The sequence below is a fragment of the Chiloscyllium plagiosum genome, unplaced genomic scaffold (assembly GCF_037043375.1).
Source record: "Chiloscyllium plagiosum isolate Xiang-an unplaced genomic scaffold, Cpla_swu_hap1 HiC_scaffold_28, whole genome shotgun sequence".
Lineage (NCBI taxonomy): Eukaryota > Metazoa > Chordata > Chondrichthyes > Orectolobiformes > Hemiscylliidae > Chiloscyllium > Chiloscyllium plagiosum.
The window spans coordinates 32,429,704-32,573,882 of NW_028270166.1; the positions used below are offsets into that span (position 1 = coordinate 32,429,704).

Sequence of the window (144,179 nt, forward strand, 5' to 3'; positions counted from 1 at the left end):
TCAACTGCAAGTCACCGAAATTAAACAAATCAACTCACCTAAGTTTTATTTAAGTCCCGGATTGGCCACCAAACTGTCACGACATGGGTAAACTCTCCTGCTTAATTTAAAACCAGCAACATAGAAAAGATTTATCCTGTGCAGTGATCTGTGAAAATTCCATAGACCAAGTAAAAACTAAGAACTTTTAGAAATAAAGTATAACCGGGAATAATTAACTAACAACTATTTACAATTCCTTACTCTAACCTATCTGTTACCTTCCCTTCTATAATATTAGTCTGATAAAACTCCCGATTATGATTTACAAAATCAAAATTTATCTCAAAACCAGGCAGCTTTTGTTTTCTCTGAATTCTGGTCTTTCTTTTCTTCTTAGGGGTTTCTGCTTCACAGGTTACTGATCGATAAAGGTACCTTTTAAGAGCGCTATTTTTCAGGCAGTCTTTTTACATATTGGGGCTTGGCAGTTCTCCTCTCGACTGTTCAATTTCCCCTGGTCTTATACCCCCAAAGCATCGGACAGTGTCATTGGCTTTTAAGAATGTCAATATACTAAATTCAAACTGGATTGGAATTGGTATGTTCCGGATATAGTTTAAACTGATTGGCCTAATTCAAATCTGTTTTGTCATTTCCAGGCAACCAGCTAATCGAGTTGTTCAACCAAATGTTACATTATATTTCTTTCAGAACACTTGGTTCTGTCAGTAGTTCTGTTGCTTTTAACTCTCTTAAAAAGGGTAGAGTATACCCACATCTTCATAACAAAATAAATAATCAGCAACAAAATAAATAATAAAGCCATATCAGTACGAAGACAAAGGACAAATACTTGCCCCAAAGTAGCTGAAAAATTAAGTATCAAGTACAAGAAAGGCCTATTTAAAGCTGGCTCAGTTACTGTTGTTTTGCTTAACTAATAAATTAGTGACAGTATAAGTCACTATTGTGAATTTCAGTTTAATATAGATGTGCCAAATGGCCTTCCTGCTCTTAAAACCTTTCACTCATGTTTACACACTTACATCCAGTTCCCCAGATCTTTCTCTAATTCCTGCCATCAGTCTTCTTTCATCACATTTTCAACCATAATTTTTCCAGCTCCTATTCCCACCCTCTGCCTTACCTTTAAAATCTCTAGTGTCCACTTTATTCTGGTTGTTCAGAACCTATACAGGTGCTCTGGGCTACACCAGTGTTAGAGGTTGATCAATATAATTCTGCTAACATTGACCAACTTCTTCTGCCACTAGATGAAACCTGGTCAATTAAAACTTCATCCGGAGAGTTTAATTTTAATATTTAGTTATTATTAATTGTTATGATGGCCCTCTTATGGTGCATTGGCCATGTCCCTACCCTGGACCAAGAGGCCCAGGTTCAAGTCCCACTTGCTCCAGAAGTTTGTTATAACATCTCTGAGTAGGTTGATTAGAAGAATAAGAAATCTATTATTCTAAGTCATTGAGATCACAGGTTTGGAAGGCAAGGTCTAAGCAGCCTTGCTGAGTTGTTGCAGTGAATCTTGTAGATGGTACACACTGCTACCACAATTGACAGGGATTGTATAATTTCTTGAGATGCTGAAGCAATGTTCAAAACTCATAACATCAGCAAACATCCCCACTTCTGACCTTATGATAAAGAGAAATTAATTGTTGAATTAACTAGCTAAAGATGGTTTGGCTTAGGATACTACCTTCTGGAACTTCTGCAATGCTGTCCTGGAGTTGAGATGAGTGATATCCAACCACCACAACCATCTTCCTTTACTTCAAGTAAGACTCCAACCAGTGGAGAGGTTTGCCCAAGGCAGTAACCCTCATTTCCTTCTGGAGGTCAGCTCATTTGTTTATATTTGGACTAATGAAATAAAAATCAGAAAAATAGCCAAGAAAACTAAGCGTTCTATGAAACAAGTTCATTTATTATAATAAAAATTCTATCAAAACTCAGTTTTTTGGTGAGAATTAGAGGCAATATATACTTTCCAACTGATATCTTCGAATGCATATTTTGTCTTATCCTTATAACAAAGATTATTCAGGACAGACTAATGGACACTTTGCGCCATAGCCCTCCGCACAAACAGTTCTTAATCCACCGTTGCTCCCATTGTTTAACTGCAGTCGACTTGTTTGGTGATTTCAACATGGTGTTACACCCACATCTGTTTGAAAGAAAAAAAAAGAATTCAGTCATTCCAATCTAACCCTTAGACATCAAACTCCAGGTTAAACATATATTTCATACAAATGGCAGTACTTTTGCTGAATAGGCATTACCTCCAGAGGTTATACCTGAATAGGTATAACCTCGCTCCCCAACCCCATCCCCTCACTGGAGCAGTCAGACTGGACACCAACAACAAGACTGCTGCTGCTGCTGCCTTTTGGAGGGTGAGTCTCCAAATAGCATAAACACACAAGTTCTTTGACAGGTTCCACCTTTGCCCTGTACAGGACAATGTTGGAGAGATTATCTAGGGAAGCGGGGTTTAGGGTACAAGAGAGAGAGAGACAGACAGTCATTTATAGACGGTGCCTGTGCTCCCATCAGTCCAGGACTGTTCTTGGCAGCACTTTTAATCACTGTAAACAAAAAACACGATCAGTGTTGGACACATGTCTTTGATGTTACATTTCTGTCGGGACCTCGACATCTCCTTTGGATAATCCGATTTTTGGATAATTGGTATTCGGATAATCGAGGTTTCTCTGTAGACAGATTCACAGTTAGAGCAATGTGGGGAGATTTTGTGGTCAACTTAATACTTATACTTATCATCACAAAAAAAGAATTCTGACAAATGAAGCAGCTGGATCTATGAAAACCCATCACTGGTGTTCAGCTGTACAGGTAAACTCTTACATAAATTGCCTTTTCATTTTTTTGCTGCTTACCTAGTACAGGATTTGGTTTCTTCAGTTGGACAGACTCCTAAACTAAGTCTCCTTAAGTTGTCCATTTTCTGATACCCTGGTGATCTGCATGTAACATGAATTTGAAAGCATATCAGGTATAATGACAAGGAATTATTATGACAGAGTAATACAGTGGGGTTTATTTACATGCATTCCAATTAGTGGGAAAACAAAGTTTAAATCTGTTATGGTGCTTCAGCTTTTTGCTTGGGCTGACAGCAGAAATTATTCAGTATTTATTCTGAACAGGATTGTATTTATTCATATGGAGCTTACTGGAGCTGGCTGCCCAACATCCTGGACACAGGTCTATGACTGCAGCAAAGAATTGTTCAGTTATTAAGCTCATTTAGTACTCTCCATCCTCCTCGCCATGCTGAGAATTTGGACTGAGCACATGTAAGGAATACAAGATTTCATTCTGGAATCTCAACCAAGCATCCTAGAGGATGTTCATTTCCAAACTTCAATAACAATATTAAATCAAGGAAAATGTTTACAATACTAAGGCTTGTTGACTATCAGTGCTATTTCGGAGTCTTTCCTGAAGGCAGCCCAATATTTAGCTATGGCAGCTCTTAAATTGACATGCAGTACAACAGACAAATAAGAAAACATTTTTCAACAGAAAGTCAGAAGTTCATTCTCAAATAAATGTCATCAGTGTTAGTGCATTTATACACATTAATACAGGAGCTTGTAAAACTATTCATAATGGCATTAAAGCAAACTCAGCATGGTAAGAACAACTAGGTGAGCATTAAAAAGCAAAATAGGAAAATTACCTTGCAAAAATATCTAGCTGAGAGGTTGCAAAGTGACTGGGTACACTGATCGGCTTTCCAAACTGCAGTTTTAACAGCTGTTTACTCTGTAATTTGCCAATAATTCCATCATTCACTGGCAACCAGTCCATGCTGGGAACAAGCAGTTGGCTGGGAAGCAGACAACATTCATCAATCAGATTGTCATCAGGTTCAGTTATATGATTTTCATCTCTACCTGAAAAAAGCATTGCGAGAAGCATTAGACTTTACAAAAAGCAACTTTATATTATTTATTAAGCTGCAAGTTTGGTTTCTTGGGCATTCAACATTTACAATATTAAATAATATTGAATGCTAAGTACAGAAAAAAAAGAAAAAAACTTTATAAACAGCAAATGAAGGAAATATTATTTTTTCCTTCTGAGTAGCTATACACCCTCCATCAGGTGGCAGACTTTAATCTTAGCTACTGCAGTCCCAATAATGTTTCAACTTAATCATATTCTGTCCTTTGTAAAAGACTGGACATTAACTAATGCACCCATTGAAAAGCATCCCTCAGATCCAAAGTAATAGCCAACTAGCAAGACAACGAAAGCTCGTAGATATGAGAATCTTCCTTTTTGAATATTAAAATTACAAAGCTCAGTAATAAACAAAGTTAGCAAGAATTTATATTATTGATCACCATTTCTAATCCTTCATGTGTTAGGTCAGCGATCGTATGTGCCCCCTGCACATATCTATTTCAGACTTTTGTTTCCTTTAGTAGGGGAAATCTTAGACTAGGGGACATAGTTTAAACAAATGACCCTTTATTTTGTAGCTGAGATGCAGAAGAATTTATTTGCTCAGAGGATACTGAATGTCTGGAATTCTCTAACCCAGAGTTGTAGATGCTCAATCACAAAGTATTGAAATAGAGGAGTTGAGACCTAGGGTAACATCAGCTGTTATAGAATAGTAGGATAGGGTTTAAGAGATTAATGTTCTCCTTCTGCTTCTATTTCTTATGTTCAATTTACACTTACTGAGTTCTAGTCTTAAAATTTTAAAATGTGGTGAAGCAAATTAATTGTGTTTTTAAAAAGTTTCAGACTTAGATTTATGGCTAGATGCTCTAACTATATCCCAATAATGTGACTTCAGTTCAACTTCAGAAGACCACTTTCCATATAACAATTTTTCTTTGACTCATATCAAATTTCCTGTGTGCTGTCTCTTGTGCTGGGAGCCATTTTTAGGAGGTACACGGATCCAGCTCACATAGTAGCACCCTTACAAACCTATTATATTAGTCTGAGTGGGAATCAAGCTAAGGACATGCAATGCTAAAGTATCATGTTAAATCACTATCACTCAAACTTCAGAACTTTTGTTTTAAGTAAACGGCAAGGAATATTTCACAAATTAATCAATAGAGATAAAGCTAACCTAAGACCTAATCCCGACATAATGCTTTATTCCTGAATGCTAGAATTTATTTCAGTATTGTGTTACAGACTCAGTTATTTCTACAGTCAGGACTGCAAATTAATATTCTCTTGGGGGAAACAATATGCCACAATTAGTTTGCCATTTTCTAACACATAAGGAGATGTGAGCATCCATAAGTTTAACAAAAAGGTTCCAGTTTACTTATTTAAAAAAATACACCGAAAGGGAGTAATTTTTAATAGTAAAACTTGAAATAAATCCAGCAAAACACATTCTGAAACTGTAGTACTACAGGACATAACACAACTGAATACACTGAGGCAGTCCGTTACTTAAGTAGCTGATCAAAATTATTCAACAGCTTTCTGGATTAAAATGGCAGGGAGAAATTTTCTGAATTGGATTGTCTTACTTTACGGACTAATGTATGAACTGAACAGAAGATTACCACTCAACCCTTCAAGGCCCCTCCATCATGCAATAAGGTCATGGCTGATCAGTTTGTTTCTGAAATCCAGATTCCCATCCATGCCTGATAACATTAGATTCTTTTTAGACAAGGGAATCAACCTACTTCCATTTTAAAAATAATCACTAATCGTGACCTCAACTCAGAAGGTGGAGGAGATAGGGTCATTGAATTTTTAAAGAGAGAGGTGGGTAGATCCTTGTTAGGAAAACAAATCTAGGGTTACTGGGATTTAAGGGAAAGTGGAATCCTGATCAGTCAGGATCTTATCAATCCTGTTCTGCAAGAATAAACAGCCTTTCCCCATGCATCTTGTCAAGATAGTTTAGGATGTTATAAACCTAAATCAAATAATCCTCCTTCTTTTAAATTCAAAGAAATCAAACTCAGGCAGTTCAATATTGCCTCATAAGACAACCTATCTATTCCAGGTATCAAACTAATAAAACTTCTCTAAACCACCACCTACAACGTATTTACGTCTTTTCTAAATAAGGAGATGGAAACTACACATAGCATTTGATATGTGGTCTCATCAATACCCTGTATAACTGAAGCTTAACACCCCTAATTTTAAGTTCAATTCATCTTTTGATAAAGTATAACATCCTATTATGTTTCTTAATCATTTACTGTACCTCTATACTAACTTAGTGATGTGAATTAGATCTACTAGCTCCTGCAACTTGGAATGCTGCTGTCATTCTCCAATTAAATAATATTGCTTTTTTATTCTTCTTGTCAAAGCGAGCAACTTCACATTATACCACACTATATTCCATATGCCAGATCTTTGCCCACTCACTTTAATCTGGTTGTAATGGTTTGCATCATTTTTTTCACAACTTCACAAGATGCTTTTCTATGTACCTTCTGTCATCAGCAAATTTAGCTACCATGTCATTAATGTGTTCATCTAAATCATTGATATATATTGTGAAAAACCAGAGGGCAGCACAGATACCTGCAGGAATCTGTCACACCCTGCTAAACTGATAAAGAACAGTTTATACATACTCTGTTTTCCACCAGCTAGTCAATCTTCTATTCATGCTACTATGTAATCCCCTACATCATGAGATCCTGATTTGCATAATAATCTCATGTGGAACTTTGTCAAATGCCTTCTGGACATCAAAGTATAGTACATCAATGTCTCTCCTTTATCCACAACTACACTATGCTATGCCTTGAAAAATTCCAATAAATCGGTTAAACACCATTTCATTTTCACAAATCCATCCTGACTTTTCTTTGTTACCTTCAGTTTCCCCAAGTGCCCAAACCTCCTTAATGATCAATTCAAACATCACCCACATAACACGTCCAGCAAATTGCTTCATGTTTTCTGCCTCCTTTACTTTCAAATATTAATTTGATTGGAACATAAAGGATTACTTTGATCTAATATTTACAGATGATCACCAACTTCAACACAATCTTATCTAAATAATATATGCAATTTGCCTCTACCCCCTTTAGAAACAAACTGACTAAACCTGGATGAAAATGCCAGCTGGAAGAAAACGAGGACTGCAGAAGGTGGAGATCAGAGTCGAAACATGCGGTGCTGGAAAAGCACAGCCAGTGAGGCAGCATCTGAGGAGCAGGAGAATTGATGTTTCGAGCATGAGCTCTTCATCAGGAATGGCAGGGTGGCCCAAGGGGGCTGAGAGATAAATGGGAGTGGAGGGAGAGAGGGGGGGGGGGGGGGGGGGGGAGATGGTGGTGGTGGCTGGGGTTGCAAAAGGTAGATAAAAGTGGCAGGTGATGGCAATAGGTTGGGAGGGTGGGTGGAGCGGATAGATAGGAAGGAAGATGAACAGGTAGAACAGTTCAAGAGGTCAGTGTCAAGTTAGAAGATTGGATCTGGGATAAGGTGGGGGTGGGAGGGGGAGAGAAATGAAGACACTGGTGAACTCCACATTGATCCTGTGCGGTTGGAGGGTCCAAAGGCTAAAGATGATGCGTTGGGTGGCTACAGTTTGGTGGAGTGGGAGGAGGAGTTAGTGTTCGGCCACAGGAGTTGTTTAGTCAGTGTGTTCCAGAGATGTTCTGTGAAATGTTCTGCAAGTTGGCATCCTGTTCCCCCAATGTGGAGGAGACCACATTGAGAACAATGCACGCAGTAGATGATGGTGTGTGGAAGTACAGGTAAATCTTTGTTGGATGTGGAAGGATCCTTTATGGCCTTGGATGGAGGTGAGGGGGGAGGTGTGGGTGCACGTTTTGCATTTCTTGCAGTGGCAGGGGAGGGTGGGTTGGTGGGGGGGGCATGGACCTAACAAGAGAGTCACAGAGGGAATGGTCACTGCAGAATGCAGATAGGGGTGGGAAGGGAAACACATCCCTGGTGGTGGGTTCTGTTTGTAGATGGCGGAAATGGTGTAGGATGATGCTTTGTATCCAGAGGTTGGTGGGATGGAAAGTGAGGACTAGAGGTGTTCTGTCCTTGGTATGATCAGAGGAGTGGGGTTCAAGGACGGAGGTGTGGGAAGTGGAGGAGATGTACTGGCGGGCATCACTGACCACGTGGGAGAGGAAATTGCGGTCATGAAGGAAGGAAGTCATCTGGGATGTTGTATGTTCTATGGTGGAATTGGTCTTCCTGGGAGCAGATGCGGTGGAGGCGGAGGAATTGGGAGTAGGGGATTGCATTTTTACAGGAGACATGTTGGGAGGTGGTGTAGTCCAGGTAGCTGTGGGTGTCAGTGGGTTGAAGTAGATGTCAATGTTGAGCCGGTCACCGGAAATGGAGCTGAAGAGGTCCAGGAAGGGGAGGAAGGTGTCAGAGATGGTCCAGGTGAACTTTAGGTCTGGGTGGAAGGTGTTAGTGAAGTTGATGAACCGTTCAACCTCCTCGTGGGAGCATGAGGTGGCACTGATACAGTCATCGATGTAACAGAGGAAAAGGTGGGGAATGGTGCTGGGTTAGATGCAAAAGATGGACTGTTCCACGTACCCAATGAACAGGCAGGTATTGCTGGGTCCCATGGGGGTGCCCATGGCTACCCCTTTTCTTTGGAGGAAATGGGAGGATTTGAAGGAGAAAATGTTGAGGGTGAGGAGCAGTTCAGTCAATTGAATGAGTGTGCCAGTGGAAGGGCCGGCAGGAGAGGACGGTTTGGAGGCCTTCGTCATGGCGGATGGATCTGTACAAGGACTGGATGTCCAAAGTGAAGATGAGGCATTGGGGGCCAGGGAAATGAAAGTCACGGAGCAGGTGAAGGGCGTGAGTGGTGTCCCAAACATACGTGGGGAGATCCTGGACCAAGGGGAACAGGATGGTGTCAAGGTATGCAGAGATACGTTTGGTGGGGTAGAAGCAAGCTGAGATGATAGGTCGATCAGTGCAATCAGGTTTGTAAATTTTGAGTAGGAGGTAAAACCAGGCGCTGTGGGGTTCCCAGACCATGAGGTTGGAGGTTGTTGGCGGGAGATCCCCTGAGATGAGGAGGTTGTGGATAGTCGGGAAGATGATGGTTTGGTGGTGGGAGGTGAGGTCGTGGTTGAGGGGGCAGTAGGAGGAGGTGTCTGTGAGTTGGCACCTGGCTTCAGTAGTGTAGAGGTCGGTGTGCCAAACTGCCACTGCTCCCCTCTCGTCTGCTGGCTTGATAGTGAGGTTGGGGAGGGAGTGGAGGGCTGTGCATTGCAAAGGTGAGAGGTCAGAGTGGGTGAGGGGTGTGGACAGGTTGAGGCAGACAATGTGATGGTGGCAGTTGGAGATGAAGAGATCGAGGGCGGGTAACAGACCAGTACAGGGTGTCCAGATGGATGGGGGTGAGAGTCCTAATGGAAAAAGGTAAGCATTGATAAAGGAGGCAGCGGCAGCGGACAAAAAGTTTGATGTTGCAATTCCAGAAGGACTAATTCCACCATAGAAAATCCCAAATAGCCTCCTGCTTCAAGGATTGCAATTTCCACTCCCACATGGTTAACGATGCTCTCCAGTGCATCTCATTCACTTCCCACATTTCCGACCTTGACCCCCACCCCTCCAATCGCAAAAAGCACAGAACACTCCTGGTCCTCACCTTCCACCCCCTCAACCTCCGCCATTTCCACCACCTACAAACAGAACCCACCACCAGGAATATATTTCCCTCCCCACCCCTCTGCATTCTGCAGAGACCACTCCCTCTGCAACTCCCTTGTTAGGTCCACGCCCCCCAACAACCCACCCTCCACTCCCAGCACCTTCCCATGCCACAGCAAGAAGTGCAAAACCTGCACCCACACCACTCTCCTCACCTCCATCCAAGGCCGCAAGGGATCCTTTCACATTCAACAGAGATTTACCTGTATTTCCACAAACGTCATCTACTGTGTCCATTGTTCTTGATGTGGTCTCCCCTACATTGGGGAAACAGGATGCCAACTTGCAGAATGTTTCAGAGAACATCTCTGGGACACAAGCACTAAACAACCCCAACACACTTCGACCGAACACTTCAACTCCACCCCCATCCCCCCCACTTCGCCAAGGACATGTGAATCCTGGGCCTCCTACACCTCAAAACTCCAGCCACCCAATGCCTGGAGGAAGAACGCCTCATCTCCCACCTTTGGACCCTCCAATCGCAAGGAATCAATGTCGATTTCACCAGTTTCCTCATCTCCACACCTTCCACCTCACCCCCCCCCCCCCCAAAATCCCAGATCCAACTTTCCAACTCAGCACCGCCCTCTTGAACTGTCTTACCTGTCCATCTTCCTTCCTACCTATCCGCTCCACCCTCCTCTCCGACCTATCGCCATCACCTCGTATCTTCATCTACCTATTGCATTCCCAGTTACCTTCCCCCAGCCCCACGCCTACTTATATCTCAGCCTTGGGCCACCCCCTCATTCCTGATGAAGAGTTCATACTCAAAACGTCGACTCTCCTGCTCCTCAGGTGCAGCCTGACTGACTGTGCTTTTCCAGCACCATGGTTTTGAAAATGCCAGGTGTACAATTTGAACTTACAGCAGAGCCAGAGTTTGGTGAGCAGTCGGAAGAGCAGTGACATGCTATCTTGGGTGTCGGATGTCGCGGTGTATATTGGCAGACAACCAGGCTTAAGGAGACCCCATATTCGGATCACCACCATTAGCTCTCTGAGCATTCCAAGCGAGGTGCCATCTCTGAGGAAACTAAATCCTGGCCGAACTGGAGAACCCTGAAAATACAGATTGTAACACCAGTACGACACTAACCCACACTCTGAAGAAGCAAAGTACGGAAGAAGGACTGTTTGATCAAAATATATTCTTGCCAATTATTTTGTTATTATTTTTGTGGTGTAGAGTTAATTCTGCCTTAGTAATCTTTGTGTATCATTCCCTTCCCTGCTGTGCTGTGCAAACATCGCTGTATGGGAAATAACTACCTCCATTTCAGATTCAATCCTATTCTATCACAGTGAACTATGATTTCAGACAAGCTCAGCAACAGCTGCAGAACCTCCTAACCCTCAGGATGCTACCATCTGGGAAATTTTCATTCACAATTAGCAGCAGGGTTTCTGAAAGATTGCATTTGTCCTTCATTGTTTTGAAGTCACTGGAATAGCTCAAAAAGAGAGATCTGATTAAATAGCAATAACAGAAGTTGCTGGAAAAACTCAGCAGGTCTGACAGCATCTGTGGAGAGAAATCAGAGTCAATGTTTTGAGTTCAGTGAGCCTTCTTTGGAACGGTTCTGAAGAAGTGTCACTGACCCAAAACATTAACTCTGGTTTCTCTCCACAGATGCTGCCAGACCTGCTGAGTTTTCCAGCAAAATTGTTTTTGTTTCTGACTTGCAGCATCTGCAGTTCTTTTGGCTTTTTTAATCTGATAACTGATTAACCAAAAAGCAGCTAATATGACATGAATGTATATTGTTCTTGTAGATCAAGTGGTCTGAATAAAGATATACATACATTTGAAAAGAAGAACAGGAATATACTAATTGGTGCATCAAATCCATCACATTCAGGCATGATCAGCCTCATTTACATTTACAAATGTAGTTGAGACAAATGTCATAGATGTAGTTACAAATCAGAAGGGTACACAGATAATGTTAGGAAGACAATCACGTTTAGTATAATTACTAGCAAGGTTAGATTAGATTAGATTAGATTAGATTAGATTCGGCCCAACAAGTCCACACCGACCCGCCGAAGCGTAACCCACCCATTCCCCTACATTTACCCCTTTTCCTAACACTACGGGCAATTTAGCATGGCCAATTCACTTGACGTGCACATCTTTAATTGTGCTGAATATATGTATGTGATGTATGTTCTATGCAAACTCACTCTCCTTCGTCATATAATTGCTGGAATAAAGGTGTGGGGGGAAAATGAGGAAAAACTGACATTTCTTTCTGACTAAGTAAATATAGTCAAGCTGCAGCAGGTCAACGTAACTGTTCAATTTAACTACCACAAATATCTTACTACTTGCTTTCCATTCTCTTGCCTTTTCCATGAATATTATTGTACGTTATGCCATAATAATGGAACTAAAATCTCACATTTCTAAATGCTCAAGAAATATTCGTACACTGATCAGCATTCCTCAAGTTTCATGCCTCGGACATAATGGTTAGAGGTAGCCTGATTGTAAACATTTTGTGCAAACCCCAGATGTTATTTGTGGGCATATTTTGTATTCTGTTTAGGCACTCAAAATATTGAATTCTTATCCAAAACACCATTAAATAATCATAGGAACCAAAAAGGAAGTGCAAAAGGTAAGCAACAGAAGCTGCCTAATTTAACAGGACATAAGTGCTCCTCAATCACGTTCATGTGACCTTGATCCAATATTCATCTAATGGATGGATCAAACCAAATTTAAAAAAAGGCAATTGATATCTTCTTCAATGGACTTGCTATAGCAAAGAATAGAATATTTTTAAAAACAAAATGGGGACAAAATTTGGAATTAGTTGGCATTAAATGAGTAAAACAATGCAGTACCCATTACAGAGTAACTTTTACTGTAAGTAGCAAAATAACACATTATCGGTTAGCCTCTGTCACATTTCCTAATCGGAGGAACAGTTTCACTTTTGGACTAAGGCACACTTGTTCATTGTTGCCTGTACTCTGAGATTGTTTAGGACAGAAATTTCTCAAACACTTAGAAAGAGAATCAAATTGATACTGCGAACATCCTGTTCAAAGAACTGAAATACTTATGCAAAATTGTTGGTGATGGACTGAACAATGCAGCCTTTAATCTTTGGGAAAGATTCTGAAAAGTTTTGATCTCTTTCTTGGCATAAATTCTATTTTGATAAAAAATATTTAAGTATGCCACTCTATATTAGGACTATACTCACTTGATTTGGCAAACTAGCCAGAAGGTATAGCACAAAGTCTCCAACCCACTGTATGAGCTGCTGAAGTGACTGTAACACCCATGCATCCAGGACAAACTCTTCAGTTTTCAGATTTATCATAACTTTATCGATATCTGAAACAAACATGTCAGTTAGACCCTGTAAACAACTGGTCACTTAAAGAATAGAAACATCAAACATACTTTTTGTTTCTTTAAACATTCATACAACATGGATGTTGCTGGCAAGGTCAGCACTGACTTCTCATTCCCGACTTCTCATTCCCAATTGCTGTTGAAGAGGATGGATAGGCTGCTTTCTTAAACCACTACAGTTCATTGCTATGTAGATACAAACAAGTTAGGTGGGGTCTTCCAGAATTTTGACTTGCAGGTGGTGCTGGTCCTATATGGCTGCTGCAGTTGTTTCCAGGCTTAGGGCTGGAAGGTGCTGAAGAAACCTCATTAATCTGCTGAATAAATCCATTTGCAGCAGTTACAGTACAGAGGGAGTGAATGCTTGAGGTGGTAAATGAGCAGTTAATCAAGTTGTTTTGTTTCTTAACCATTGAAATTCCAAGGAATAGAATCCTTATTTATGTAATCACTCCTTGTAAATTAACTCTTCAATTCCAGATGCCATTTGAAAAAGCTAATTGGAATTACATCCACTGCCTATGGATACTTCCTAAGATGTGACGCCCAGACTATATGTATTATTGAAGGTGTGACATAACCTGCGCTTTGTATAGCAGATTATGTCACACCTTCAATAATACATAGAGTAAGCACTAGTACTCCATCCTCAAACATAAAAGCAAGTATTCCACTTGCATTTTTAATTATTTTCTGTAGTTCTTAATATTTTAATGATCTTTGGACTGTCCCACCCAACTACTTCCATCATGTCTCTTTGGACTCCATGGCTTCTGGCTATTCTCTATTTAGAAACCGTTCTGCTCTAACCTTTTTAGGTCCAAAATGGGTGACATCACATTTGCCTACATCAAAGTTCATTTCCCACAACTTCGTCTACCTAATCAGCAATACACTTCTGTTTATAATACTGTCTCTAGCAAATTAGGATATACGACTTTCTACAGAAATCATTTGATGTGGGGGCTCTGTCACTGTCATTTTTCTCTTCATTTTTGTGGTTTTCCTTAAGCAAATTTAGAAAGTTCCTGACCCTGAATCAATATTGGTTCTTTTGCAATGTCTGGCATGTTGACCTCTTCTTCCAATGTAAAGGATAACATTAAGTAATTAGAAACATGTCCATCCGTTTCTCCTTTAAGAGGATTGTTTGACTCCAGTTAGACATAGCGCTTCAAACAGTATGTGCCCTCCTCATTCTTCCCACCAAAGTGTATTACCTTGCATCAGGTTTGTCACAGTTTTCCTGTACATTTACTAAAACCAACAATTTTGCGTCATCTATGTTGAACTTGTACTTCAATTCAAGTCCAAACATAATTGCAAAAAGCCAATAATCCTTGATCACTAATACCCACCATCTGACAAATTGATTAATTCTTACTCTGCTTTTCTTTTGTAAAAAGTTTTCTATCCAGATTGCTACTCGTCATGTGACTCTACATCTCCTAAAGCTCTGCCATATATATCTATAGTCTACAAACAAAAGAAACCTGAAAGCAGCTTTGTAAACACAGGGTTTTGTAGTTGACCAAAGGAGTCTTGAGAAAGAGTCGTAAAACTCCATTAGAAAAATGAGTTCTTCATATGTTACAGAACAGCAGCATTAAACATAAGGTAATTCAGTCATACTTTTGTTTGAGAAAATCTGAAAGCACGCCATACCATTATACATATGGGTTGTCGTAGCTAAATTTGGGAACAAACAGAGGCAGTCATTGCTTTGTTTTTTTAGGTAGACTGCTTCACACAGTGTTGTTGCCAGTTGGGCAAACTAGCTCCTAGAAGGATAGGAACTACAGTTTTCATGAGGAAGGCAGAGTTTCAAAAGAGGAGCAAATTACTGCAGATGCTGGAATCTGTGTTAAAACTAACAAATGCTGGAGATCACAGCAGGTCAGGCAGCATCCATGGAGGGAGGGAGGGAGGGAGGGAGGGAGGGAGGGAGAGAGGGAGAAATCTCGTGTTTCTAGATGACTCTGATGAGAAGTCATTTAGATTCAAAACGTTGGATTACTCTCTCTCTCTCTATATATGGATACTGCCCGACCCACTGTGATCTCCAGAGTTTTGAAAAGACTTTGGTAATTGAGATTGATGATTTGTATGCTGAATGGACTACTAGGTCAACTAATGATATTGCTATTCGTTATATCTGCCAGTTAATGCAAAATTTATCTTTTCAATTTGTCTGTGAATACAGATTTAATTTACATTGATTCTGGATTTAAAAGTATGGGTGGTTAGCTAAGTATATTTATTCTGTTTTGCTCAACTATTTTATAATGAAAATTCTTTGGTTTTAAACTGTGGAATTTTGTGCCTTCATGGGTTTTTGTAAATAACTGGGATTTCAGGTATCTTTTTGTTTTAAAAAGTTACTGGTCTCTACTGAGATTGTTACAATTTCATTTTGGAAAAGTAGTTAGAAGATTTACTCTAGCTTGCAGCTCATGGAAAAAAATCTACAGTGGTCCTCCAAAAGCCTTGTAACAGAATACAGTCAGAGTTAACTTGAAAAACTGTGGAAAAATAATGGATATCTGAGCAGGGAGCTGAAGCATCCAGCGTTGACAGATCCAGGTAGCCAAAAAATAAACAAATGGAAGGATTACAACAGAATCCTACTCTGGAGAACGTTTGGAACATTGAGGAGAATTAAAGTGAATTCCAGAGTGGTGTGGTATACTTTTGGATTGATTTATTCCAAAGTCAATACACCCTCAAGATTATTGTAATGTATAAGAAAATCCCTGGGAGAGAGGGGTTAGAGAAATAAAAAAGTGAAACGGAGCTCATAATAGTGTAGGAGAAAGTGAGGACTGCAGATGCTGGAGATCAGAGCTGAAAATGTGTTGCTGGAAAAGCAATACATTTTCAGCTCATAATAGTGTAGTTTGAAGCTATGTAAATTAAGTTTAGATTAGATTAGATTAGATTAGATTACTTACAGTGTGGAAACAGGCCCTTCGGCCCAACAAGTCCACACCGACCCGCCGAAATGCAACCCACCCATACCCCTACATTTACCCCTTTAACCTAACACTACGGGCAATTTAGCATGGCCAATTCACCTGACCCGCACATCTTTGTGACTGTGGGAGGAAACCGGAGCACCCGGAGGAAACCCACGCAGACACGGGGAGAATGTGCAAACTCCACACAGTCAGTCGCCTGAGTCGGGAATTGAACCCGGGTCTCAGGCGCTGTGAGGCAGCAGTGCTAACCACTGTGCCACCGTGCCGCCCACGGTGCTTATTTTGTTTAATTATTTTTGATAAGCAGTAAACTTCACCTTAGCTTAAAAACATAAAATCTTGTTGCAAAAGGTAAAGTCGCCACAGTCCCACAGGACAATAGAAACATGAAGACTCAGGTAAGAGGAGAAGTTGAGAAAATGATTCCTTCACAGTAACCTCAGCCAGTATGGGAACTGAACCCAGGAGCAGGCAATAAACTGCTGGCCTAGCCAGTGATGCACAAGTTGCATGAGTAAATAAAAAAGAAAGAAGTTTAGTACTACTTAAAATTTTCTGTGGATATTGCAGTCACTACGAAGGAAAGCATTTGTTGCCCATCCTAATTCTAGAGTCACAGAGTCATACAGATCAGGAGGATCCCTTTGGCCCATCAAGTCTGCAATGACAAAAAATACCCATCACCAATCCCACTTTCCAGCACTTGGCCCATAGCCTTATCACATATCAAATGAATATCCATACATTTTTTTTTAAAAAGTGGTGAGGTTTCCTGCTACTCACTAGCCTCTGAGCCAGTACATTCCACATTCACACTGCACTCCAAGTGAAAACATTCTTCCTTAAATACTCTCTAAACTTCCTGCCCTTCACCTTATCCATTATGTTCCTCGCATTGACCCTTCAACTAAGGAAAGCAGCTGCCTCCTAACCACCTTATCTGTGCTCCTCATAATCTTATACACTTCAATCAGGAACCCCTTATATCGGCCTTCCCTGTTCTAAAGGAAACAACCTGGGCCTATCCAGTGCCATTGAAAAAGGTGATTTCTAGCCTCTTTCACGAGCTCCTGCAGTCCACATGTTGTGGCTACACCACCAGCAATATCAGGAAACCCAGGATTTCAATCTAGTGACAGAGAATGAACAGTTAGGATAATGTGGCTTGGGAGGGAACTTGCTAGTGATGGTATTCCCCTATGTACAATTCTGGTTGCCCTGCTATAGGAAGGAGACTATTAAAATGGAGAGGGTTCAGATAAAATTTACTAGTCTGTCACCAGTACTGGAGGGTCTGAGTTAAAGGGAGAGGCTGGATAGTCTGGGACATTTTTCACTTGAGTGTAGGAGTTTGAGCGGGGGGGACCTTATTGAGGTTTATAAAATCATGAAGGGAATACATAAGGTGAACAGCAAAACATCTTTTCCCTATGGTGGGGGAGTTCAAAGTAGGAGGCATATTTTTAAGGTGAGTTGGGAAAAATTTAAAAGGAACCTGAAGGCCAAGTTTTTCCACACAAAAAATTGTTTGATATGAACTGCCAGAGGAAGTGGTACATGCAAGTAAAATTACAACACTTAAAAGGCATTGACAGATACACGAATAGGAAAGTTTGAGGGGGATATGAGCCAAATGCAGACAAGTGGGATTAGTTTAGTTTGGGAAACTTGGTCTGCACTGATGAGTTGGACTAAAGGGACTGCTTCTGTGCTGTATGACTCTGAGTTCGCTGCCCTTGTCCTTCTAAGTAGGAGGGCTTCATGAGTTTGGAAGATGTTAAACAGGCTTGGTGAGCTGTTGCAGTGTATCTTGTCTCTAGTACACAATGCAATCCTTTGTACCAGTGGTGCAGGAAATATTTATCTGCTTTATCCATGATGGTGTCAAGCTTCTTGAGTGTTGTTGAGCCAATGTGACAAGTGAAGAATATTCCATCAGACTCACAAATTGTGCCTTTTAGTGGGGAGACAGGAGGCAAGTTACTCTTTACAGAATTCCTTAGGTCTGACCTGCTTTGTAAGTGCAGCATTTATAAAACTGCTCCAGTTCAATTTCTGGTCAATGGTAAACCACAAAATTCAACAGTGATAATGCCAGAATGTCAATGGGAAGCAGTTAGGTTCTCTTTTGGTGAATATGATAATTGGCCACATTAGTATCACTTACTAATTTTCAGCCCAAGCCTGAATGTTGTCCAGGCTTTACTGTATATGGACATGGACTATTTCAGCATGAAGAATTATGAATGGTTTTGAATATCATGCAATCATCATCAAACATTCATACTTATGACCTTTTGATGGCAGAAAGGTAATTACTGAAGTATTGTTGAACATTGTTGGACCTACAACATTACCCTGATGATCAGCAGCAGTGATGTCCTGGGGCTGTGACAATGTTGCTCTACTTTGCCTAAAAACTGTCCAGTTTTATCTTAAAATGTAGAAATCAGTTAACTTATTCAATGACTTAAAGAAAGAACAGAATTTAAACCAATGATCCCAGCTCTATGCTTATTTGCCTCGGGTTTGGCAAAAAAAAAGGCAGTTGTATTTAAAAATAAATAACTTGCATAATGAAAGTCAGGATATGACTCCAACTTTTCTTGCATTTAAAAGCACCTGTAATTTGTAAGTTCAATCTGAAAACACTAGTAGCAGTATCTAAGCTGAAGAAATCAGAAAGCTTGCATTTCCATCACTTGGCACATACCAGTGTCAGTATTTTTACAGCAGATTTCAGTCAGGCGCTCTCCAGGGCTCTTGTCTGGCGTGTTAAGCAGATGTGGTCGAAGGAGTGATTTAAGTGTGGAACCAATCGCAATCAACAACAGCTTTGCATGGAAGTCACAGGCTCTTGCCAATGTGTTCGTTGACAACTTACACAAAGATGCTTTCATGGCAACAATTCGAGTAGACAGAACCTTAATAAAGCAAATAAAGCAACATTAAATACGTGCACAGAAAGAGAGCTCCCAAGTTTCCAAGGAAGCAATATTTTAACAAACTGAGCAAAGATCACTGCTATCCCAAGATATTACTCAAGGAAGGCTGGACAACACTAGTCTATAAATGGGATGTTACAGGTGGTTTTCCAATGTGGAAACAATGATTTACCTCTACATTCGTTTTAATATATTGTATTCATTGAAAACAATGCAGTCTCCACTACCTTGGGGTCACCAAAATACAAGAGTGATTGCTTTGTCCAACGTCTCTGTTCCACCTGGAGTTGTTCTCAGTTTCTGAGCTCCCGCAATTTAGTTCTCCACCTTGCTCCCCTTCTGACTTTGTTGTCCTAAGCGTTCTGCAATGTTCCAGGGAAGTTCAATGCAAGCTCAAGGAACAATACTTCAACTGTGTCTGCCACTGGCATTTGAAAGTCTGCCAAACTCAATATCACGTGTAGCAGGTTTAGAGCATAACCTCTGCCTGATTTTGTTTCCTTTTGTTTTGTTAAACTGTGATTTTTTTCAAGAAAGAATGTTTCTTTATTATTTCATTGCCACTATCTTTCTTAGACCATGATCCTTTTGTCATTTAAGCTCTTCTACCATCCTATCTTTTCCTACGTCCCGACATTTTACTTATTTTTTAAAAATCCCATTCTGAAGAAAATCATTGACTTGAAATACTCTTTCCCTCCCTGCAGATATTGCTAGGTCTGAGTATTTCTAGACTTTCCTGGTCATATTTCAGAGTTTGCATCTTGTTTTTGAAATCTTTTTTAGATGCAAGTTGTGAAACATATGTCAACCTGGATATCAGAAGTACTCCCCTACTCCTTACTGAATATAGTGTTAATTAAACTTGTATATGTGTTTACGTTTGTTCATTTAAGAAAGCAGGTGATGACATTTGTTTTTCCTGGTGGTGGTGGTGGTGGTGGTGATGACCAGTTTCACTCATTAATTCCAAGGCATAACTTCAACAAAGTAGCATACCCTTAGCACGGAACAGAAGTGCCCAGCTTAGACTCTGTAGAATCATAGAATCCCAACAGTGTGGAAAGAGGCCATTTGTCCCATCGAGTCTGCAATGTCCCCATCACACTAATGAGAGTAGTCCTTTTTAAAAGGGAAGTGGATAAATTTTTTTTTTCCTTTTTCAATGTGAATTCAAGTAGATAAGTTTCAGTAATCTGCTACGTCAGGGCATATGATCTCTTTTGTCTGTTGTAAAATGCTGTGATTACATAATTAAGGATTAGGTTAAGTACTCAGCTGTGAAAATATAACAAATACCAACTGTACAAGCACAGTTTCACATATCTGAAGCCTTAAATAGTATTTTCATAACAGTCTCTTATCTATAGTCTTCTGATTTAGGAATTGCACTGTTAACCAACACCATTTAGAAGATACCAAACTGACGAAATAAACTGATTCATCACTGCTACAGAAAGTTGCAGAACTGTCAGACTCAATCTCAATTCCATGCCTTCACCACTCTCCAAGTTGAGGGCTGTATTCCCTGAGCTCACATTTCATTAGTAAGATAAGAGTTTAGCTCGGCTTTTGTTTGTACATGCAGGTTTAATAATCAGCAAAAGTGGTTAATCTAAAAACAAGTGAGTATTATAGACAGACACATTATGTAACCGGCACAATGTGACATTCTATTAATCCCTCACCTGTTGCAAAGCCTGATTCTGGCGTGTATATTCCTCATGTAATTTCTCCACTAGGTTTTGCACCATGTTAGGCTGCACATGCAAAAGAATGTCCCACCAATCGTAACCAGTCACCATGCAGTACTCCAGTAGGAAAAGCAGGTGACGTAGCGATGTGTTCATATCTAAAGTGTGACCCATCGAAGGTGAGATCCTCAGCATACTTAACTGTTTGAGAACAAGATAGAAAGCCAGACTTCAAAATTTCAAGATAAAAGGACAATGCAAATTTTCATCATGAACACCGTACTAATTCCTTGAAAAATTCAGACAAGAGCAGAACTGACTCTTTTATAGTTTATTTCTATATTTTTTCAAAAATAAATCTACTTTCAAACCATGAAGAACCTTCTAAAAGCTGGTTAAGTAGTTTTTTTTCTTATAATATACTTATAGTTTTCTTCAACTACTGCCACTAAAAGAGAGTTGAGGGAGCTGGGGCACATATTGACACTGAGTACCACTGATTCAAGATTAAGGATTAGATTAGATTCCCTACAGTATGGAAACAACCCTTCAGACCAACAAGTCCACACCGACCCTTCGAAGAGTAACACACTCAGACCTACCCCCTATATTTACCCTGACTAATGCACCTAACACTACGGGCAATTTAGCATGGCCAATTCACCTGACCTGCACACCTTTGGATTGTGGGAGGAAACCGGAGCACCCAGAGGAAACACACGCAGATACGTGGAGAATGTGCAAACTCCACACAGACAGTCACCCGAGGTGGGAAACGAACCCGGGTCCCTGGCATTGCGAGGCAGCAGTGCTAACCAATAAGCCACAGTGCCGCCCCAGACTGCAGATGTTGAAGAGTCAGAGTCGTTAAGGTGAGGCACAACAGGTCAGGCAGCATCCGAGGAGGCGAGTTGACACTTTGGGCATAACCCTTCATCAGGACAAAAATGTTGACTCTCTTGCTCCTCAGACACTGCCTGACTTGCTCTGATTCAAGATTAATCAAATCAGTCCAGCTCCAGATCACAAGTCATTCGAGAATAAAACGTAAACTCACTTGAGTAGCCCACAAATAGAAAAGATGTGGTGAGCGGGAAAATATTTCTGCAGTGTATAGCATTTTTCTGTTGGGATGCATTTTTTAAAATTTGAAATGACTACTTTATTTTTAAATTAACAAAAATGAAGCAGTCATTTCAAATTTTGAAAATGCATCCCAGCAGAAAAATGCTATAATGTTTTCTAAATGTTGCATGACTTTCTAATTAACTCAAATTTTGTTCTCACCTTTCCATGGTTGTCTATTCCTACCAATGCCAACGAAGTCCAGGACAACTGTAATGCTTTGAAGTGTACAGAAGATGCAGTTGTACGTTGTCGTTTAATAGTTTGGTCATCTGTTGGTCGCTGAGAAGGAGTGCTGTAGAAAACTCCCATTGTTTGTAGTGAAAGTCTGTGAACAATGTGAATAGTTCCATCATGGAATGCTAATGCAAGTCCTGAACAGAATGAAAAATAAAATCTTTAGAATTTAGTACAAGAATGTTGTCCACATCAGACGCAATACACTCCTGCAGCCCAGGGATTATCATTGCTGTAGGATAATTAAGTCAGTGCATGGAACAAAAGCCACCATGTACTTCTTCAACCAACAATATTTGTTTGAAAATAGCACAGCTTTAAAAAATACAGATAATAATACATAAACCCATTTCTGGAAAGTCATTCATAATTTCTGTTAAGTTTAGATAGCTTATTAAATAGGGGCATAGCAGGGTGACCACAGTGCCATGGAGCACACATCCCCCAGTTCAATATGGCAATTCCAGGAAACTTTCACGTTTTTAACAACTATAAGTGCAAGCAGTGTGATCACCTGCAAGCAGTTGCGAAGAGAAAATAAGGTGGTTATAAAGGGATGCAAATAGATTAAGTTAGTGGGTAAAGATCCAGGACATAGGGTTTGGAAAAATTGTCCACTTTGGCAGGAATAATTAAAGAAAGTATATTATCTAAATGGTGACAGTTTATAGAGCTTTGAGCTACAGAGGGATCTGGAAGTTCTAGTGTATGAATCACCAAAAGCTAGCATGCAAATATAACAAGTAATTAGGAAAGTATTTATTGAGAGGTGAATTGAAGGGAGGTTATATTTCAATTATACAGGTGCAACTACATGTAGAGTATGGTGTACAGCATTGTCACAGTTTAGGGGTTCACTCAACTAATCCATACCATGGGTGACTTGTCCCATGAATAAGTACTGGACAAGGTAAACTTGCATCTGCTGGAGCTTCGAACAGTAAGAGACAACCTAATTGAAACGTGCAAGGTCCTGAGGGGTCTTGATAGGGTGCATTTGCAAAGGATAGCTCCTCTTGTGATCACTGCTTAAAACTCAGGGGTTGTCTATTTAAAACACAGATAAGCATAATTATTTTCTGACAGAGGGTTGTGAATGTGTAGAACTCTCTCAAGAGGCAGTGGAAGCAGAGATTTTTTGATGGAGTTAGATACATTCTTAACAAGCAAAGGGTGAAAGGTTATTAGGGATAGACAGATCAGTCATGATCTTTTGAAGTGGCCTATTCCTGCTCCTAATTCAGATATCTGCACGTATGTTCACAAGAAAATAAAATCATGCAACCAATGATTAGAATCTAGAATGCATTAAGTTTGGTAGAGACTTTCAAAAGGAATTGTATAAGCACCTATGGAGTAATGATTTGCATGACTTTCATCATTTATATAAATGATTTGGATGTGAACATAGGAGGTACAGTTAGTAAGTTTGCAGATGACACCTAAATTGGAGGTATAGTGGACAGCAAAGAAAGTTACCTCAGTTTACAATGAGATCTTGATCAGATGGGCCAATGGGCTGAGAAGTGGCAGATGGAGTTTAATTTAGACAAATGCAAGGTGCTGCATTTTGGAAAAGCAAATCAGAGCAGGACTTATACACTTAATGGAAAGGGAGTGTTGCTAAACAAAGAGACCTTGAAGTGCAGGTTCATAGTTCCTTCAAAATAGAGTCACAGGTAGAAAGGATAGTGAAGGTGGTATCCCGTATGCTTTCCTTTATTGGTCAGAGCATTGAATATAGAAGTCAAGATTAGAGTGGTGCTGGAAAAGCACAGCAGGTCAGGCAACATCCAAGGAGCAGGAAAATCTACGTTTCGGGCAGGAGCCCTTCATCAGGAAATAGGAATTGGGAGATCATGTTGAGGTTGTATAGACATTGGTTAGGCCAATTTTGGAATATTGCGTGCACTCTTGTCTTCTTCTTATTGGAAGGATGCTGTGAAACTTGAGAGTTCAAAAAAGATTTACAAGGATGTTTCCAGGGTTGGAGGATTTGAGCTATAGGGAGATGTGAATAGGCTGGGGCTGTTTTCCCTGGAGTGTCAGAAGCTGAGGGGTGACTTCATAGAGGTTTATAAAATCAGGAGGGGCATGAATAGGATAAATAGAAGGTCGTTTCCCTAGGGTCGTGGGGGGGGGGGGGGGGGGGGGAGTTGAGAACTAGAGGGCATAGATTTAGGGTGAGAGGGGAAGATATAAAAGGAACCTAAGGGGCAACCTTTTCACACAGAGGATGGAACGTGTATGGAATGAGCTGCCACACGAAATGGTGGAAGCTGTACAATTACAGTATTTAAATGGCATCTGGATGGGTATATGAATAGGAAGGGTTTAGAGGGATATCGACCAAGTGCTGACAAATGGGACTAGATTAGGTTACGATATCTGGTCAGCATGGACAAGTTGAACCAAAGGATCCGTTTCCATGCTGTACATCAGTATGATTTTATGACTTTGTGAAAAAAGCAGCTGAATGGAGCAAAGGGAGTTGCTGTTGTAGACAGCTAATACAAACAAAACAGACAGAATCGCCTCCTTCAGTGCTGTAACCATTCGATGAGTACATTTAGAAAATAAATTTCAAAAATGGCATACTCTCATTACAGAAAAGCATCTAACTTTTTTCAATTAGCTGTTCTTCATCAGCAAATCGCTCCCTAAGGATAGGAGTGTCAAACTGCCCTGAAAACAATACAAATACGACTTTAGCAAACAGAAGAGAAACAGCCATAGATTCCAGCTATTTCCAGTGCTAATGCATGCCAACAAATAAGGTAACTCAAACACCATACTCTCTTGAGCTACCAGACAGGGATTTGATGATCTGAAAGCCATTCTGTTCAGTTACCATCACAGCTGGTCTTCAGCAATTTCTAAATCTCACCATAACATGATCAAACATTATTAAACAGAAAATGAAGACTTTGAGAAGTTCAAGCTCAGGGATTCATAAAGCCACATTTTATTGGACAAGTGGAAAAATATTAACAAAATTTTTACTTTGATTTTAGTGTGAGGGATAGTACTAACCAAGTCCTGGGAAGAATTTGGTGTCTGTCGCCACCTTTAGGTCAGTGCTGGTCAGTGAAATTGGAAGTTTGGGTAAACCCACAGCTGTTACTCTATCCAGGTCATTGGTTGCAGATAGAATTCTCCACTTCAAAATGCTTGGCTGTTTATCACCTAAACAAAGCAAATCAAGAATTACAACACGAAATAAAAGAAAAATATAAAGGATACTAGAGATCACAAATGAAAACAAAATGGAGAAACTAAACATAAAAATGTCTGAAGAGTCCTATTGGATTCAAAATATTTCAGTTTCTCTTTCCACAGATGCTATCAGACCTGACCAGTTCCTCTACCATTTTATTTTTATTGCAATGAACAAAAGGTGCATTTCAACAATGAAATAGGCAACATGATGCATCAGATACATTCAGTTTACAGACCAATTTACGTAGGAACTTGCACATCCAGAGAAAAACTCAAAGCTCAGTTAGTATGACCAAAATGGTACACAAAATTAATGACCTCTATCTTTTAATTGATTTTCACACCAAATTCCAGCCAAACTACCTACAGTTTCTGATAATATTAGAATTGACTCCTTGGGCAATAGTACAAAGAATATTAATCCAGCTACGTGAACAATATTCTGCTTCTTAGGTCAGTGTTAAAGAGAGATAGAAATTGGGAAAACTCTCAGTATTCTGTACAAAGTGAGATTGCCATCCCTACTATAATGCAATTAAAGGTTACCATTGTTTTTAATGAAGAATCATTAATCATTTACTACTAATGGCTTATGAAATTATCTTATCAATGCAACAAACCTGGTCATTTCCCTCATACACAGCTGAAGAAGCCCAACGATTTTTAATTATTCAGATCTTTTCAAAGAAACATCACAGATATGAGTCATAGAGATGCACAGCATGGAATCAGGCCCTTCGGTCCAACCCGACCATGTCGACCAGATATCCCAATCCAATCTAGTCCCATCTGCCAGCACCCGGCCCATATCCCTCCAAACGCTTCCTATTCATATACCCATCCAAATGCCTCTTAAATGTTACAATTGTTCCAGCCTCCCACTTTCTCTGGCAGCTCATTCCATCCACGTACCACCCTCTGTGTGAAAAAGTTGCCCCCATAGGTCTCTTTTATATTTTTCCCCTCTCACCCTAAACCTATGCCCTCTAGTTCTGGACTCCCCAACCCCAGGGAAAATATTTTGCCTATACACCCTATCCATGCCCCTCATAATTTCATAAACCTCTATAAGGTCACCTTTGCCTTTTTCCAGCATCATTAATATATTGAAACCCTTCTCCTTAGTCTAGTGTTTAACTTGTTTCTTAGATCAAGATTTGATTTGATTTTGATTAAACTATAAACAGCCATTTCCATGGGGTGAAGAATAAGGGGTCGGTCCAAAAGCAGTAGCACAAAACATTTAGCAAATGAGCAAATAACATTTAGCAAAAAATTTAGCATTTAGCAAATAAAACAGTAATATGCAGAAGAATACTACAGCTGCGGTGTGACTAGTTTTTCAGCAAAAGGTTTGATCTCAGCTTTGTACTCAGATTCCACCTCGGAAGAGTTCACAAAGTTCAATTTACTGGGGAGTCATCAGAACGGGGGAAAGCACACCCAACCTTAATCACTGATAACAACCAGGTTTCAGAAGAATGTACATTCTGTAATATACTACTTGCAGCCTCTTTGAAAGAGCAGGTTAAGTGTCAAGTACTATTACGTGCAATTTATACTTAATGAATCTTGTTTGGAGCAGTAACATCAATACTCACCCACAGGGGAAATTGGCTGAAAGATGTTATTCACTGGTAGCCCTTCCTTCCTTAATGACCAACATTCTACAATACTGCCAGTCAGACTGGAAGCACACAGTAATACCTGCAGGGGACATGAAATATCAATGACTTTGACACCCAAGCTTTTACATTAGTAATAGTGACAGATCTGAAACAAAAGATTAATTCTACTAATCTGAAATGGTTTGTTACCATCACAGTTACTCGCCCCCCAATTGCCAATTTCAGTTACCAGTAGAACAGAATGCTTATCATACCAAAGTACTATTAAGAGTGAAAACTTAGAAGTCAAACCATCATTTGCAGTGATCAAAATGTATCAGTGGGCTGATTTAACATACTCAAAACCCATGCACTTGTATAGTTAAAATCAGACACTGCAGAAACAGTTACAAAAATAAGAAAATAAATTATGGTCAGGCAGCACCAGTAGACTGATGCATGGTTCCCTGTTAATGGTGAATGCACCCCCCCATTCTAAAGGAATTTCTATTCCTTGCACTGTAGATCATTACCATAAACTTGTTCACCCTAAAAAGGAATACTACACCCGTTCTGAAGAACATGATGGCATGAGAGAGGGTACAGAAATACATTTGCTCGTGAATCTGACTATGTATGCCATTCAGCCCTCGAGTCTACTCAGTCATTCAATAAGATCATGGGTGATTGGATTGTAAACTCAAATCAACAAACCTGCCTACCCCTGAAAACTTTTTAAACTCCTTAACAAGAATCTACCTGCCATTGCTTCAAAAATATTCAAGGACTCTGATCCCACCATTTTTTCCAGGAAGAAAGCTCCAAACACACTCAATACTGAGAGGCATGGATAGGTTGAATACACTCAGTCTTTTTCCTAGGATTGGGGAATTGAGGACTGGAGGGCATCAGTTTAAGGTTAGGGGGAAAGAATAAAAGGAAACCTGAGGAACAACTTATTTTACAGAGGGTAGTACGCATATGGATTGAACTGCTGGCGGAAGTGGTTGAGGTGGGTACATTAACAACATTTAAAAGACATTTGGACAAATACATGGATAAGAAAGGATTAGAAGGATATAGGCCAATTGCAGGGAAATGGGGTTAGTGTGGACAGACATTTTGGTTGGCATGGATCAGTTTGGGCCAAAGGGTCTGTCTCCATGCTTATAGGACTGTATGACTCAGATACAGAATTTCACCTAATATCTGATTTTCAAACAGAGATCCCCTAGTTTAGATTCTTCTCGGAGGAAACATTCTCTCTACATCTATCCTATCAAGAACCTTTTGGATTTTGTATGTTTCAATCAATTCATCTTGTAGTCTTCTAAACTCCAAAAGGATACAAGCCTAGACTGTCTGACTGATAACTTGTGTAAGATAGCTTGCACATTCCAGGTATTAGTCTAGTAAACCTGCTCAGAACTACCTCCAAAGCACTTACACATTTCCTTAAATAAGGTACTGAGCAGTGTTCTGGATGTGGTCTCACCAGAGCCCTGTGTAACTGAAGCATAACCTCCCTATTCTTGTACTCAATTACACTCATGGTAACCAAAAGCTTTCTATTAACTTACTCAATTACTTACTGTAACTGCAGACTAACCTTTTGTAATTCACACACAAAGACACCCAGGACCCTATATATCTCAGAACGCTTCAATCTCACCATTTAAATAATATGTTTTTTTAATTTATTCTTCCTGCTAAAATGGAAAATTTCACATTTGCCCATATTATTCTCCATTTTCCACATTTTCCTTGCTTACTTAACCTTTTTGTAACCTCCTTACGTATTCTTTACAACTTCCCTTTCTTCCTATCTTTTTGTCACCAGCAAAATTGGCAACCATACCTTCCGTCCTTTCAACTAAATCATTATATAAATTGTGAACAGTTGAGGTCTCAGCTTGACCCATGGCACACCACTTGTCAAATCCGGCCAACCTGAAAAAGACCAATTTACACCTGCTTCCCATGAGCCAGCCAATTTCTACCCATGTCATATGCTATCTCCAAACCACAAGCTTTTAATTTCCACAACAATCTTTGAAGTCACATTTTATCAAATGCCAGTGGAAACGCAAGTACAGCACATCCACCAATTCCCTTTATCATCACGGCACGTTACCTCCTTAAAGAACTCTAACAGATTAACAAACATGATTTCCATTTCACAAAGCCATGCCAATTCTGCACGATTACCTTAAACCTATCCAAGTGTGTTTTTGTAATTTATTAAATAATTGCTTCTAACATTTGCTACAGATATTAAGGTGGGAGAAAGTGAGGACTGCAGATGCTGGAGATCAGAGCTTAAAGTGTGTTGCTGGAAAAGCACAGCAGGTCAGGCAGCATCCAAGGAGCAGGAGAATCAACATTTCAGGCATAAGCCCTTCTTCAGGAATGAGGAAGGTGTGCCAAGCAGGCTAAGATAAAGGGTAGGGAGGAGGGACTTGGGGGAGGGGCGTTGGGAATGCGATAGGTGGAAGGAGGTTAAGGTGCAGGTGATAGGCCAGAGTGGGGTGGGGGCGGAGAGATTGGAAAGAAGTTTGCAGGTCAAGAAGGCAGTGCTGAGTCCGGGGGTTGGGACTGAGCTAAGGTGGGGGGAGGGGAAATGAGGAAGCTGGAGAAATCTGCATTCATCCCTTGTGGTTGGAGGGTTCCTAGGCGGAAGATGAGGCCCTCCTTCCACCTATCGTATTACCAACGCCCCTCCCCCAAGTCCCTCCTCTCTACCTTTTATCTTAGCTTGCTTGGCACACCCTCCTCATTCCTGAAGAAGGGCTTATGCCCGAAACTTCGATTCTCTTGTTCCTTTGATGCTGCCTGACCTGCTACGCTTTTCCAGCAACACATTTTTAAGCTCTGATATAAAACCTGCTCAATTTGTCTGTTTCCTTATTTTCCAAGATGAATTCTCCAGTCTGACATACTATAGGGCCAGCATTCACTTTGTTGATACTGTTCTTCTTTAAATACTTACATAAATATTTAAGTATTTTATATTTTACATTTATGGGTAAATTTATGCTCTAATTTTTCTCCCCTTAATGAATATTTGTTTTTTTTTAATATTCTGACCTGTGACTTGTATTTCCATAATTGTATGCTTTTTCATTTAGTTTAACACAACCTTTAATATGTCTACTTAATCCTAAAGAGTGAATCGCCCATTGGAATGTTCCTTATTTGAGCATGGTTTCAGGAATGAGGGATTTCAGTTATGTGAATAAACTAGGGAAGCTGTGACTATTCTCTTTGAAGAATGGATGGTTGGAAAATTTGATAGAGGTATTTAAAATCTCGAAGAGTCAGAATAGAGTATATAGAGTCATAGAGCTGTACAGCAAGGCTTCGGTTCAACTTGTTCATGTCAACCAAACATCCTAAATTAATCTAGTCCCATTTGCCAGCATTCAGCCCTTATCACACTAAGCCCTTTTTATGCGTACACCCATCCGGATGCCAGAGGGATAGAGATCAGAGGGCACAGACTGAAGGTGCAATGACAATGAGGAATAACTTTCTATGTGGCAAATAGATAGGATCTGGACATCACTGCCTTCGAATATGCTGGAGACAAATTCAATCATCATATTTAAAAGGGAATTGGATTGTTACAGGAAAAGGAATTATGTGCAGGGCCCAGACTGAATTTTGCACAAGATAAATTGCTTTTGCAGCATGGTGGGTCAAATGGCATCTGATGGTACTGTAACCATTCAAAGGTGACACTATGAAAGACATTAAGAAACTAAAGGACTATATAGAATATGAAACAACACTAATACTTCTGATAGCCAGGAACTTTATAGTGGCACAAGAACAAAGTTTGGTGTAGCTAACATCTGAAATAAAAACATAAAATGCCAAGAATGCTCAGCAGACCTGAGATCATCTATGGATAAACACTTTAACTTCTGGTCAGTCCTGAAACATTAATGCTGTTTCTTTCTCGAAAGATTCTGTCAGACTTGTGAAGCATTTCAAACTTCTGAGATGTTAAAGGGTTAATTTGTTCTGCTGACCTGCAAGAAATTGGATGTCCCAGGGGTAGGTTGGCATGTTTCTCTATCTTGCAGGTAGAATGTAAAAAAAAATTATATTGCCATCTCCTGCTAGTCAGAATCAATAAAAACATTGCAGTTAAAAGTCTGCCCACACCCTGCAGTTAAAAAAAGATTTATACCAGATCTTGCCATTAAGGAATGATCTGAATTACATTATTTTCAGAAACAATCAAATCACTACTTTGTGTCTTGGTTGGCATGTGACTACAGGGGAGTGGCTGGGGGTTGTCTTGTGGGTATTACCAAATGTAATGTAAAATTTTGTATAAAAGGAAGAACTGGTCACTTTGTTCAGAGAGCTTTGCGTGACACGCTTTGCAAAGTGTTAAGTGATCCTCCAAAAACTTGTACTTGCTCAATAAATTTTGGCTGTTCACAGAAGTTGGCATATTGCAGTTGCATCAAATGTTTGAAAATCTCAAGAAAAAGAATCTAACACCTCCACTGATTTTCAGAATTAAATTGGTAACCATATGTACATGGTTACAGCACAGCTTCTCTTATTCAGGTCAGCTACAGAAAATGGCAGCCTACCAGAATTAAGAATAAATACACTATCATAAATGACGATTTAAATGATTATAGCTTTATTGAATGTTATTTTGATAAAGTTTAAATAGACTCTCATCCATCAACAATGGCAATACTTATGTTATGTGGATACTAATATCAATTCTCACACACTAACTGCATGGACAGTATGTTTTGAGAATTTTTTAATCTCTATAGGCATAACATAGTTTGGTTGCCTTAATACTATCAATTTCAAAATGAAACTAGTTGCATTTAGATATATTTACTTCAGAAGTGATTTTTTTGATAATACAAGGAACTATAACAAACACATTGACCAACAGATACCTGAATTCCAACAGAAAAATGCCTTTGTGTGAGACTGGCAGCAGAGGTATGCAGGGAGAGAAATAAGGAAAGAATCACATTACCTGCTCAGATGTCTCTCTTGTTAAAAATTTCAGGTGTGTGACAGCCGGATACTTCTCCTTTCGAGCAGTGTCTGTTGTACAGCGCATGAAGAGTGACGGAAGCAGTTCAGTGTCAATTTTGCATTTCTCATTTACAACACTCACACAGACTTTATAAAATTGAACAGGAGAAGAGCTGCTACCATCCGAAGTGGTCACTACGATGTTCCCACCACCAGTGAATGCTATGTCTGCCAGGGCAACTCTGCTTCTCAAGCGTGATAAACTCTCTGTAGCAGTGAGAACCTGTCCACTTGGTTTCAGTAACGACACAGTCACTAGACCACTGATGGTTACAGCAATCCAACCTTCCATTGGCTTCCCTCCAAAAAGTGTCAAGGAAGGGGAGAACTTCACTCGAGAAAACTTCTCACCAAAATTGGACGCTCCAGACTGATGGGGAATGAGGTAAAAAATAAAATAAAAGTAATCTTAAAGTTCCAGAATTTAAGAGTCACAAATTAATGAGAAAATGCAGTTCGGTGCTACACCTAGCCATGTGACAGACTGTATCGGGCAGTGAACTTTGTTTCAGACAAGATGTTGGATTTTGACAGGTCGTTAAAAAAAATTGCTTAAGACTTTGACTGCAGCACATACCTTTTCTACATGCAAGGCCAACTTGACACCATTGTGTAGCCATGACAAGGCCACTATAGGGTCCCCATCCACTGAACTCCCGACTATATTATCCCAGCTGTTCACCAGATGATCAGTCATACTCCAGCATTTCACCTGACCATCGGCATCAGCAGATAATAACCGAGAACCTTACAAGGAGGCAGAGTAGAGCAAAATGACATATTTTAGACAGATATTTCAATTCAAAAAGATACATTTTAGAAACAATTATGGTACCATTCAGTTCCTGAGCTAACTTTATTTTCCAACTATATTAAATTTGAAGTCAGAAGATAATTCAGTCAACAACATAGTAGCTATCCACAAAGGAAATGTGAATGTCATAGAGTCAGATGTACAGCATGGAAACAGACCCTTCGGTCTAACTCCATGCCAACCAGATAACCCAAATTAATCTAGATCCATTTGCCAGCACTTGGCTCAGATTCCTCTAAACCCTTCATATTCGTATACCCATCTAGATGCCATTTAAATGTTGTAACTGTACCAGCCTCCACCATTTCCTCTAGCAGCTCATTCCATACACGCACCATTACTGAAGTAGCAAGCATTGATCTGGAGGAGTGCTCTTCTGCAAACATTGAGAAAGAGTTCTTCTCTGCATTGTGTGGTAAAATCAAAAGCACACTTTGTAAAGTATTTTGTGGCTTTGCTACACGATAAAGCAGAAACATTATCTCAACTATACAACTTCTCAGATGATTAATAAGAAGTGTTCCTACCGAGCGCATCTTTAAATGAGGGTACAGACAATAGGGAAAAACATTGAACAGGTCAGATCTTAAGCCCGAAACCTTCAGTACCACCTAGCACCACTAACTAGTGAGGATAACTGATCTTCATCAGATTGTAATTTTTTTCATTTAAAGTATAATGCATATGGTAGTTATTTGTTTATCAAATCCATGATGGGCTTGCATAACTAGATTTGCCTTATTATTTTATGATTGAATCTGGTGGTCCTGGGTCAAAACAGTTATATTCTTACAGGTTAACCAAACAAAGCTTACCAGATTGATCCCACTCCAAAGAAGTAATCACTTCATGATGTCCTGAGTTGATGGAGTAAACATCCCAGGGATGCTCAGTGTCCAAAATGTGAATCATATAAGTAAGATCTGTAAGAAAGCGATGTACAGTTAGGAAACTATGTACAATCTCACTGCCCAAATTATTCTCAAATAAATCATGAATAATCTAATATCAAACAATTTTGGAAACACAGAGCCAGTTGATTAGGTCTAAATATTGAAAAATATACAGTACAAGGTTTAGGAACAAACGTAAAGACAAAGAAAGGAAACATTCTCGTCAGCACTCAGTAAGAATGCAAACGTTGGTACTTCTCATGAAAGAGTAAGGTTTGGGGCCTGAGCTCATCACTGCAAAGTCGTAGTGGTTTAGCAAGACCCCAACATGTTGGAAATTCCTTTCCTTTTAACAAATACACTGCACTGACCTGGTTCAAGTTGGCAACACACCTAGAGTTCAAAGTTTTGGTTGTCAGCTTTCACAAAAGTTTAAGTCCAGCCAGAAGCAGAACGTAGGAAAAATGTTTTACAAAGCAATTGGATCAATTATTTTGTGGCCTCAACATTCAATTGATACTGCAAATGTTTTATACTTGTTCCAGCCCTGTCCTGTTTTGACTTCTATTTAGAAGTTAAAGGTTTCCCAACAGTATTTTGAATATTTATCTTATTTAGTACTACTCCAATATATCTGAGAGCATTTCTTTTATTTCTAGTTACAATATAAAAAATTGGGTTGGAGTTTAGATCAGCAAATTTTATTTTGGAAAATAATCTAGAGCCAATGTCTTCTCCACTTTCTGCTGACAACAAACTTCTCAGGGCCTGCTGCTTTTGAAGCCACAGGAATTCTTTGAACCTATCCAATTTGATATTTATTGTATGTCCAACAAACAAAACAAAATATCTTAATCCCCAGGGATACAGACATTGTATTAAAAACAAATTGTTCAATATTGTAGTCAGAAGCATACAATAAATGCAAAAAAAATCTTATATTTTTATTGCAGTTCTCACAATATCAGGATATCTTAAATCACTTCCTTTTTGAAATAAAGTCATTATTGTAATGTAGGAAATGCAGAGAGCTAAATTATGCAGAGCAAAATCTAACCAACAATAATGCAAATAAAAACACGATAATCTGCTTTCAGGTGTTGGTTGATTATTACACTGGAAAGAAGTTCCATGCCCTGCTCTAAATAGTGCACGGCCATCTTTAACATACATTTTAGAAGACCCCAACAACTCAAAGATGGTACCTTCTCGCATGGTACATTCCCTCTTAAATTCACTGATGTGTCAGCCTAGATTTGTGCTCAAGTCTTTGAGGGCAAGTACCTGACTAAACGGCAAAAACTGATAGCTGCAGTATGATAGACTCAGGCTAGGTGACATCTACTTCTTTCCTTGGTTGACACAGTCAACCAAAACATAAGTTTATCGTTTTGAATTATTGCTGAGATCTTGTTCTCTGCAAATGGGTTGATATTTCTGTCACGTAACAACTGTCACACTCTGTTTATCAAGCTCTTCAAGGTGTTTCCAAAAGCCAGGTCAGCGTTAGAGAAATTCATACCGCTGGAGATAGTATTTAAGAATTTTAAATCACCGTAACTTTATTATGTCCGAAAAGAAAGATCAGGCAGAAAGACCAGACCCAAAACCTTACCTTGTTCTTCCTCGTTCTTCAAATCCGTTGTGAAGGCAACCAGGTTTCTGCAGGACCAAGCACATACCAGCAACACAGACGGACAATAATTGCTCTTCGGCCGCTTCTCCCACTCACAGACATAGGCTATATCCATATTTACTTTGTCAGAGCCTGTCCACTTGGTTTCCCAACGCCTAGAGCGCAAGCGCGGCCCGACTAGCCATCCCCAGAGCGCAGGCGTGCTTCGACCCGCTACACCCAGAGCGCAGGCGCGGTCCGTCTAGCGATATCCAGAGCGCAGGCGTGCTACGACCCGCTACACCCAGAGCGCAAGCGCGGCTCGGCTAGCCATACCCAGAGCGCAAGCGCGGCTTGGCTAGCCATACCCAGAGCGCAAGCGCGGCCCGTCTATCCGTACTCAGCGCAAGCGCTGCCCGACCTGCCGTACTTACAGCGTAGATATGCTCATTGACACGGCGCATGCGTCACTTGATGTGATGTGTTTTGTGAGATTTCAGTTTGATCAATTTATCAATTAACGCGGTTTCTAAATTATTGATAAATGATACAACGTACAGACAGGTTTTTATATGTTCTTTTCCACAGGAGGTAAGTTTAAGAAACAAAAACAGAAGTTGCTGGAAAAGCTCAGCGGGTCTGGCAGCATCTGTGCAGAGAAATCAGAGTTAACCTTCACATCCAGTGACCCTTCTTTAGAACCGAAGTTTAAGGACCTCTGTTTGTGCAAGGACTCAGATTTTGTTCTTTGAATTGACGTATTAAAGGGATGTTAAAATGCAATTCCTCACTGACCCATTCCAAATATTGAAATGTTTGTACGTTTATTGGTACCCTACTTAAGTTACTGGGAGTACACAACAAATCACTAAGTATCTGAAAAAGAGATTTTCAAGAGTAGATCTTTCAGTTTCTATTTTACCATGAGTTTTTTTTTGTAGTTGCCGCAATTTTTCCGGATTTTGTTTTGCATTTTCGGCATTTCCACCCCTTTTCCAGATGCATTTCCCCTATTTTTACAACTGCTGGTTTATCGGTGAGCTAACCAACTACCTCATCCGCAAACCGAGCTACAGATTTTCGTGAACCATTCAAAAATATTTTCACAACTGTCTCTGTTGGGGTATCTGTGTAGCACTTTTTATACGCAGGACTCTGTATGTTGAAATGACTTTGTAATCTGGAGATCATTCTTGGTGTGCATGAATGTCACCTAAATAGTTTCTAAATAACAATTGCTATAATGCAGAAGCAGGCCATTCAGTCCATTGTGTCTGCAACAACTGTCTGAGCATTTCAACTTAGTGCTAGACTCCAGCCTGTTCTCTGTAACCCTGCTGCACATTATTTCTCTTTAAATATACCATGATGCTCCCCATCAAATGTTTCATTTCAGCCTACCTCCACCAGGCATTTTTAGGCATGACATTATAAATCTGGATTATTCTTTGGTTAAAAAAAATTCTTGTCCATCTGAGCTTCTTTTACAAAACTCTTTACAATTGTGTCTGAATCTTGATCCTCTTACAAAGGAGACCAGTTTCTCCATATCTGTAGTGTTATGATTTTGAGGACTTCAGTCAAGTTTCTGTTCCAACTTCTGCAATCTGTCCTCATAACTGAAGTTTCTCATTCCTGGAACCTTTCTCATAAACCTTGTTTGCCCTCTATCCAATACATTCACATCTTTCCTATAAAATCTGGTGTCCAGACTGTATATAGTACCTAGCTGAGGTCTAACTAGTGTCTTATATATGTTATTCACAGCCTCCTTTCTCTTGTACAATATGACTCAATTAAGCCAAGAATACAGTGTGCTTTATCATAAGGCTACTTTAACTATCTTGTCACCTTTAACACCCAATGTATATTTGCACTGAGTTCTCTGTTCCTGCATACCCTTTAAAATATAGCCTTTATTTTATTTTGTCCCTCCTTTGTACCAAAGTTCTCACCTCGCACTGCTCCACACTGAACCTCATTTGCAATCTATTCACTCAATCCATCAACTTGTCACTGTCCTTTTGAGATTCTATATAATCATCTAGGCTTTGTTCAGATGCAACCCACCCGTCTTGTAAAGGTACCATCGCTCCCAGAGCCAGTCCCAGAAATCTAAAACCTTCCCTCCTGCATCACCTTTTCAGCCATATGTATTCACTTTTACATCATGTCATTTGGAAATTGTAACTTTAGAGGTGCTGCTTGCTAATTTTATGCATAGCAACCCTAATTTACGATTGCAGTCCACATCCCCTTTCCTATCTATATCAGTAGTGCCAATGTGGTCCACAACCTCTAGCCATTCAACCTCCCCCAGCAGAATGTACTGCAGCCATTCTGTGACAATCTTGACACTAGCATCAGGGAGACAATGCACCATCCTGGAATCCCATTGATTGCTACAAGAAAGCTTGATTAATCCCCAAAGTAAAGAATCCCCCATTAATAGTTTATTCTGCTCTTCCTCATTCCCTCCTGTACATCTGGGTCACCTGTGGTGCTGGGTGTGGCTCTTGCACTCCTCCAAGGATTTATCCCCTCATCAATATCTGAGTGGAAAACTGGTTAGTGAATAGGACCTCTGATGACTCCTACATTACCTGCCTGTTTCTGTTATATGGTCTGAAGTTAGCTATTCCATGTCAAGATTAGAGTGGTGCTGGAAAAGGCACAGCAGGTCAGGCAGCATCCGAAGAGCAGAAAAAAATCAACGTTTTGGGCAGGAGCCCTCCATCAACGAAATGTTGATTTTCCTGCTCCTCGGATGCTGCCTGACCTGCTGTACTTTTCCAGCACCACTCTAATTTTGACTCTGATCTCCAGCATCTGCAGTCCTCACTTTCGCCTGGTCACCTATTCCATATCTGACAACTTGCAGTTGGCCACTTTTCTGAACATGCTGTCCATATAGTTCTCTGCCTCACAGAGGCACATCAGTGACTGGAGCTGCTGTTCAAGCTCTGAAACCTAGAGCTTGAGATTGTGCAGCTGTTGACACTTTATGCACATGGGCTTGTGTGGATTACAAGAAATATCCACCACTCCCCACATGCCACACGATATGCATCGTGCTTAGCCAAGCTGCTATTCAATATCTTATTGAATAATTTTAAGTTGCTTTATGTTACTTTAGCATTATTTGTGTGCTATTAACTAAAAACTGGGATTAATAGAAAGTAGAAATTCCTCATCGCTCAAACTTCACTCCCTCTCCTGTGCCTATAATTTATTACTTTCTCTGGGCTAGTTTAGAAATATATATAATTCAAAATGACTAGAATTAAAACACAGTGCCCAACAGCCACTGCTCAACAATCAATCAACCGTGGATCTTATACATTTTTCTTTCCTCCCTGTTTTATTTGATGTTAACTCTTCTTTAATATGGCGTTTAACAGACAAAATTTACAGATTGTTACTGATTTAAACATAATTAGTATATGAAATGATGCAGACTGTGTGGATGTTTTTTTTCTCTTCAAATCAAAATAATGGATTAAAAACCATTAAGAACTGCAGATGCTGGAAATCAGAAACAAAGGCAGAAATTGCTGGAAAGGCTCAGCAGGTTTGGCAGTTGAAGAGAAATCAGAGTTAACGTTTTGGATCCTGTGACCCATCCTCAAATCAGATGGTAGCTAGGAAAATGTTTTTTTTGTGCAGATGTTAGGGTAGGGGAGGGGTTACAGAGTAAACAATCAGTGGAGATAGAGCATAAAGAGAGAGAACAGCTGGACAGACAAAGGGGTGGAGTTGTAAGTAGATAGGATAGTGAAGAAGGTGTTTGGTATGCTTGCCTTTATTGGTCAGTGCATTGAGTATAGGAGTTGGGAGGTCATCTTGCAGTTGTTCAAGACATTGGTTAGGCCACTTTTGGAATACTGCATACAGTTCTGGTCTCCCTGCTATAGGAAGGATGTTGTGAAACTTGAAAGAGTTCAGAAAAGACTTACAAGGATGCTGCCAGGGTTGGAGGGTTTGAATTATGGAATGAGCTGCCAGAGGAAGTGGTGGAGGCTCGTAAAATTGCAACATTTAAAAGACATCTGGATAGGTAAATGAATAAGAAGGGTTTGGAGGGATAGGGTCCAGGTGCTGGCAGGTGGGACTAGATTGGGTTGGGATATCTGATCAGCATGGACAAGTTGGACCAAAGGGTCTGTTTCTGAGCTGTACTTTGACACTTTGAATGGATAGTGATCAACCTGGGAGAATGAATAGCTACTAGTGGACAGTTAATAGCTAATGATGAGTTGTGTATAATAGTAGATGATGTGATAGCCTAGTGTGTGGGGGTTGGGGTGAAGACAAGGGATTGTTTTATGCAGTTATTCACGTTTGTGAATCTGATGTTTATTTTTAATCCTTTGTAACTGCTGATAAGATTTGTCCTATAACTAGTGAAATGTAACTCATTTTGCCTTTAAAAGTGAGTGTTTATTCCTGCTGGGACCTCTGAGATATAGGATAAGGGGCATGATTTTTGTTTTGGGTGAGAAATTGACAGGTGGTAAACGGTGTGACCATATTGCCCACCCTACATCCTTTTGATACTTTGACCACATGTACATTTCATAGCAAGCGGCAAATGCTGAACAATCATTAACAGACAGTATACTGACTGCAGGAGGGGATTCCAGGAACAAACATTGTTTGTTAAGGGGGGGGGAAGTGTGGAGAGTTTGGAGCAGTTCAGTGTAGTGCAAAGGGAAAGCAGATGGAAGTATTTGTTTGTTAGATATATACCTGGCTTCTCAAAAATCAATTTAAGGAAGACATTTTGGATTAATCAATCCCATTAAGAGCTGCTATCAAGACCACTTTGTCACTAATATCAATGGACCAGAGCATGCATTGTTCATCTTTTTTTTTCTTTATTCTTTCATTGGATATGGGGATTGCTGGCAAAGCCAGAATTTGTGGTCCATCTCTAATTGGCTTTGAACCGAGCAGCTTGCTGGGTGATTCGGAATGTACTTAAAAGTCAACCACATTGTTGTGGATCTGGAGTCACTTGTAAGCAGGTTTGGGTAAGAAAAATAGACACCTTTCCTAAGGAACCAGATGGGTTTTTACAACAATTGGTAATAATTATCATGGTCACCATTACTGAGACTTGATATTCTTCATTTTCTAATTGAATTTAAGTTCCACCAGTTGTCGTGGTGAGAATCAAGCCCATATTATCAAAGCACTAATCCAGGCCTCTGGATTAACCCCAGTCCAGCGATATTACCAATTCACATTGGTGCTCAAAATACAAAATAAATCCTGACTGGTAGATCACAATCTGATATCTGCCTAAAATATGCAGGTATTTCGGCTGGTCACAAAGAACCCAGTAAGTATTTCTGCAAGAATTGACCAACATCTGGAAGGTAGTGGTATTTTCACCTATCAATTTGTGAATACTGTCACCTGTTCTTCTGGGAAAGACAATGAAAATCAGTCATCGTCGGCTCAAAGCTTACTTCCAGACTGAAATGTTAGGTTGTTCCTTCAGTGTTTTAGTAAGTGAATGTACTACCATCCAGCTCATTTTAAACACCTTCTTATTTTCTTTCTTCTTTATACTGGTGCCTATTCCTCTGCCAGTGTAGTTTAAACATACCCAATTACATGAGCAGCCTGTTCTCAAAGATATTGGTTTCTATTCTGTTAAGGTGGAACTTTTTTTTAGAATAGGTACCTTCTGACTGGAACTGGTCACCATGCCCCAAGAAACTGAAGCCTTCCCTCTTGTACCATGTCTGATGTCACAGATTGTAATTGCAAGATACTATTCACAGATGAGTTCAAATACCATAATTTCTTAAATAAGCAGGTGCTCCAGTGTCCAAGAACTGTAATTTCCTCAAAAAATACCAGGAAAAAACTAATTGATTATTTATTTCATTGAAGTACAACATAGATATCCTATTCATCTATATTGCAAAAACGATTCAAGGTAATACAGCAGATCAGAGGATTTTGAATATTTCTGTTAATGTTTTATGTAAATTGAAGTTCTTTCTATAGTGCCTAGCTAATTATTTTGGTTTTCATTTATTATTCTGTGTTCCATTTTGTTTTTGTATTTTGTTCTCAAATTCATTATTTTTACCATCCTTGTCACGCTTTCTTTTTGCAGTAAAAAAATTGGCAGCTATTCCCTTTAGAGAAATATACAAGACTATACTGTGAGTTAGTTAGAGTTTCTATGGCAACAATATCAGAGCTCATGGTGCAGATAGATGACAAAGAAGTACTGAAGAAAAAAAAGTGTGATGCAGGATTCATTCTCTCTCTATCTGTGGTCAAGGACCTCCATTATTCAGAAATAATTACAGAAGAATATAAATATCTGAAGATATCATTTGGTGGAAAATAGAAGTTGAAATTTGCAGACCAGCAAGAGAGAGAGTCTAACTGTATTTGTAATTTTATACCGGTCTTGTCAATTTTTATGTTCAGGAGAGACACAGTACAAATGCAAATGAAATTATAAGGAATTTACAGCCATAGTTATCCTGGTAAACTGCTAACTAAATGTCTTCTATGGTATGGAAAAATAATTATAGACTGTATTTTCTACCTGACTTTATTAATAAATGATTGCCATATTTTGATTTTAGAATTGAAAATGCACGAATTTTGAATTTTCCTCAAAAGAGATGGTCTAATTAAAGGAAGAAAATGTGTTCTGTAATAGCTTGTTGGATAAATTTACCACCAGTGACAACTTGGGTCATAGATGGCAGGTCAGTCACTTGTCTTCACTAAATTAGGTGATTCTAACTTGGGGAAAGTAGAAGTTAGTGGTCTTATTGTCACCTGCTATTCACTGATGCAACCTGCAAACTGTGAGAGCATATTGTATGTTGTGGCAAATATCCTGTCAGTACTTTGGAGATTCACAAATTAAGAATGAATGACAATCACCACCTGTGGAACTGTACCCCAATATGAGCCAGTCCTTTCAGCAACAAAAAGATATAATTGGAAAAAAATTAGATTAGATTAGATTCCCTACAGTGTGGGAACAGGCCCTTTGGCCCAACCAGTCCACACCTTCCCTCCGAAGAGTAACACACCCCGACCCATTTCCCTCTGACTAACACACCTATCACTACGGGCACTTTAGCATGGCCAGTTCACCTGACCTGCACATCTTTGGACTATGGGAGGAAAATGGAGCACCTGGAGGAAACCCACGCAGATAACGTGCAAACTCCACACAGACACTCACCCAAGGCCCAAATTGAACCTGGGACCCTGGTGCTGTGAGGCAGCAGTGCTAACCACTGAGCCACCGTGCCACCCTGTTTTATGCCAGTTTTAAAATAGTTGTGGTCATTTGTTACATTTTACAGCATCAGCCATAATTCAGTGTACCTGAATCTTTGTACCTGGTTTCTGTAAGAAACAACAGAAGATTCATCAGTAGTAACAGACATTTTTCCTCCATACCAGGTGCCTGTGTCATGCACAGTGTAAATAACCACACATTAAGTGCAGATACTTTAAATGAAGGAATGTTATGGATAGGCAATAAATGATAGCTTAGCCAGTAATGCCCACATGCCATGAAAAATTTTTTAAAAGAGGTCACGATAATCTATGATTTGGAGAGGAACCCCGGTGTGATTGCGTTGTCATGCATTTGTTGCCCTTGTCCTTCCAGCTGGCAGAGATTTCAGATTTCAGGGAATGAATGAGTTTTTCAAGAGTTGTATTATAGATTGGGGGAAGTTCAAAAGTAGAGAGCATAGATTTAAGGTGAGAGGGGAAAGATTTAAAAGGGACCTGACTGGCAACTTTTTTCACGCAGAGGGTGGTGCATGATCAGATGGCCCAATGGGCTGAAAAGTCACAGATGGAGTTCAATTTAGATAAATGCGAGGTGCTGCATTTTGGGAAAACAAATCTTAGCGGGACTCATACACTTAATGGTAAGGTCCTAGGGAGTGTTGCTGAACAAAAAAACCTTGGAGTGCAGGTTCATAGCTCCTTGAAAGTGGAGTCGCAGGTAGACAGGAGAGTGAAGAAGACGTTTGGTATGCTTTCCTTTCTTGGTCAGAGTATTGAGTACAGGAGTGGGAGGTCATGTTGCACCTGTACAGGACATTGGTTAGGCCACGTTTGGAATATTGTGTGCAATTCTGGTCTCCTTCCTATCAGAAGGCTGTTGTGAAACTTGAAAGGGTTCAGAAAAGATTTACAAGGATGTTTCCCGGGTTGAAGGATTTGAGCTATAGGGAGAGGTTGTTTTCCCTGGAGAATGGAGACTTAGGGGTGACCTTATAGAGGTTTATAAAATCATGAGGGGCATGGATAGAATAAATAGACAAAGTCTCTTCCTTGGGGTAGGGGAGTCCAGATCTAGAGGCCATAGGTTTAGGGTGAGAGGGGGAAAGATATAAAAGAGACCTAAGGGGCAACTTTTTCACACAGAGGGTGGTACGTGTATGGAATGAACTGCCAGAGGAAGTGGTGGAGGCTGGTACAATTACAACATTTAAAAGACATCAGGATGGGTATATGAATAGGAAGGCTTTAGTAGGATATGGGGAAAGTGTTGGCAAATGGGACTAGATTAATTTCGGATAACTGGTTGGCATGGATGAGTTGGACCAAAGGATGTTTCCTTGCTGTACATCTCTTAAGACTTTATGACTCTATGAAATGCAACAAAAATAAAATATTGCAAATACTGAAAATCTGAAATAAAAACATAAAATGCTGAAATAGCAGATCAGGCAGCATCAGTTGAGAGAGGGAAACAGCTGATAATTTCAATTATTAAATAATCATTTGAGTTCTAAAGAAAGATTAACAGTTTTCTTACAAATATGGAGACAGGAAAAGAAAGGGAGAGACGAAAGTAAGGAAAGAACAAAAGGGAAATCGGATACAGTGAAAGCAGAAATAATTAAATGATGAAAATACAAAAGAAATGAAGATCTATCATGGGATTATCTGAATTAGAAACATTTTTGCTGCTGGGGGAGAATATGTTGAAAGTATTAATTGTACATTGAAATTTTATACTTGGAAAAGTACACCTGCATTTGTTCCCCATCCACTATACGAATGCTAATATTGTAGTGAGCAAAATGGCCACAAGATGGCAACAATATGTATTTATTCAGTGCCTTTTATGTAATAAAACATCCCAACGTGCTTCACAGGAACTTCACAAAACAAATTATGACACGAAGGCACAAAAAGAGGTATTCTACCAGATGACTAAACAGCTTGAACAAAGAGGTTTTAAGGAATTTATTAAAGGAGGCAAGTGAGGTGGTGGTGTTGGGAGGATCTTTCAGATCTTGAAGCCAAGACAACTGAAGACATGACCACCAGTGGTGGAGCAATTAAAATTGAGAATGCTCAGGAACCAAAAGTTTTGGAGATTATTACAGAGAGGCCATAGAACGATTTGAAAATAAGAATAATAATTTTAAAATTAGGGGTTTGGAAGATCATGTAAGTCAAAGAGCATAGGTATCATAGGTGATAGAACATGATGCAAGTGAAGACATATTATGTAGAACTATAAAGAACCTTCATCAATTTGGTTGCAATCCTCTATTTGGCATAACAGATCTATGCTCTTCCTATTTTAATACTTCTCATCGTACTAACATAATTTTGTATTCCTTTTTCTCTTATATACAGAGATAAATTTCCCTCTGCATACTACTTGCAACTTATAGTTGAATATTTGGTTGTTTTAAATTCAATCGCACTAGCTTATTTCAGATGGTAACAGGTTGACTATGCTCCTGTTATAGTCCATTCAGATGCATATCTTTTATTACATCATTTCAATTCTTTTTGTTTGCTTTTTAGATTTTCACTTTTATTCCTTATCCTGCTACCATTCTAAAATTTTGATTTCTGGCTTTTCATTTCCCTGATTGTGTTGTTCCGCACTATCCAGACAAAAAATAAAGTCACAGGGCTGCTCTCCCATTATAGACAAATGACTGTTGGTGGGTTTAATCGGGGGGACCACCACTCTCCAGGTGAGGTTGAGAAGACAGGATATTCATGTTAACTTCAGTTGGTGTGGGAATTGAACCTATGCTGTTGACTCCCTGTGCATCACAAACCAGCTGTCTACCTAACTAAGCTAATTACCAATGTGCAAAGTTATCTCTGAGTATCTAATTCATACATTTAGCAGGTATGTGTATAATGGCAAATACAAGAGTTGCTTGTGGTGCAGTGGTAGTGTCTTACCTCTGAGCTGTAGAAGTGTGTATAATGTCTCTGAGCTGTAGAAGTGTGTAATAATGTCTCTGAACAGGTTGATTACAACTATCTGTAATTGTCATAATGGTGCAGGTTGGTGTAGTGAACAGAGGAGGCAGAGTGAATAGAAGATGATGTAACATGTGTACTGATTAGATAGCAGAGTCTAGTGAATATGGCTTTCAAATGCTTTGTATGTCACCAAGAAATTCCGAGCAAAATTTAAAAAAGGTCTTCTTTAGGATCTAAACAGGAGATCTGATTGTGGAGGCAGAGAGCATGGCTGAGATTTATGCTTTTCACCACTTCACTAAAGCGGAGGATGCTGCCAAAGTTATAATAAAGAGGGAATAAGTAGAAGAATTGGATATGATAAAAATCAGCAAAGACATATTTAAAGGTTGGTAGTATTCAAAATATAAAAGTCAATGTTCCTGGTAAGATGGTCAAAGCAAAAATGGATTGAAATTGCAGGGGCTGTAGTCACAATCTTACAATTCCCCCTTAGATTTGGGAGTGGCACCACAGAACATGAGAATTGCAAATGTTGCAGCCTGGTTTGGAAAATATGCAAGGGATAAACCATGAAATACTGACCAGTTAATCAGCTGATGAGGAAACTTAGAGCTGATGAGGGATAATGTACAGATAGACTTTCAAAACATATTGATAAAGTATTACAGAATAAACAAGCTCGAAAAAAATCAAACCACATGTGAGTGAAAGAAACATTGGTTTTGTGATTACAAAATTAGCTGAGGGACAGAAAACAGAGAATATTAGTGAACACCTGTTTTTCAACTGGAGGCAAGTGTTCCCAAAAGTCTGTATTAGGAACACTGCTTTTCTGAACTTATATTAATTATCTAAATTTCACCTTGCAGGGCATAATTTTAAAATTTGCAAATGGTACAAAATTTGAATATATGGTAAAAAAGGATTGCAACCAAATTTCAGTACATTATGTCTGAACATTGAGGATGCAAGGGATGAGAGAGGATGTTAGGACTGTTTCACAAACAGTTACCAAGGGGCTGGTGTTTTCTGTCTTCTGACACTTGCTGGGTATTTGAGTCTTTCCTGTTCATTGCTAACAATGTGGAAGCAAAGTGACTACAATCTGGAAATTACGTCTCTCTGCAGTATAACTCCACTTAACATTTGCATGAGAAAGTAAAATGGTGGAAAAAAGCAAGCAATATATTTCTAGAATGTGATCACTCCAATTGACTCTACTTTATCCCACGCTTCTGCAGTTGTTATTTTTTGGTTGTATTATGATCTCAGACAAGACAGCCAGATTTATGTCATGATCCGGTGAGGACCCAATAACCTTTGTTTTTAAAATAGTCAAAAGATTAGATTAGATTCGGGTGTTTTGCTAGGAGAATAAAGCCACAAGACTCCATAGATGTGCACAAACAATATTTTACTATACAAGTAAGAGCTGTACTATAAGCTACGGTGCATGTGCAATTTAATTCTAACATTCAGACATGTTGTAACTCTTGGCTTCATTTCTGTTTCTGGAACTGTTCTAAGTTTGTTCTAACCTTACAAGACCAGTCAACTGCCTCGTCTCCTTGCCTGCAGCACATCTATCAATTATGCTTCTAACTTGGGAGTCTTCCCTTGTCACTGTCTCTTTTTTCAACATTCTGTGTCCTGAAATTGCTTTTCGTGAACTCTGAATTATTTCAAGCAACCTATAAGAACCAAGGCAATAAGCCCACCTCTATCAGAGGACAGAACTGAATGCTCCCATCTAACAAATCTTGGACTGGTGTGCCATAAATGTTACATTTCACAAAGAATGCTGTCTTCCCTGGTATAACTGGACATTAAAAAATACATTTCATCATCATGAATTAAGTGAAAATGGGATTGCTTTGCATTGAGGACAATTTTCTACTTATGGTGGCTATTAATCTGCAGCTTGGTAAATGCTTCAGGTAGTTTCAATAAAGGACAATATTCTGTAGTAAATAAATACAAAGTCATGCAAGATGATTCACATGCTGGAAGTCTGAAACAATCAGAAAATGCTGTAGAAACTTAGCAGGTCCTGCAGCATCTGCAGACACAAAAACAGACTTAACATTTTGAGTCCAGCATGACTTTTCAGAATGAGAATAGTTGGAAAACAATAGGTTTTATATTTTTAACTGAGGCAGAGGAGGAATGAGGAGAACAGATGGTGTGGAAGCCCAGTGTAAAAGACAAAGTACTTATTAGTTGTGGTGAAAGGGAAATAATGTCTAAAGTCAAAAGATTAAAACAGAAATCCTGTCAGAGAAAAGAGTGGAACATATTCAAGGTGGGCATACTGGAAGGGAAATCACCAGAAAAGAGCTGTCCACAGTTGACATCATAAGTTATTTTTTAAAAAGTGTATTTTTCTTTCTGGCTCTTGCTCAAGGAACCCACACACCAACAATTGGTGAAACCACATCTGGAGTCCTGTGCACAGTTTTGGTCCCCTTATTTGAAGAAAGATGTAATGGCATTGGAGGCAGTTCAGAGGAGGTTCACCAGAGATTATGGGTTTGTCATATGAAAAGAGATTGAACAGTTTAGGCCTAAATTTAGAAGAATGAGGGGAGATGAAATTGAGGTATTCAAGATGATAAAAGGTGTGATACAATAGATGTGGAGCAAATGCTTTCTCTTGTGGGGCATCCTAGCACGAGAGGTCATAGTATTAGGGATAGGGGCTGGCAAATTTAAAAGAGAGTGGAGGAGAAACAACTTCTCCAAAAGGGTTATGGATCTTTGGAATTCACCACTCCAAACTACAGTGGATGCTGGGACAGTGAGTAAATTTGAGGAGGAGTTATGCAGATTATTAATTGGTTATGGGTTGAAAGGATGCAGAGAGGAGGCAGGAAAATGAGAATGAGGAGCCTATCAGCCATGATCAAATGGCAGAGCAAACTTGATGGGCCAAATTGTCTAATTCTGCTCCTATATCTTATGAAGCAACAAATTACATCTTGAGAGTAGAGAATACATTTTTGAACGCAGTGATTAGGGAAGGTCAATGAAAACACAATGTCCTTTTCTCATTCTACAGATATCCCAACTGACGTGTGTTGATTGGTTCAGTTTGAAGAAATATGAATGGTGCAGAATGCAGCAGGAAACACAAACAAATGGTTCACATAGATTTTCTGGACTGATTCAAAAAAAGAAAACAGCTGATGTAAGTGAAAATGTTCAATCTGTAATGTGCAATTATGTTTAGGTGTTGAGTGAGGATAGGGTTAAACTTTGGTGATTCCTTCCATGATTCAATCGTCTGGTCACAATTTTGTCTCACAGTTAAGGACTAACACCAAAACAATTTATTAGAGCATGAAGGATTAGTTGGGAATATGGAGAAGCATAGGGTGATTTTCATAGGATGTTGGAAAGAATTTCAAAAGTAACACAACCTGCTAAGTTGCCAGCCAGTTCACCAAAAGCAGCATGGGTTAGAGCTGGCTGTTACTGCTGATGTTAATCACATCCAAGACTGAACCGTCTTCATTCTAATGTCCAGTACCACTGTTAGTTTGCAATGCCACATTCCATCTCTCAAATTTGTATGAATCGATTATTCAAACTGCAGACATCATTTTTAACTACTTAGAATTTTTATAATTAGGATTCCTTCCAGCAAGTCCACACTGACCCTTCAAACAGTAACCCACCCAGACCCCTTCACCTACATTTCTTCCTGACTAATGCACCTAACCTACATATCCCTGAACACTACAGGCAATTTAGTGTGGCCAATTCACCTAACCTGCACATCTTTGGATAGTGGGAGGAAACCGGAACACCCAGAGGAAACCCATGCAGACACAGGGAGAATGTGCAAACTCGATACAGACAGTCACCCAAGGCTGGAATCGAACCTGGGTCCCTGGCACTATGAGGCAGCAGTACTAACCACTAAGCCACCATGCCACCCACGTGCTGAGTTGTGTCTCACCTGAAAAAGAGATTAAATATTCCCCAATTCAATTTACCAATAATCAACTGAGCATTCACACTACACTGTAGAATCAAAGAGCTCTCATCTAAATGATCTTATTTCCTTTGAAAAGCATATGGTGATGGATGACCCTATTGTATTAACTACTTGAAATGGCTAAACTAAATTGAGAAGCCTCTAATTGCAGGTGAAGCAGAGACTTGAATTATTTTTTTTGGCTATGTAAAATTTTATAGAGCTGTGAGTCAGTATTAAATTACCTGTCCTTAGCATTTCTAAAAATAGGTGCATTTAATGCCAGAGGTCCAGTAAATGTGACCTTTGTGTATCTTCCATTTTCACTTATGAGAATAATGGGTGAAAGCTGTAATTGAGCAATTAGAACATTGCTATAAGTCAACAATTTTACTGATGTGTCATATATGCATTCAGAAGTACCATGTTGATAATTTCTGACAAAATCGCTGTAACAATTTACAAACCTGAAAATTTTCTTCCATCCTGTGATTCTTCTACAGTGCATTTCCATTTTAAAGTTAAAAGTTTATATGTTTACACATGTTGAAACAGAAGAAAAGGACATGTATTTGACATAATCTACTTGGATTTCATGATGTGGAGGCGCCGGTGTTGGACAAGGTCAAGAATCACATCACATCAGGTTATAGTCCAACGGGTTTATTTGAAAACGTGAGCATGATTGAAAGTTATAAAAATTGTGCGTGACATAGACAGGTTGGATGAGAAGAGACAACCTTCTTTAGTGGAGGGATCAATGATCAGGGCAGAGATTTAAGATAAGATTTAAGCAGAGATAGAATGCCTACAGTGTGGGAGCAGGCCATTTAGCCCAGCAAGTCTTCACCAACCCCCCAAGAGCATAGCACTCAGATCCACCCACCCCCTCACCCCACCGTATCCCTGTGACCCCCTAGCCTGCACATCTCTGGACACTATGTGTCAAAAATTGTGGTGCTAGAGAAGCACAGCAGGTCAGGCAGCATTAAAGGAGCAAGAGAATCGAATGATGAATGCCTACCTGCTGTGCTTTTCCAGCACCACACTTTTTAACTCTGATCTCCAGCATCTACAGTCCTCACTTTCTCCTTCTGGACACCATGGGGCAACTTAACATGGCAAATCCATCTAACTTGCACATCTTTGAACTGTGGGAGGAAACTGGAGGACCTTGAAAAAGCCTACGCAGAGAACATGGAAACTCCACACAGACAGACATCCAAGGCTGAAATCGAACCCAGGTCCCTGGCACTGTGAGGCAGCAGTGCTAACCACTGAGTCATCGTGCCAGCCTGAGGGCATGAGGAGAAATGCTTTTAACCCAGTTAGTAGTGGGAATCTGGAACTCACTGCCTGTAAGGGTAGTAGAGGCAGAAACCATCACAATATTTAATGAATTATTTAGGTATACACTTCTAATGCTAATGCATACAAGGCTATGGGCCAAGTGCTGGAAAGTAGGATTAGAATAGTTAGATGGTTGTCTTTTGACCAGCGCAAACCCGACGGGCCAGAAGGCCTAATTCTGCTCCTATACCCTATGCTCTTAAGGTTTTCTTCTGGATATTCAGCTTTACAGTATACAGTAACACAATAAAACTAAAGTGTCATCAAAAGAATGTATCAACCAGATCAACAGCTAAAGGAGCTTATGCCTCGGATGAGCAGATTGAACTGGCTATTCGAGTTTCCTCAGCAGTCATTTATTTATTCTTGAGCTATGTGGACGAAGTACTGAATTTAGTAACACAAGGGTCAACCAACTGGACCAAAATCATTGTGGATGCTCACATGGTCCTAACAATTCTTTACTTTAAAAATCTGCAAATTTATTATGATTGATTTTAATGGAAAAAGTTTATTACAAAACCTAATAATACTTTGTGGCAAATTCAATCTTAAAATTAGCCTATCACTTTACAACAGCTAAGAATCAAAGATGTACTTTTCCTAGCTTCAGAAACCCTGTGGCTATTATATGTTGTATAAGAAGGAAGGAAAAAATTTATAGCACTTGTAAAAATATTATTCTTGGGTTATAGAGTGATAGAGATGTAATGCATGAAAACAGACGCTTTGGTCCATCTCGTCTATGCCAACCAGATATCTTAACCTAATCTAGTTCCATTTGCCAGCACATGGCCCATATCCCTCTAAAACCTTCCTATTCATATACCCATCCAGGTGCCTTTTAAATGTTGTAATTGTATTAGCCTCTGCCACTTCACCTAACAGCTCATCCCATACATGCACCACTTTCTGTGTGAAAAAGTTGCTCTTAGGTCCCCTTTTAAATTTTTCACCTCTCACCCTAAACCTATGTCTTCTAGTTCTGGACTCCCCCACCCAAGGGAAAAGACCTTTTCTAATTACCCTATACATGTCCCTTATGATTTTATAAACCTCTATATGGTCACCCCTCACCATCCGGTCCTCCAGGGCCAACAGCTACAGCCTACTCAGTCTCTCCCTATAGCTTAAATCCTCCAGCCCTAGCGACATCCTTATAAATCTTTTCTGAACCCTTTCAAGTTTCACAACATCAGATCCAACAGGAGGGAGAGACCAGAAATTTTAAAACTAAATGGAGTTCTAGATGAACATTCCACTGAAGATATGGTGGGGGGCGAAAGAAGCCAGCAAGTAATTCATCCCCATCCTTCATTCATAAACTCTGTTTAAAATTGCAAGATATGGCAAGTGGAACCTTGGATAATTTCTTCCTCTTCCTCAATTCAATGCAGATCACTTAACTTGTATACTTTCTCATGATTGAATTTATGTTTCCATAGGTTTTCATCAGTTCAGCAGGTTTTTAAAGTTGCTACAAAGTTAAAAATCACACAACACCAGGTTATAATCCAACAGGTTTATTTGGAAGCACTAGCTTTCAGAGCGCTGCTCCTTTATCAGGTGGTTGTCCTGACAAAGTTGCTGACAGCATAGCCACTAGACTGCCAATGCCAACTACTGACAATTTTTAAAAAAGTCTTAATCAGTCCTAAATCTCCTCTGCACCCTTCCTGAAGCTTCCACATCCTTCCGACAATGAGGCGACCAGAACTGACCACAATATTCAAAGTGTAGTCTAACTAGGGCTTTATAGAGCTGCAGCATAATCTCGCAGCTCTTAAACTGAATCCTCTGGCTAATGAAAGCCAACACACGATACGCCTTCTGAACAACCCCATCAACTTGGGTGGCAACTTTGAGGGATCTATGGACGTGGACCTTAAGATCCCTGTGTTCCTCTACACTGCCAAGAGTCCTGCCTTTAACCCAGTAATCTGCATCCAAGATGAATCACTTCATACTTTTCCCCATTGAACTCCATCTGCTACTTCTAAGCCCAGCTCTGCATCCTGGTCAATGTCCCGTTGCAACCTACAACAGCCCTCCACACTATCCACAACTCTACCAACTTTCATGTCATCAGCAAACTTACTAAGCCACCCTTCCACTTCCTCATCCAAGTCATTTATAAAAATCAAAAAGGGAAGAGGTCCCAGAACAGATCCCTGCGGAACACCACTGGTATTGAGCTCCAGGCTGAAAACTTTCCTACTACCACTCACTGCCTTCTATGGGCCAGCCAATTCTGTATCCAGACTGCCAGGTTTCCCTGTATCCCATGCCTTATTACCTTGTGAATAAGCCTACCATGGGGAACCTTATCAAGTGCCTTGCTAAAATCCATATACAGCACATCCACTGCTCTACCTTCATCAATAAGTTTTGTCACATCCTCAAAGAACTCAAAAAGGCTTGTGAGGCATGACCTGCCCTCACAAAGCCATGTTGACTATCTCGAATCAAGCTATGTTTTTCCAAATAATCATAAATCCTGTCTCTCAGAATCCTTTCCACGATAATTTGCCCTCCACTGATGAAGACTGACCATTCTATAATTCTCAGGGTTATCCCTATTCCCTTTCTTGAACAAGAGAATAACATTTGCCACCATCCAATCATGTGGTACTAGTCCACTGGACAGTGAAGATGCAAAGATCATCGCCAAAGGTGTGGCAATCTTTTCCCTCGCTGTCCATAGTAATCTTGGGTATATCCCATCTGGCCCAGGGGATTTACCTATCCTCATGTTTTTCAAAGTTTCCAGCGCATCCTCATTTGTAACATCAACCTGTTCTAGCATATGACCCTGTTTCACACCGTCCTCCCAAACAACAAGATCCCTCTCAGTAGTGAATACTGAATCAAAATATTCATTAAGGACCTCCCCTACCTCCTCTGACTCCAGGCACAAATTCCCTCCACTAGCCCTCATTCTGGCCATTCTCTTGTTCCTCAAGTCAGCGTAGAACACCTTGGGGTTTCCTTAATCCTACCTTCCAAAGCTTTTTCATGCCCCTTTCTCGCTCTCCTAAGTCCATTCTTCAGTTCCTTCCTGGCTACCTTATAATCCTCTACAGCCCTGTCTGATCCTTGCTTCCTCAACCTTAAGTAAGCTTCCTTCTTCCTCTTGACTGGATGTTCCACATCTCTTGTCATCCAAGATTCCTTCACCTTACCATCCTTTCCTTGACTCAATGGGACAAATCTATCCAGCACTGACAGCAAGTGCTTTCTAAACAATCTCTACATTTCTGTCGTGCCTTTCCCAGAGAATATCTGCTCCCATATATGCTTCACAGTTCCTGCCTAATAGCATTGTAATTCCCCTTCCCCCAATTAAATACTTTCCCATGCTGTCTGCTCCTCTCTCTCTCCATGACTATAGTAAAGATCAGCAAGTTGTGATCACTATCACCGAAATGCTCTCCCACTTAGAGATCTGACACCTGACCTGGTTCATTGCTAAGCACCAAATCCAAGATGGCCTCCCTTCTAATCGGCCTATCTACATATTGAGTCAGGAATCCTTCTTGGACGCACCTGACAAAATCTGCTCCATCCAACTTATTTGCACTAAAGAGGCTCCAATCAATAGTAGGAAAGTTGAATTCATCCATGACAACAATCCTATTACTTCTGTGCCTTTCCTTTTGAAACATAAAAACCTTGGAACATCCAACAACCATTCCCACCCTTGTGATATCCAAGTCTCTATAATGGCCACAATATTGTAACTCCAAGCAATGATCCATGCTCTAAGTTCATCACCCTTATTCTTGACACTTCTTGCATTAAAATAGACACACTTCAACCCCTCACACTGACTGCAACCTTGCCCTATCAATCTTTCTATCTTTCCTCACAGACTCTCTGCACGCTGTATCTGCCTGTTCAGCAGCTACCCCATTCTCTGATCCATAACTCTGGTTCCCATCCCCCTGCCAAACTAGTTTAAATCCTCCCAAAGAGCTCAAGCAAACCTCCTGGCTAGGATATTGGTGCCCCTCCAGTTCAGGTGTAACCCGTGCTCCTTGTACAGGTCCTACTTTCCCCAGAAGGTATACCAATCATCCATATTTATGAAGTTATAAACATTACCTAGATCTACGGTCCTGACTTAAAAATAACTCTTCATAATAGTCAATGACTGTTTATCATTGAAAGATATTTACTAGGTACTAACAATCATTATAAGAGAAAAATTAGCCTTATGGATTTGACGCAAGCTCTACTTTGTTGTTTTTGGATGTTGGCACCACATTCTAAATTAGAGATTGAATAAATCTGTATGTGGGAGATTAGAAATATTGTTTTTGCAGGTGGGGGAGGGGGTGTAGTGGGGGGAAGGGAAGGGGAACATTATACAAACGGTCGCGGAATTCTTGTAGCATGTAGCATACTTAAGGCTAAGACTTTAGTGAATATAGAGGGTCTTTTAAAGAAAATAGTTTTAAGCTAGGAAATAACTTTAAAGTGTTGTAGCTGATCACAAAAAGAAGCAGCAAGGGCATTTCACAATAAAGCTTATAGTATGATAAGAGAAACTGGATAAAAGAACAAGCTGTAACAAACAAGGAACAAAGAATGCAGACAAGGACAGCAGGATGGCCAGATAAGAAAATAACTAACAAGTGAGGTGATCGGCTTATGATAGGATGGGAAAAGGGAGGCGTGATTCCACAACTTGTAAACTGAATAAGAAAGCTAACATGCTCTGTTTTGGCACGTATTTCTGCTTGATTGCAGAAGCGTCCGGTCCTTGCAAGGCTGTAATAAATTGTTCTTGTTTCCAAGGCTTTGTCTCAGGCTGATTGATTTGTGAGTGAGTTCTGTTTCTCACGTATCATATAAGATATTCCCACTTGAGAGACTAAGAGCACATTTTTCAAAATCAGCACAAACTTCAAGACTTTAAATTTTAATTAACTTGAAAAAAAATCCAAAATCATTTTTTTTGTTGCAAAGATCAAAAAGTACAGCTAGGTCAGAAGAGGGAGGAGATGGATTGATGCAAACATGAGAAAATCATAAATTCCGTAGATTTGTTCACGATTGATGAAAATGTGCCAGAAATCCTGCTATTACACTTCCAGATGCAAAAGTATTGATTTCCATTTTGAGAATGTCCAGACGCAACCTGAAACTAAATTTATCAATCAGTTTTGACTACTCTTCCAGCCTGTTTACCTCTTGCTTCAGGAACAATCTTTGCCCTCCATTCTCTTTACTTTCTAACCAGGAGTTAATGGTGCAGAAGTGAAGTCAAAAACCGTCTAGTGGCTGAGGCCAAACCCTGGGTTTAAAGCACCTCAGTAGCAACCGAGCTCCACAAACATTTGACAGAAAGAAAATGAGAACCGAGTCGCTGATAATGGAGAGAAAAAGAATGCACTCCCCCAGCTCGGACTCCATCCCTCACTGTTGCTATGACGCCATCCGTTGGCATAACACAATACGACGCGCTGTGATTGGTCTGCAGGCAGCCACTCAGAGACGGCGTTGTTGAAGGTGACGCCGGAGACAAGATGGCGACGGCAGTGAGGGCGAGTGTCCGAGCGGCGAGAGATCGGAGGCTGAGGGTCCCAGCGAGAGCGGCTCTCCTGCTGGTAAGGACAGGGAGTGCCGGGGGTAACCCGTGGGCGCGGAAGCTGTGCTCAGGAATCTGAAAGTTCTCATCGTCACCAGGTCCTAATGTTTTGCCCTCGGCCAGTACCAGGCAGTTATGTAGATCCTGTACTGAAAACAACAAAGTTAAAAATCACCCCCCCCCCCAGGCCATCACCGGCATCTCCATCGTGAAAACAACAAATGCTGGAGATTACAGCGGATCAGACAGATTGTAGAAGCTGGGTTATTAACCTTGAAGAGAAGGTTCCGAGGAGCGCAGTTCAAGATCGTGGAGGGGTTTGGAAAGGCTCCATGGGATGAAGTTGTTCCCATTGGCAAAGTGATCCACGTAAAATCAGAGACTCGACTTTTAAAGTGATTGGTAAGAAAGGTAACAGCGAGATGATCTGAAACAATTATACAGTGAGTGGTTGGGGTCTGGAATTGACTTGCTGACAATAGGGTAGAGGTAGATTCAGTTTGAGAGATGCTGAAGATTTGAAATCAGAACAGGAGAAGTGTTGGGAAAGTCCAGCAGACCAGGCAGCATTTCGGGAGAGAGAAAACAGCATTTTTTTAAATTGCAAAAGTCTACTTCATTCATAAAAAATCTTTATCTACAGGTATTATAGCAGTTCCAAAAGGCCTTTGCATATCAAGAAAAAAAAACAAACATTGACATTCTCTGCAATTGCAGTAAGTAAAGGCATTTCTTACTCCTGCAGTAGGGTATTTACATATGTGGAGGCAGTGAGAGGGTCTGATAACTGAACAGACCCATATTAAACTTTGACAGAAAGACCTTGGACAGTGGCCTTTCCCTACTGCACCAGGGCAGCAGCTGACCCAAGCTTTAGTGCATCCCTCAGTATATAGACCTGAATTTTGGAATGTGCCAGTCTGCAACACTCGGTCGAGGTCAGTTGTTTGCACTGGAAGATGAGGCAAGTTTCAGGCAGACTAAAGAGTGTCTTTCGCCAAGTTGATGGTCATCCAGGTGCAATTTATGTTTCTATTGGTGTGTGCCCTGGGATCACAGAGTTGTGCATCATGAAGATGCTTGGAACGAACCTCATCAAAAAGCACTGCTTCTCTCTCCAGACCTCCTTTGCAGGCACATCCCAGATGGAGAAATATGACATTCTGTTTGCCAATGCAGCTGCTTCAAGGGCAGTGGAGGTGGGGCACAGAGACAGGGTATATATGAAGGATCTGACAGGCAGTGCCCTTCTCACCACTAGCCAGGCTATGTCTTGGTACTTGTAAATTTCTGATCACAATGCATTCTAGCAAATGACTTTGATAGTTTGTTCAGGGACCCACCCTGAGGATCCACCCTCTCCTTTTCTTGCAGGATCTTGAGGATGTTACATGCTGACCACTCCCTGATGGACTTGAGGTCGAAGGTGTTTCTCTTTACGCATTTTTCCACAAAGGTCAGATAAGTCGGAATGGTCCAGCTACTTGGACCATTCCATGGTGCCGAGACTAGACCCATCCGTCTCAACACCAAGGTCAGGTATAACCTCAGTACACAGTGACACTTGGAGTTTGCAAACTGAGGGTCTGCATATGGCCGAATGCACCCATACACAAAGATGGCCATCAGGATAAGGGCAAATTTGGTTAAGTTCCTTGCTCTGCCCATCCAGAGCTTTGTACATGGTATCCCTGCAAAACAGTGCACCTTCAGCCTCCAGATGAAGGTGGCTCGGGAGACTGCAAAGGTGCAAATTTGAGGAATGGGTTAGAACTGTGCCTCGTGCAGCAAAACCGAAAGTACCTTACACCTAATGACCAGGTTTTTACCTACAATGGAGAGAGAGCAGTGTTCCTATAAGTCCAGTTCTGCCTCAGCTTGGAGATACACTCCTTCCAAGTTTTTGTATATTCCTCTGAACCATATTCCCAGCAAGGCTAGTATCACTCCTTTAGAACTGAAGTGAGGTGGAAAACTGATGTAATTTATACTGTAGAAAACGATGAGGAGGAGCAACTGGAACAGAAGGGAAGGGCAGCAGGTGGTTAGAGGGCAAGTGAAATTAGAATTATGGACTTCTCAGAACAAATGATAAAAGGAGTGGTAATAGTTGGTGAAAGTGATAGTTGTAGAATGGTGAGAATAGCAGGATAAAGGTTAGCTCTGCGCAAAGAAAACCAATGTTAGGAAGTGGGGAAAAAAATTTTGAGTGCAGAATTCCTGGTGTTAAGACGTTGAACTCAAATGTTGAGTCCGAAAGGCGGAAGGGGTATCTAAAATGAAAATGAGCTACTCTTCCAGCTTGTGTTAGACGTCACTGGAACACTGCAGCAGACCTGCGACAGAAATGTGAACACAACATCAAGATGGTCTTGTGAAATGTTATTGAGATGACAATTTCAAGCATTTTCTGTTTCTTTTAGGATTTCTAGCATCTGCAGTATTTTGCTATTTTAAATAATAAATTACTCTGATGCAAGTTGGTGTCATAATGCCAATGTCAAGGCTCTGCTATTGATTGTCTGTGCCCTCATCCTTAACCTATAACTTTACCATCACTCTAATATAGCTAATATGAATGTGTAATGCTTACAAAATGTGTACTCTAAGCCCTGCCTGTCATTTTAACACCACCACCAACTTTTGAGAATTTATAAATATGATTTGTCTATATATATATATATATATATATATATCGTACATCAGAAAATATTGCATCTGCAGTTATATTATTGATTTTGATTTGATTCAGATGATTTTGATGAAGCCCATTCACCTGTGATCTCACCTCAGGAATTGTTAGTCCCCACTTCAAACATTAGTCAAATTCCCAGCAATTCCCAAGGATTCAAAACTACATTTGGAGTCCTATTTGAATCCAGGGACTCCCTTATTTTTCTTCTGTATTCTGGTATCCATGACCTCTTTGTAATAAACTACAAGACCACACATTCACCAGTGGCTGAGCTATAACAGTTTCCAATTCTGACAACTCCCAACAGTGACTTCACATGAAAACATGAGAAATGGAATTAATACATAACAGCTCATAAAATCTGTTCTGCCATTCATAAAAGTCATGGCTGAACTTTCACATAGGGTCTATTTCATAAGGGTTTTCATAGTAACAAAACAAAACTCCAGCAATCTCTTTCTTGAATATTCTCATTAATTAAGCATCCACAAGTCTGTGAGATAGATGCTTATAAATATTCACACCTGAGTTGAGAAATTTCTCCATGTCTTAGTTCTGAATTGCCAGACTATTGCCTTCAAATATGACACCTAATTCAGCGTGGGAGAATAGAGGTTGAACTTTTCATAATATCTTGTGATTGTAAAACTTCCGACTCACCATATTTTGGAGAGGCAGGGACTGATTTGGGATGGTCATTGTACATGTGAATTTGTCTCTCTCAAACTTGATTGAGTTTTTTTGAGGATGTGACCAAGAGGATTGATGAAGGCAGAGTGGTAGACATTGTCTGCATGGACTTTAGCAAGACTTTCAGCAAGGTTCCACATGGTAGACTGGTTAGTGAAGTTAAATCACATGGAGACTGAGCCAATTGGATACAAAATTGGCTTGACAGTAGGAAACACAGGATGGTGATAGAGGGTTCATTTTCAGACTGGAGGCCTGTGACCAGCAGTGTTCCGCAAAGATCAATGCTGGATTCACAGTTGTTTGTCATTTATATAAATCATTTGGATGAGAATATAGGAAGCATGGTTGCGGATGACACTGAAATTGGTGGTATAATGGACAGTGAAGAAGGTTATCTAAGGATACAATGGGATCTTGATCAGGTGGGCCAATGAGTGGCAGATGAAGTTTAATGTAGAAAAATGCAAGGTGTTGCATTTTGGTAACATAAATTAAAACAGGACTTTTCACAGTTCATGGTAGGGCCCTGGAGAGTGGTGTTGAACAGAAAGACCGAGGGTTTTAGGTATGCAGTTCTTTTGAGTTGTCATCGCATATAGACAGGATGATGAAAAAAGTGTTTGGCAGACATGCCTTCATTGGTCAGAGCATTGAGTATAGGAGTTTGGGTGTCACGTAGGGCTTTACAGGACACTGATGCCACTTTTGGAGGACTGCATACAGTTCCTGTCGCCCTGCTATAGGATCTTATTAAATTAGAAAGGGTGCAGAAAAGATTTACAATGATGTTACTGGTACTGGAGGTTTTGAGTTATAAGGACAGCCTGGATGGGCTGAGACTTTTCTCCCCAGAGCATAGGAGAGTGACTGTCGACTTTATAGAGGTTTATAAAGTCATGAAGCATAGATAAGGTGACTAGCAAAGGTCTTTTCTTTGGGTAGGGGCATTCAAAACTAGAGGGTATAGCTTTAGACTGAGAGGGGAAAAGTTTAAAAGGACCTGGGGTACAACCTTTTAACATAAAATATGGTTTATAGGTCGACTGAACTGCTGGAGAAAGTGGTAGGTGCAGGGACAGTTACAACATTTAAAAGATATTGGACAGGTACACAAATAGGAAAGGTTCAGAGGGATATGGGCCAAACTCAGGCAAGTGGGACCTGTTTCGTTTGAAAAGTCTGCTTAGCATGGACAAGTTGGACAAAAGGGTCTGCTACTGTGCTGTATTGACTCTAAACAATATTACAAGATATTTACTAGTCATAGCATCTAGTACTTGCATCTAGCACAGACCCTCAACATGATTGTAAATAGAAAATAAACTCTTTAACCAGAGAGTAACATAATTGATCTATGCTGACCACTTCTGATATGGAGCCATAAATGTACAAGTAGCTTCCTGTGTCCATTGATTGATAGATCAGCTTTCCATTGGGGATCTACATCCACAATTCAAAGTCACAACTTTGCTTATATTACCATGAACAATGACTGGGAGATTAGCTGGCAGTGTAATACTTCTCATCCGGCTCCGTTTAGGTACTGTTAAATAATATATAATGCTATTGGCAAAGATAGCTCATCCAGTTCATACAAAGGATCATTTTAGCAATATGGTCATTGTTGCTGTGTTTGTAGTTGTTACAAAGCTACAATAGTCAATTTTCTGGAGTTACCACCAAACTGAAAATAAATGACCAATTAATTTGAGATTCATGTTAGTTGAGAGAGACATAACACCGTGGAATCATTAACATTCCTCTAGAACAGAAAAGGAAAATTGATTTAAGTTGTCTTCTGAACTATAGCATTCACTTCAGTGGTATAGCTACAGTCAAATAGTGTCTTCAAACCTCTTTTTTTTTCCTATCTGTAACAATTTAGATTTTTAATTTTGTATTTATGCTTTTCATTTTCAGACTTCATCTGCCATCAACAGAATCAAGACTCTACTGCAACAGAGACCAGAATGTGTACGTGAAATTGTACTTGTTTATTAATTAAGAGTTTAAGTAGATGAGATTTTTTTTTTTCTCTGAAGGTTGTGCAGCTTTGGAACACTGCCTCAGAAGGCAGAGGACATGGGATCATTGAATAATAGACAGAGGTGAATAGATTTTGGTTAGGCAATAGAATTAAGGCAGTGTTCATTGACATCTGTGGGCAATTGTGCATTCACACTCATTTGGGAACAGTCATGTTTCTAAGCACTGACATCATCACATACACTTGCTGTGATGTCACATGCCAATGTATCACTGCACATGTTAGGCTTCAGTGGTGGAGAGAGGTCACAGAAGCAGGGACAAAGGAAGCCCAGGAGCCAGGAGCTTTTGCCGTCTCTGACTATCTTCCACCCCCTACTCCGCTCTGCCTCCACTCCTGATCTCTCACCACACTCCCAAGTCAAAATCTCTCTCTTCCCCTCTGTTCCGATCTCATCCTCTCCTTCCCCACCCTCAAAGTGCAGGATTCTACTCCCCCACCCTGCAATTCTGAGCTCTTTGCCCAATTTCTTGTTCTTCCTTCACAATACGTTTTTACTTTATGCAATAAGCTTTCCTGCTGCACCTTGTCAACTGCCTCACAAAATCCAAGTACACTTCATGAACAGATGCCCCTTATCCACAGCACAGAACTCCAGTAAGTTCGTTAAATATGATTTCCCTTTTACGTAACCACACTGACTCCTTCCTTGACTTTTTCTAAGTGCCAGTTATACCTCTCTAATGATTGATTATAACACTTTTGACAGAAGAACCGAGGCACAATTTAAAATTAAGAGGAATACAATTTAGGACTGAGAGTGGAGAGTCTTTGGAATTCTCTAACCCTGAGGTCCATGGAAGCCCAGTCTTTGTGAATAATGTGGACGTTGATAGTTTTTTTTCATTATATATGGCATGAATGGTTATGGGAATTGTATGGTTGAAAGGCAATGAAGTTTCGATCAGCCACGATCATATTCAATGGTGAAGTGGGCTGAATGGCCTAATTCTCTTATGTTCCAAGACACATGTTAAGCTAATTGGCTTACAAATGTGGTTGCCTGCCTTTTGAATAGAGGTTACATTTGCTACTTTGCGGTCATAGAGTCTTAGTCATAGAGATGTACAGCTGGAAAACAGATCCTTCGGTCCAACTCGTTCATGCCGACCAGATATCCTATCCTAATTTAGTCCCATATCCCTCTAAACCCTTTCTATTCATACATCCATCTAGATGCCTTTTAAATATTGTAATTGTACCAGCCTCCACCACAGCTCATGGCAGCTCATTCCATTCATGCACACCCTCTGCATGAAAACGTTGCCCCTTAGGTCCCCTTTTAAATCTTTTCCCCCCCTCACCTGAAACCTATGCCATCTAGTTCTGGACTCCCCCACCCCAGGGAAAAGACCTTGGTTATTTACCCTATCCATGCCCCTCATGAATTTATAACTTCTATAAGGTCACCCCTCAGCCTCCGATGCTCCAGGAAAAACAGCCCCAGCCTATTCAGCCTTTCCCTGTAGCTGAAATCCTCCAACCTTGGCAACATCCTTGTTAATCTTTTCTGAACCCTTTCAAGTTTCACAACATCCTTCCCATAGGAAGGAGACCAGAATCGCATGCAATATTCCAAAGGTGGCCTAGCCAATGTCCTGTACAGCCACAACATGACCTCCCAGACCTTCTCAATGCTCTGTCCAATAAAGGAAAGCAAACCAAATGCCCTCTTCACTATTCTATCTACTGCAATTGTGGAGCCTTTCCAGAAACTTGTGAATTCTGGAAAATTAACACCAACACATCTTCTGCCCCATTAGCCACTTTTTCGAAGACCCTAGAATGCACTTACTCAGTACACAGAGGCTTATCAGCCTGCAGCTCCATGACTCGCTGACTTAAAATCTGAAACTCCATCCCGAAGAGCATTCTGGATGTATCTACACCAAATGGGCTGCAGCATTTCAAGCAGGCAGCTCATCACTGTCTTCTCAATGGCAACCAGGGATGGGCAATGAATGCTGGATCACAACCCTTGAATAATAAAAAAAAAGCATGGTCCCACTTCCCTGGCGATTGTAATTTGACTAAGCTTCTCTCCTCATTTCACCCACTAATTTATAGCTATCACTGGAACATTGTGTGTCTTCCATAGTGAAGCATTGAGCAAAAAGAATTCTGCCATTTTCTTTTTTACTTACCATCAACTCCACATTCTCATTTTCTAGAGGACTAGCACTCTCTTAATTATTCACATGATTTAGATATACCTATTTTTCTTACAATCGTATTGAAAAGATAGATTATGTTATTATGTTTCAATGTTCTAAGGACCTTTATTTATGATTTTATATGTAAGTATTTATTAAAACTGCACTAATCCTGCTTTAATGCAACTTGTTGTTTATAGAGTTTTCCCATTTATTCTTCAGGTTGGTTTGAAAGTTGGAGTCCGCACTCGTGGCTGCAGTGGTCTCTCGTACATGATAGAGTATGCAACAGAGAAAGGGAAGTTTGATGAAGAAGTTAATCAGGATGGTATGCAATGTTAGCAATCTCTTAATTCATGGTGAAATCTGTTTGTCAAGTCTGCCACATTTGTTTTTGAAACATCAATCCAAACTAAGCATTCTTGGTTTGCTGGGAATTTATTTTCCTTTTCGTTTATGTATGTTAGCTTTCAAGCCTCACATTTTCATAATTTTCAAGTCAACAATTTGCAGCAAGTGGTCTGTTGCTTGTGCTTGCTTTACATTAATGAATTTTCTTCAGAAAGTGAAAGAGAACTGACTGATGGTGTTTGTTTGACGTGTGGGAAACCTTGTCTTTACAAGGAATATGGAACTTTGATTTCCAAAGGAAGATAAACAAAAAAAAAATTGAATTAGCATAGAGCCATTCAGGTTGTCTCAATTTAAAGCATTTTAAGCGTATTCACTGTTGTAGTCAGAGCAACCAATTGGTCCACAGCAACCCCCCACAAGCAGCAACATGATAATGACCAAATAATCTTGTATTTTGTGATATTTATTGAGGCAAAGTATTGGTCAGAATACTGGCAATAATTTCCTAGCTTTTCACAATAATGCCAAGGAATATTTTATATCTGCCTTGGGTTCAGTTTGATGTATCATTCAAATGATGAGACCACTGTCAGTATAACAGTCTTTCAATAGTGCTTTGGCATGCTAGGTTGGAGTTTTGTTTATGTTTCTAGAGCAAGACAGATGCACAACCATTTGATTCGATAGTAATTTGTATTTAAAGTAATAAAAGACACTTTGTAGAAGAGTTTTATAAAGCAGCATTTAACAGTGATCTGTCTAAGGTATATTAGAGTGAAATGCCAAAAGTTTGGTCAAAGAGAACTTTTAAGAAAAGTCTTAAAGAAGTAAAAGTAGAAATGCACAAAGATTTTGAGAGGAACTCTGGGGCTTAAAGCCTACTGAACTGAAAACAGAACCCCAGCGGTAGAGCCGCTAAAACTAGGGATTCTCAAGAGGCCAATATTAGAGGAGTAACAAAACTTATGGATTGGTGAAAATCAAGGCCATGAAAGGACTATAGAATAAGTATGAGCACTTAAAATCAATGTTACCTTGACTAGGGCCACTTTAGATCAATGAGTACAGTGATAGATGAACTGGCTCACACTTCTTGATTCACACATATACCGTATTTACTGTGGTTAGATTAGACTAGTTTCGATTATATTGTCACATGTGCCTGAGCACAGGTGTACAGAGCTCTCCAGCGCCATCTTAAAATATAATAGTCGAATTAACAAGAGCCGAAATCAAAGGCAAAATCCAGATCTCCATCCCTGCCATGAATCTTCAGCTGGTCTCACCAATATTGCCTGTGCTGAGGAGATTAAAGTATGTGTAAATGAAACAAGGATGCTTCAGAAAAAACTCACACAATGAGTAGTTTGACAAGAATATGCTGCCTGTAAATTTAATGGATGCAGGTTCACTTGAGGTATTCAAAAGGACAGACTGTCTGCTGTAAGCTTTTGATCATTCAATTAATGAATATTTTAAAAACTGCCTTATTCTACACTATTAACTAGTCCATTCATTGCATTATTTCATTTTCAGGTGTGCGTGTGTTCATTGACCAGAAAGCACAGTTAACCCTACTAGGCACAGAAATGGATTATATTGAAACAAAACTCTCTAGTGAATTTATTTTCAATAACCCAAATATTAAAGGAACATGTGGATGTGGTGAAAGCTTTACTATGTAATTATTCAGAAAATAAATATGTATATAAAATTAAGCTGGCGTGATTGCATTGTTGAGCTTTGTAATTTTCTCTGATTTATTTAAATATAATGTCTGTGGATTCTTACAGTAAAACAGTACAAGTCTGAGATTACCAAAGGGAACTTTAAACCTGTAATAGTGACATCCGTCACTCAGTTGCAGATTTTCACCTATGTTTGCATCAATAATTAACCCTTTAGAAAACAAGAATATAACTGTTCTCCTTATTTTGAATACAGGAAGCGTGTGATTAGAATCTTGTACTCATGTCAGTGTTCAATTTAAATACTTGGAATAGAAAAGTTAAAAGTCCAAAATTTTTTGCTGTCCCTTTTTGTATAAAGAATGATCATTGCTGATGCCTTGCTTGATCGTGTGCAGTCTTTGGTGGTGGTGTGTATAAAACTGAGTAGTGCTTAATATTTTTACACAAGGTGGAAAGGGATTATTTGGTCAAGAGTAACTCTAAAATATACATCCTAGTTGTAAGTAATAGTTTGCCTGAACTCTCAGGCAGTTGTGTACTCTGGGCTTTTGATTTCTGTCCATTTACAGAAGTGCCTAAATCAGCAAATGAATTGAGATTTAACACCACTCTGGCAATTTAGTGACTTGTGGATGCAAGTGTTATTATTGTTGTATTGCTTAACATGTACAGATAATTAAACAATTATGCATTTGTTAACAGACAGGAATTTGTGTTGATGCAATAATTGGAGTGCTGAAAAATATAGGGGACCCCAACTTAAGAGTTCCTGTATACAAACAATGCCATACAGGGATGTAATTTTAAAGATCTAATATTTGAACATTGCCTATACTTACAAATGGCTATTTTATATTGTCCTGCATTGTGCTGCAACTTGGAATGGACTCAAGAACGGAACTCCTTTGCAATATGGGGAATGCCTGTAATTTCATGATCTTGGATGTGCGACAAGTTCATTAAATTGCTGTATATGTTAGCAGTTTAAGCCAAATGTTGAAAATATATTTTTATGGTATATAAATAATTTGTATGAAAACAAAATAAAGTTAAAGAATTAGTATATTTTGCTGAATTTATTTTAAATTTACATTTTAAAAATGGGATTAGAAATCTTTTGGGTGCAGAGTACACAACAAAAGATAAAACATCAGCTATCTTTATACTGTTAAGTGGCTTGAGACAATGAATAACATTTGTGACAAGGATTTTGAATTAAATCAATCTTTTATTCTGCCTTCTATTCCATCCTGATAACATGAAATATGTAACAGGTTGAAGTTTGTTTGTTAACAATTTCTACATACTATACAGAAACCTTTAAGACAAAGCCAACCAATGTACTTAAAGTTTTTCCATGAAAAAGTCTACCTTCTAGAATTTATTAATATATTGGTCTATTGGATTTGCAAGAAGGTGAAGACCAGATAACAATGACTAATTTTTTAAAGTATTTCTGCATTACAACTAAAAATGGAAGTGGTTTAGCAGAAAAAGACAGTGATTCGTAATCAAAACTGCAAAACTGTCATTTAGTAACTCATTGGAAATTGAGTTTTATAAAAAGGATTGGCAGATTATAACAATTCTGAAAGTAAAACTGCAGAACCATATTTTGTAGGACAGATGTAGACTTTTTTTGGGCGTCAGTCAGCATTGATATCTTTCAAAGACAAAACTCCTGCAGGTGTTTTTAGAAAATAATGCAAATAATAAGCATGCCAAACAAGCTAGCCTCTTGGAAAAAAAAGACAACTTGACACTGAAAGAAAAGACAACTTGACCACCAAAAGAAATTAGTCCAGTCATCTTGTCACAGATTGTGGAATGTTTGTTCCATCCCAAGTTAAATTACTGATCTTAAACTGCTGTCTGCTGTCTCAGCTGCCAACTATCAAGTCCATACTAATTAGGAAACTGAAGCTGGGACTTCTCATGACTGTTTAACTGAAATTAAGTAACATTTACACACCAGCTGATGGGGAGCATTGAGTCACAGCAGCTAAAGTAGGTGGCAAGTGTGTGACACTGCAATTGGAAATATTTTACTTAGCAAACAGAACAATGCTGAGAAAATAATGAAATTCTGTAGAAATGTTAAAATTACCCAAGGTCTGAGTGCTGAATATCACTTTGACAAACTTTGTTTACTAAACAGCGCATGCTTAATGAAACAGAAGTTAACTTATTTAAAAATCGTAATTCCTGGTGACTAAATTCACACCATGTGGAAATCTCCAGATAAGTAATACCAAACAACACTTCACCTATTTCAGTCCAAATCAAAGTCTGTATTTTTCTTCCTTATTTATAATATACAGGCCAAAATCCATATTGACTCTTAATTTGTCTATTAATTCTTGAAATAAAATTAATACAAATCACATGCAGAAGATTCTATTACTTTCCACAATACCTAATGTTACCTACAGATACACAACTAAACATTCTTTATGATGTGTTAAAATATTTTCCAACAACCCACCATATTAGAGATAAAATACTCTTCATGTATGTGTGGTTCCTTAGCTATACATCCCAGTAGGTTTAGGGTTTATAGACTCATGGGAATTCTCAGTGAGCAGTGTGATCACACCAATACTAACTCATTGCAGACTCTTAGATAGAGAATTGGCAAATTAGATAAAAATCTGAAGTTGGTGCATCTCTGGAATTATTCAGCTCCTCCATCTGTGCCCCCCCCCCCCCACCCCCCACCAAATATTGGGTGGCTCCCACAAGCCAGGCAGAGTAAAAAACAAACTAGAATTGTTCATAAATTAAACAAGTAGCTATAGCATTCAATGTCACCTAAACCAGTCTGCAGAAGACATTTACTTTCCCCATCAATATTGAATATACCAGAAAGCAAAATATAGAAAAATTAAAGTGGTACATCATATTTTTTGATCGATCTTCAAAACTGAACATTACATTCAAAAATGTATTTGTGGCTTTAAGCAGATAAAGCAATCAATAACTTTATATCCATAAAATAGGAACCATTGGTTTTAGTTCCTAATGTGTGACTAAGCAGCATGGAGGATTTTACACAAAGATACTTTGGCAGCTGATTAGTCACTTAACATTGACACGTCCAACTGAAATATGATGGGGATAATTTCATGATCATCTCTTCTGTTCTAGGTAGGCAGATAACAGAGGCACAGGAGGCAGAAAATCTGTCCCTTTGTTGCTTACTTCTGTCTGCCGTTTTCCATTGCAGTCAGAACCTATAAAAGATTGCACAAATAAAGTGGTATGGCAAGTTCAATTACACGCCAAGTACAAAGCTGAATTAACAAAGCACTGATGTAAAACTTACTTTGAGAGACAAGGTCTAGATACTGACAAAGGGCATGAAGTAATAATCTCTCGTAGCTGAAACAGATGTACAAATGTATGGAAAGTGACTTGTGGCTCCAAAAATATTTTTAAAAATCACATTTATCCAACACTACAAAGACTAAATTCAGTGTTCTTTCCAAACAAAACCACAGCTGAATTCTCAGCCACTACTGGTCTTTCCTAGTTACTTGCTTTCTAGATGAAATTTCATTATTGATTTGGGTCAAATATGATGTTGAAACATTGACGAATGAAAATAAAGTAGCAAAAATACAACATTTTATTATTTTTCGCAACAGGTCAAGCCAATTTAGTTTCCCCACAAACCACCAATAGTGAATATTTCAGCATTTAGAGTGCAATAAAGAGCTTTTTTTTCATTTAAGACGTAAAAACTTTTAACATATTGCTTTCGGGAAATTATCTTACCTGTTTTCCAGCATTGCTTTGTACACAGACTGTGGTTTTATGGCAAAGAATCTAGTCAGCTCCTCTTCTAGAAACTCCAGGGTACCCTGAATGAAAGAATGTCCAAACAATGCTCATCACAGGATTGGAAATAAAATGTACCCCACCCACCGCATGCTACATTTACCATTGATAATCAATACCATAATATTAGTCAAATCACTACTACTACTCAGACCATCTTTGGAAAGAATTTTACTGATCAATTTATGAAGCTCATCAGTTTATATACAATTCATATCATTATCTGTCCCTTCATCAACATCACTTAAATAAAAATCTGTCTGGTTATTATTTCATTGCTCTATGATAAAAATGTGTAACTTGGTTGCCACATTATCTACAGTGCAGCAGTGATTCCATATTTTAATTAAACAATTTGAGGAGCCAAGGTTGGGAGATGTACTATGTAAATACAAGGTTTTTCTTCACCCCCCATAAAATTTAGTCATTATTTGGTGACTGCATCTAAAACATTTCCTGTTTTTATGCAACTGATGTATAAGCAGTGCAACATCATAGTTACCAGAATAACTGGAAAGAATTTTGATATTGCTGGTTTTTTGGAAAGAATTTTACTAATCAATTTATGAAGCTCATCAGTTTATATACAATTCAAATCATTAAGGAGAGATCTATTCTATTGTTTCATACCTCCAAAATCAGGATTGAAACAAACCAAACTATATATCCAGTTCAAAGAATTTCCATTTTATCAGTTTGGGAACAAAGCTGTGTCACATGGTATAAGAGTCAAAATATTACTCAGAGACTGAATATGTCACCATGGATGGAGAGCGATGTGGAATCAGGGAACATTGTGTGTTCTATGCATAGTTATAGCATATAATGTTACACATTACTCATGCATTAATATGCATTTTTGAAAATTAGGCCCTCAAGATTATTGGTTCAGCTTTTTCAGAGAAAATCAGCTGAAATCACAATGTGATCCTGAAATAAAATCAGCTTTCCAAGACCTACTGAGTCGCCTTAAACTAGTCTTACACGCATAAACTACATACAGTAACTTTGTTTTAGTCTATTAGTGCAGCTACATAAAAACTCTAATCTTATTACAAAACCCCTGCAGTACTAACCATGGGAATTTGACGCCGTCTTAAAGTAACACGGAGTCTTCGATCAATTCGCTGAAAACATTCCTTTCCTGCATAGCCAGACTGCTCTATAGAAGAAAAAATGTTGTACATATGACAATAAAATACAATTCACGTTTTTGGCTCATTTCCCTGCGTAATCTTGTGACTGCCTTGGAAAAGCAGTCAACAGTGCAAATAATTTAATTATTTTGATTACTCAGTCTCATAACAGCAATATCCAAAGCATGAATGGGACACTTGAAACAGGATCTCAAAATTTGGAGTAAATTTTTTTTTGCTCAATTCAATTAGCTGGTGTTTAAACCAAGGCGAAACTTAAACAACTGCATATATTAGCCTACCAGTCTGACAAAGATTCTGGGAAGTTATTTAAAACTGAGTACTTGCACAAATTTGGACTTGTCAGCTCAAGTCTGCATAGATTTCTGTAGGCTAAGGAATGTTCAATTAATTTAGCTGAACTAATTTAAGTCACTGACATAGTAAGAGAATATGAAATATTCTGATATTTATTTTTATGATTCTGATATTATGCACTTCCAGAAAGCATTTAATAAGGTTCCAAATGGGATCATTGTCAAAAGTGAAAGGCCACAAAAATTTCGGCAAATTTATGACATAGGTTATAAAATGGTAGGCAGTAGGAGATAGAGTAACAGGGACAGAGTACGTACCATAAAATCAAAAGAGATGTACAGCATGGAAACAGACCTTTGGTCCAACTCGTCCATGCCAAGCAGATATCTTAAATTACTCTAGTCCCATTTGCCAACACTTGACCCATATCCCTCTAAACCCTTCCTATTCATATATCCATCCAGATGCCTTTTAAATGTTGTACTTGTACCAGGCTCCATCATTCCCTCTGGCAGCACATTCCATACATGCACCACTGTCTGCATGAAAAAGCTCCCAGGTCCTCTTTAAATCTTTTTTCTCTCATCCTTAACCAATGCACTCTAATTCTCGTGCTAGAATCCCCCAAGTCAGAGAAAAGACTTTGTCTATTTACTCTATCTATGCCCCAAATTATTTTATAAATCTCTATAAGATCACCCCTCAGCCTCCGACACTCCAGGGATAACAGCCCCAGCCTATTCAGCTTCTCCCTCTTGCTCAAATGCTCCAAACCTGGCAAATCCTTGTGAATCCTTTCTGAACCCATTCAAGTTTCACAATATCTTTCTTCTAGGAAGGAGACCAGAATTGCACACAATATTCCAAAAGTAGCCAAACCAATGTTCCCTACAGCCGCAACATGACCTCCCTATTCCTATTGTCAATGCGCTGACCAAGAAAGGACAGCATACCAAATGCATTCTTCACTGTCCTATCTACCTGTGACTTCACTTTCAAGGAGCTATGAACCTGAACGCCAAGGTCTCTTTGTTCAGCAACACACCCCAGGACCTTCCCATTAAGTGTATACGTCCTGCTCTGATTTGCCTTTTGAAAATGCAGCACCTCACATTTATCGAAATTAAACTCCATCTGCCACTCCTCAGCCTATTGGACCATCTGTTCAAGATCTCGTTGTAATCTGAGGTAACCTTCTTCGCTGTCTACCACACCTCCAATTTTGGTGTCATCTGCAGACCTACTAACTATACCTCTTATGCTCACATCCAAATAATTTATATAAACAAAAAGCAATGCACCCAGCACTGATCCTTGTGGCACACCAGTGGTCACAGGTCTCCAGTCTGAAATGCAACCCTTGACCACCACCCTCTGTCTTCTAATTTCAAGCCAGTTCTGTATCCAAATGTCTATCTCTCCCTGGATTCCATGTAATCTAACTTTGCTAACCAGTCTACCATGAGGAACCTTGTCAAACACCTTACTGGAGTCTATATCGATCACGTCTACCACTCTGCCCTCATCAATCCTCTTCGTTACTTCTTCAAAAAACTCAATCAAGTCATGAGACATGATTTCCCATGCACAAAGCCATGCTGACTATCCCTAATGACTCCTTGCCTTTCCAAAAGCATGTACATCCTCTCCCTCCAACAACTTGCCCACCACTGATCTCAGGCTCACCAATCTGTAGTTCCCTGGCTTTTCCTTACCACCTTTCTTAAATAGCAGCACCACATTTGCCAATCTCCAGTCTTTCAGCACCTCAGCTGTGACTATCCATGATAAAAATATCTTGGCAAGGGGCCCAGCAATCACTTCCCTAGCTTCCTTCAGACTTCTAGGACACACCTAATCAGTTCCTGGGGATTTATCCGCTTTTATGTGTTTTAAGACATTCAGCACCACCTCCTCTGTAAGATGGACATTTTGCAAGATGTCACCATCTATTTTACCACATTCTATATCTTCCACGTCCTTCTCCACAGTAAACACTGATGCATAATACTAGTTTAGTATCTCCCTATCTCCTGTGGTTCTACACATAGGCTGCTTGCTAATCTTTGAGAGGCTCTTTTCTCTCCCTAGTTACTGTCTTTTATCCTATATTAATACTGATTCTGGTGCAAGTTCTGTTTCCTTATTACAACATATACCACACCTTTTGTCTTTTGTTTCATATATCTTTGTTGTTTTAAACATATCTGACCTTCCATTTTGTGCCACCTGACCCACTTCTCTTTCTCAACAGCATAAAACCCATCACATTTTTACCTCTCTTCAGTGATTATGATCAAACATAGTGGCCTCAGAACATTAACTCTTCACAGATAGTGCCAGATAATACTTTATTATTTCCTAGGACTATGCCTATTTTAGATTTACAACATCTGCAGCATTTTGCTTTTATATTATTCGAGAAACTTGGCTCATACCTATCAGGTATAAACAGTGATTTAATCAAGGTGATTAGAATGATAAAGAAATAATAGAGTAACCAAAGAGAAATTATTAGTTTTCCAGAGAGGAAATCCAGAATAAAAGGGACATATTTTAAAAATTGCCTGGTCAGGAGTTAAAACAGGTGATATCTCTTACACAGAGGGCAGTAGAAATTAGTAGAAATCTTTCACCAAAAGATTATAGATTCTGAGTCAATTAATTTTTTTCAATGAAGATCTGATACATTTTTCTTGGATTAGAAAATCAAGGAATATGAAGCAAAGACTGATAAATGCAGGTAAGGTAAAGATCAGCCATGAAGTAATTGAAGGTCAGAAAGATATTCAATTCCCATGTTCCTAAGGAGAAAGTGAGGTCTGCAGATGCTGGAGATCAAAGTTGAAACTTTATTGCTGGAACAGCACAGCAGGTCAGGCAGCATCCAGGGAACAGGAGATTCGACGTTTCGGGCACAGGCCCTTCTTCAGGAATGGCCTGTGCCCGAAACGTCGAATCTCCTGTTCCCTGGATGCTGCCTGACCTGCTGTGCTGTTCCAGCAATAAAGTTTCAACCATGTTCCTAAGGACTGTTTCTTACCCCCTCTTTTGTCCTGTGAATGCAGGTGCACTTTTCCTTTGCTCTTTTTCTTTGCTTCTTCCTCTAGGTAATGTAGAAACTTCTCCTGTTCCTCACCAGTACGGTTCATGAAATCATTCCAGATCTGTAAAATGGAATTTAACTGCCATCTACCAGGTACGTTGTGCAACAATAACAATCTAATGGGTAAAAAGCTGTTATTTCTTGTATCAACTTGGCATATTTGTTACCCAGCAAAAGACAAATTTTGCACTGCAAATGGTAATTAGTTCATGGCTAATAATGTAATAAAATCCATGCTCACAGGGAGCTGTTTCATCAGACTTCAAGATTCTGTATCTGAATATTTCTTCAAGCATTACCTTTCACTCCAACAGTAAAGCACTGAAACAGAGTGGAAAAAGAGAATAGCAAAAGTACTTTCCTAATTATTAGAAATAGTTCTGCTACAAGCACAAACCTTTCATCTTCTTAACCCTACACTCACATGGTAGTGCCCTGAAAAAGTGTACAAAGGCTGAAATCATGGCTCACAGGGAGGTTAACTAAAAACAAATCAAATAATAGTGATCTTTGTTCAAAGTTTGTGCGAAGATTTGTAGCTCGGGTGCTCGTTGTTGTGGTTCTGTTCGCCGAGCTGGAAGTTTTTGTTGCAAATGTTTCGTCCCCTGGCTAGGCGACATCATCAGTGCTTGGGAGCCTCCTGCGAAGCGCTTCTTTGATGTTTCCTCCGGTGTTTATAGTGGTCTGTCCCTGCCGCTTCCAGTTGTCAGTTTCAGCTGTCCGCTGTAGTGGTTGGTATATTGGGTCCAGGTTGATGTGTTTGTTGATGGAGTTTGTGGATGAATGCCATGCCTCTAGGAATTCTCTTGCTGTTCTCTGTCTGGCTTGCCCTATGAGAGTAGTGTTGTCCCAATCGAATTCATGTTGCTTGTTGTCTGCGTGTGTGGCTACTAAGGATAGCTGGTCGTGTCGTTTCGTGGCTAGCTGATGTTCATGTATGCAGATTGTTAGCTGTCTTCCTGTTTGTCCTATATAGTGTTTAGTGCAGTCCTTGCATGGTATTTTGTACACTACATTCGTCTTGCTCATGTTGGGTATCGGGTCCTTCGTTCTGGTGAGTTGTTGTCTGAGCGTGGCTGTTGGTTTGTGTGCCGTTATGAGTCCTAGGGGTCGCAGTAGTCTGGCAATCAGTTCCGAGATGCTCCTGATGTATGGTAGTTTGGCTAGTCCTTTTGGTTGTGGTATGTCCTCGTTCCGTGGTCTTTCTCTTAGGCATCTGCTGATGAAGTTGCGCGGGTATCCGTTTTTGGCGAATACCTTGTATAGGTGTTCCTCTTCTTCTTTTTGCAGTTCTGGTGTACTGCAGTGTGTTGTGGCCCTTTTGAATAGTGTCCTGATGCAGCTTCGTTTGTGTGTGTTGGGGTGGTTACTTTCATAGTTTAGGACTTGGTCTGTGTGTGTGGCTTTCCTGTATACTCTTGTAGTGAATTTGCAGGGCTGCAAAAAGAAGAAGAGGAACACCTATACAAGGTATTCGCCAAAAACGGATACCCGCGCAACTTCATCAACAGATGCCTAAGAGAAAGACCACGGAACGAGGACATACCACAACCAAAAGGACTAGCCACACTACCATACATCAGGAGCATCTCGGAACTGACTGCCAGACTACTGCGACCCCTAGGACTCATAACGGCACACAAACCAACAGCCACGCTCAGACAACAACTCACCAGAACGAAGGACCCGATACCCAACATGAGCAAGACGAATGTAGTGTACAAAATACCATGCAAGGACTGCACTAAACACTATATAGGACAAACAGGAAGACAGCTAACAATCCGCATACATGAACATCAACTAGCCACGAAACGACACGACCAGCTATCCTTAGTAGCCACACACGCAGACAACAAGCAACATGAATTCAACTGGGACAACACTACTATCATAGGGCAAGCCAGACAGAGAAAAGCCAGGGATTTCCTAGAGGCATGGCATTCATCCACAAACTCCATCAACAAACACATCGACCTGGACCCAATATACCAACCACTACAGCGGACAGCTGAAACTGACAACCGGAAGCGGCAGGGACAGACCACTATAAACACCGGAGGAAACATCAAAGAAGCGCTTCGCAGGAGGCTCCCAAGCACTGATGATGTCGCCTAGCCAGGGGACGAAACGTTTGCAACAAAAACTTCCAGCTCGGCGAACAGAACCACAACAGTGATCTTTGTTTCATGGCCAAGGGCACACAAACAGTAGTAAGGTAGAACTGAGGACATGTACAACAGAAGCAGAAAGTGATAAGCAGTGCTCAACAATGCAACTACTTCTTTCTAAAATAGAGTGAAGAGGAAGTGAATAAGTAAAATTTGCTTTTTTAAAATGTATAGTTAGCAGGTCTGGTATGTGAAATTAAACAAATCAAAATCTGGAAGAAAGAAGAAAGCATTGAATAGCCAGATTATATGATGAATGAAACTGCTGGAATTTCACAGTTCATAACTAAAGATATTATTTCATAATTTTATTATAATTTTTCAATGTTGAATTATTGGTCTTCTTTCATCTGTGTTAAGACTGGCAATTATAAATTGAAACTTAGAAGTTTATAAAACAAACTTCACAAATTATAGAGCACAAGAAATTTATTTTCATATATTTAATGATGCATTCGCAATTCCACATATTTCCTCACTCAGGAGGCAATTATCAATTTAAAAGAAACCCAGCTACCCCTCTGGAATAGAGTAGCAATTTCACATGTACAGCATGGGAGTTTTGTGCTTTTCCAGGAGCTTTCCCCAAGAGTTATGGTTATCCAATACTTGTGCACAATACCTGTTTACTTAAGGAATCATTTATGGGTAAAGTCACTGGTTTGCATTTTTCATGGAAGAATGCACAGAACTAATGAAGAACCATTAAAGCACAGATTAAAATTTCAGAATTTACAATGAATGAAATTTGGCTTGACCGCCATAAACCCATCACCATGATTATGAATCAAATAGACAGAAGACTGTTTTAAGAAAAATACAGAATTGCATGTAATAAACAGAATCTGAATTAGTAATTCAGCATAAATTAATGACCTTGATGAAAGATAATTTTAATCAAGGTATCCATTATTAAAGTTCTAATTCAAAAGTCAAGCTAATAAACTAGAATACCTCAATATAGTCATCATTACTGCAAACTTCTGTGAAAATTGTAGGGGAGGCAGGATCTGTCTGGTCTCCTTCATCTTTGGTACAGTCATCTTTGTCGACAAGGTTCATCAAGTAGTGAGCTAAACAAAATAATGAAAAGTACAGATGTGTTTTCATGCTATAAATTTAGTATTAAAAACTAAGCAGGGTTTGCTAGTTTATAATCATGAGGTAATTACACCGAGCCTGTGACCAGACTTCTCTATTTCCTATTCTATTCCACAGAATTTAAATTAAGCATTGCCAGTCCAAATCTTGAGATTGCCACCATTCTTCCAGTGTAATATCAGACATGGCATGCTCTCAGGTAACTACAAAATAGCACAGATGCTGGAAATCTGGGAAAAACACAGACATTTCTGGAAATTCCTTTCAAAGAGTCATATTGGATTTGGAATGTTAACTTGGTTTATCTCTCCACAGATACTGCCAGACCTGTCAAGTTTCTCCAGGAATTTCTGTTTCTATATTAGCTTAATTATGGGCTGGGACTTACAAAGAAAAGGTCATTATACTCAAGAATAAGGCTACTCATACTTGCACCACTAGTTTAAGTCCAAAGTAGACATTTTCTGACTCAGTGCGATCAGCCACTGCTTTAAGCAGAACTATATCATCGGCATTTAGAAGTTTCTCAGTCAAAATTCTTGTTACATAATCATAACATTCCCCCCACCCCAAGTAACACGATGAATACTATTTGTTATGTGAATTGCATGCTGAAATCTCAAATGTACCCCTACATGCATTTCTCCTGCCTTTGAAAGGCAAACTAAATAAATAATTTATTGACATAACTTTAATGTTCATTTCGTAGTTGGTGAATATACTGATTAATGATTAACATCCACTTATTTCATCAATACTGAACTTTAACACAGAAGTGCGATTTGCCATGCTACATAAATTATTGAGCTAATCTCTAATTACAGACTCCCTGAATCTAGTTGCACTAGGATCAAAGAAAAAGGTTCCTCAATCTGTGTCTTACTTCCTTAACAAATTTTCAGTTGGACCTTCTTCCTGCTCAGAGACCTCACAGAATAGTAAGCATGAAAACAATGAAAATGAAAAATAATATCAGAACCTTCACGTCACCCCTTAATTACACATTATTCCAATTTCGGCAACTCAAATGAGCATCGGCTGGTTTTCCACCATTGACACAACATTTCAACAACAAAGCCTTATTTGGTTCTCGGCTAACATATGTGTTCCAGCACGAATCAACGTATACAAAAAACCGTTGGTTCATTTTCCCCTCCTCAATCTAGAAAGCTAGGTTAATTCTAGTATTCAAATCACTCTTTTCGCCAAGATTAGCTAATGGAGTACTGATTCTAAAGATTGCAATTCAACAATTCCATTTGATTCAGTCTCCAACAACTCTATTCAGAGGAAGTGCACTGTCAGAGGTACAATCTCTTGGAAAACATTTTAAACCCTAGCCCTGCCTAATTGCTGTATTCCATTTATTATATTCAAAGTAACTTTGAAGGGAATGAGAATTATTTCTGCACAGTAAATCAAAGAACTGTAAATGCTGAAGATCTGAAACAAAAATAGAAATTACTGGAAAAACACGGCAGTTCTGGCATCAGCTGTGAGAAAAAAAGTAGTTAATGCTTTGAGTTCGCTGACTCTTCATCAGGGCTGTTCAGATTTCTTTCTCTGTCTTAATACTGATCTTTCAACATCACTTAAACAAATTAACATGACCGCAACTGCTTTTCAAGCAGGAGGCTGCTTGATATGAACTACTCTGCAAAAGTCTGCTGATCTGTTTACCCACATTTCAAAAATGATTAATCAGTTGCAAAATGCTTTATAGCATCACAAGGTTGTGAAAGAGATTGAATAATAGCAGTTTGCAACTTCCTATTTCCACATTAGGAAGTGCATTTACTCAGCAAGCCATTAGGAAAGTTGAGTAAAACAAGCACCAGAAACCAGTTACACTTTCCAAAAGAGCATATCCCAGACTGTATAATCCAGTCAATATTCTTTTTGAATACCTAACTAAACACAATTTAGATCAGTAAAAGAAACACATTAACATTTAACTATCACAGTAATAAATGCTATTAGTAATTCAAGATGTCAGTCATGCTGATAACAGAAAATGAGCACTTTGGAAATTCTGTGTTCTCAATATCCAATCCTTACTGTTCTCAAGTCTCCTCAGACTTTTTCTTCCTTTTGGCCTGGGAATGAGATCAGAGTTGCGAATTGCTTGATTGATGTAATATTGTTTGCGTTTTGCAGGTGATATACGCTTTGATGGGGAGTGGTGTAGAGGAGGAAGGCAATCTTCAATCAAACTGAAAATACATGAAAGAGGAAGAGTAATTATCATTTATAATGTATAACCAATAATGCAAGCAGTATGCAAAAATTGGATTCTCTGAAACACAATGTGTGCAGACTAGTTCGTTCTGTTTTTTCGGAGGCTCTGACTCTGCAATTCCACAGGCATTGGAAACCTGCTGATACCTCATCTGATAGGCGAGTTGTTTTTTAGGTAGCAGGTAAACATTAGTTTCAGCTCAAGAATTCAAGTGGAAAAATCAAAACCTCAAAATATGACTAAGCGATGCAGCACAAAAAGTTGTTTTTCCTGCAGTTATTCCAGACAAACAAGGCCAAGTAAATTGTTAACCACTGAGTTAATTAAAAAATCAATTAAATGAACTGTCGGTTTAGGATTGCATTCTGACGTGAAGCAGTAATTACACATAGCTGTAATATGGCAACTTCAAGACACAGCAAGTATTTAATGTAAGTTAACTTCTATTTCCTCATTTCTTGTTCTAAATGAGCTAAGACATAAAAAAGAACAAAGAATAATCAATATAAACTGAGTAAGTAAATATTAAAATTGGCTTTAAAAGATGTGTGTATGTTGTGTTGCAGACACATTTAAAAGTATATCACTTCCTTTAAAAGTAAATAAATCATAATGCCTTATAAAAGTCTTGGTTAAGGACAGATAGCAGAACAAAGTGGTAAGCAGTTATTTTCTAGACATCAGAGAAGAATACAGGAATTTTCTGCAAAACTCTGGATTAGGACTTCACTTTTTTTCAGTAAGCTGCACATTAAGGATCTGGACTTGTATGTACAGGATATAATGTTAAAGTTAGGGGCTGTTGTGGCACAGTGGTAATGTCCATACCTCTGAGACGTTAGGCCTGGATTCAAGACACACCTGCTCTCAGAAGTTGGTTAGAAAGTATCAATAATGTTAAAGTTTGCAGATAAAAATTTATAAAACAATAAGGAATTCAGTAACAGATGTGAAGGACATGACAGACTGGTGAAATAGGAAGGCATGGTTGGCAAGATGAAATTTAACACAGCGAAATAAGAGGTGATACATTTTGATAGAAAGAATGAGGAGAGGCAGCATAAAATGGAATGGTTTTAAAGCAGGTACGAAATAGACATCAGGGGTATATGCACAAATCTTTGAAAGGTCAGAATAAATTGAGAAGCCTGTTATTAAACAAAAAGTAATATTAGCAGCGCTATTACAATCATAGACATGTACAGCATGGAAACAGACCCTTTTGTCCAACTTGTCCATGCTGAGCAGATATCCCAATTCAATCTAGTTCCACCTGCCAACACCCAGCCCATACCCCTCCAAACCCTTCCTATTCAAATACCCATCCAGATGCCTTTAAATGTTGCAATCGTACTAGCCTCCACCACCCCCTCTGGCAGCACACTCTGGACTCCCCCACCCCAGAGAAGAGACTTTATTTATTTATTCTATCCATGCCCCTCATGATTTTATAAGCCTCTATAAGGTCACCCCTCAGCCTCCGAACGCTCCTGGGAAAACAGCCCCAGTCTATTCAACCTCTCCCTATAGCTCAAATCCTCCAATCCAGGGAACATCCTTGTAAATCTTTTCTGAACCCTTTCACATTTCACAACATCTTTCCAATATGAAGGAGACCAGAATTGCATACAAAATTCCAACAGCGGCCTAACCAACGTCCTGCACAGCCACAACATGACCTCCCAACTCCTGTACTCAATAGTCTGAGCAATAAAGGAAAACATACCAACGCCTTCTTCACTAGCCTATCCACCTGCGACTCCACTTTCAAGGAGCTATGAAGCTGCTCTCCAAGGTCTCTTAGTTCAGCAACACTCCCCAGGACCTTACCATTAAGTGAATAAGTCCTGCTAAAATTTGCTTTCCCAAAATGCAGCACCTCACATTTATCTGAATTAAACTCCATCTGCCACTCCTCAGCCCATTGGCCCTTTCAAGATCCTTTTGCAAACTGAGGTCACCTTCTTCGCTGTCCACTACACCTCCAATTTTGGTGTTATCTGCAAACTTACTAACTATACCTCTAATACTCACATCCAAATCATTTCTATAAATGAAAAGTAGTGGACCCAGCACCGATCCACCAGTCACAGGCCTCCATTCTGAAAAACAACCGTCTGTCTTCTAACTTTGAGCTAATTTTGTATCCAAATGGCTAGTTCTCACTTTATTCCATGAGATCTAACCTTGCTAACCAGTCTCCCATGAGGAACTTTGTCAAACACCTTACAGAAGTCCACATAGATCACGTCCATCTCTCTGCCCTCATCAATCCTCTTTGTTACTTCCTCAAAGAACTCAATCAAGTTTGTGATACACGATTTCCCACGCACAAAGCCATGTTGACTATCCCTGATCAGTCCTTGCCTTTCCAAATATATGTACATCCTGTCCCTCAGGATTCCCTCCAATAACTTGCCCACCACCACCATCAGGCTCACTGGTCTATAGTTCCCTGGCTTGACCTTACCACCTTTCCTAAACAGTGGCACCATGTTAGCCAACCTCCAGTCTTCCAGCACCTCACCTGTAACAATCGTTGATACAAATATCTCAGAAAGAGGCCCAGCAATCACTTCCCTAGCTTCCCACAGAGTTACAGGGTACACCTGATCAGGTCCTGGGGATTTATCCACATTTATGCATTTCAAGATATACAGCACTTCGTCCTCTGTAATGTGGACATTTTTCAAGATGGTACCATCTATTTCCCTACATTCTATATCTTCCATACCCTTTTCCACAGTAAATACTGATGCAAAATACTCATTTAGTATCTCCCCATCTCCTGCGGCTCCACACAAAGGCCGTCTTGCTGATCTTTGAAGGACCCTGTTCTCTCCTTAGTTACCCTTTTATCCTTAATATATTTGTAAAAACCCTTTGGTTTCTCCTTAACGCTATTTGCCAAAGCTATCTCATGTCCCTTTTTGCCCTCCTGATTTTCCTTTTAAGTATACCCTTGTGGCCTTTATACTCAAAGGATTCACTCGACCTATCCTGTATATACCTGACATATGCTTCCTTCTTTCTCTTAACCAAATCCTCAACTTCTTTAGTCATCCACATTCCCTACACCTACCAGCCTATCCCCTCACCCTAACAGGAGTGGACTCTCCATGGACTCTCGTTATGTCATTTCTGAAGGCTTCCCATTTTCCAGCCGTCCCTTTACCTGCAAACATCTGTCCCCAGTCAGCTTTTGAAAGCTTTTGCCTAATACCGTCAAAATTGGCCTTCCTCCAATTTAGAACTTCAACTTTAAGATGTGATCTATCCTTTTCCATCACTGTTTTAAATCTAATGGAATTATGGTCATTGGCCCCAAAATGCTCCTCCACTGACAACTCAGTCACTTGCCCTGCCTTATTTCCCAAGAGTAGGTCAAGTTTTGCACCTTCCCTAGAAGGTACAACCACATACTGAATCAGAAAATTTTCTTGTACACACTTAACAAATTCCTCTCCATCTGAACCCTTAACACAATGGAAGTCCCAGTCAATATTTGGAAAGTTAAAATCCCTTACTATAACCACCCTATTATTCTTACAGATAACCAAGATCTCCTTACAAATTTATTTCTCAATTTCCCTCTGACTATTAGGGGCTCTATAATATAAACTCAATAGGGTGATCATCCCTTTCTTATTTCTCAGTTCCACCCAAATAACTCCCCTGGATATATTTCCGGGAATATCCTCCCTTAGTACAGCTGTAATGCTATCCCTTATCAAAAATGCCACTCCCCCTCCTCTCATGCCTCCCTTTCTGTCCTTCCTGCAGCATTTGTATCCTGGAACATTAAGCTGCCAGTCCTGTCCATCCCTGAACCATGTTTCTGTAATTGCTGTGATATCCCAGTCCCATGTTCCTAACCATGCCCTGAGTTCATCTGCCTTCCCTGTTAGGCCCCTTGCATTGAAATAAGTGCAGTTTAATTTATCAGTCCTCCTTTGTTCTCTGCTTTGTCCCTGCCTGCCCTGACTGTTTGACTCACCTTTGTTCTCAACTGTACAGTCTCAGATTGATCTCCTTCCTCAGTATCTCCCTGGGTCCCACTATCCCCCCCCCCCAACCTTACTAGTTTAAATTCCCCGGAGCAGTTCTAGCAAATCTGCCTACCAGTGCATTAGTCCCCTTCCAATTTTGGTGCAATCTGTCTTTCTTGTACAGGTCACTTCTGCCCCAAAAGAGCTTCCAACGATCCAAAAATCTGAATACTTCTCCCATACACCAGCTCTATCCTCCTATTCCTGCCCTCACTAGCTCTATCCTCCTATTCCTGCCCTCACTAGCTCGTAGCACCAGGAGTAATGCAGATATTACTAATCTCCTTTCAGAATCCTATCCTTTTCCCTTCCTATACTCTTGGTTCCAAAGTGTACAATGACCTCCTGCTGGCCCTACTCCCCCTTGAGAACATTCTGCACCCTCTCCGAGACTTTCTTGATCCTGGCACGAAACAATGCACCATTTTGATTTTTCGTTGCAGGCCACAGAAACGTCTGTCTGTACCTCGGACTAGACAGTGCCCTAACACAATCAATCTCTTAGAACCCGGTGCACCCCTCATTTCATTAGAGTCAGTCTCAATACCAAAAACTTGGCTGTTCGTGCTACGTTCCCCTGAGAATCCATCACCTCCTACATTTTCCAAGACAGCTCACTTGTTTGCAATGGGGATAGCCACAGAAGACTCCTGCACTAACTGCCTATCTCTCTTACCTTTCCTGGAGTTAACCCATCTATGTGACTGTATCTGCAACTTTTCCCCCTTCCTATAACTGCCATCCATCACATCTCTTTGCTCTTGCAAATGCCTCATTGCCTCTAACTGTCACTCCAACCGATCCATTCGATCTGATAGGATTTGCAACCAATGGCATTTATTGCAGATGTAATCCTCAGTAACACATAAACTCTCCCTAAACTCCCACATCTGACAAGGAGAGCATATCACTCTACTAAAGGCCATTTTTGCTTCTTTCAATCTACAGACTCAGAAAATAGCACTATCTTATGCCTCTACAAAACATTGCTCCAGATTAAATTAATACTTATAGCTTATTTTTTAAGGTTAATCAAGAGACATATCTCAACAAAACATACACAATCAAGAAAGAACCCACTCTACTCACTACTGCAGGCTTACTGTAAAGCCATGCTTAAAATATCCACTTACCTGTTTCTGTGCTGTGATCTCTCCCAAACAGGTTCCTCCAAGATTAGTTATGAATTTCACTGTTTGTTAATTTTCCCAGATGCACTCTGATGTCCAGCGATACATGAATCCAAACAGCAAAGGCAGTTACTGTGCAGGTTCACTGCTGTGTCAGTTAGAAGTGTGGGTTTGTCTCTCTCTCTCTCCTACACTGACCTTACCACGTGCTTCCTTTGTCTGTTCCTCTCCCTTTTAAAAGTGCTGTTGTGGGGGCATCCAAGATGGCGGCGACCCAGCAAGTCTGAGTCTATAGTGCTCTTCCCAAGATCTGGGTAAAGTGGGTCACCCACCTCCACTACACTCACTAAATCATTCATAATAGCTGTTTAATTTAATTAGTTGCTTAGTATTACATTTAAACAGTCTAATATTTAGCAAAAATGACCAAAGGGAAGGGACCCCGCAGCTCTCAGCAAGCAGGAACCCCTCCCTCACACTCTCCAGCTGCAGCAGAGCAGTCCACAGCCGCCCCGGGGGACTTAGCTACAGTGACAAGTCTTGTGGAAATGATCTCCAAGCTGGACGCGAAGATCGACGCTTTTATCAAGGAGTCCCGAAGTCGATGGGACTCACTCTCAGCTGCGCTGCAGAAGCACGACTGAGACATTAAGGAGATCGAGCGCCGAGTCGGAGGGGCGGAGCTAAAGGCCGTGACCTCCGAAACTACAGCACAATCGGCCGTGGATCAGGTCCGGACTCTCGAACAGCGAGTCCGGACCTTAGAGAATTACATTGACGACCTCGATAATCGAGGTCGTCGAAAAAATATTCGCTTGCTGGGCCTTCCCGAACGGGAAGAGAAAGGCCAGCTTACAGCATTCCTCCAGCAGTGGCTGCCACAGCTTTTAAATCTGGAAGCTGGATCAGGCCAGGTAAGGGTAGAATGGGCCTACCGGGTCGCAATATGCGGGCCCGGCTCGAACCAGCGCCCACGCCCGGTCCTGTTCCAGCTGCAGAGCTATAGGGAGAGGCAGATACTCCTAGAAGCTTCTAGAAATCTTGGAAAAGGCCCCCAAGCTATGACCTATAAAGGATCCAAGATCATGTTATTTCAGGACTTTTCCCCAGCTCTGGTCCAAAAGAGGAAGGCATTCGACGAGGCGAAGAAGCGTTTAAGGGACTTAAATATTCAATACTCCTTACGCTACCCAGCGACGCTACGCTTTAACCATGAAGGATCCGTGCATAACTTCGGAACGCCAGAAAAGGCTAAGGAATTCTTGGACTCTCTTAGATAAATTGTAAGAGATAATGGATGTTGGTTTGCCTTTCCCCCCGCTTTGGTTTATATCCCCCTTTTTTTTTCTTTTTTCTTACCTTACTTTTTAATACTATCATGGGGGGTGGGGAGAGGGATTTGATTTTCTCCCCCCCCTTGGGGTTGGGGTTTTTTAAAATTATTTTATGTATATATGTGAGTATGTATGTATATGTGTGTATATATATATATATAAGCCGGGGGGTTTGTGGGGGGAGGTGGTTACCTTATTCTATTTTACCTCTGTCTTTAGGAGCGGGGTTGTTTTTCCCTTGTTATTTTGTATTATTATATTTAATTATTATTTGTTGAGGTGGTAATTTTATAGTTATATGTTTATATATGGTATTAACATTATCAAATATATCCAGGTGTTGGTATGGGTGAGGGTAGGGTGCTCACTGTTAACTCTAGCTTTGTATTATATTTGAATTCTCATTTTATTGAGGAGCATCTGGGTCAAGGGTGGGGCATTGGTTGGGAGAGGATATGATGGACTTTTGGAAAGAAAGTGACACCCCCTGGGAACAAGGGGGAAAATCTCCACTTAAATATGTTTTATATTTTTTTTATTATTTAGAAATAGTTTTTTATTATACTGTTGTGAGTGTATTAGAGAGCCTTTATTTTTGTAAATTTTATATGCTCTATGCTCAGGATGTTCTGGCTAGGGTTCCCCCTCCTGAGGGCAGTTAAGAGTCAGTCACATCCAGGCCAGACCAGGTAAAGATGCATCCTTCCCTAAATGGCATTAGTGAATGAGATAGTTTTCCCTCAGCAATCTGTGGTTACATGGTCATTAGACTCTTAACTCCAGATTTTTACTGAATTCAAATTCCATCATCTGCTATGGCTAGATTCAAACCCGGGCCCCCAGAATATTAGGTAAAAACAATGTCTGCAGATGCTGGAAACCAGATTCTGGATTAGAGTGGTACTGGAAAAGCACAGCAGTTCAGGCAGCATCCAAGGAGCAGGAAAATCGACGTTTCAGGCAAAAGTCCTTCATCAGGAATACAGTATTTTGCCCGAAACTTCGATTTTCCTGCTCTTTGGATGCTGCAAGCCCCCAGAATATTACCAGGTATCTAAATTAATAGCCTAGCAATAGTCCTGATTTGATTTGTTGTCGTCACATGTACCTAAGTACAGTGAAAAGTGCTGTTTTGCAGACAGTTCAGGCAGATCATAACATAACATACAAGGATGTACAAATCATAAGGTATTTATACAGAGCAAAGCATACAAGATTACAGCTACACAGTGGTGCACAAAAGCAAGATCAGGATTAGATTTCAAGTTAGAAAGGTCCAATATCTAATAACAGCAGGGAAGAAGCTGTTCTTGAACATCTTGGTACATGTGTTCAAGCTTCTGTATCTTCTGCCTGAGGTTAGAGATCGGAGGAGAGTATTACCGTGGTGGGAGAGGTCTTTGATTATGTTGGTAGCCTTTCGTGGCAACGAGAATTGTAAACAGAGTCCATGGATGGGTAGTTGGCTTTTGCATTATTCTGGACTGTGTACACAACTTTCTGTAGTTTCTTACAGCTGTCATACCAAGCTGAAATGTACCCAGATAGAATACTTTTGCAGCATTTGTAAATGTTGATGAGGGTCCTCATAGTCATGCCAAATTTCCTAAGCCATCTGAGAAAGAGATGTTGTGCCTGCTTGACCATCGCTGCTACGTGGGAGGTCCAGGAGAGATTGTTGATTATTGTCACTCCTTGGAACTTAATGCTCTCCACCTCCGCTCTATTGATGAAGATAGGGGCGAGTCCTCCTTCTTTCTTCCTGGTCAATGATCAGATTTTTTATTTTGCTGACACTGAGAAAGACATTGTTATCATTGCACCATGATACCAAGTACTGTATCTCCTTCCTGTATTCTGACTTATCATTATTTGATGTCTGGCCTAAATCGGTGGTATCATCAGCAAATTTGTAAATGGTGCTCTTATGAAATTTGACCATACAATCGTGAGGGTACAGGGAGTACAGTAGAGGGGCTGAGTGGGCATCCTTGCAGGGCACCAGTATTGAGCATTATTGTGGATGAGGTCTTCTTCATTGATTACCATCTGTGGGTTAGCCAGCTGAGGGTCCAGTTGCAGAGAACAGAGATCCAGGTCTTGAGATTTGAGATTAGTTTCATTGGGATTATAGTGTTGAAGGCAGAGCTGTAGTCAATAAGTATGAATGTGACATAGGTATCCTTATTATCCAAATGTGCCGGGGATGAATGTAGGGCTAGGGAAATGGTGGACCTGTTTCACCGGTTGACAAAATTTGAGGGATCGAGGCAGGCTTGGAGGCTACAGTTGATGTGGGCCATGGTTAACCTCTCAAAGCACTTCATGATTATGGAGATCAGGGGCACCAGGTAGTAGCCATTGATGTGGTTTCTTTAGTACTGGGATAATGGTGGTCTTCTTAAAACAGGTGGGCACTTCAGATTGTAGTATGGAGAGGTTAAACATGTCAGTGAATACTTCCATCAGCTGGTACACGGAGAATCTGAGTCCTGCATTCTTCACTGAACCAGGACTGATCCCCGAGGTTCATGATATTGAGAGAGTGGGGAACATGCAGGATCTTAAGGTTGTGGTTATGGTACAGTACAATTCTGCTACCACTGATCACTCATGGGATGCGCAGTTGAGTTGCTAGATCTGTTCAAAATCAATCCCATTGAGCACAATGTAGTATCACACAGCATGGAGGGTACCCTCAACATGAGAATGGTCTCCACAGGACTATGCAATGGTCTCCCCAACCAATACTGCATGGCCAGACATATCAGAGGATAATGTCAAATATGATTTTCCACCTTGTTGCCTTTTTCACCAGACTAGCAGGGCCTTGTTAGGACTTAGCCAGCCGAATAACTACATAAAATTATAAGAAATAGGAGTAGCAGGACATTGAGCCTCCCCTGTTATTGGACAAGATCAATGCTGATCTACCCTTGGCCTCAACTCCTCTTTCATGTCAATTCCTCATAACACTTTATTCTCTGACCCTTCAAAAATCTATCTGCATCCTCTATAAATACTTTCGGTGATCTAGCTCCACCATTTTGGGGTAGGGAATTCCAATCTTTCACAATCTTCTGGGTAAAGAAATTCCTTCAAATCTCAGGTTAAATGAGTATCCTGTAATTCTGTTATTATGTCCCCAGCTTAATGTTCCTATACTAATTGAAACACCTTCTCAACATCTATCATATCAAGTCCCCTCAGAATCTTCAATGTTCTCACAAGATCATCTCTTTTTCTTTTAAACTCTTATGAACAAAAGCCTAACTGGTTAACCATTTTGATAAATCAACCAGTTCCTTCCAGGAAACAGCCTAATGAATCACTTTTGAATTGCTGCCAATAGCTGTACATCCTGATGAAGAACTTATGCCCGAAACATCGATTTTCCTGCTCCTTAGATGCTGCCTGGTTTGCTACGCCTTTCCAGCAACACACTCTCAACTCTGATCTCCAGAATCTGCAGTCCTCACTCTCTTCATATTAATCCTGATGTGTGTTAACCAATTCTCTGTGTTAACCAATTCTCAATCCAAAAATTACCCGACATTCCATGCTCAATCGCTTTTTTTGTGGCATCTTATTAAATGAGTTCTGGAAATCCAAATACACTACACTATTTGTTCCCCCTTTATCAACTCTGCTTCTTATATCCTCAAAAGAGGTCGAGTCAATTTGTCAAACATGATTTCCCTTTCACAAAGCCACGCTGACTCTATTTGATCACTTTAAAGTTAAAAATCACAACACCAGGTTATCGTCCAACATTTTTAAAATGCTTGGATGCAGGCCATCAAGTCTGGAGACATGTCTTCCTTCAGTCCTATTAATTAGTTAAATACTTTACCCCTTATGATAGAAATTGTTATAAAATCTTTCCTTCCATTAGTATCTTTCTTACTGTTATCTTTGAGATATTTATAGTGTTCTTCTAATTAATAAAAAAATCTTTTACTAAGGTTTAAATTATCTGCATCTCCCTGTTCCCATTATTAATACCCCAGTTGCAACCTCTCTTTCTTTACACATTGGTGGTTCTTGGTGGTTTTTGATTCCTTACCAATTTACTTTCATGATCAATTTTCTCTCATTCTGTTAACCTTTCAGTCCAGGGCTGGTTCCTAAAAAAAAATTTCAATCCTCTGGCCTACTACTAGTTTTCACTGCTTTGTATGTCCCAGATTCTGACTGGATATTCTACTTGCCTACTTCTGTTTACCATGGGTGGTTTTACGAATCAGTACTTTATTTTTGACTGGTATATGTTTATGCTGAACATTATGAAATATCTGTTTAAGCATCTGCAACTGCTTTATGCTCTGACTTTTGACTTAGTGCTGTAAGAAATAGTCCCTGGTGCAGTCTACAAACTTGAACTTCTACGTTTCCATTCCCATCTTATTTGTCCAGTAAATATACAGAATAAAATGACCTTGTAGTTCCCTTCAATTACTTGTTCTACAATGTGACACTTCACTGGGGCCCAGCCAACTCTCAACAGTGATCTTTTTTTTCCCTTGCTCTTCCTTATTTCCACACAAACTGATTCAGCATCTATCACACCAAAATATTTATTCACCATCACTCTGATTTCTTCCTTTATAACAAAGCTACCCTACCTCCTTTTCCTTTTTGCCAAATCTTACGGAATATCAAATACACTGGAGTATTGAGTCCCCAGTCCTGGTCATCCTGCAACAATGTCTACCTACTATCTATCAATTCATAATCATTTATTTCTATTTGTGCCATCACTCATCTATCTTTTTGCAAATGCTGCATGCATTCAGGTAAAGAGCCTAAACTTTTCACTTTTTAGCATTATTTATTCTGGTTCCAATTCCTGTTGCATTCTTCTGCAAATAATTTCTATCCCCTCCCTGTCAAACTTTGAGTATTGTTCCTCACTTCACTATCCTGTACTTCTGCTCTCTCATGTCTTTATGATTTTTAAAGATTTTCTTCAGTCGAACACCCTCATCCATTAGTCAGTTGAAAACCCACACTTTAGTCTTGCTGCCAAGTCACTCTTGGTAATGTATATTCAATTCTTTCACCCAGAATACATTGTGCCCTTGCCACTCTCAATGCTTCCTCCAAGTTGTGTTAAAGTTGCTGGAACAGCTAGGTAGGTGGGGAAAGGAGAGGAGAAAAGATCAATGTTGAAGACTCCAAAACCACACCCTCACAACTGTACACCACTGTGCTGCCATCTTTCCTTGGGCAGGACATACCCTGGAAAGTGGGAGGTGATGTCATCATCTGATTTGATTCCTGCAGTCTGACTATGTCAGGTTGTTGCTTGACTAGTCTATGAGACAGCTTCTGATTTTAGCATTAGCTCTCAGATCTTAGTAACTTTGCAGAGTCGAGAGGACTCTGGTGCCTAAGTTTCTGATGCCTAAGTTTCTGATGCCTAAGTTATAACAAAGCTACCCTACCTTCTTTTCTTTTTGCCTATTCTTGCCACTCTCAATGCTTCCTCCAAGTTGTGTTCAAGATGCTGAACAGCTGGATAGTTGGGGAAGGGAGAAGAGAAAGATCAATGTTGATGACTCCAAACCCTTTGTTATTTCAGATGTCTAGGTTGATGCCAAATGGTCCATTCAGTTTTGTTCCTTTTTTGAGGCAGTTGTTACAACTGAATGGCTTGCAAGTCCAGTTTAGAGGGCAGTTAAGAATCAACCAAATTGCTATGTGTCTGGAGTTATACATAGGCCAGACAAGGCAAGGGCAGCAGATTTCCTTCTGTAATGGACATTACTCAAAAAATTAAATATGTTTCAATGTCAACTGATAATAGTTTCACAGGCATCATTCGATTTATAATTCCAGATTTTTAAAAAATATAAATTCTTTCATCTATCTGCTGCGATAGGATATCAATCTGTTTCCCCAGATCATTACCAGAGTCTCTGGATTACTAGATCAACACTACAGTATCACCTCTCCTAATCTTTGGGGGAGGCATGTGAGGTGCTGATCAAATGAGCCTTGGTCACTGATGTAATTATGAGTGTCATTAGTTATGCAGAAAGGAACACATATATTTATACAGCACTTCATACAATTGAGGATGTCACAAAATACTCACAGTCGAAGTACTTCTGAAATCTGATCATTTGGCTTCTGTGTCTGCACAATGTGTAAGACCAACAAATATGAAATAAAAACAGTTTTTACAACCAGCAACACCATCTATTCTAATACTTTTCCACCAATAACTAGTTCCAGTTATTATCACCAACACCATCACCATTTATTAACTTTAAAAGAAAACCTTGGAAAATGTACAATGGCCATTTAAGGTTGAAGAAATGGTTAGATGAAGAATTTAATTTCAAATTTTTAATGCTGGTGTTAAATTTTGGTGATCCACATGACAACCACAGGGTATCTTACAATAGGGAAGCAACCAATCAAAAGCACTTGATAAAACTGTAATACAGAGGACAGCTGCCAGGAAACCAACAACCTTAATGATTCAAGAGGTCCTACTCCAACATTCCTAATAGTTGGCAAACTGGATAGATAGAAAATGTTCAAAATCATAAAGGATATGAAAACAAATGAGAATTGGATACAAATTCAGATGGGTCAATAACTAAATGACAAATTCAAGGTGACTGGCAAAAGAACAAGGGGCAACAAAAGGATTTGTTTTCCTGTTCTTACAAATGCACCGTTTGGAAGGACAGTGGAAGCAAACTCAAACATAATTTTCAAAAGACAAATCCATAATAACTATGCAGTCAACAAATTACTCTGCCAAAGGACTTATGCGTGAATGACCACCTCCTGTGCTGTATCTCCAGAGGTACGTAATAACATCTCTGAACCAGTTGCTTAAAAATATCTATCATTCTATCATCAAGGAGGAATAGCAGTGCAGACCATAAAGGAAGTGAAACAGCAGCATATATGGTTCAAAACAGTTCAGAACTTCCAAACTTAAGTGTCTGAAACAGTTCTTTGCACAATCATGTAAACATCTCTGATAGAATGAGATGCAGATTTATAGCTGGCATTTCTAAAGATCCATGCATATTTTGAGCACTGAAAATAATCTTATTCCTGTTTAACTGGATGTGTTGTGCAATGAACAAGAAAATAAATGCTAAACAGATGTGTTGTGACATTCTATGATCTCCGGAGACTTAGCCCTGTATAAGGACCTCTACTACTCCCACAGCAGTTGGACGTGGTAGATGTTTAGGAATAACTACATACTGAAAGAGCTCTTGTGACACAGTGGTGATTTTCATAACTCTGAGCCAGGAGACCTGGGTTCAAGTCCAATCTCTTCCAGAGATAGGCAATAACGTCTCTGCGCAAGTTGTTATTTTAAAAAAAGTACACCTAAAGAGTTTCGGTAGCGCAATAGTCACCACCTTCACCTCGCACGCAAGAGGCTCTCCGGCTGGAAATAGAGCAGAAACAGCGATGAAAAAAGCTTGGAAACTCATGCATGATGCCAACCACTTCAGCGCTGGGATCCTGACTTAAGAGATCAGAAACAAATGTGCGGAGAAGCCAAAGAACGGGTGACTTGAATGGTTTAACAGCTTCTCTCACCACGCATGTTCCTGCCCTGCTGAATCTAGCATTCTTTGTTTTCATTTCAGACTTAACTGTTGGGGGATCTATAACCCTGCAGATACTACACACACATAACCTTGCCGATCTAAAAGGAGCTCCGTTCTGTTCTGATACAATCACCACCCCCACCCTTGGCCATCCGCCCACCAACAGATCCCGCCCCCTCCTCACTCTGATTGGTATAACCAGTAACCTAGGAAACCAGAGCACCCTGCCATCGGTCCGCGATCTGTCAATCAGACCTCGGGCGTTCCTTCAGCCACAAAATCCCATGCCATGGATATTTCGGGAAACTCGGCGCAAGAACGAGGGCACGGCGTTACTCACAGGCAATCGTCGGAGGGCAGCCGGTCCAACACATCGTTCCTGTTCGCTACCACCATCTTCATTTACAGGACACAACAAACCGTACAGACAGACGCCCTCACCGGGCCACGGCCCCACCCCCATCGGACTACGTCACTCGCCACGTGCATCCGGGCGCTGGCCGGAAGTGATGTCCCCTAATACGTCAGGCGATGTGAGTGTCTGCTCCCCAAAGTCTGACGTAATGTTGTATTTGTGGAGTGAGCAACAAGAGTTGTTGTCTCCAGTCCAGTCACAAACACTTTGTTTCACATCACCAGATTCCATCCTCATTCACCAGACTACCCTTCTTTCCCCATTGTAAGAAAGTAATTTCATTCATCCAAGTCATACAAAGGTAAGGCCGTAGCTGTGGCATGATTTCACTGAATGACTCAACAGATTTAAAGGGCCAAATAGCCTTTTTCTATACCCATACTCTGAAAGGTGATATGATTTCAAAATAAAAGTTGGAAACCTTCAACAAGTCTGGTTACATCTATTTGGAGATGTCGGTGTTGAACTGCAGTGTACAAAGTTAAAAATCAGACCACGCCAGTTTATAGTCCAACAGGTTTAATTGGAAGCACTAGCTTTCGAAGTACCGCTCCATCCGTTGGTTGTGGAGTACACAATGGTAAGACAATTTATAGTAAAAGTTCACAGTGTGATGTAAATGAAATTATACATTTAAAAAAACTTTGAATGTTTGTTAAGTCTCTCATCTGTTAGAATTGCCATTTTGGTTTCACTTATTTCATATGTAAATCACAAAACTTTTTTTAAAAGTTACATTCTCAGGTTAATCTTAACAATTGGTGTCAGCCCAGACAATGTGTTGAAGGTGTTAGCCACCTGTGTGTTGCTGTCTGTGTCACAATGTTTAGACAGATTCTAATTTTAAAAAATGAATTAACAGAATCTTACATGGATTCATGCAGTTTTTGAGCAAAGTACAATGTAACTCTGCAAATACAAACTCACCCCACAAACATATGTGTATATGTGTGTGTGAGAGTGTAAAGGGGTCTAAATCTGTGAGAGGATGCATGTGTGTGTGTGTGTAGGAGTGTCTGTGTGTGTGTATAGTGCAATGTAGTGTGACATGAATACAAGGTCCCAGTTGAGGCCCTTCCAAGGGTACCGAATGTAGCTATCAGCCTCTGCTCAGCCACTTTTCACTGCTGCCTGTCCCAAAGTCCGCCTTAGAGGATGGTCACCCGAAGGTCCGAGGTCAAATGGCCTGGACCGCTGAAGTGCTCTCCAACTGGGAGGGAACACTCCTGTCTGTGGATTGTTGTGCGGTGCCCATTCATCCGTTGCCCATTCATCCGTTGCCGTAGCCTCTGCTCGGTTTCACCAATGTACCATGCCTCAGGGCATCCTTGCCTACAGCATATGGGATAGACAACATTGGCTGAGTCACATGTGTATCTGCCACGTACATGGTGGGAGGTGTCCCCACGCATAATGGTGGTATCCACATTCTGACACGTCTTGCAGTGCCTACCGTGATAGGGTTATATGGAGTTGTCCTGAAAGCTGGAGAGTTTGCTACGAACAATGATCTGTTTGAGGTTTGGTGGTTGTTTAAAGGTGAGCAGTGGAGGTGTGGGGAAGGTCTTGGCGAGGTGTTCATCCTCATTGATAATGTGTTGCAGGTCGCGAAGAACATAGCGTAGTTTTTCAGCTCCTTGGAAGTACTGGACAACGAAGGGTACCCTGTTGGTTGCAGCATGTGTCTGTCTCCCAAGGAGGTCATTACGGTTCCTTGCTGTGGCACGTTGGAACTGACGGTCAATGAGTTGAGCATCATATCCCGTTCTTATGAGGGCATCCCTGAGTACTTCCAGGTGCCCGTCACGTTCCTCCTCATCTGAACAGATCTGGTGTACATGTAGGGCTTGTCCGTAGGGGATGGCTGTTTTAATATGTTTTGGGTGGAAGCTGGAGAAATGTAGCATTGTGAGATTATCTGTGGGTTTGCGGTAGAGTGTGGTGCTGAGGTGCCCATCCTTGATGGAGATGCATGTGTCCAAGAATGAGACAGATAGTAGAGAGTAGATCTATCTCATAGGCTGCAGGCAAGGATACCCTGAGGCATGGTACATTGATGAAATCCGAGGCTGTGGCAACAGGTGAATGGGCACCACACAACAATCAACAGACAGGAGTGTTCCCTCTCAGTTGAAGAACGCATCAGCAGTCCAGGACATTCGACCTCGGACCTTCGGGTGACCATCCTCCAAGGCGGACTTCGGGACAGGCAGCAGCGAAAAGTGGCCGAGCAGATGCTGATAGCAAAGTTCGGTACCCATAGGGATGGTCTCAACCGGGAGCTTGGGTTCATGTCACACTACAGGTGACTACCATTGCACTATACACACACACAGACACTCCTACAGGCACACACACTCCTACACTCACACATGCACCTTCTCACAGACTTAGACCCCTTTACACGCACACATATACACTCTCTCACAGACACTCACAACTCTCCACCCCACACACACACAAACCCACATGCACACATACACATATACATTTGTGGGGTGAATTTGCACTTGCAGAGTTACATTGTACTTTGGTCAAAATCTTCATGAATCCATGTAAGATTCTATTAATTCATTTTTAATATTAGAATCCGTCTAAACATTATGGCACAGACAGCACAGAGGGGGCTAACAGCTTCAACACATTATCTGGGCTGACACCAATTGTTAAAGTTAACCTGAGAATGTAACTTTTAAAAAAGGTTTTGTGATTTACATATGAAATAAGTGAAACTAACATGGTAATTCTAACAGATGAGAGACTTAACAAACAGTCAAGGTATTTTTCAATGTATAACTTCAGTTACATCAAACTGTAAACTTTTGCTATAAATTGTGTTTTACAACCAACTGATGAAGGAGAAGCGCTCTGAAAGCTAGTGTGCTTCCAATTAAACCTGTTGGACTAAAAACTGGGTACATCTATGTTCTATTATCATCTCCCTTTGTCTTCCACTGTTGTCATCTATAACTTTAGTTTCACCGCCTTTCACTTTCTTGGATCATCTCCCTCTCACTGAAACTACTTTTTTTTTAAAGGCTGCCTACATATCTTAACATTTTAAAATTTGATGAAGGTGCAGAAAACATTTATAAGGCTGTTGCTGAGCTCAGAGAGTTTGAGCTACATGTAGATGCTGAATTGTTTGGAGCTTTTTTTCTCTGCAGTATCAGAGACTGCGGGATGATCCAGGGTAGGGGAGTCCAAAACTAGAGGGCATAGATTTAAGTTGAGAGGGGAGAGATTTAAAAGGGACCTGAGGGGCAGCTTTTCCAGAGGGTGGTGCATGTATAGAATGAGCTGCCAGAGGAAGTGGTGGAGGCTGGTACAATTACAACATTTAAAAGGCATCTGAATGGGTACATGAATAGGAAATGATGGAGGGATATACTGGCAAATGGGACTAGTTTAATTTAGGATATCATGTCAGTATGGAAAAGTTAGACCGCAGGGTCTGTTTCCATGTTGTATCATTCTATGATCTAGATTGTCCCTATCTGGTGCTTAAAAGGCAGGTTTCTACTAGCGCACATTTGCATTTATTGACATCTTAATTGAAGATGGTCACAAGAATGGAAAATGTTCCACTGATGGAAATGGATTCTCTCATGTCCCTTAATTGGCATATTTGCTGTTGAAATTAGAAGAATGTAAATTAGAAGAATGCCTCAAGCATATCATTTTATGACAATGTTCTCCCTAAGCATTGCAGAAAACCAAAAGTTCTTGGTTTTTTAATTTACTGCACATCCACGTCACATTTAAAAAGATTAAAAGGCCCTGCACATTTGGAACAAACTGTTCATGTACAATATGCACTACAAAAATATTTGGAGGATATGTTATTCCAGGGGGTTGGAAATGCGAAGTGAAGTGATGCCTTAATTTGTACAAAGCTTTGGTCAGACTCCATCAAGGGTATTGCATTCATATTTGAGTACCAGTCCTCAGGAATGATATTATATTTGGAAGGGATAGACTGGAGATTCATCAGAATGATGTCATTATAAAAAGCTGCACTTACTTTTATTCCCTTGAGTTTAGAAGGTTGATTGGCAGTTAAAGTAATATAAGGGTTACAAGTATAATTTATAGTTATAGAGAATTCAGAACATAAGGGCTTTTTCTTAAAATTAGGAGTGACTTCTGGAAATTTTTACTCCAAGTGTAATGCAAGCCTTGAACTCACTCCTCTAAAAGACTATTGTATTTTGGGTCCATTCCATCTGAAGGTAGAACTGAAATTGACAAATTTAGTTGTTGTGGATATATTCACCGAGCTGGGAATTTGGATTGCAGAGTTTCTCGGTGACATTCTCAGTACTGTGGAATCTAGAATCCCTACAGTATGGAAACAAGACATTTGGCCCAACAAGTCCACACCAACCCTCTGAAGGGTAAACCATCCAGATCCATTCCCCTACTATCCACATTTACTCCTGACTAATGCACCTGACCTACTCATCCCTGAACACTTGGGCAATTTAGCATGGGCAGTTCACCTGACCTGCACATCTTTGGCCTGCGGGAGGAAACTTGCAGACACAGGGTGAATGTGCAACCTCCACACAGACAGTCCTGAAAGCTGGAATTGAACCCGGATCCCTTGCATTGTGAGGCAGCAGTGATAACCACTGAGCCATATGCCATCTCCTGTGAAGTGCTGCTGTACTGTGCAGTTGGAACTTATTTGGTTTCGTTCCCGCTGCTTCTGGTTGCTGGTTCCAGTTGTTCGTTGCAGTGCTTGGTATATTGGGTCTAGGTCAATGTATTTATTTATGGAGTCAGTGTATGAGTGCCATGCTTCTAGGAATTCTCTGGCTGTCTTCTATTTGGCATGTCCTATTATTGTTGTGTTGTCCCAGTTGAATTTGTGGTCCTTGTTGTCTGTGTGTACAGATACTAGTGGCATTTAGTGGCTAGTTGATGTTTATGAATACAGATCGCTAGTTATCTGTTTGCCTATATTGTGTTTCATGCAATCTCTGCATGGAATCTTGCACAACACATTTGTCCTGCACATGGTGGGTGTTGGGTCTTTTGTTGTGGTGAGTTGTTGTCTGAGCATGGTTGTTGGTTTATGTGCTGTCATAAATCCAAGTGGTCGGAGGATTCTGGCTGTCAGTTCTGAGACATTTCTTACATCAGGTAGAGTGGTTAGTGTGTGGAGTTGTGGCATGTCTTCATTGCGTTGTTTGTCTGCCAGGCATCTGCGGATGAAGTTGCAGGAATATCTGTTCTTGGCAAGGAGTTGTAGAGCTGTTATTCTTCTTCTGAGATCAGGAGTGCTGCAATGTGTTGTAGCCCTCTTGAACAGGGTCCTAATGCCGCATGTAAGACAAAAAGGATCACAAATTCGACTGGGTCAACAGCAATAATAGGACAAGCCAAACAGAGGACAGCCAGAGAATTCCTAGAAGCATGGCACTCATCTACAGACTCCATCAATAAGCACGTTGACCGACACCCAATATACCGACCACTGCAATGAACAACTGGAAAGGGCAGAAGCAGCAGGAACAAAACCAAATAAATTCCAACCGACATAGTACAGGAGGCTCCACAGCACTGAAGATGCCACCTAGAAAGGGGACCAAACGTCTGCATTCCAAATTCCAGCGAACTTCCTCACGCCAACTGCAAATGGCAATCAAGCTACAAACCTTGACACAAATATTGACAGATTTAATTGTTGGGTAAGGTATCAATGAAAGTTAAAAAAAAAAGGTAGGCCAATTAAGCTGTGGAACAGAACTGCAGATTAGTTTGAATGGTCTAACAGTCTTACCAGGTACTGTCCTCATGGTCAGATTACAGAAACTCAGAACTATCAAGAAAAAGAAGATCAAGTCAAGTTTAACTTGTAAGAATATTTAACCTGTATGATGAAACAATCACCTTTATCAGATCAGACACAACTTTGCAGAAGTTTCTGATTTTTGCTAACATTAATATGAAGGATCCCAGTACTGATACTGAAGAAGTCATGTTGAAGAATGCGTTAGTGATGTTAAGAAGATCAGGACTAATAGTAAGAAAAACAGCACTGATTTTCTTCGCAATGATTAACATTTTGCAAGCTCCTTTATTTTAAAATGTTAAAATCAGAAACAAAAATATTCAGCTTTTATTCATCACCTAGTATAGCTCTCCTAAGTAGGTTTCTTCTGAATAGGATGGGAAAGCTTGGAGGGGAATAGTGGAGCAACTCTATTCGATTAGGGACCTTTCAAAATTTGCTGAAATTCTTCTGCTGACCTTTATATCCCCAAGAGTTAAAAAATAAATCTATTTTATTTCTCAGTAAGACTGTTCTGAAACTGAAACTTCAAAGACTGTGTAAATAAATATAAAACTGCACATGTCACAAGCTTTGTATGTGTATCATATGCTTATCATAGACATTCAAGAACATACATGCAGTGCAGCTTCTGAGGGTTTTAGTGATGCATCTGGCTTTAAACAGCAGGTGTTGGTAGAAGCCCTTTCATACAGAGAGCTTTGCTGGAATTTGTCTGTCACTTGGTGTTTGAACCTGAGTTGAGGTTTCCTTAAAAGAATATTGTTTTTGTGACCTTTTGTCTGCAAATGTACAGACAGAGAATTGGATAAGGATCAGTTCTGTTGTGGGAACTATGATGCATTGTTGAGGTGATGTATGCACTGCCTATTCATCTCCATGGTTGTAGCTTGTAGCCTGGTGCTAAACACTTTCTGGAAATTTGTCTACTTGAATGGGCCTGTACTTCTTAAAAGAGGTGGTGCAATCAACCATAGGTGTTGGGACTCGTCGATATGTATTGCTAATATGGAAGAAAGAAAAGCAATGAAGCAGCATGTCAACGGTAATGCACATCGGTAAGGCAAACAAATCAAGGGAATACACAATGAATGGTAGGACCCTAAAAAGTACTTCAGAGAGATCTTGGTGTGCATATTCACAGACCGCTGAATGTGGCAGGGTAGATAAGTTGGTTAAGAAGGCGGAACGTTTCAGAGAACACCTCTGGGACACCCGGACCAACCAACCCAACCACCCCGTGGCTCAACACTTCAACTCCCCCTCCCACTCCACCAAAGACATGCAGGTCCTTGGACTCCTCCATCGCCAGACCATAACAACACGACGGTTGGAGGAAGAACGCCTCATCTTCCGCCTAGGAACCCTCCAACCACAAGGGATGAACTCAGATTTCTCCAGTTTCCTCATTTCCCCTCCCCCTACCTTGTCTCAGTCAAATCCCTCGAACTCAGCACCGCCTTCCTAACCTGCAATCTTCTTCCTGACCTCTCCGCGCCCACCCCCACTCTGGCCTATCACCCTCACCTTGACCTCCTTCCACCTATCGCATTTCCAACGCCCCTCCCCCAAGTCCCTCCTCCCTACCTTTTATCTTAGCCTGCTAGACACACTTTCCTCATTCCTGAAGAAGGGCTCATGCCCGAAACGTCGATTCTCCTGCTCCTTGGATGCTGCCTGACCTGCTGCACTTTTCCAGCAACACATTTTCAGCATTTAAAGTGATACTTTGGAGGAAGTTGTTAGACCTAACTGTCTGCCTCGCTTCTGTGTTTAATGCCAGTGCTTGTGATTCCTTCAATAGGGAGCATGTCATGTCTAAAGTTATGTTTGAGACCTTCTCAACCAGTGGGTAACACAGCTGATGGATAGCATCATCTCCCACTACAACAAAATTTTAATTAAAACTTTAAGTTTCCTTTAAGAATTTGATTTTTCTGTTAGAGTGATCCTTTCAGTGGCTGTTACGTGTAAATAAATGTCAGACTGAGTAAAGATTAACTCAATTTATATCCTTTACAACTGACTTTCTAGTTTATTTCTCAGAGTGCCAAGCTGCTAGTAAATGATAAATGACCTCACACAAATGAAGCTCAGTGAGCACATCTACAAATGTCATTTCCTGTTCAATCAAGCTACCCAGCTTATCACTCAACCATTAGCAATCTCTCACAATCACAACATACGCATAATGTTCATATGCTCATCTCTGCACTTACCTCAGCTACAAGCCTCATACAAAATCAAATCATATAATCCCTACAATGTGGAAGCAGGCTATTTGGTCCATCGAGTCCAAAGATGTGCAGGTTAGGTAGATTGACCATGCTAAGTTGCCCACAGTGTCTAAATGGATTAGCCACATGAAATGCATTATAACAGAGATATGGTAAGGGTGTGGGTCTGGATGGATGCTCTTTCCAGGATCGGTGTGGACCCAATGGGCCGAATGATCTGCTTTCACACTGTAGGGATTCTCAGAGCCCATGCAGACATGGACTAGGAGACAGTAAGGACTGCAAATGTTGGGAGTCAGAGTCAATAGATGTGAAACTGGAAGAGTGCAGCAGGTTACATAGCATCCAAGGAGCAGGAAAGTCAACGTTTTGGGCTGAAACCCTTCACCGGGACTGGGGGAGGGGAGCCCAGAAACAATCATAGGAGTGGGTGGGGCTACAGGAAGGTAGGTGGAATGGTGATAGGTGGATGTAAGTAGGGGATTATTGTGATTGGTCAGTGGGAAGGGTAAAGCAGGTAAGTGAGTAGGAAGATGGACAAGTTAAAACAGGTCAGGGAGGTGAGGAGGGGTGGGGTTAGACACTGGAGAAGTTTAAGGAGGAGGGATTTTTAAGCTGGTGAAGTTGACATTAAGGCCACTGGACTTTAAGCCTCCCAGGCGAAATAAAAGGTGTTGTCCCTTCTGTTTCTGTTTGGCCTCACCCTGATAGTGGAGAAGACCAAGGATGGACATAGGATTGGGAATGGGAGTCGGAGAGTGTATTAAAGTGAATGGCAACCGTTACCAACCCAACTTTCCAGTCTTAAAGTATAGCTGATGTCCCTGCTGTTGCCTCCTCAACCAGCCAGCCTAGACTGCTACCATCCATGCTTGAGTAAGAATATTTCAGTTTTATATGTATTCTTGGAAGTTTTGGATAAAGTTGACTTTGCATTTGTTTTTGTTCCTGCTTCCAACTCAGTGATCATATGTAACAGAGAGATGGCAAGGTGGGGAATTGTGGAGCAATGATGACATAATGCTGTTCCTATTCCTTGTCATGACGTCTGTACTGAAAGCCTTATGACAAGAGTTGTGCCTTCATGTTGTCTGGCTTGTGTAGGATATAGCAACCCACAACCATTCCTAGCATGTTTGGAGACACTGGCAAGTAACTGCAGAGCTACTCCTAGCAGTCCAGAATCATTATTTGAAAATACTGATTGTTTTACAGTGTCCCTGATCACAACATAGTTCATTTTCAATCAGCAATGTTTATGAGCATGTGGTCAGGAGATGGAGGGGACTTCTGAACAAGGGTGTCACCAGTCACCTTCTAGTTCAAGTTAAAAAGGCTAGAATGGCCGTCTTGCGCAGGATAAGAGCATCATGGCTACTGCCATGGTAGATTGCATTAACCAATATGCATAGTTACATACTGACTACTTGTTATGTGGATGGAATCGTTTGTGGTCCCAGTACATGTGGGCGGCACGGTGGCACAGTGGTTAGCACTGTTGCCTCACAGCGCCTGAGACCCGGGTTCAATTCCCGCCTCAGGCGACTGACTGTGTGGAGTTTGCACGTTCTCCCCATGTCTGCGTGGGTTTCCTCCGGGTGCTCCGATTTCCTCCCACAGTCCAAAAGATGTGCAGGGTCAGGTGAATTGGCCATGCTAAATTGCCCGTAGTGTTAGGTAAGGGGTAAATGTAGGGGTATGGGTGGGTTTCGGGTTGGTGTGGACTTGTTGGGCCGAAGGGCCTGTTTCCACACTGTAATGTAATCTAATCTAATCTAATCTACATGCCCATGTTGAGATCTGACACTCACAGAGCCACAAGTGTTTCTTCAGTGGTTTCCCTGCACCATTGAAAAGCCAATAACCCTCGCAAAGCAATGTTCTCACTCCTGATTCTATCTGTGCACAACCTCTCCCTTTTGGATTGCAAGCCAAGAGTGACTGCTAGTACCATTTCTTTTTGACTGTAACAACCTGTGAGAGCCTCCCAATAAATTGATGTGCTCTAGTTCCATGAAAAGGAAGTTGTGATAAAGTTATATAATATTATTTGGAAATTGGGTTCTAAATTATGGTAAATAGGTCATCAACATTTTGAATTCTCCTTTACGAATGGTTCATTTCTAGTGATGAAATCATTGTCATTTTTTGATTTTCAATTTATAAACTTTAATTGGACAGGCTTCAGAGAAATAGAGGACAAATATTGTTAGTTCAGGCAAATTATCTCTCTGACAGTGTTGAGGTGTCACTCACTCTATTTGAGCAGTTTGTATTTTTTTGCAAAGCCAAAATGTTTCTTGCATTCAAGCTAGAGATATAGAGTCACAGTAATAGACATGTACAGCATGGAAACAGACCCTTCGGTCCAACTCATCCATGCCAACCAGATATCCTAAACTAATCTAGTCCCATTTGCCAGCACTTGGCCATATCTCTCTAAACCCTTCCTATTCATATACACCTCCAGTTGTCTTTTAAATGATGTAATTGCACAGGCATCCATCACTTCCTCTGGCAGCTCATTCCATACACAGACTACCCTCTGCGTGAAAAAGTTGCTCCTTAGGTCTCTTTTATATCTTTCCCCTCTCACCCTAAACCTATGCCCTCTAGTTCTGGACTTTGCCACCCAGGGAAAGGACCTTGTCTATTTTTCCTATTCATGCCCCTCATGATTTTATAAACCTCTATGATGTCACCTCTCAGCCTCCGACGCTCCAGGGAAAACAGCCCCAGCTTATTCAGCCTCTCCCTATAGTTTAGTCCTCCAAGCGGCAACATCCTTGTAAATCTTTTCTGAACCCTTTCAAGTTTCACAACATCCTTCTGATAGGAAGGAGACCTGAACTGCATGCAATATTCCAAGAGTGGCTTAACCAATGTCCTGTACAGCCGCAACATGACCTTACAACTCTTATATTCAATGCTCTGACCAATAAAGGAAAGCATACCAGACACCTTCTTCACTATCCTATCTACCTGTGACTCTACTTTAAAGGAACTATGAACATGCACTCAAAGGTCTCTTTGCTCAGCAACACTCTCTAGGACCTTACCATTAAGTATATAAGTCCTGCTAATATTTGATTTCCCAAAATGCAGCATCTCGCATTTATCTGAATTAAACTCCATCTGCCACTTCTTGGCCCACTGGCCCATCTGATCAAGATCCTGTTGTAATCTGAGGTAACCTTCTTTGCTATCCACTACACTCCAATTTTATTGTCATCTGCAAACTTACTAAATATACCTCCTATGTTCATATCCAAATCATTTTTATAAATGATGAAATGTAGTGCATCCAGCACCGAACTTTGTGGCACACCACTGGTCACAGGCCTCCAATCTGAAAAGCAACTCTCCACCATCACCCTCCGACATCTCCCATTGAGACAGTTCTGTATCCAAATGGCTAGTTCTTCCTGTATTCCATGAGATCTAACCTTGCTAACCCCAGTCTCCCATGAGGAACGTTGTCGATTGCCTTGCTGAAGTGTATATAGGTCACTTGGAGCGGCAGTTAGAGGCAATGAGAAATTTACATGAGTTAGGGGGTGTGATGGATGGCAGTTATAGAAGGGAGAAAAGCCGCAGATACAATCAGGTAGATGGGTTAACTCCAGGAAAGGTAGGAGGGGAAGGCAGGTAGCGCAGGAGTCTTTTGTGGCTATCCCTATTTCAAACAAGTATGCTGCTTTGGAAAATGTAAGGGGTGATGGACTCTCAAGGAAATGTAGCACAACAGCCAAGTTTCTGGTTTCGAGATAGGCTGTAATGTAATGAGGGGTACGTCAGGTTCCAAACAATTGATTGTGATAGGGGACTCTCTAGTCAGAGGCACAAACAGGTGTTTCTGTGCCCAGCAGAGAAACATCAGAATGGTATGTTGCCTCCCTGGTGCCAGGATCAAGGCTCTCTCAGAGAGAGTGCAAACTGTTCTCAAAGGGGAGAGGGGCCAGCAGGAGGTCATTGTACACATTGGAACTAACGACATAGGAAGGGAAAAGGATGAGGTTCCGAGGGGAGAATATAGAAAGTTAGGCAGGAATTTAAAAAGGAGATCCTAGAGGATAGTAATATCTGGATTACTCCCGGTGCTATGAGCTAGTGAGGGTAGGAATAGGAGGATAGAACAGGATGAATATGTGGATGAGGAGCCGGTGCAGGGGAGAAGGATTCACAATTTTGGATAACTGGAATCTCTCCTGGGGTAGAAGTGACCTGTTCAAGATATAAATCCAGTGAATAATTTGGTAAGTTAACACTTCAAATAATGCACCTTCATTATGTCATACAACAAAAGGGAAGTAAAGATAGAAAATCTAGAAATACTCTCAATTTTTTTGGAGAGGGAAACAAGAGTTGATGGGCAAGTCTTTTGGCCCCCACTGGGGTGAGAACAAAAGCAGACAGGTGCTCAGTTCAGACTCCCCACCTGTCATGCCGGTTCCCCAGTTTCACCCCGCCTCTAAGCTTTGTTTCAACAGAGCTGGATTAGGCAATAACAAGGTTCCCACCCACATGGGACAGCAGCTTTTAAGGCCACAGGGCTTTTTCAGTTTTCTGACTCCATTGAACTTAGCATGAGTCATCTCCCTTCACACAGTAGCTGGAATACAAGGGAAAAGATTGAGATTTACTTACTGACATCAAATCCCAGTGAGTTTATTGAATTTACCATCTATCACTATCCATGAGTTACATTTGAGAATTACAATCCAAGAGGGAGGGAAAATCATTGCTTGTTCCCTGCAGATTTTATTAGAATCAATTGTAAAACATCATTGTGATATTTGCAGACCTGTTATGACTGAGATCCAAGAACAAAAAATGTGATATAGATCACAACAACAATTTATATTTAAGTTTTGGGGGGGCCCTGATTTACGAACATCTGACTTACGAATGCTTGTACTTACAAATGTGATCTTCTACTGGGATATAATTCTAAAGATCCAACATATGAGCACCTTCTGTACTTAAAAAAATACTCCTTTATATTGTCCTGCATTGTGTTCCAACTTGCATACAAAATGACTTGTGAAAGGTCTCCAGACCAGACCCTGTTTGCAATCCAAAGACTGCCTGTAATCAAATATCTGAAGATGCCTCACATGGATTATGATTGGACAACAAGCCATATAACGTGATATCAGAGCAGATGGTCAAAAACCTGATTGAAGAGGTAGACTTTCAGGATCATCTTTAAGGAAACAGAAGCCAAACAACAAAAGGCCATTAGTGTTGGAATAATTAGAAGCAGAGATGAGTGATTTTTGAGAAGATTTATAGCTCAGGTTGAAAGACATATCAGAAATGACTTCCAGACTACTCAGACCCCTTGGCATCATGGTAGCCCACAAACGTACTAACGTACTTAAACAGTAGGTAATGAAACTAAAGGATCCATTAGATATTACCAGCAAATCTAATGTCAGTTACAAGATACCATGCAAGAACTGTAAAACATTACATCACACAAAAAAGCAGAAAACTTGCCACCAGGATACACGAACACCAACTAGCCACCAAAAGACATGACCCACTATCACTAGTTTCCACACATACAGACAAAGAAGGACACCACTTTGACTGCAACAATACATCCTAGGACAGATGAAACAAAGACACACATGAGAATTCTTAGAGGCATGGCATTCTAACCAGAAGTCCATCAATAAACACATCAATGTAGATCCTATCTATCTTCCCTTGAAAAAAAAAACTGGAAATGACCACCCACCTTCAGACACCAAGCCTATAACTAGAGAGGTGGGACATACCACCAGCGCTTCACTAGAGGCTCTCACTGATACTGTTACCTAGTATTGTGACGAAACGTCTGAAAACAAATCTTCCAGCTCAAAGAGCTAACTTACATACAGAAGCAGAGATGACCAAAGGACAGAACTAGATGAATGTACTTAGCTGCAGACAAGTCAGGGAAGGAAACAGCTGAGCAAAGTTAGACCCTAATCAGGAACTGGGTTGAGTTTGAGAAAAAAGTCCCAAGAATGATATCACAGGAAAGTCATGAGTTGATTAGTTGTTGGACAGCTTCTGTTTGAATTTAGGTTTAGATTGAGGAGTGTTTAAAGTATTAGAAGTAAGATATGATCTTTAGTTTGTACAGTATTTAATTTTCTTTAATCAAGAGGAAATACATGTATAGAAAGTAATTTAAGGTAAGTCATGATAGGGCAACTCAGCCAAATGAAATGGTTCCCCAGTGTGACATTGGAAGTGTCACAGCTTCAGCTACTCTTAGTATGCTGTTTGCACCTGGACGAGCCAGAGTCACTGTGGAGCCTGAGATCTTTATGGATAACATGTACAATGAGGCGATCACACTGCAGGTAAATAGTGCACAGGCAGAAAAGAAATGAGTGATCACCAAACCGAGTAAATACACCAGGTAGGTAATACACCAGGTAAGTAGTGCAGGAGTTCCCTAGGTCCACCTCCCTCCCTAATGAACTTTCTGTTTTGCAGGGGAATGCAGCAAGAGCCAAGTCTGTCACACCATGAGTGGATTAGCTGGAATAGAGTGTGGAAAAAAGAACGGGAAAAAAGATTCTAAGGGGAAAAGAGAGAAGCTTAGGTGGCAATAGTTAAAACATTGAGTTGGTATGCAGGTTCCCTGGTGCTAGCGTCCAGGATATCGCTGAGTGGCTTTAGGACATTCTGAAGTGGTGGTGAGCAGCCAGAGATTGTAGTCCATGTCAATACCAATAATACAGATGAAAAAAATGGTCCTGAAGCAAAATGTAGGAAGCTAAGGAATAAATTTAAAAGCAGGACTTCAAAGGTAATAATCCCAGTATTACTCCCTTAACCACATGCTCGTGAGGGCTGGAATAGGAGAATAGATGTCTATGTGACTCAGAGATAGTATAGGGAGGGATTTAGATTCCTGAGGCAAGGGACCGTTTCTGAGGAAAATGGGGCCTTTACAAATTAAACAGGTTGCACGCCAGGTGGACTGGAACCAAACTCTTCACAGGGGCATTGGAGTGTCAGTGGGATGAATACCTGAACAACAAGACAAAAGAAAGAGAAGTAAAGGTAGAACTGAAAGATAAGAAAGAAAATGGTGAAGGCAGGGGAAACAAGGACGAGTAGAAAATAGGGTCATGGTACAAAAATAATGCAAAAACATAAAGAAGAATTGACGATTTTATGTTTGCATTGAGCACTCACAATAAAGTAGACTAAGTAACGACAGACAGACAGACACACACACACCCCTACAGACACACACTATACCCTCACACATACACTTCCACACACACACCCTCTCACAAACTTATACCTCTTTACACTCACACTCCCACACATACACTCTCGCACAGGCAATCATAACCCCACCCCCAACACACACACACTTACATCACACATACACATAAAGGTTTGTGGGGTGAATTTGTACTTGCAGAATTACATTTTACTTTGCTCAAAAACTGCATGAATCCATGTAAAATTCTGTAAATCCGTTTTTTAGATTAGAATCAGTCTGACCACTGTGGCACAGACAGCCTCACACAGGGAAGCTAACACCTTCATTATATTATCTGGGCCCAACATGACACCAATTGTTAAAGTTCACTTGAGATTGTAACTTTTTTAAAAGTTTTGCGATTTACATATGAAAGAACTGAAATCAACATGGTCATTCTAACAGATGAGAGACTTAACAAACAATCCAGGTCTTTTTCAATGTATTTCAGTTACAACACACTATAAACTTTTGCTACAAATTCTATGTCTTACAATCTTATTCTCCACAACCACCTGATGAAGAAGGAGCACTCCGAAAGCTAGTGCTTCCAAATAAACCTGTTGGACTATACCTGGTGTTGTGTGATTTTTAATAAAGTAACAATGCAAATTGTTGTAACTCGGTAAATGTGATTGTGCTAAAGACATATCTGAAGGGTGACTGACGCTGGGAAAGGAATATCCGAAGGGTATTCAATAGAATTGTTGAATCCCCACAGTGCAGAAGGAGGCTCTTCAGCACATTAAGTCTACACCAAACCTCCAAAGAACATCCCACCCAGACCAAGCCCCCTACCGTATACTTTAACCCCACATTTACCATAGTTAATCCATATTCCTGAATGTTGCGGACAATTTCAGCATGGCCAATTCACCTCCATCTTTGGACTGTGGGAGGAAACTGGAGCACCTGGAGGACACGAGAAGAACATGCAAACTCCACACAGTTACCCGAGGGTGGAAACAAACTCGGCTTCCTGGTGCTGTGAGACAGCAGTGCTAACCAATGAGCCACCATGCTGGCCCTAGTACTGAGGAAGGGTGGGAAAAAAAGGAGTCAATGTCCAGATTGGAAAGTGTTGAAGTACAAAGGGACCTGAGTGTCTTTGTACACCAGTCACTGAAAGCAAGCACACAGGTGCAGCAAGCAGTTGCCATGTGATATTGTTGGCCTTTAATACTTGAGGATTTCAATATAGGATCAAGGATGTCCACTGCAGTTGTATAGGCTCTTGGTGAGACCCCAAATGGAGCACTGTGTGCAGGTGTGCACTCCTTATCTCAGAAAGGGCATATTTGCCATACAGCAAGTGCAATAAAAGTCTACCAGACTTGTGTGGTGGCAGGGTTCATGAATGAGAAGAGATTGAGTCGTCTGGGCCTGAATTCACTAGAGTTTATGAATTGAATTAAATTAGCTTTACTGCCACATGTACTCAAATGAGTACAGAGAAAAAAGTTTAATAGTTGCCACTTACAGTGCCATCTTAGGTACAAAGGCACCTTGGTATAATCCTGTGTTGTAGAATAGAGAAATGAAGAGAAATAGAAAGTTACATTACAGCTATATACGGTATGACCATGGGTCAGAAAAAAACAAGAAGCAAAGTTAAAACGGCAAACATCACAGTCTCCCCACAGCAGAGCGATGCAGGGAGCCTCCACGTGGTCTGACCACTGGTTGCTGCCACAGTCCTGCACCACGCTGCTACCCCCACCCCCACTTCACACTGGGTCACTGGCATCCTGCTCCAGCCATTGCTATCCCCACTCCAGTTGCTGGTGTCCTCACTTTGGCCATTGGCGTCTCCGCTGACCCTGCTTCAGAGGCTGGGAGTTGGAGGCCAGGCCCAGGTGTCCAAGACTAAGAGAAGGGAGGACAGAGGGAGAAAAGAAACAAAGATTTGAGTGGTGAGATGTTTAAGAGAATTGAAAGTAAGGTATTGAGTTTTAAAATCAAGGTATTGCTTAGCTGAGAATAGGTAAGGGAACATAAGGTGTGATAGGTGATTAGAACTTTGTGAGAATAAAGCTGTATTGGTTTGGAATTTATGGAGATTAAAATGTGGAAAACTAGCATGGAGTTTTTTTTATTCATTTGTAGTATGATGACATAATTGGCTAGGACAGCATTTATTGTCCATCCTTAATTGCCCAGAGGGCAGTTAAGAATCAACCACATCACTGTGGGTCTGGAGTCACATGTAGGCCAGATCATGTAAGGATGACAGATTTCCTTCCTTGAAAGACATAGGCAAACCAGATGAGTTTTTCTGACAATCAACAATGACTTCATGGTCATCATTAGACTCTTAATTCAGGATTTGTTTTTATTGAATTCAAATTCCACCATCTGCCATTGTGGGATTCGAACCCGGTCTCCAGAATATTACCTGGGTTTCTAGATTAACAGTCCAGTGATAATTCAGCTCCCACTAGGGAATGAATTGTGATAGTCAATAGATGCAACATAGATATAAATAAAGGTTTTCAGCAGCAAATGCATCGTTGCTGGACACTGTACAGAACTGAGACTAGATAGTCTCAATTACAGAAATATTTAACTTGGAGTTCCCATGGAGTCATAAATAAATCTAGCCTACACACAAAAAGTTGCAGGAGGAGGGAAGGAGTGTCATCAAAGCATGGACTTTGGAACAGGTAATGAAAACAATGGCTTCAGTCTTCTCAATATCAATCAGAAGAAATTTCTGCTTTATGTTATCAGTGTACATGTGAAAACTAATAGTATGCTTTTGCAAATTATTGAATGTGGGCAGCATTTTAATGGGAAATAGAATGACCCAAGGCTAGATCCTGGTGGAGCACCATTGGCAATTGTACAGGACCAGGACCAGGACCAGGAGACAAGACCATTGCAATTGATTATCTGGCTGCAAATAGACAGATAGGAATTGAAGCAGGTGAATACAGCCTCAACCAACGGGACAACAGTGGAAAGACATTGGTAAAGGATGATGTGGTCAACCACAGATAAGTAGAGATCAATAAAGAGAGATAGTTTCCAAATTATCTATATTTGGATTTTGTTTATTTTGTAGAATCATAGAATACCTACAGTGTGGAAGCAGGCCATTTGGCCCATCAAATCCACACCGACCCTCCAAAAAGCATCCCACCCAGACCCACCCCATTCCACCCCCCCCCATCCTATCCCTGTAACCTTGCATTTCCCATGGCCAATCCACCTAGCCAGCAAATGCCTGTACAATATAGACAATAGGTGCAAGGAGTAGGCCATTCTGTCCTTCGAGGCAGCACCACCATTCATTTTGATCATGGCTGATCATCCTCAATCAGTATCCTGTTCCTGCCTTATCCCCATAACCCTTGATTCCTCTACCCTTAAGAGCTCTATCCAACTCTTTCTTGAAAGTATCCAGAGACTTGGCCTCCACAGCCTTCTGGGGCAGAGCATTCCATACACCCACCACTCTTTGGGTGAAGAAGTTTCTCCTCAACTCTGTTGAGCGGAAACATGCTTCCTGCCTCCAGAGTATCCAGTCCTTTAATAATCTTACACATCTCAATCAGATCCCCTCTCAGCCTTCTAAACTCAAGCGTATACAAGCCTGGTCGCTCCAATCTTTCAGCGTAAGATAGTCCCGCCATTCCAGGAATTGACCTCGTGAACCTATGCTGCACTCCCTCAATAGCCAGAATGCCTTTCCTCAAATTTGGAGACCAAAACTGCGCACAATATTCCAGGTGCAGTCTCACCGGGGCCCTGTACAGCTGCAGAAGGACCTCTTTGCTTCTATACTCAATTCCTCTTGTTATGAAGGCCAGCATGCTATTAGCTTTCTTCACTGCCTGCATGCTTGCTTTCATTGACTGATGTACAAGAACACCTAGCTCTCGTTGTATTGCCCCTTTACCTAACTTGACTCCATTTAGGGAGTAATCTGCCTTCCTGTTCTTGCCACCAAAGTGGATAACCACACATTTTTCCACATTAAACTGCATCTGCCATGCATCCGTCCACTCACCTAGCCTGTCCAGGTCATCCTGTATTCTCCCAACATCCTCCTCACATTTCACCCTGCAACCCAGCTTTGTGTCATCAGCAATTTTGCTAATATTACTTTTAATACCTTCATCTATATCATTAATGTACATTGTAAAGAGCTGCGGTCCCAGCACTGATCCCTGTGGTACACCACTGGTCACCGTTTGCCATTCTGAAAGGGAGCCGTTTATCACTACTCTTTGTTTCCTGTCAGCCAACCAATTTTCAATCCATGTCAGTATTTTGTCCCTAATACCATGTGCCCTAAATTTGCTTACTAACCTCCTATGTGGGACTTTATCAAAGGCTTTCTGAAAGTCCAGGTACACTACATCCACTGGATCTCCCTTGTCCATCTTCAGAATTACATCCTCAAAAAATTCCAGAAGATTGGTCAAACATGATTTCCCCTTCATAAATCCATGCTGACTCTGACTTATCCTGTTACTGCTCTCCAGAAGTGTCGTAAGTTTGTCTTTTATAATTGACTCCAGCATTTTTCCCACCACTGAGGACAGACTAACTGGTCTATAATTCTCTGTTTTCTCTCTCCCTCCTTTCTTAAAGGAGGGAGAGAGAAAAATATGGGCAATTTAGCATGACCAATCCAACTGACTTGCACATAGAGTCATAGAGATGTACAGCACGGAAACAGACCCTTCGGTCCAACCCGTACATGCCGACCAGATATCCTAACCCAATCTAGTCCCACCTGCCAGCACCCATATCCCTCTAAACCCTTCCTATTCATATACCTATCCAAATGCCTGTTAAATATTACAATTGTACCAGCCTCTACCACTTCCTCTGGCAGCTCATTCCATACACGCACCACCCTCTGTGTGAAAACATTGCCCCTTAGGTCTCTTTTAAAGCTTTTCCCTCTCACCCTAAACCTATGCCCTCTAGTTCTGGACTCCCCCACCCCAGGGAAAAGACTTTGTCTATTTATCCTATCCATGCTCCTCATAATTTTGTAAACCTCTATAAGGTCACCCCTCAGCCTCTGATGCTCCAGGGAAAAAAGCCCCAGCCTGTTCAGCCTCTCCCTATAGCTCAAATCCTCCAACCCTGGCAACATCCTGTAAATCTTTCCTGAACCCTTTCAAGTTTTACAACATCTTTCCGATAGGAAGGAGACCAGAATTGCACACAATATTCCAACTGTGGTCTAACCAATGTCCTGGACAGCCGCAACATGTCCTCCCAACTCCCATACTCAATACTCTGACCAATAAAGGAAAGCATGCCAAATGCCTTCTTCACTATCCTACCTACCTGTGACTCCACTTTCAAGGAGCTATGAACCTGCCCTCCAAGGTCTCTTTGTTCAGAAATACTCCCTAGGATCTTACCATTAAGTGTATAAGTCCTGCTAAGATTTGCATACCCAAAATGCAGCACCTCGCATTTATCTGAATTAAACGCCATCTGCCACTTCTCAGCCCATTGGCCCATCTGATCAAGATCCTATTGTAATCTGAAGTAACCTTCTTCGCTGTCCACTATACCTCCAATTTTGGTGTCATCTGCAAACTTACTAACTGTACCTTTTATGCTCGCATCCAAATCATTTATGTAAATGACAAAAAGTAGAGGTACCATCACCGATCCTTGTGGCACTCCACTGGTCACAGGCATCCAGTCTGAAAAACAACCCTCCATCACCACCCTCTGTCTTCTACCTTTGAGCCAGTTCTGTATCCAAATGGCCAGTTGTCCCTGTATTCCATGAGAACTAACCTTGCTAACCAGTCTCCCATGGGGAATGACTTGGAGATGCCAGTGTTGGACTGAAGTGTACAAAGTTAAAAATCACACAACACCAGGTTATAGTCCAACAGGTTTAATTGGAAGCACTAGCTTCAGGTGGTTGTCAGGTAGTTATCAGGTGGGGAACCTTGCCGAACACCTTACTGAAGTCCATACAGATCACATCTACTGCTCTGCCCTCATCAATCCTCTTTGTTACTTCTTCAAATCCCTGGGTGCATTGTTAAAGTCTCCACAGACTAAGACCAGGGAAAGATGTCATGGGCACTGGAGCTTCTCATGTGTCCACAGCACTGTATGCATACCCCTCCCCTTTGAACTTCAACATTTCTGTTGAGAGTGTTTGTTATGTGTAGGAAGCCTTTCAGCTCATCAGATTCGTGCTTGTTTGTTCAAAGGGAAACCCAGTCAGTCATAACACTGCCCCTCCCTACCAAATAATTCATTTTTCTCTTCCAAGTATTTATCCAATTTCCTTTTGAGCACTAATGAAAATCTATATCCAGCACAGTCAGGGAGAACACATCCAAATCTGAATTACTCTGACCTTAAATCCTTTCCCCTCCTTATTCCCCTCCTCCGTCTACCCTCCATCATCTCATCCCTCCCACCTTCACCCTTCCTCCTATCATCCCTGCCACTTCTCCCCCTACTACTATCTTTTCTACCATCCTGGCCACCCTTCCCTCACAACCCTACTCTCCTCTTCTGCCTCTCTAACCCTATCCTCTCCACTCTCCTCTACCTTACCAACTCTCCTCCTCTGAACTACACACCCTTCGCTCCCTCCCTACTCCTTTGCCCATCCTTCCCTCTTTCTGTCTCTCTTTGAGGCAGAAGCCCTAAAGAGGAGGAAACGTTCAGTATGTTTAAAGCACATAATATCAAGTCTCGTTATTGTTGAGTTCTCAAATTTATTATTCAAAAGGAAATTATTTGGCTAAGTTTATCACCTTCACCTTCTTTGTCTTTAAGTCTTTCTTCCAGGATCCCATTCACTATGGCTACAGCTGCAGCTCCATTAATCTGATTGGCTGAATGAATCAGGATTGCCTTTGAGCAACCTCAACAATTGCTTTGAACCATCAGGTAGTAGCTGCAAATCTCTCCTTTCATCTCAATCTTTGGAATATTAATGCATTTTGGTCTTCGCACTGTGGGTGGAAACATTAGCACCTGGAGGAAACTCACACCAACATGGGGAGAATGTGCAAACTCCACACAGACCGTTGCCCAAGTTTGCAATTGAAATTGGCTCCCTGATACTATGAGGTAGCAATGCTAACCACTGAGTTACTGTGCTGTGCACAATTTTCCAGAAACAATCAAACAAATTAAGTCCTGACTTTAAAACAAAATTGCTGAGGCAACTTTCCATGCCCCAAGACCTTGCTCTCATTTTTAGATCCTGGTGTACTTTTACTTCTCCCAATCTGAATCGTATTTCACTTTCAGAATTCTTTGCTCCTTTAACTCAGTGTTATAATTCAATTCTTATTTCTTTTGATCCATCCTTGGAGGTTATGTTTTCAGCCACTGCTTTGAGAGTTCCCTTCTAAAATATCCTTGCCTACTGCTGCTCTTTCTGCCTTCAAAAAACTATCTCAAAAAACTCATCTCTTTAACCATGCATTTTGTCTTTCTCAAGTTCAATCATAGATCCCTTAATTCTGGATCAGTGGTGCTGGAAGAGCACAGCAATTCAGGCAGCATCCAACGAGCAGCAAAATCAATGTTTCGGGCAAAAGCCCTTCATCAGGAATAAAGGCAGAGAGCCTGAAGCGTGGAGAGATAAGCTAGGGGAGGGTGGGGGTGGGGAGAGAGTAGCATAGAGTACAATGGATGAGTGGGGGAGGGGATGAAGGTGATAGGTCAGGGAGGAGAGGGTGGAGTGGATAGGTGGAAAAGGAGCTAGGCAGATCGGACAAGTCCGGACAAGTCATGGGGACAGTGCTGAGCTGGAAGTTTGAAACTAGGATGAGGTGGGGGAAGGGGAAATGAGGAAGCTATTGAAGTCCACATTGATGCCCTGGGGTTGAAGTGTTCCAAGGCGGAAGATGAGGCGTTCTTCCTCCAGGCATCTGGTGGTGAGGGAGCGGTGGTGAAGGAGGCCCACGACCTCCATGTCCTCGGCAGAGTGGGAGGGGGAGTTGAAATGTTGGGCTACAGGGCGGTTTGGTTGATTGGTGTGGGTGTCTCGGAGATGTTCCCTATAGCGCTCTGCTAGGAGGCGCCCAGTCTCCCCAATGTAGAGGAGACCGCATCGGGAGCAACGGATACAATAAATGATATTAGTGGATGTGCAGGTAAAACTTTGATGGATGTGGAAGGCTCCTTTAGGGCCTTGGATAGAGGTGAGGGAGGAGGTGTGGGCACAGGTTTTACAGTTCCTGCGGTGGCAGGGGAAAGTGCCAGGATGGGATTGTTTTTACCTCAGAGATCTCTTAATGTCAACTGGCAGTGACAAATTAGTAAGTTCTGTACCAAAAGTTCACACTGTTTCTGCCTCCCACTCTGTTCATTTCAGTGCATTCCTCTTGCACTAAATGTAATTTAACAGTGATTCTATTTTTAAAGGAGTTCCACGCACAAGGTATTTTTCAGATGAGTCATAAAGAAGCAGCAACAAAGTTTGAAAAGATCAAAAATCGTTCAAACATGTTGACGTTAAAGGTCAGATTTGCAGATTTAATTAAGGCTGAGTACGTTGGAGCTGTGTGGCTCTTCAGGCCTCAGATTCTATGAACAGTGGACTACTCACTCTCAATATTTTACAGGTTCCTGTAGTTAAGCATGCTTCTATTACAAATACAAATAAAGTTCAAGGAGAAAAATAATAAGGTAATGCGGACACAGCTAGGATCGTAAAAATATGGAAGGTAGACAAGGTGAATCAATAAGTAGTGTCTGGCGGTGCCTACCTCAGATTTTAAAAGCCTGTAGATTGCACGTCGAAAGAAATGCCAGATGGTGAGGTGATCCCCAGTTTTGCAATCTAGAATAGAATGAGCTCCAGTGGGAGACAATGGGATGAGTCTTGATTTCAAAACCATGAGGATGTAGGGAGGACAAAGTATCTGGAGCTTAAGAGAAGTAGGAAAGACAGTTTCAGCAGAGTATTTACCATTGTGGTATTAATGGGGAGAAGGTAGGAGAATGGGTTGGGGAAACATATCAGCTACGATGAAATAGCAGAGCAGACCTGATGGGTCTAAAGGCCTAATTCTGCTCCTATACCTTAAGGAATTAGCATGGGCATGATATGCATACCGTAAAAATGCAGCATAGGCTGACTATGACATCTGTGAACATCAAATGCTAATTTGACATCTCACCTGCCATTTTGACCTCATCAGTCGAGTTAGTGTACTCTTAAGTGTATTCAACAATGCTATCCCAGTGCTAAACTGTGGCTGGTGGGTAGGTGCTGACTTTCACTATGAGAGACTTTAAATACTTACTCCAGTTGACTTGGAGATCCCAGACCCAGCTGGGATGTCCTGCATGGTGCTGCTGATCAAGAATTCACAGAGAGCAATGCCAACCCACAGGGCCTGGCTCCAGCAGGAGTATCAAACTTTACACCGTCTCCTGGACCCCACATGAAATGTTGCCACTCATATGTTTTTCCACCTAGATGTACAGGTTATTCTGCTATAATAGGACAACAGTGTTCCTCTGCAACTTCATTCTATAGATAATTGCGCTATGGCAAACCGTTATACAAAATTGCACGGTAGAAGATCGCTAATAGAAAATCACTATACCGGTGCAGTAGAAAGTTTGCTTTATGCAAACAATGCCCACAATTCGTCAATTGCATTATAGCCAATTCACGCTGATGAAACATGTGTTATAGCAGAACAACCTGTATGTTCTTTTGGTACTATCTATGCTTCTAGGTTTTACCATTCAAAATATAGAATATTTCATAAGACCCTGTTACATGTAAGTTTATTCATTTAACCTGGAGAAAATCTCTGCATTTAAATGTTATATTTCGTAATCTTTCTATATTATTGCCATTGACTAAATTTATTTCCATCTCAAGGTGATCATGCTAAATGGTTTTGTCATTGGATTTGGCACCCAGGCCCTGTTCATGTGCATGTCAGGGCAGTCATTGTCATTTTTGATTTTGAAATTGTTCAGTTAACTCATCATTGTCAAATTACATTAGTGTAGGCTTTTTCACAAGATGTCAAAACATAAAAGTATAGGCGTTAAAGCAAAGTGACATAATTTAATTGTCCACGTGATATTGTTATGACAAACAACTTGGATTACTTGGTAATATTATGTAGAAGCCACACAATATAACCATGTAAATATGATAAATATCAAGGGATAGCTAAGGTAAACTGTCTATGTTTTTCTAGGTTTTTTGAAAGCACGGTCTAGGTGTTACCCCAAAACATATGAAGGCAAGATGACAGATATGTTATCAGGTATATTGCCTTGCAAGAGAGATGGAGCTGGGTCAGTGCATCTCCAATATTGTTTGAGTGATTATCCTAGTATAGTTGAATAGCTGACAGTTGCTGGAAGCTGTGAGATGTGTGTACACATTCCAGCTACACTAAATGTGAGGGTGTGGTAGAGTATATGACTGTGAGGAATGAGTCATTGTTGCCAGAGATTTGTGATAGGTAAGAAGAGGGGATTTAGTGAATGAAGCAGTGTGGTGGAGTCAGTAGAATACAACATATGAGGTTACCTTACTGATCATGACCATATGAGACTGTTACTGCATCGACACTGACACTGCATCAACATCATCTGGGGCGGCATGGTGGCTCAGTGGTTAGCACTGCTGCCTCAGAAAGGCAGAGACCCGGGTTTGATTCCAGCCTCGGACAACTCTCTGTGTGGAATTTGCACATTCTCCTCGTGTCTGTGTGGGTTTCCACCAGGTGCTCCAGTTTCCTCCCACAGTCCAAAGATGTGCAGGTTAGGTATATTGGCCATGCTAAAATTGCCCATAGTCTGTAGAGATGTGCAGGCTAGGTGGATTAGCCATGGGAAATACGGGGTTACAAGGATAAGGTAGAGGGCATGGGACTAGGTGGGATGCTCATCAGAGGGTCAGTGTGGACTCCACTGAATGGCCTACCTACACACTGTAGAGACTCTATGGTCAAGGCTTGACTATTTACACTGCTACAGCTGCCTGTTCCCACTGCCTTTTTAGCACTTGAGCAGAGGGACTCTTGGCTCCTGAGGCAATAGAATCTCTTTTTTCCTCATTGTTTCTCTGAGAAACTCAGGACAAGCTTTTTGATCTGTTGCTTCATACCTGCAGCTTTCTCCCAGACTTAGTGATTGAAAGGCCACTAATAAACCAAAGGCAAGTCCTATATCACAGTAATTCATTGTGTATGAATCATATTTTGAAGTTTCAGATAAAGCACTTCTTTTCATTTAAAAATATATTCCACTAATCTTAACACACTTGTTTAGAACTTTAACAGCATGTAGTACCAAGCCTGCTGGGCATGTACTTCAAAATAGAACCACCTTTGATGTCACTTTCCAGATGGAAGCATATCATTGATGAGACACTTCACATCAGACGATAATATTCTTTTATATATACCTAAGGGAGAACCTGAATATAAACAAGCCTCACAGAATATTATAACTTGAAGACGACTTAATCTTTATTCTTGCTAAATTCTAATGTTTAAAAAATGGGGCAGGTACATTTTTTTGGAGGCGGATTCTAAGGTTGAGCTAACTACAGTTCCAAGTTCACCTTACCTACTCAGTTCCATAGCTCATTTATTTGGCATCCACACAATGTCTGGCAGCTCCTAGTAAACAGCCTCAGTGAAGTTAAAGAAGCCCTGCATTTATTGATTTTTAATATTTTCTCTTGAAGCTCCTGAAGGCAAGGATTTTTGATGTCGAGCAAGTTCAATCTCATTAGAGAAGATTGCAATCCAATGAGTCTCTTACTGGCATTAGCCAATAACCACTAATTTAGATCTCCCACTGGAAAGTACCTTCACCAGATGGAGGGGCAGCGCTCCAAAAGCCTGTGGTTTCAAATAAACCAGTTGAAATATAACCTGGTATCATGTGACTTCTGACCTTGTCCATCCCAGTTCAATACCAGCACGTCCACATCAAAGGAGGTGTGGGAAAATGACATTGAGATAAAAGATCGACCAAGATCTAGGAAAATGGTTGAGCAGGCATTAGTGGCTGAATGGTTGATACCTGCTCTTATTCCCTATGTTCCTATGATCCCAGATGCTGTATGTTGTAAACTGTTATCAAGGGGTAAAACACATGAGGCACATACTGAAAGTGTATAGTGTAATTAATTGGTACTAATTTTGTTACTACTTTATTAGAGATTTTATTTTGAGAATATAGAATAAGATACTGTTCATGCCAATGTAAGGGTAGAGCTGTGCAGGTTGGAAATTGCATTATGCACACGCAGATAGAATTGTTGATTCAGTGGATGGCTCAATTAAATAGGTCAAGGTTTCTTCTGAGCACCTCTGGTTTTATAGGCTGAAAAAAATGTTTCCATGGTAACATTTCTGAGTCTTTACCAGTATCATGATGTAGCCTCAGTTATGAGCTATGTAGTCTCAGTTCTTCTCCTGCATCTAATACAAATGGAAGGAAATGGTGTGGACATGCAGCAGGATTCTAATGGAGTAGTTCAGAATCTGACTGGACAGAATTTAATGTCCACTCCTGGAGGTTGGGAGGTCATTTAATTAGGCAGGAGAGTGGCAAGTAGAAACTCCACCACCTTACCACCTCTGCACCAATTAATTCTCAGAAAGGAAGATTTGTGGATTACCTCCCTGAAATTTAAGGACCTCATTCCATTTAGAGGCTTCCCGAGTTCTGTTGTTAAAAGGCACAGTGTATCTAATCAAGAACATTTGGATGATGGGGACCTACTGACAGCAACTCCTCTGTCATGGTTGCTGACATGCCTCCTGCCCTGCAACCTCTCAGTTACCCCTCATTGCACCTTCACTCACTTGTGGCCAGGCACCTCAGTGAAGCTAATCTCTTTCTGGGTGCATTTCCAGCAGCCACGACTTCTTCCTTGAAGGCGGTACCAGAAATGGGCAGTTCCTGGCCAACTCATAGATGGAGTGATTTCCACGTCCGGGTCCTTAATCCTGGAGAACACCTTTGACTAGCCATTAAAGTTCCAATGAGGCACTTAATAATGGTAGCCTTCCTGAAAGAAAGTGACATCGGATTCTCGTCAGCTGTTCAATTACTGGGTGAGAAGTCAATTGCCTGCAATAAATACTGCCTCCTAGATATGAATCAGAGCTATTAAAAAGTTTATTCTGTTATTACCCTTACAGATATGTATATTTTCAATTTGATTCTGCTCTTTCCTCCCACCAGAGTGGAAAAGCTGACAAGAAAATCCTAGAATTCTTCTTTTCAAAAGATTTAGTTGCTAAAATGATGGGTGTGTATGGTCTTTTTAATGTCCTTCTAACACTAGCTACCTGACAAAGGAGCAGCGATCCAAAAGTTTGTACTGTACTTCCAAGTGAACCTGTTAGACTATTGGGTGTTGTGTGATTTTTAACTTTGTCCACCCCAGCCCAACACCGACACCTCCACATCATTTCTGTTGTTGGACAGTTGCAGAATTTGGTATTCAAAGTTTTTTTAAAAAAATCTTCACACCATAAACAGAACTTTGATAAGCGGAAAAGTTGAACTAAGTGTTTACAAATGTTACATTGTTTGTCATATGTTGCTTGCATATTTTGCTTGCTTCCATATCTCTGAACTGTTATTTCAGATTGAAGAATATGAGTTACCTTCCATCATCAGAACTGCAATGGTTTTCGAAAATAACTCATTGGATGCAGAAAAGTTTCAAATCACTGAAGGAACAGGAGATGTTACAGGAAGGAGTGTTAAACTTACCTTACCCATTGTGATGCAATGACAAAGTTAATCATGGCCCTGCTGATTTACTGAAAGCCACTTGCTGTCAAATTACTGGTTATGAAAATGCAAAATAATGAAAACAAATTCAACAACTGTTTTGACACAGTAGTGCATAATAAATAAGAATATTTTCTTGTTTTACTTCAAATTATCTACATGCAAAGTGCATTTTTGATTGTCTAATTGCAGAGAACAACACATTAATTCTTATGAACTTCAGGCATAATGCATTGGAAGGTTTTTAAATATAAATTCTCAGAATTACTAACATACATCTTTACTGTTTAAATTATATATTGTAATTACAACTAAATAACATAAATCATCCTCAGTAACTTGAAGTAATTCAGCTGAAAGTTGGTGATGGAGCCCATAATTGAGGGCAAAGTTAATTGCCGCTGGAAAAGCATGAACTAATAAATAACAATTAGCATGGATTTGCTAAAGTTAGTAAAAATAAGAAGTAGTGGAAATGTGCCTTGACGATGAGTACTTTCACCACTTTTTATTTCAGATTTCCAATATCTACTGTATTTTGCTGTTATCTTGATTGTTAAAAGATTAATAATATAGTGAAGTTGAGATTGTGTTCATTTGATTTCCGAAGTGTTCAGTTAAATGTCATATAATAAATGTGTTAGTATATTGAAGTTATAGGGTGGGTTCAAAATTAAGAAGGTAACAAAACAGAGGGCTGTGGTGAAGAACTATTTTTCAGATTGGATAGTAATGGACATTTGTAACCTCTATGGTTGGTATTGTGGTAACAACTCTTTTTGATGTATCAATGGCCTGAACCTAGATGGAAGTGCAGGTGTTCAGCCAGTTAGCTCGCATGAAATTCAAAATAAGTAGTGAGCATTTAATCTTTTATCATTCATGGACGAGGGCATCGCTGATGCAGCCAGTATTTATTGCCTATCCCTAATTGCCTAGAGGGCAGTTAAGAGTCAACCACCTTGTGTGTGGATTCACATATAGGCCAGACCAGGTAAGATTGGCAGTTTTCATCTCTAAAGGACATTAGTGAACAAAATGTGTTTTTCCAACCATCAACAATGGATTCATGGTCATCGTTAGACCCTTAATTCCAGAATTTTAAAACTGAACTGAAATTCCAGCACCTGCAGAACGTTACCTGGATTAACAGTCCAGCAATGATACGTTTAGGCCATCCCCTCCTCATGCAAAAAAAAATTTAAAATAATTCACATCCTGGTTGAGATCAACTACAGATCTGTCTCTTCGCCCTGCCCCTGAAAGTAGAAACAATGGCAAAGAATCTGAGATGTAAGCTGTCAGAAAAAGTGGCTCATATTAAAATAGCAGCAAACAATAAGCCAAGGATGTGTCTTTGGGCAGAGCGCACGTACTTTTCCTTAATTGTAAGTGTGGAACATAACTTCAAAGTTTACAGGTAACATAATATTTGAAGATTGAGTAAAACCGTCTGGAGCATCGTAACAAGCCTCTGGATGACATTGCCAGTTGCAATTCAATGCACTGAAGTGATATAATTTTGAAGGAAGAATGAGATGCAATGCCAAGTTAATGGTGTAATTTTAAAGAAGAATCAGAAACAGAAAGGACTGGATGTTCAGAGAGGCAAGTTAGTAAGGGTAGAGAGACAAGTTGATTCGGCTGTTAAAAATATCATTGTTTGGGAGACTTTATGCATAGAGGCTTGAGGCAGAATCTTATAGGTGTCTGAGTAACATGGTGTCCCTTAAAAAAAACCCAACACAACTCACAGCTAAAAAAGTAAGATTCAACCCAGAAAATTATAAAAGTAGGGAATTATGTTTAACGGTTACAATTCCTTGGTTTGGCTCCAGCTAGAATATTGTGGTTAATACGTGGACTTGAGGATGGATGTCAAGAGCGTTGAGGATGGGTAAAGGAGATCAGCTGGAATGATATGATGTGGAGGTGCTGGTGTTGGACTGGGGTAGGCAAGGTTAAAGATGAAGGTGTGAGGTTAGAGTCTGTCTGAATCCCAAGCTTGAGTCAGACTGGTTTTATTTCCAAAGTGGGAACTTATAAAATGTCACACAGACTGACTGCCTACAGATTGTGTGCTTTTTGAACAAACTAGTATGTACTTGCAAATACAAATCTTCAAATGCAAATTCACCCCTCAGATCTATGTGTGTGTGTGTGTGTGTGTTGTGTGTGGGAGAGGGGGAGTGAGTGTGTGTGTACATGCTTGATAGAGTGTGTGCACAACTGTGATAGAGTATATGCCTGTGAGAGGGTGTGTGTGTGAATGAGAGAGGGTCTGTGTGAGTGTGATTGTGTGCAAGAGTGTGTGTGCCTGTGTGTTTGCATGTGAGTGTGTATGTGAGAGTGTATAGTGTAGTAGGGGCACCTGTAGTGTGTCACGAACCCAAGATCCGGTTTGAGGCTGTCCTCATGGGTACCAAATTTCTGGGATTTACATATTAATCAATCGAAACCTCCATCCGCATTCTAAGTGATTAAAGACTTAACAGCAATCTTGGTTTGTTCAATATATTGTATCAGTTGTATGACACTTAGATCTTTTACTATGAATTGTGTGTCCTATGATCCTGTTCCACTAACTACCTAATGAAGGAGCAGTGCTCCGAAAGCTTGTACTTCCAAATAAACCTGTTGGACTATAACCTGGTGTTATGTGATTTTTAGAATGATATGGGATGAGGAACTTCAATTAGGTGGAGGGACCAGAGAAGATGAGATTGTACTTTTCATGGCACAGATGGGTAAGGAGAAATTTAAAATATGTTCATATTTGTAGAGGATTCAGATATAAGTTGATTTGTAAAAAAGCTAGGTGGGGATTGTGATTTTTTAAAAATGAGAGAGGACATTGTCATGATCTGGAATTTACTATCTAAAAGGATGCTATGTTCATACTAATTTTCCAAAGAGAATTGGCTGAATACTTGAGGAGCAAATATTAGCTGTTCTGATTCAAGAGCAGGTTAGTGGAGCTAATTGGATAGCTCTTTCAAAGACACAGACATGATGGAACATGATTCAATGATATGAAATTCACTGTAAACATCTGTCATGCATAAGAAAATCAGATTTGCTTTTTGGACAAAGCCATATAAATAAGGTAAAAGCTAGTTAAACATGAAAAGTTCCCTGTTAAAAATTTTCAGCCCTCTGCTTACATGCTCAGATATCAACGTTACATTGTAAAGATCCAGTTCCTATGATTGCCAACCAGCAACAGAGGGGGGAAAGGTATTTCTCGCACTTTCTTTAAAAGTCATTTTCATTTCAGTTCTTTTTAAACTGGTTTCAAATTCTTAAAATGTGTTTCTGGCATTTGAAAACATTGGTGTGAAGTTTGGCTCAATAATATATATACTTTTAGGGTCAATGAATACTTTTAAAGCTGCAATTTGGCATCCATGGTTAAACCAAAGCCTCCAGATACTATTTCCATTCAGATGTAAAGTTATGCGCAGTAAGCACAGTACACATTCTCACATGTGAATTCCATGAAGCATGGCATTCCAACCAGAACTCTATCAACGAACACATTGACTTGAATCCCATTTACCACCCCCTGAGAAAAATAACAGGAAATGACATCACCACAGGAAACGACATCACCAACCCAAGGAACCCTAAACACATAAATAGAAAGCGGACATACCACCAGTGCTTCATCCAGAGGCTCACTGATGAAATTAACTAGTATGGTGACGAAATGTTTGAAAACAAATCTTCCAGCTCAGGAAGCAAACTTACATCCACAGTGAGCAACCACTGAAATTATTCAGAGCAGGTAGATCGTAATTTTAATTAGAATCCAACTTTAAGTTAATGCTAGCATTGCCACTTTCGAGCTCAATTCCACTCACCCAGCCCCATACCCTCCATAAACTCATGGAACTGATTAAGATAGAGAATGGGTCTGCTGCCAGTGTGAATTCAAAGAATCAAGAACATGTTGAGGTTAATTTCCGATTGATTTCTTCTCTTTATTGCTACAAATTTGCCCATTTTTGCCATTGTTCTAGGTACCAAAATTGAAAAAAAATACATAGGACAGGTCCTGAACTATTTTTGTTTACTAAGTTTTGTACAAACCAGTTGCTCCCAGATTTGGTTGCAGTAGTAGGCTTTCCTCTTGGAATAGAGCATGAGCTGAATAATGAAGAAACCGTGCAGAGCAGGAAAAGGCATTTAGAAGAGGAAGGAGAAGGAGCGGTGGGCTCTTGTAGGAACATCCGTCTGGCTAGGATGTCCAGGGAACAAATCTCTTAGCTGAAACTCAGTGAAGAACTATGTTTGAACATCTACACTGCATCATACAGACTCTCACTAAATATATCCAATTGCTGTTGCCACAACTGTGAAGATAACTATGGCTTCTTCCAGAATGTGGAGGGGCAAGGGGGCTGAGAGATAAATAGAGGGGTGGGTGTGGGGCTGGGGGGGGGAAGGTATGTGGGATGACAATAGGTGGCTGCAGGTAGGAGATGATTGTGATAAGTCAGTGGGGAGGGTGGACCGGATAGGTGGGAAGGGCGATGGACAGTTAGGTCATGTCAAGAGGGTGGTGCTGCGTTGGAGGGTTGGATCTTGAATGAGGTGGGGGATGGGGAGATTTGGAAACTAGTGAGGTAAAAGTTGATGCCATGTTGCTGTAGGCATCAACATTGACATCACTAGTTTCCAAATCTCCCCATCCCCACCTCATCCCAGATCCAAACCTCCAACTCGGCACCGCCTTCCTGATATGTCCTACCTGTCCATTGTCCTTCCCACCTATCTGGTCCACCCTCCCCACTGACTTATCACAGTCACCTCTTACCAGCAGCCACCTATTGCCATCCCACCTACCTTCCCCCCAGCCCCACACCCACCCCACTATTATTCTCTCAGCCCCTCCACATTCCTGATGAAGGGCTTATGCCCGAACCGTCGACTCTCCTGTTCCTCAGATGCTGTCCGACCTACTTTTCCAGTGCCACGCTTTTCAATGGCTGACGCTCCAGCATCTGCAGTCCTCACTTTCTCCTTCTTCCAGACTGGGCCTGGAGATATTTGCAACTTCTCTCTATTTGCTGTTCCTACTTACAATGAAAGTTATTAAGGCGTTCCATTCATAGAAAACAAACTTGATTTCAATTTATCTTAGATAGAAACTAAGAAGATGGAGCAAGAATGAGGGTTTTCTGGATGACATATATCTCTGTGGTGCAATATGCCATAGATTGCATGTACATTGCTCGACATACACCACCTCTCAACTCTGACATCCACCTAAAAATGATTCCACTCCATGAATAACAAAGCAACATTCAGGCCAATGCACAGAATCTGGCAGCAAGTACGATTTTGTGGTTGCCTAAAATGCCATGTCAAACCAAAGGATAGCAACTAGGTGACATGGGCATGCTCAAGGATTCCAATTTGTAACCATTGCGTGATTGTGCAGCATCACAAACAACGAAAGACGTACTGCTATAAGAAATTTGACTAATCAGATTATTGGTATTCTGAAGCAACAATAAAACTCCAAATTGCTGTGAAAAAGCCTTGCAGTATCTGCTGTCGGCTGTGTAACATTGCTATCGAAAGACCAAGTCTTCTCTCCAGGTATCAGATGAGGAGCTGAGAAACAGAAGCACATGAAGGAAGAGGAAGAAGAGAGGTAGCAACCTTTCTCCTATGCTGTCCTTGAAGATTCTATTTCAATGCAATGCGAGTTACTTTAACAACAATTCCCATTCACCAATCATCCCATCCTCCTTAACAGCTCTCTGAAGTTGATCTTTACTTTGTTCTTTTGGCCAAAATACAAAAATAAAAGCCACCCAAAAACTTATATTCTGGATCAAATTATTGTAATGCTTTGCCACATTGCCTGCAATTATCAACTACAGGTCGTTCTGCTCTAACGTGACAGTTGTGTTCCTCTGCAACCTCGCACTATAGAAAATCACACTGAAGATCGCTAATAGAAAATCGCTTTACCCGTTCACTACAAAGTTCGCACTATCCAAACAACATCCACAATTCGTCAATTGTGTTATAGCCAATTCGGGCTAATGAAACACGTTTATAGCAGAACAACCTGGTAGTTGCACATTCCCTTGCTGGCCGTGTCCCATATGTCTTTGCTTGTTTGTAGCTTCAAGGTTAGGGCTTGATAGCCTATGGTTCTGGAGCTGCATGTAGCTCTTAACATGACATTTATAACTCCCAATGTTTTCCAGTTGGATCACATTATGAAAAAGAACCTAAAAACATTAAGTTAAGAAAATGACAAGTCAAAGAACTAGAGTGCAATTCAAGTAATTGAATTATTCATTTGTGCTTAGTCAAAAATGTAATTTCTTTGCTGACAGGTTTCAAAAGTAGCACTGGATCAGCTTTTACAATTGATCACGGTGAAAAATAAAGTTATTTTAATGTGCATATACTTATGATTTTCAAGAAAGGATTCTCATATATAGTGAAATCCTGATAAGTCAAATACAGGTAATGTGAAACACTTGTTGTGGCCATTTCTACTGACAGAATAGAAAATCCAATAAAAAGATGCCAATGATAAACTGAAGCCCAGATTGGTAATTCAGGATTATACAAACTTGGCGCACTTAACATATGGTTATGCTAACCAATTGGAATAGAGTAGGGCAAATTCACAAGCAAGTCAGCAGCAATGGCTGCAAAATGATTTATCTCATATACTGAATATGTATGCATCAAAAGGTTTTTGTGATTCACCCCTTATTGCAAACTTACTGTAATGAAAGCAGTAAGTGCTGGAGAAACCAAGCAGGTCTGGAAGCATCTGTGGAGAGAAAAACAGAACTGATATTTTGAGTCCAGTTCCCCTTCATCATAACTGAAAGTAGCTGGGATAAGGTGCTATTTATGTTTATGACGGAGGTGGGGAGTGCAGTGATGGTGTTGGGGTTTGGGGAGAGCATAGGAGTGAGTAGAAAAGTAGAGATTATGCCCAGAGAGAGATGAAAAAAAGAGCTCACAAAAGATTGCTAAATAATAAGCAGAGTGAGATAAATGTTGATTGGGTGCTAACTGGAAACAAAAACAAATATTTCTGGAAAAGCTCAGGTGCTAACTGGAAATGTGAATAGGTGAAAATGGGCTGGCTGTACAGAAGGCAATCCATACAGGACAGGAGCTGGGAGTGTGGGGGTGGGTAAAGAATATGGAAGAAGGTGTTCATGCTCTGTTAAACTCAATGTTGAAACCTCAGGGCTGTAAAATACATCGGCGGAAGATGAGGTATTGTTCCTCCAGCTTGCTTTGAGCCTTGCTGGAGCATTACAGCAGGCCTGAGACATTGGCAAAAGAACATGGTAATATGTAGAAGTAGCAGGCAACTGGAAATTCAGAGATCATTTTTATGACAGCTTGGATGTGTTCCATAAAGTGGTAGCCCAGATTTGTTTTGTCTTCCCAAAAAAGGGAAATGCACATTGTGAGTAGCAAATCATATAGATTAAGGTGAATAAAGTGCAAGTAAACCTGCTTCACCTGGAGAGTGTTTTTGGGACCTTGGATGGTGAAGAGGGAGGAGGTGCCATGGGGTTGTGAGGATGTGTTGGAAGTGGAAGAGAAGTGGACTGGAGTGTCCTAGAGGGAAAGGTCCCTCATCTCAGGTCAGGAGAGAGGTTGAGAAGGAATTGTCCTTCATGGTAAACTCAACTAGTGTGCGAATTGAACCCATGCTGTTGGCAAGACTCTACATTGCAAGCTAGAGCTTGACATAATCAGAACAGACGTGACAGAGACAGAGAAACTGGGATAATGGAATGCAGCCTTACAGAATGGAGCCTCACAGGGTGTGGGCATGAATAGTCAATATAACTTTGAGAGACAGTGAGTTTGAAATGGTTATCAGTGGCCAGCCAATCCCCAGAAATGGAAAGAGAGTTCTCAGGGAAGGGAAAAGAGATGGGCCAAGTGAAGGTGAGGAAAATTGGAAGCAAAATTGATACATTTTTCCAATTCCAAATGAGAGAAGGAAGTAACACCAATTATGTCACCGATTTATCAAAGAAAGGGTTGAGGAAATGCACCTGAGTAGGATTGGTACAAGGAATGTTCTACATCCCTGCAAAGAGATGGGCATAACTGGGGCTATGCAGGTAGCCATAATGTACACCTTTGACCTGAAAAAAAGTGAGAGGAGTTAAATAAATTGTTCAAAGTGAGGACAAGATTAGCCAAGTGGAGGACGATGGTGATGGGGGCAGTTCATGCCTTCTTTCAAGGAAGTAATAGAGAACCCTGAGACTATCCTGATGGGGATGGTCATGTTTGTCATAGGTCCATGGTGAAGATGAGGCAGCTGGTGTCAGCAAACTAGAAATTTTGAAACTGACATTAGTATCTAATTCATAATTGTTCGCAAAGCCCAAACTTTTTCCCAAAGGTATCCACCAAGAAGTGAATAAAAACATCCTATTATGACCCTCCAGAAATAATGAAAATTGAGCAGAGGGCAAATTTAAAATTTGGGTCCCATCAAGATTAAACTCTGCAAATAAATTAATACTTTTTACCTATTCCTGGGATGTAGAAACTGGATTTTGCTTGAACTATGTACAGAATGGAAATTAAATGAAATTTAGTAGTAACTGCAGACATTCATATAAGCATCAGTGATAAGTTAAATGAATTGACTTTTTACATCATATAATGTTTTAGGTTCCTTAAATTTTTGGTTCTTTTTTATACTTGTACTCTGCGATTATTTTTCAATTTGTAATTCTCAATAGGTTTTATCTTAGGCTATTTTTAAAAGCAAAGTTTTTCAGGTAAAAAGATTCTCAAGCCCCTCTGCTAGGCAGTGCCATTCCAATGGTTGCAGCATGATTCATGGATGACAACATACTTCTTGTGGAGGGAGATTGGAAAAGATTTTAGCAAATGAGATTCAGCAACTCTGGACCTAAAAGGTGTGGCTTTAGACTGCACCATTTTGATACAGACAGCAACAAGCTGGGCTAGCTTACTGACAGTCAACAGGAAGAACACCGATTGTCTGTAGGATAAATACTACCATTGGAAAATAAGAGGAAAGGTTTATTTTCTATTATGCCCATCATTGACATGCAGAGATCCTTGTACTCTTGTGGTGGATAGGCTACTGCAGTATTGTGACACGCTGTAACTCTTGGTAGTCTTAGTCTGAGATGTATGTCAGAAGTCTGAGTTTCGCCTGCAGCAGCCAAAGTCTGGATGTTTCTGCTTCTGTTGCATTAGTAGTTAAGATATTGACCATTATGGGTGTGTTCAGAAGTGTGCTAACCACTTGCATACTGGAAAGGATGAGCTCCAAGTTCTGCCCAAATTCTTGTGCCAAGTTGGTGCTGACTTATCCATGCTTCTTGACATTGAGGATTCTAAAGTGTCAAGCATTTTACAGTGTACACCTGTTAGCATTCTTCTGTAGTCTGTCTCATCAAAGGGCTCAGTACTCTGCATGGAACTTGCATGTGAACCTGTGGTTTGGTGAGTTGGTACTCATTCTATCCATTGCTCCATTCTCTGGCTACAGTAGTGCCCAGTTGCTTAGTGCATGTTGATCCTGCCGCTAATCTGTCCTTTATAATACTTGCTGCATCATTTGAACTGGTTAATGTGAATGTGAAAAGGAGTGACAGTGCCAGGTCTTCTTCTTCACTCTCTTCTTGATGTTTTCTACTGCAGGGCTAGGTTGCACTACTTGGTATTTGAGAGGAAAAAGGCACAGGGTAATGTTGCAATGAGGCAAGAGGTAATGGGATGTAGGAATGAGGTTAAAGAATAAGAATACAGTGAACTTCAATGATTTCAGTCTTGCTGCTAGTCTCGACCTCAGCAATGAAGTTCTGATCATTTCTAGCACTCTCCTCCACTGGGACTCAATTCCTCTGTTGCCTTTGGTTGTGCATCATCTTGTTTAGAAGAGAGAAAAATATGCCAATGCGTATTATGTTTTTTGTCAAGTGTTTGGATAGTCGAAGGTGTGCAGAAACGGTGAGATGTGGATATGAGGCTTGCAACAATGCTATGTCATGAGGGTGAGGTGAAGAACTGTATATGAATATGAGAGTGAGTCCTGATTGATAGAAATTGCTGGCAGTGATTTGAGATTGGTAGTGCATTCATAGGATATCACATTTAAAGATGCAACCTCTTGTATAAGTCATCATACTTCTGTGGCACTGCATCCCATTCCCGGTATTGACCTCCAAGACTTTTCTTTCATTATCGTGAATATTGAGAGCCTCTTGATGACATGCATGAACTTTACTCATATTCACCCCTCAACCAAGATCTCAATTGCATTGTCAAAAAGTCTGGGTGTCTATTTTGTTCCATGTTCAGCCATTTTACTAATTTTCCAAGTCCTCAAATACCTAGCATCTACCTCAATTCTAAAGCAGCTTTTATTTAACTAGCTTTAAGAGGCATTTGCAGCTAAAGGCTTTGGGCTGCCTGCTGATTTTGTGGTAATTCAAAGCATATTTAGCATTGGCTGCACACAGTAATCATATACGTAAGCAGCAGTAGGAGATGGCCTACATTATCAATTAGGTATGAGTTAAGTGCAATGCAATCCACACATTCATTTTCAGGCATTATCTGGTTTAGCATCCAATCTCTCAGAGTTAGTTCCAAACCTCTGGATTGCTAGTTGATTCACATATCCACAACATTGTCAACAACTTAAATTTTCAGTGAGAATGCCATTGTTACCATTTCATCCAATTTTCCCAATTTATGGGCACTTCAAATCAGCTGGACTTTTAGATAATTGATTTTGGTTTGTAACTACTTAAAAGGAATGAACTTTTTGTGGCTATATCATATGATTGATACAATGCTCACAATAAATCTTACGAACAGGAGAGCGCGGATAATAACTGAGGAAAGGGGAAGGCAACAATAACTCACTATAAATCACCAGCTTCCCTTGTTTGGACCAGATTGATAAAATAACGATTAGCAAGTTGAACAAATAAATTACTGTGTTGTGTAGCATTAAGCCTTTGAGATTTGAGGTCCTATGCATTTTTCTTGACCTGCGCTGAGTTGGCTTTTCTCAGCAGGTGGCCATTGAGTGCTACAACAGAATACACTGTCCACAAATATAAGGGGGAACATGAGATAAAGTTCCAGGTCTTAGTCATTTTCTAATGATATTTAATGATATATTGGCATCAGTAGGGATGCAATTCAGCTTTCTGGTGAGGTAACACGTGGCAAAATAGTCTGCCACTCCTCATTGCTTTGATTAACACAATAATCACTGGGATACTGTGGAGGTGATTACCAAGACGCACTGAATATAGAGTCGTAGAATCATAGAGTCGTTTAGTATAGAAATAGACCCTCGTTCCTATACTCTAGTAATTTCATACAAAGGTTTTATTAAAGCACAATGTCTGACTGTGTCAATGGTTTTATCCAGTTTTAAGCTATTAACACCTTCTGATGATCCAAAACATAAACAGTAAAGACAGACCAAACAGAACATGAAAAGTTATTTAATTTAATTTATTTGCTAACCTTTTTTTTAACCAATATGTCTTTCTTTAGAGCAGCAAAGGATTAAGTTCTTAACAGTGAGAATCCAGACAACTCATGAAACCTCTTTCAGTACAAAATAATTACCATCTAAAAGTACAACTAAAATTAGCAAGGACAACATAATGGCATTCAATGTTTCAACTGAAAATTATAGAGGACATGCATCAAGTTCAAATCAAAGATCATTTTGCATTATGCACCTGTTCCAGTCTGCTGAAAATGATGGAAATTTCTAAGAAAATTATAGCTTGAAAATAATTATGAAAGAAAATGTTATGTTTTATTATGCTGTTTTAACTACTAACTCAGTACAGACTGACTTTGCACAAAGATCTGCAAGAGTGGAAAGGTGAAAGTGGTATTCAATTCTTATCCTGCTTAAAACTCAACTCAAAATATATTTCAATGCAAAATCCAGCTGCTCAAAGGTAATTTTCTATTCTGTGTTTAGCCCATAGCTAAGCTGTCTATAATTGATTCTGACAATGCATTTTATCCATTGCTAACTTCTGTCTCCTGAAAACAATGGCTTGTTGCTGGTTTCATGAGAGCTGAGCTGTTCAAGTTGCTTTACCAGACACCTGTCATTCCACATGAAGCTTGACAATGAATGTCAGCTGTCTAGATTAGAGTGGTGTTGGAAAAGCACTGCAGATCTTGCAGCATCCGAGGAGCAGGAAAATCGATATTTCGGGCAAAAACCCTTCATCAGGAAGGGCTTTTGCCCGAAACATCGATTTTCCTGCTCCTCGGATGCTGCCTGACCTGCTGTGCTTTTCCAGTACCACTCTAATCTAGACTCTGATCTCCAGCATCTGCAGTCCTCACTTTCAAATATGCAATGTTGCGGACACAGTTGCAATAATAAAACATAAGTTTGTTATATAAAAGGAAGACAAAACAAAATAAACTATTTACATAAATCAGTATTAAATGTACACAAGGACTCTGACCCCACAGGTCTCTGTGGCAAGGAGTTACAAAGACTCTCAATTTTCTGAGAAAAATAAATTCCTCTGCATTTCAGTTTTAAATTGGCCCCTTTGTTCTGAGACTCTTCTCTCTATTCCTCTCAGTATTTACCCTGTCAAGCCCTTTAAGAATCCTATATGTTTCAATAGACCACCTCTCATTCTTCTAAACTCCAGTGAGTAGAACCCCAATCAGTTTCGAAACAAAAACAAATAATTGCTAGAAAAATTCAGCAGACCTGGCTGTATCTTGGAGAGAAATCAAAGTTAATGGTTTGGGTGCAGTAACCGTTCTTCAGAACTTCAATCACTGGACTGAAGAAGTAATGTAGGTGTAAATATAAAATTGATGCTACTAGATTAAGTGAATGGGCAAAACTGTGGCAAATGGATTTGCAAAATATCAAGTGTGAGGTCATTCACTTTGGATCCAAAAAAGAAAGAATAGTGTGCTTTTTAAATTGTGAAACACGAGGAACAGTGGAGGTCCAAAGAGACATGATGGTTCAGGTGCATAAAGCATTAAAATTTCATGAGCATATACAAAATACAATCAATTTGGCTAACAAAATTCTAGCCCTTATGCACAGCAATAGAATACAAGGGTAGAAGTCCTGTTTCAGGTATACCAAGCCTGAGTTAGATCTGGAATATTGTGAACAGTTCCGGGCATCAGTTCTCAAAAGTATCTATTGGTTTCAGATTCAGTGCAGCATAGATTTACCAGAATGATGCCCAGATTTCAATTATGAGGACGGATTGATAAAATGGGTTATATTTCCTGGAATTTAGAAAATTAAGGGAGATCCAACATGGTGAATAAAGAGAAATGTTTCCATTGGGTTGGGAAATCTAGGATTAAGAGTCATATTTTAAAAAATAGAGTCAGACTTTTCAGGAGTGAAATTAGGAAACACATCTAGGGTGGTTAACGATTACTAGAAATTCTTTACTGTAAATTACTGTAAATTACTAGAGATGCTCGATAAATTGTTTAATTTAAAAATAGAAATAGATAGATTTTTGCTAGCTCTTGTCAGCCAGAAGTATTGAGGAGTATCTGGCAAAGGCAGGTAAGTCATTGATAAACCATGAACCTGTTATATGGCAGACTCAAGCAGCTAAAGAATCAATTTATCAGATTATTTTCTTTCCTTTTAATCTTTATTCCATTCCCTTTTAAAAAACAGCCAGATTATCTCAATAGTGATTTACAGAGAAGCACTCTGTAAATCTGAGTTCATTTTTTTTATTCTGGTGGAAGTCACCAGCTCCAACTGTTTGTACTCATCAAAAAGTCTGACTTTTATGGCCCTTTATTGGCTAATGAGAGGTGGCTCAGTAGTTGCACTCCTTACCTCTCGGCCTGAAGCTCTTGGTTTCATTCCCATTCTGGGTCTTATTGGCCATTGGAAGAGAATTTGTGATTGGATTCAGTAGATTGATAATTTGAGAATCCTTCTGCCATGTTTCAAAGGTGGTCCCCAAAAGGATAAAATAGCGTGTTAAGATAAACTTAAAGAAAGGTTACTCATCTCTTGATGCTATTCAAACTGAATACATTGCTGCTGCTTGTAGCTCTGCAGAAAACATTCATTCCCATAATCAATCCTCTCAGTCCTCCTGCACCAAACCTAACCATCCCCCAGCCTCCCTGACCCTACCCTCACTTCCTATTTCTCCACAAATCTTAAGGTATACAATTCCAGGGACTCCTTTCAACCCACCAAACTCCCCCATGGAGTCTAGACCTTCTTTGATTTCCAAGATACCTAAAGAATTTCCAAGTGACATCACATTCAACTCAATTAAAAACCACAGGGATGGGACTGGGGTATTATACAATAGGAGAAAGTCATAAAGATATTGAGGAAGAGGCCATAAAGGGATTGAACATAAGGATTAGAGTTTTAGATTAGAAGCATTGGTGGAGCAGGTGATCCAATGTATGTCAGTGAGAACATTAACTGAGGACAATAAAAAATAGCAAGCGAATGGAATTTGTACAACATAATATATGAACACCAGAGATTTGAATGAGTTGGATTTGCATAATGTGGAGGGTGAACTTTGACTAAGACAACATCTGCAAAGATCAATTTTGTCACTAAACTAGTATATCACGTCAAAATTAATATCAGCAAAGCTATTTAATTATCAAACTTGAGTGAATGTGATGTAGCACATGGGTTCTGCTTCACCAAGTAATTGTAAAATGTCATTATTATTCATTGTTCCAGACAGTCACACCTCTCATTTGAGTAGAAAAGTGTGTACCAATTGCAAAATTTCAATCATTGTTCCCTGCAGACTTTTGTTCTCTCAAGTGTCACCATGAATATTAAGTATCAGAATAGCTATATTACAAGTTATCGCCATGGTAACTTATTTCTAAATCTGAAATAGATGTTTAATCTGCATCATGTTAGCCCAGAAAATGTTTATACTCATGCACAGTTCTATTAAATGTGTTACTCCTTCTATTTTATTTCTCCCATTCTTCATTGTTTTATATTTCCCCCTTCCTATTCAGATTTATCAAAGCTTTGGGCTTCTAAACTATTCTCAACTAAGAGAACAAATTTGTTATCTTCCATCACTGATGCTCATCAGGGAAACCACTAGATGATGCTTAAGAACATGTTGTGAGTATGTAATGAAAGTGTCTTGCTGATGTAGTACCCCTGCACAATCTACCAGATCTTTTTCTGCACCCAACAACGACCAGTTTGCAATTGAGAATGTACTTGTCCTTATTACAGTTGACAAGATACTGTCAGAGTTAAAGTTGATAACATATACATTCTTGTTGGTAATTGGTAATATATTTGCTCTTATTACAGAAGCTAATATATTTGACCTTACTACAATTGGTATAGCCCAACACTTGACCTTGTTATACTTGATTATATCCATGATTTTGTTGTTATTACACAACTGCCTTTATTACTTTAGAAGCATCCAAGGAGCAGAAGAATTGACGTTTCGGGCATAAGCCCTTCATCAGAAATGAGGCTTGTAGGCCGGTGGCTGAGAGATAAATGCGAGGGGAACCTGGACATTCTCGGACACCTCCCTCCCCTTTCTGGACCTCTGCATCTCTATCTTCGGCAACCAATTAGACATGGACATTTACTACAAACCCACCGACTCCTATAGCTACCTGATCTACACCTCCTCCCACCCTACCTCCTGTGAAAAACACCATCCCTTATTCCCAATTCCTCTGCCTCCACCACATCTGGTCCTACGAGGACCAATTTCACCATAGAACATCCCAGATGGCCTCCTTCTTCAAAGACCACAATGTAACCCCCATGTGGTCCAGCACATCTCCTCCACCATGCTCCTCCACTGTTGAACGCCAGCCCTCCAATTGCAACAGGGATAGAACCCCCCCCCCCCCCCCCCCCCCCCCACCCCCCCCCCCCCCCCCCCCCAACTCCCGGTTCTCACCTTCCACCTGACCAACTCCGGCATACATTGCATCATTCTCTGCCACTTCCTCATATATTTCCCTCCCCACCCCTATCTGCATTCCAGAGAGATCATTCCCTCCACGATTCCTTCATCAGATCCACGTCCCCAGCAGCCCACCCCCCACCCCGGCACCTTCCCCTGCCACCATAGGAAGTGCAAAATCTGCATCCGCACCTCCCCCCTCACCTCCGTCCAATGCCCCAAAGGATCCTTCCAAATCCAACAGAAATTTATCTATACTTCCACTCATGTTATCTACTGCATTCGTTGCACCTAATGTGGTCTCCTCTACATTGGGGTGACAGGACAGGACAGGACACCAACTTGCAGATTGTTTCAGAGAACATCACTGGGACACCCGCACCAACCAACACCACTGCCCCATGGATGAACCCTCTCCCACTCCACCAAGCATATGCAGATCATGGGCCTTCTCCATCGTCAAACCCTTACCACCCACCATCTGGAGGAAGAACGTCTCATCTTCCACCTTGGGACCATGCAACCACACCGAATCAATGTGAATTTCACCAATTTCCTCATTTACCCTCCCCTGACCTTATCCCAGTCCCTAGCCTTCAACTTGGCACTGCCCCCTTGACTGGTCCATCTTCCTTCCTTCCCACACATTCTGCTCCAACCCCCCAACTTATCACTTCCACCCCCCCCATCATCTACCTATCACATTCCCAGCTACCTTTCTTCCAGCTCCACTCCCCTACTTATCTCTCAGCCCCTCAGACACACAAGCCTCATTCCTGATGAAGGGCTTATGCCCGAAATGTCAATTCACCTGCTCCACGGATGCTGCCTGACCTACTGTGCTTTTCCAGCACCACACTCTTGATTCTGATCTCCAGCATCTTAAGTCCTCACGTTCTCCTCCTTTATTACTTCAGAAGTTTATTTTTCTATGTTGCAATTAGTACAGTTATAAACTTGTTTTTGTTACTATTGATTGTGTATTTGTTCTTTGTACAGTTGAAAAACCACTTCTTGTCACAGCTAATAACATACTTATCTTTATTGCAGTTGATAATATGGTTTTATGTTTGCCATATTCTTATCCTTGTTAAGGTTGATAGCATGATGGCCTGGCTGATTATACCCATATTCCACAAATTTTTTTTAAAAAAAAGTTTGTTTATTTTAATCACAATCACTCCCCACCTCTGCACTACAATGCTCCCTAGAGCCCCACATAATTCCCATTTTATTGAATTTAGGGGACAGTGTTTTCCCAACTAACTTGACCAAAACCTTTGAGGAAATGACGAGTAGGGTTAATTATGGTTATGGATTTGATGTAATCTATATGGATGTTAGTTCCACATTGTGGACTGATCAGAAAAGTAAACTTCATGGGATAAAAGGGAAAACAGTAAGTTGGATCCAATATTAGTTTAGAGGCAGAATGCAAAAAGTAATGGTCAGCAGGATGTTTGTGACTGAAACGTTGTTTCTAGTGGGACCCTCACAACTCAATACTGGGTCTCTTTCTTTTTTGTGCAATGTATATATTATATGTTAAATATATATGTCAATAATTTCGATTTAAATGTAAGGGAAATGATTAAGGAGCTTAAGAAGCATAAGATATAGAGATTGTACATGTGACTAATAGTGAGGAGGAAAGCTGTAAACTACAGAAAAATAGATATGAATTGACTGGTTAAGTGAACAGATGGAAAATAAATAGCATTTCATCTAGAGCAATGTGAGGTAATATATTGAGAAGGGCAAGAAAGAGAATAGTTGGGTACTCAGAAGAGACCAGGAGCAAAGAAACTTTGGAGTATACCTATGCCCATAAAATAGCAGGATAATGAGATAAGACATTAAATAACCAGGTGGGACACCTTCCTTTTTTAGCTGAGGCATAGAATGTAAGAGCACAGATGTTATGCTAGAAATGTATGAGATACTAATTGGGCTGTTCTGCTTGCAGTTCTGGTCACCACATTGCAGAAAGTTTGTGATCACACTGAAGAGAACATAGAGAGGATTCACAAGGATGTTGCTGGAACTGGAAAATTTTAGATATGAGCTGAGATTGAATAGGATGGAGTTTGCTTTGGAACAAAAGTGGCTGAGGGAACATTTAGTTCAGATGTATAAGAAGCCTAGATTGAGCAGTTAGGAAGGATCCTTTCCCCTTAACAAGTAGGTCTGTAACAAGGTTCATGCACTGCAGTGATTCAAGTGATTCCTTTCTCAGGAGCAAGCAGAGATGGCAAATAAATGATGGCCTGGCTGATTATACCCATATTCCACAATTCTTTTTAAAAAAAGGTTTGTTTATTTTAATCACAACCACTCCCCACCTCTGCACTACTATGCTCCCCAGAACCCCACATAATTCCCACCCATGTTAAAACTCTGCTGTTTCCCTGGTTACCAGTACCCAATCCCTATCCATTGTTGAAGAACCACATATTTTCTTTAATGAGAATTGATCAACTGAATGGTTTGTTGCTGACAGAACAAAGACTACACTTTTGGATAAGATCAAAAAAAAAGAGAGAAGACTCAGTAAATACAGCGATTTTTTTTAACAACTATTGCTTATACATTTATTGTTTCCCTTCCCTTTAAACAATCAGGAAATATAGCATTATATTGTCACAAAAGACAAAAACAGACTCTTCATTCCAACCAGTCCATGCATACATAATCCCTTACTAAACTAATCCCACTTGCTTGTTCCTGACCCATATCCCTTCAAACCTTGCCTATTCATGTACTTATCCAAAAGTCTTTTAAACCTTATAATTGTAACCACGTCCACCACTTCCTCAGAAAGTTTATTCCACAATCAAACCACTTTCTGTGTAAAAGATTTGCCCCCATGTCTTTTTAAAAATTTATCTCCTTTCACCTTAAACATGTTCCCCCTTGTCTTAAAATCCCCCATCCCGAGGAAAAGACAATCACCATTAACTATATTTATACCACTCATTATTTTGCTTGTCATTTATATGAAAGATTTGAATGAGAATATAGAAGGCATGCTTAGTAAGTTTGCAGATGACATCAAAATTGGTCAAGTAGACAGTGAAGAAGGTTTTCTAAGATTACAAAGGGATCTTCATCAAATGGGTCAATGGGCTGAAAAATGGCCTCAGATAGAGTTCAATCTGGACAAATGTGAGGTATTGAATTTTGGCACAAGGGTAGGGCTTTGAGTAGTATTGTAGAACAGAGGGACCTAAGGGTTCAAGTACATAATTCTTTGGAATTTGGGTCATACATAGACAGGGTAATTAAAAAGGCATTTACATTGCTCAATCCTTTGAGTATAGGAATTGGGAAGCCATGTTGAGGTTGTACAGGACATTGGTGAGTCATCTTCTGGACTACTGTGTCCAGTTCTAGCTGTCCAGTTATAGCTAGTATATTATCAAGATGAGAAGACTCAGAAGAGATTTACCAGGATGTTGCTGGGTTTAAATTATAAAGGTTTAAATTATAAAGAAATCATGGATAGGCTAGGACTGTTTTCACTGGAGAGCTTCCTGATGAAGGGCTTTGGCCAAAAATGTCGATTCTCCTGTTCCTTGATGCTGCTTGACCTGCTGTGCTTTTCCAGCACCACACTCTCGACCTTTTTCACCAGAGCATAGGAGGTTGAGAGGCGACCTTATAGAAGTTTATAAAATGTACGATATCCCTGAAATGAACTCAGTGTTACAGCATTATGATGATAAATGGCAGTGAGTTCATGGTAAAGAAATTCTAATTTTGATAGTTTTTAGAAATTACTGGTAACTTTAATTCTGAAATTAAAAGAATTTGTGTTCTAAATAAATGATATCCCAGGAATTGTTATCAGTGTCATTTTCATTTCTGATGGTTATGACGTGTCCATTATTAAACACACCACTTGTTTTCCATTGCCACAGGAGATTTCCTAATAAGTAGAAATTCTTGTTACACAATGTCTTGTATGCTGTGCAGCAGAGTTCTGAGGACAAGACTTGTAGTCTCAGCAAGGTAAAAACAATGACTGCAGATGCTGGAAACTAGATTCTGGATCAATGGTGCTGGAAGAGCACAGCAGTTCAGGCAGCATCGAGGAGCTTCAGCAAAATCGACGTTTCGGGCAAAAGCCCTTCATCAGGAATAAAGGCAGAGAGCCTGAAGCATGGAGAGATAAGCTCGAGGAGGGTGGGGGTGGGGAGAGAGTAGCATAGAGTACAATGGGTGAGATGAAGGTGATAGGTCAGGGAGGAGAGGGTGGAGTGGATAGGTGAAAAAGGAACTAGGCAGGTCGGACAAGTCCGGACAAGTCAAGGGGACTGGAAGTTTGAAACTAGGATGAGGTGGGGGAAGGGGAAATGAGGAAGCTGTTGAAGTCCACATTGATGCCCTGGGGTTGAAGTGTTCCGAGGTGGAAGATGAGGCGTTCTTCCTCCAGGCGTCTGGCGGTGAGGGAGCGGCGGTGAAGGAGGCCCAGGACCTCCATGTCCTCGGCAGAGTGGGAGGGGGAGTTGAAATGTTGGGCCTCGGGGCGGTTTGGTTGATTGGTGCGGGTGTCTCGGAGATGTTCCCTAAAGCGCTCTGCTAGG

At 40.4% G+C, this 144,179-nt stretch overlaps 3 protein-coding genes and 1 long non-coding RNA gene across 8 annotated transcripts; 2 read left to right on the plus strand and 2 right to left on the minus strand.

The window, feature by feature from the left end:
• Positions 1-1,909: 1,909 nt before the first annotated feature.
• med16 (mediator complex subunit 16) lies at positions 1,910-35,477 on the minus strand. Of its 2 annotated transcripts, XM_043721030.2 has the most exons (14): positions 35,282-35,477; positions 33,589-33,696; positions 32,537-32,706; positions 31,898-32,329; positions 26,872-26,977; positions 25,085-25,237; positions 21,977-22,188; positions 20,684-20,890; positions 18,764-18,974; positions 12,918-13,051; positions 10,569-10,761; positions 3,713-3,929; positions 2,907-2,990; positions 1,910-2,173 (listed from the first exon to the last, which is right to left on the minus strand). In XM_043721030.2, the coding sequence occupies exons 1-14, from the start codon at positions 35,415-35,417 to the stop codon at positions 2,047-2,049; spliced, it is 2,490 nt and encodes an 829-aa protein (XP_043576965.1). In that variant the 5' UTR covers positions 35,418-35,477; the 3' UTR covers positions 1,910-2,046. The 2 variants fall into 2 exon arrangements, with proteins under 2 accessions (XP_043576965.1, XP_087832222.1); XM_087976096.1 differs by lacking the exon at positions 20,684-20,890.
• A 303-nt stretch (positions 35,478-35,780) lies between these two features.
• LOC122565090 (uncharacterized) lies at positions 35,781-50,241 on the plus strand. Its single transcript, XR_006316078.2, has 3 exons — positions 35,781-35,872; positions 48,597-48,725; positions 50,021-50,241. It is a non-coding gene; the product is annotated as an uncharacterized LOC122565090 (long non-coding RNA).
• A 6,134-nt stretch (positions 50,242-56,375) lies between these two features.
• On the plus strand, positions 56,376-67,154 carry LOC122565254 (iron-sulfur cluster assembly 1 homolog, mitochondrial-like). The gene is made up of 4 exons (XM_043721029.2): positions 56,376-56,479; positions 61,769-61,822; positions 64,271-64,376; positions 65,939-67,154. The coding sequence occupies exons 1-4, from the start codon at positions 56,399-56,401 to the stop codon at positions 66,085-66,087; spliced, it is 390 nt and encodes a 129-aa protein (XP_043576964.1). The 5' UTR covers positions 56,376-56,398; the 3' UTR covers positions 66,088-67,154.
• Positions 67,155-67,301: 147 nt separating this feature from the next.
• r3hdm4 (R3H domain containing 4) lies at positions 67,302-94,607 on the minus strand. Of its 4 annotated transcripts, none has more exons than XM_043721027.2 (9): positions 94,450-94,587; positions 92,618-92,658; positions 79,824-79,978; positions 77,619-77,737; positions 74,431-74,554; positions 71,010-71,095; positions 69,871-69,956; positions 69,419-69,474; positions 67,302-69,326 (listed from the first exon to the last, which is right to left on the minus strand). In XM_043721027.2, the coding sequence occupies exons 1-9, from the start codon at positions 94,570-94,572 to the stop codon at positions 69,223-69,225; spliced, it is 894 nt and encodes a 297-aa protein (XP_043576962.1). In that variant the 5' UTR covers positions 94,573-94,587; the 3' UTR covers positions 67,302-69,222. The 4 variants fall into 4 exon arrangements, with proteins under 4 accessions (XP_043576962.1, XP_087832225.1, XP_043576963.1 ...); XM_087976099.1 differs by lacking the exon at positions 94,450-94,587 and adding an exon at positions 94,099-94,158; XM_043721028.2 differs by lacking the exon at positions 92,618-92,658 and having other exon boundaries at positions 94,450-94,607.
• Between the last annotated feature and the right edge of the window lie 49,572 nt (positions 94,608-144,179).

What these genes read in the sequence shown, in the direction of transcription:
- med16 (XM_043721030.2), bottom strand. Translation starts at nt 35,417, where the DNA reads ATGGATATAGCCTATGTCTGTGAGTGGGAGAAGCGGCCGAAGAGCAAT. An exon ending in GAAGAACGAGGAAGAACAAG is followed by an intron (nt 33,697 to 35,281) that starts GTAAGGTTTTGG and finishes GCTTTCTTACAG; the next exon opens with ATCTTACTTATATGATTCAC. An exon ending in TGGCCTTGCATGTAGAAAAG is followed by an intron (nt 32,330 to 32,536) that starts GTATGTGCTGCA and finishes ATTCCCCATCAG; the next exon opens with TCTGGAGCGTCCAATTTTGG.
- LOC122565254 (XM_043721029.2), top strand. Translation starts at nt 56,399, where the DNA reads ATGGCGACGGCAGTGAGGGCGAGTGTCCGAGCGGCGAGAGATCGGAGG. An exon ending in CGAGAGCGGCTCTCCTGCTG is followed by an intron (nt 56,480 to 61,768) that starts GTAAGGACAGGG and finishes TTTCATTTTCAG; the next exon opens with ACTTCATCTGCCATCAACAG. An exon ending in TGAAGAAGTTAATCAGGATG is followed by an intron (nt 64,377 to 65,938) that starts GTATGCAATGTT and finishes TTTCATTTTCAG; the next exon opens with GTGTGCGTGTGTTCATTGAC.
- r3hdm4 (XM_043721027.2), bottom strand. Translation starts at nt 94,572, where the DNA reads ATGGGGGTGGGGCCGTGGCCCGGTGAGGGCGTCTGTCTGTACGGTTTG. An exon ending in ATTTCAGAAGTACTTCGACT is followed by an intron (nt 79,979 to 92,617) that starts GTGAGTATTTTG and finishes ATGTATTTTCAG; the next exon opens with TTTGATTGAAGATTGCCTTC. An exon ending in TTCACAGGACAAAAGAGGGG is followed by an intron (nt 71,096 to 74,430) that starts GTAAGAAACAGT and finishes TTTCTTCTATAG; the next exon opens with AGCAGTCTGGCTATGCAGGA.